The sequence below is a fragment of the Hyperoodon ampullatus genome, assembly GCF_949752795.1.
Source record: "Hyperoodon ampullatus genome assembly, chromosome: 6".
NCBI lineage: Eukaryota > Metazoa > Chordata > Mammalia > Artiodactyla > Ziphiidae > Hyperoodon > Hyperoodon ampullatus.
Window position 1 is genome coordinate 58,462,158 of NC_136919.1, and position 108,517 is coordinate 58,570,674.

The 108,517-nt window shown below is 43.5% G+C and overlaps 1 protein-coding gene across 1 annotated transcript; it reads left to right on the forward strand.

Moving 5' to 3' along the window:
- Window positions 1-326: 326 nt before the first annotated feature.
- On the forward strand, window positions 327-96,822 carry SAXO1 (stabilizer of axonemal microtubules 1; the record flags this gene model as incomplete). The annotated part of the gene is made up of 4 exons (XM_079706706.1): window positions 327-630; window positions 64,101-64,280; window positions 83,864-84,066; window positions 95,819-96,822. The coding sequence occupies exons 1-4, from the start codon at window positions 584-586 to the stop codon at window positions 96,820-96,822; spliced, it is 1,434 nt and encodes a 477-aa protein (XP_079562832.1). The 5' UTR covers window positions 327-583.
- Window positions 96,823-108,517: the final 11,695 nt, after the last annotated feature.

Here is a 108,517-nt window from a genome sequence, read left to right on the forward strand (position 1 = left end):
AGGCATCGATTTCCACAAGGAAGATCTGGAAATGGATGCCTTTCTATACCAAGGGGCACCATGGATCCTAGAGATAGAAAATGCCACCCAGTGTGATGAGGGTGGGGTTTTCGGCCTTTTTGCCCAAGTGAGCAGGGCGTTTGCTGACTTGTGCACCCACGAGCTTTCCAAAGTCATCACAGTCTTCGCTTTTCCTGAGGTTTCAACAAGGCCCAATGGGGGACCTTTGTCCTGGGCCTGCCAGGCAAGCCACGGCAAGCTGCCTGACCTCACAGGTGCACCCGTGGCCCCGGTGACGTCACAGAGACCCAGAGGGCCTGGGGCGGGCAGAGGCGGGGCCGGTGCGTGCAGGGGGAGGTCTCCCGGGCCCGCGTGGTCCACGCTCAGTTCTGCTCCCGCGCAAGGCCGGCTCAGGGAAGGAAACAGCAGAGCGGACTTTGCAAAAGCGTCACTTAAGTTTTCTCTGGAGTCAGTATTCAGGATATTTGCCAAGACCCAGGAGACTCGGCGCGCCCCCTGCGAGGCGGTCGGGGTCTAGGAGGCAGCGGCGCGGGATGCTCTGCGCCGGCCTCCAGGCCTCTGCATGGCTCGGGTGAAGAGGAAGTGCATCTGCGACCTGTGCTCCTGCGGGTAAGGCGGCCGCGCCCGCGCCTAGGGCCCAGGAACTTGGAATTTCAGACTCTGAAAGCTAGGCTGAGCCCTGACCCTGAGCTTCTTGATCAGGCAGCACCACGGTGGATGCGTCCACTTGTCGGCCTCTTTTAGGCGGCTGCTAACTGTTGTTAGCAGTTAACGCGCGGCATTGAATCAGCCCCGATGAACGTGGCTGTTCTCAGGCCTTCTCTGTTTTCCTTCCCCCAAGAGCTGCGCGGACGTTGAAAATGGGCACAGACCCGCAGTTTGTGCTCCCCTCCCTGCAGCCTAGAGAGTGTCAGACAAAGATAGAAAACCCCCTGGCCAGGTTGGGCCAAGTCTTGCATCTTTTGCTGGTCTCCTTTTGGGGAAGAGGAATCCTTTCGTGTAACTGAGTTTCTCATTCAGAGAAATTCTTACTACTTAGGAGTGTAAGGTATTTCTAAAACTCATGTCCACACTGGTATAGAGTTGAACAAGAGTAAGGAAAGCAAATTATTTTTGCGCTCACTTGTCCTGGCCTTGCCAGGTGTCTCTCCTGGCCCTTGCCTTTATGAACCTTGCTTGGGTGAAGCAGGTGGTTCCAGGGAGAAATCATGGGTTTTAGGCAAAGTTCTGCCGCTGACTCCTTTCCTGTATCTCACAATGCCTGAGGTGCTTCTTTCACCTCCTTCTTAGGACACCTAAGAATTGCTGGGCTTGAGGACAGCACAGGAGCAACAGAAAAGAGGGGCGGCTCTGGGGTCAGCCCTCGTGGGCTGTTGTTAATTGTGGGGTCTTGGGCAGGTAACTGAACTTCTCCAGGATTCTCTAAGTAGTTAATGAGATAATGTGTGTGAGACTCCTGCTAATGGGTTGTGCTTAAAATATGTTAGCATCTGGAAAGCTGCAAAAAACGCTTGCTAACTTTGTTACATCAATATTGAAAATGTCATCAGTAGTGGGGAGGATTAAAGGGAACTCTAATAACTGGGTGAGAAATCTTATACATCTCTGGCATCAGTGGGTGGTTCTCAACCTTGGCTGCCCCCTAGAGTCACCTGGGGAGCTTTAAAGTGATACTGGTTTCCCAGGCTGTTAAATCATCCTCTCTGAGGGTGGGCCCCACCAGCAGTCTTTCGGTGATTTCTCCATTTGCCAAGATTGGGAACCACTGAACTAGATCACGTAGAAGAATGGGTCCTGCTTTTTTTTTTTTTTTTTTTTTTTTTTTGCAGTACGCGGGCCTCTCACTGTTGTGGCCTCTCCCGTTGCGGAGCACAGGCTCCGGACGCGCAGGCTCAGCAGCCATGGCTCACGGGCCCAGCCGCTCTGCGGCATGTGGGATCTTCCCAGACCGGGGCACGAACCCGTGTCCCCTGCATCGGCAGGCGGACTCTCAACCACTGCGCCACCAGGGAAGCCCTGGGTCCTGCTTTTTAAGGTTTGTTAGGAGGATCCAGAGCAGTGTTTTAATCTAGGGCTAATTTTCCACACTACTGAGGCAAAACCTCTATGGCTCACCCTCTGCTGGGGCCCTTTACATGCCCTCCCGTCTCTTCTTTTTTTTTTTTTTTTTGCGGTACGCGGGCCTCTCACTGCTGTGGCCTCTCCCATTGCGGAGCACAGGCTCCGGAAGTGCAGGCTCAGCGGCCATGACTCACGGGCCCAGCCGCTCGGCGGCATGTGGGATCCTCCCGGACCGGGGCACGAACCCGTGTCCCCTGCCTCGGCAGGCGGACTCTCAACCACTGCGCCACCAGGGAAGCCCTATTCTTGAGGTATTGAGTTATTCAGGTAGGACTGGGGCTTAATTTGCTCTCTTGTGGACATTGGGATTGAAATATCTGATACAGTCTCCATCTTTGCCCAGTATGCATTCCAGTTAGGAAGCCAGGAATGCTCACTGAAGAGGTACAGAGGGTATGCAGTGAGAAGTCTCCGTCCTATCCCTGTAGTAGGGGACGTTCCTTCTCTGTTTCTCCTTCACCCCTGAAAATGGGCTGTTTCCCACTGGATGCAGAGTCTGTCCATGGGTCTCTTTCCTTCCTCCTCCTCCTGTACCTACCCCTCTACTCTGATTTCAGTCAGGGGTCTCTGGTCTGACTCTCACACCCCTCAGCCCCTCTTCTCTTATTTCAGTCTCATTTCACTTTTCAAAGTGCTTGTTGGTCCATCTGGTTATCTCATCAACCTCAACTTCAACAACCTTCAGATAGTCACCATGTTCCCTTTCTCCAGTATCTGCCCCATTAGTGGTGCCGTCTATTGTCCATTTACCCTGGGTTTATTTATTTATTTATTTTAAAATTAATTTTTATTGGAGTATAGTTGATTTACAATGTGTGTTAGTTTCAGGTATACAGCAAAGTGAATCAGTTATACATATATCCACTCTTTTTTAGATCCTATTCCCATATACGTCATTACAGAGTACTGAGTAGAGTTCCCTACACTATACAGTAGGTCCTTATTAGTTATCTATTTTATATATAGTGTGTATATGTCAATCCCAATCTCCCAATTTATCCCTCCCCTCCCCTTTCCCCCTTGGTAACCATAAGTTTGTTTTCTACATCTGTGACTCTATTTCTGTTTTGTAAACAAGTTCATTTGTACCATTTTTTTTTAGATTCCACATATAAGTGATATCATATATTTATCTTTCTCTGTCTGACCTACTTCATTCAGTATGACAATCTCTAGGTCCATCCATGTTGCTGCAAATGGCATTGTTTCATTCTTTTTTATGGCTGAGTAATATTCCATTGTATATATGTACCACATCTTCTTTATCCATTCATCTGTCTCTGATTGCTTACATTTAGGTTGCTTCCATGTCCTAGTTTTTGTAAATAGTTCTGCAATGAACACTGGGGTGCATGTATCGTTTCGAATTATGGTTTTCTCTGGATATATGCCCAGGATTGGAATTGCTGGATCATATGGTAGCTCTATTTTTAGTTTTTTAAGGAACCTCCATACTGTTCTCCATAGTGGTTGTACCAATTTACATTCCCACCAACAGTGTAAGAGGGTTCCCTTTTTTCCACACCTTCTCTAGCATTTACTGTTTGTAGACTTTTTGATGATGGCCATTGTGACTGGTGTGAGGTGATACCTCATTGTAGTTTTAACATTTTTTTTTTTTTTTGGCTGCATTGGGTCCTTGTTGCTGCGCGCAGGCTTTCTCTAGTTGTGGCGAGTGGAGGCTACTCTTCATTGCAGTGTGCAGGCTTCTCATTGCGGTGGCTTCTTTTGTTGTGGAGCACGGGCTCTATGCACGTGGGCTTCAGTAGTTGCAGCACGTGGGCTCAGTAATTGTGGCACATGGGCCCTAGAGCATGCAGGCTTCAGTAGTTGTGGCTTGCAGGCTCTAGAGCGCAGACTCAGTAGTTGTGGTGCATGGGCTTAGTTGCCCCGCGGCACGTGGGATCTTCCCAGACCAGGGATTGAACCCATGTCCCCTGCATTGGCAGGTGGATTCTTAAACACTGCGCCACCAGGGAAGTCCCCCTGATTGTAGTTTTGATTTGCATTTCTCTAATAATTACTGATGGTGAGCATCTTTTCATGTACTTTTTGGCCATCTGTATGTCTTCTTTGGAAAAATGCCTGTCTAGATCTTTTGCCAATTTTTTTCAGTGGTGGTTTGTTTTTTTGATGTTGAACTGCATGAGCTGTTTGTAAATTTTGGAGATTAATTCCTTGTCAGGATTAATTTGCAAATATTTTTTCTCATTCTGTGGGTTGTCTTTTTGTTTTGTTTATGGTTTCCTTTGCTGTGCAAAAGCTTTTGAGTTTAGTTAGGTCCCATTTGTTTATTTTTGTTTTTATTTTCATTACTCTAGGAGGTGGATCAGAAAAGATCTTGCCACGATTTATGTCACAGTTTGTTCTGCCTATGTTTTCCTCTAGGAGTTTTATGGTTTCCGGTCTTACATTTAGGTCTTTAATTCATTTTGAGTTTATTTTTGTATATCATGTTAGAGACTTCTAATTTCATTCTTTTACGTGTAGCTGTCCAGTTTTCCCAGCACCACTTATTGAAGAGACTGTCTTTCTCCGTTGTATATTCTTGCTTCCTTTGTCATAGACTAGGTTACCATAGGTGTGTGAGTTTATCTCTGGACTTTCTATCCTGTTCCATTGATCTATATTTGTTTTAGTGCCAGTACCATACTATCTTGATTACTGTAGCTTTGTAGTATAGTCTGAAGTCAGGGAGCCTGATTCTTCCAGGTCCATTTTTCTTTCTCAAGTTTGCTTTGGCTATTTGGAGTCTTTTGTGTTTCCATATAAAGTGTAAACTTTTTTATTCTAATTCTGTGAAAAATGCTATTGGTAATTTGATAAGGATTGCATTGAATTTGTCAATAACTTTGTGTAGTATAGTCATTTTGACAATATTGATTCTTCCAATCCAAGAACATGGTCTGTCTCTCCATCTGTTTGTGTCATCTTCAATTTCTTTCATCAGTATCTTATAGTTTTCTGAGTACAGGTCTTTGCCTCCTTAGGTAGGTTTATTCCTAGCTATTTTATTCTTTTTGATGTGATGATAAATGGGGTTATTTCTTTAATTTCTCTTTCTGATCTTTCATTGTTAGTGTATAGGAATGTAAGAGAGTTCTGTGTATTAATTTTGTATCCTGCAACTTTACCAGATTCATTGATGAGCTCTAGTAGTTTTCTGGTCGCATCTTGAGGATTTTCTATGTATAGTATCATGTCATCTGCAAACAGTGACAGTTTTACTTCTTATTTTCCAATTTGAATTCCTTTTATTTCCTTTTCTTCTCTGGTTGCTATGGCTAGGACTTCCAAAACTATGTTGAATAAAAGTGGCTAGGGTGGACATCCTTGTCTTTTTATCCTGGGTTTAAAAATTTGAATCATCTCTTATCCTCCACCATCCCCAGTATTCATATCATCTCTAAAGTCTCGAACCATCCTCCTTTGAAATCTATATTGGTTCCTTCCTTTTTATTCTCATTGTTCTCCCCTTGGGTCTCTAATTTTTATGTTTGGAAACTGGTCCTAATGTACTTTTCTAGTTCTCTCCATGACCCCCTTACATAAAACCACTCATACTGGATTGGGCTTCCTGGCATCCCCTAAGCAGAACTTGTGACCCTCCCCATCTCTGTTCCCCTACCCTTACTGCCCCTTTTCTAAAATGCTTGTGTCCCCTCCTCCTGTTGCATGATCTTTTAAGGCCCTGCATCTGTTGCATGTCTCATTAATCGAGCCCCGTAGCTCCCCATTGGAGAGGGACCCCATTTTCTGTTAATGGTTCTAGTTATCTGTCTGCGTGCTTTCTCCCCTCTTTGTGTACTCTTGGAAAGCAGAGCCCATGTTTTCTATTTGTGTGTGTGTGCTGTATAATACTAACACACTGTTCTCCATAGAGCAGTGAAAACCTATCCTTTTGAATAAATAGATGGATTTTGTTTGTCAAGGTGTTATACCAGAATGGATTAGGGAGGCAGGGTTTACAGCTGTGCTGTCCTGTAGGTTAGCCACTAGCAACATGTGGCAACTTCATCTAAATTGTTTGAAATTCAATAAAATGTACTCAGTCATGTGTGTGGCCACGTTCCAAACACTTAATAGCTACGCATGTGCAGTGACTACTCTATTGCACAGTGCAAATAGGGAGCATTTCCAGCATTGCAGAGTTACACTGGACAACCCTGACCTAGAGTCTCGTTATTTGGAAGGCTTCCTCCTCACCCCCAATTAAATCTGCTCAGAAATGGGTTGGGAAGGAATGAGAGGAATTATATAGGTGTTCTCTAAGCTTTAGAAGTCGAAGATTTTTCACTTTGCCAGCCTGAGATTATGGGAAAAAGTGATGAGAGATCTGGAGGAAAAGCATGTGTGAAGATGAACACTACTGGTCAGAGGAGAGAGTCTTTCAGTGGGAGAGGGGAGCCTGGGGTTTCTGAGCGAGTCATTTGATCTCCCAGGGCTTCAGTTCCTCCAGGTTTTTAAAATCAGACTTATGGAGGCTCTTGGGACTGCCAGGGAGGGAAGGAAGCCCACATCTCTTTCTTCCTCTTCCACTGCATTTTCCTCCTGAGGCTTTGTTTGAGCAAATAGTTCTTTTTTTTTTTTTTTTTTTTTTTTTTTTTTTTTTTTTTTTTTGTGGTATGCGGGCCTCTCACTGTTGTGGCCTCTCCCGTTGCGGAGCACAGGCTCCGGATGCGCAGGCTCAGCAGCCATGGCTCACGGGCCCAGCCGCTCCGCGGCATATGGGATCCTCCCAGACCGGGGCACGAACCCGTATCCCCTGCATCGGCAGGCGGACTCTCAACCACTGCGCCACCAGGGAGGCCCGAGCAAATAGTTCTTTAATGTCCTTTCAAGTTTAATTAAAAAAAATTATTTATTTTTGGCTGCATTGGGTCTTTGTTGCTGCACAGAGGCTTTCTCCAGTTGTGGCGAGCGGGGCTACTCTTCGTTGCGGTGCGTGGGCTTCTTGTTGCGGTGGCTTCTCTTGTTGCGGAGCACGGGCTCGAGGCACGCAGGCTCAGTAGTTGTGGCTCGCGGGCCCTAGAGCGCAGGCTCAGTAGTTGTGGTGCACGGGCTCAGTTGCTCCGTGGCATGTGGGATCTTCCCAGACCGGGGCTTGAACCCGTGTCCCCTGCATGGGCAGTCGGATTATTAACCACTGCGCCACCAGGGAAGTCCTCAACTTTAATTTTTGAAGACTCTGTTCTTGTTACTGGGGAGGCTCAGGATGCACACGGAGAGCTGGATAGGTAGGCTTCCTCTGTGGGAGCAGCTGTCAGAGGCTCGAGGAATGGGCAGCGCTCTTGGAGCCAGTTCTTTCTTTTGACCACAAGATGGCAGCCTTCTCCCAGCCAACTCACTGCCAGATCAGCCTAAAGGGAAAACAACACCTCGTTCTGGGTTTTTCTTCAGCTTAATTTTTTATAGATTTACCTTAAGTTTTATAGAATGAGCAATTAGAGTTTAGGGCCCAGCAGAGCTCAGGAAGTGGTATACCTTGAGAGTAGATCACAGATGACAAAGTGAAGGTGTTGCAAATATCTAAATCTGAAGATTCCAACCCCTCATAAAACTTTTTAATGAGCTTTGCAGGTTTTAAAAAACCAGGCGCATTTTCCTGAATTAAGCTCAAGGCTTTCCATCCACAGCAGCACTCCACTTGACAATCAAGATCTGGCGATCGGTATTATTACCATAAAGTGTTATAATCTCTTTTCAGTGCAATCAATGCCAAGTAAGCAAAAATATTCATGAGTTGTAGAGATACAGTAATGGAACAGTTTAAAAATTGTTTCTAACCATCCTACCACTTAATCATCTTGACACAACAGAGCTACATTGGGGGATTTGAGTGTTTGATTGTAGTCACCCTACTTGTGTATATGAGAAAATAAGATCATCTGAATGTCCCCAGTACTTCCTGTTACTGAAAAAAATGCCACCTTTCACAGTTTTCAGTATTATACTACCTTACATTTCTGTAGTGTTTCGAAAAATTTAAAAGCACTTTCTTATACATTATTATCTTTTGGGATTGGCGGGGGGTGGTCCCTCAACATGGGGAGCATTGCTTAGCTTGGATATTTGATTCCTTGATCTTAGCCTTCATTTTCCCTGGGGATGTTTTCTGTTTACTGAACTGTTCTTGTCCCAGATTACTAAATTTGCAACTGGGGGTGGGGAGGAGGAGGGTTCTGGGGAGGGCTGTAAATAAAATAAATTGCTAATTAGCTTTTTTAAAAATACATAAATTCATTTATTTATTTATTTATTTGGCTGTGTCAGGTCTTCGTTGCTGTGCACAGGCTTTCTCTAGTTGTGGCGAGCGTTGCGGTGCATGCGGGCTTCTCATTGCCGGGGCCCCTCCCGTTGCGGAGCATGGGCTCCAGGCATGCAGGCCTTAGTAGTTGAGGCACGCGGGCTTCAGTAGTTGTGGAGCACAGGCTCAGTTGCTCCGCGGCAACGTGGGATCCTCCAGGACCAGGGCTCAAACCCGTGTCCCCTGCATTGGCAGGCGGATTCTCAACCACCACGCCACCAGGGAAGTCCCGCCTATTAGCTTTTTAAATCTGAAAGGGAGCTTAGCAGTCTCTAGCTCTTATTTTACAGATAAGGAATTTGAAGGGTTGAGGTTAATTTTAATATAAAAGAACACATTTTGTTAAGCTTTAGGCACAATTAGGTCAACAACTAAAATTTTTTCATCTTTTACTGTGTATCAGACTCTGCTAGATGTTACAGTTCAGTCTATGATCTGTTTTCAAGTCACACTGGGTAAATTTTGAACGTAGATTATAACGGAAAGGCTCCTGTCCATTTGAGAAATATTACCTGATGTAAAAAAAGAGGTGTAATTCTAAAAGCCTTTTAGTAAAGTAATATAAATAGCAAATCTCTCTCCTGAGATTAAGATGTAGTAACAGTACTTTTTCTGAAATTCTTGTAAAAAAAAATTGTGGTTAATCAAGGGATTGATACAGCTTACTTTTATATCTGATTATTTTATGGCTTGCAGTGCACTGTTTTAAAGACTTTGTGCAGTCTTGCAGGAAATTCCAGGACTGGGTAATGTATCATGAAATATTTATGTAGCATTGGTAGTATGTGCAGCATTTCATAAAAAAGGTAGTCCCATAGAGGACTTGCAAATTGTTGAAAAGGATGTGGATTTGGCCTTTTCACAGACCTTGGGGAGGAAGGTGATCTCAGGGGCAGCCATGTATCTGCAACTTAAATCAGTTATGTTAACCAGGGAGGAACTTGTTATTTTAATTTTGGAAAATATTTTCTTCACATCGATGGAAATTTCCTTAACCTTAGATTTTATTTTCTTAGAGTCTCTGTTATAAATTAAGAGGAAGGAAAAAAAATCGAGGAGTTGGTTTGATATTACATGTTTCAAGAAGAATTCTTGTTTTTAATTTAAATAAAATTGACTTCATAAATTCTGATTAAGAAAAAAAGACAAAGAACAGCTTTTAATAGATGCTTGCTGGTGACTTTTTATCTTTAACAGAATCCAGATAGAGAAGCCAGGACAAAAAAAAGAACTTTCACTTTAACACTGAATTATTTTTATTGTAGAACTTATGCACTTGAATGTTATATGCTCATCAAAAATAATGGTATTTTTGTGATATCAGAATTAATATTTGTTTGTATATACCCTTAATCTTACAAAATGAGTATAAGTCAGTATATATAATTAGTCAAATTTCAGATATTAGGAAATTGCTGAGTACAGCTTAGTAGTAATTAGTAGTAATTAGTAATTAGTAGTAATTCAAATTAGTCGTTAAAATGATCTACTCAGTCTTAGAGTTTCTAAGTGGATGAGTTTAGAGAACCCCACTCCAATTCCCTGGGTAGTTTTAAACACCCTTCCCACCATCGATATTAAAATATCTTAGACTGGCCTTAAGTTCATTTGAGGAGATGACATGTCCCACGGGGGGAAAACATAGCTAAGCTACAAATGAACGAGATGAATACAATAAGTGACGTAGGATTTCAGAGGTGGGACAGATCAGATCACTCTGGGAGGGGGTACCGTGCAAGCTATAGGAAGGGGAAATGATATGCTTGGGGTGGTCAGGAAAGTAAGCTCCAGGGTCAGGCTGCCTGGTTTTGAATCCTGGCTCTGCCGCTTTGTAACTGTGCAAGCTTGTGCAAGTTGAAAACAGGGGTAATAACCATACCTTAGCAGGCGGGGAAAGCTCTGAAGGAAAATGTTATGTTGGTGAGGGCTTGTCTCCACCATCTGCAGGGGCCTGGTGGACAGAGACATGGAGACATCACACCCACGTTGAGGGCTCGGGCCTGAAGCGGGGAATCATACCAGAAGCTCTGCGGAGGCAGGTTGCAGGGGGGCCCGTCCGTGCCTCAGAATGTGAGCTCACACAGCAAAGAGAGCCACGGGCGGGTTGGAGCAGGCGAACAACAGATAAAGCACTCTTCTCCCCAAAAGAAGTACTTAAAGAAGCAACATTTCCCTCTCTCGCTCTCTCTCTTCTCTTTTTTTTCTGTTAAAATAGATGTCCAGTGTCTGAATCAGACCAACGTTAAGCCTGTTATTCAGTTAGATCTCCTGAATGGATTTGTAGTTCGTTAATATTTTTTTAAAAAATGTATAATCTCCACTCTACTCTTGGCATTTAAAAAATTCAACAAATAATTTATTGATGAATTTACTATGAGAGCCAGCTGAGTATAGGTGTTAGCACAGATCGTGAAGCCAGACCACCTGGGTTCAAATCCCAGCCTTTCCCCTCGCCAGCTGTGTCTCGTTGACCCATCTTACAGCATAGTCTCCTGTGTGCCGCAGGGTCCTCATCTGTAAAATGCAGATGACAGCAGAGCCTACTTCATAGGGTTGTTGTGAGGCTTCTGTCCTTATTAAGCAAACAGAACAACGCCTGGCGTCCATCGGAAGGCATAGATAAGTGTTACTATTTAAATATAAATAAGATGCCGGTCTGTGTTCTAGGTCATGAGGTTCTGGGAGGTGTGAACAAGATCTCTGCTCTCATGAAGAGCTTGCACTCTAGGGGAGAGTGTTAATTTTGTTTATTCACTGGTAGGTAGTGAAAAATGCTCTGCAGAGGATGAAAGCAGAGTGATGTGCTGAAGTGCTTGGGGACCTTGATTAAATGTGGAGGATAAGGATGGTCTGCAAAGATTGAATCTGCTCTTGACACACCTGGGAGGCCCTCTGCCCTTGTAGGGCCATCTGCCCTTGAGTCCAGCAATGATTATACTTCTCAAGTTCCGACTGACATTAACAAACATTAAGGTTGAGTTTCTGTTCAGTTTAGAGCTTTCCAAGTCTTAAATACGATGACCCAAGGATTAAAGGCATCCTCACTGCATAGCATACTCTACCATTCTGTTCTGGAGTTTTCTTTGCGGGCTCATTCAGAATAACTTTGAAGTATCTGTGATTGTTTCTCTAAAAGGAAACGACAGTGTTTCTAAATGGCTGTCAAGTTAACCACTTAGCCAAATATATCCATGTATTTTAGATATCCAGGATATCCAAAAGCCCCTCTGTTCTTATGTTAACAAATTGAGTTGTAAGGTAAGGAACAAGTTAAATTTCTGCCTGTGCTAGTCAGTTACTTAGTTTAGAAATGTTACCATTTACATGATTATTTTTAAAAAATCAAAACTTTTCCTCTTAAAGTACCCATTTTCTCTTTCAAGTATATCTCAACTCTGTTCTCCAAATGAAGTCTACATAAATCTGTGAACAAGAGCTCAAGATGAAAAGCAAAGAATTGACTGAATCTTTGCCTTGTTTTGTATCCTGCTTCAAATGGGAGGGCAGTGGGTAGTGTTAAGGAAAGAATTTGGGACAGTGAGTCAGAATGTCTACATTCTAGTCCTGGTTTTGATTAATGATAAGGTTTGTGAACTTGTTCAGGTCCTTTAACATCTTTGGGCTTCTAAAAATCAGTGATCATCAGTTTTGTTTTTTGATAATAGTGTTGTTAAAAAAGAAATAGTATTTTTTTTAAAAATAAATTTATTTAATTTTATTTTTGGTTGCTTTGGGTCTTCGTTGCTGTGCACAGGCTTCCTCTAGTTGTGGTGAGCGGGGGCTACTCTTCGTTGTGGTGCATGGGCTTCTCATTGCGGTGGCTTCTCTTGTTGAGGAGCACGGGCTCTAGCTGCACAGGCTTCAGTAGTTGTGGCTCATGGGCTCTAGAGTGCTGCCTCAGTAGTTGTGGCGGACGGGCTTAGTTGCTCCGCAGCATGTGGGATCTTCCCGGACCAGGGCTCGAACCCATGTCCTCTGCATTGGCAGGTGGATTCTTAACCACTGTGCCACCAGGGAAGCCCAGTATTTGTATTTTAATAATAGGGGTATCTCATTGTGGCTTTGATTTGCATTTGCCTGATGTTTTGTGGTGGTGAACATTTTTTCCCATATATCTGTGTCTATTCAACTCCTAGGCCCATTTTGAAATCAAGTTATTCTTTTTACTATTGAGTTATATGAGTTCCTTAGGTATTTTGGAAGTTACCCCTTATTGGATATATATTTTCTCCCATTCTGTAGGTTGCCTTTTCACACTGTTGGTGGGGAATGCAAAGTGGTGCGGCCATTATGGAAAACAGTATGGTGGGTTCCTCAAAAAAGCAAGAATAGAGCTACCATATGATCCAGCAGTCCCAGTTCTGGGTATTTATCCAAAAGAATTGGTATCAGGATCTTGAAGAGATCTTAGCACTCTCATGTTTTTTTGCAGCACTATTCACAATAGCCAAGATGTGGAAGCAACCTAAATGTCCACTGATGCATGAACGGATAAAGAAGATGTTGTATATATACACAATAAAATATTCTTTAATTTAAAAAAACCAAGGAAATGCTGTAATATGTGACAGCATGGATGAACCTCAAGGATGTTATGCTAAGTAAAATAAGCTAGTTACAGAAAGGCAAATGTGATTCTACTCATCCTGTTGTCTAAAATAGTCAAATTCATAGAATTAAAGAGTGGAATGGTGGTTTCCAGGGATGAGGGGAGGGGGAAATGGGGAGTTTCTAATCAACACATATAGTTTCAGTTGTATAAGATGAATAAGTTTTAGAAATCTGTACAGCATTGTACCTGTAGTCACCAGTACTGTACTGTGCACTGAAAATTTAGAGGATAGAGCTCATGTTAAGTGCTCTTATCACAATAAAACTAAAATAAAAAATTAATGATCTTCAGACAGTGAGGTAACCCCTATTTTTTAAAAATATATATTTATTTGGTTGCACTGGGTCTTAGTTGCGGCAGGCGGGCTCCTTAGTTGCGGCAGATGGGTTCCTTAGTGGCAGCATGAGAACTGTTAGTTGCGGCATGCATGTGGGATCTAGTTCCCTGACCGGGGATCGAACCTGGGCCCCGTGTATTGGGAGAGCGGAGTCTTATCCACTGCGCCACCAGAGAAGTCCCAATGCAGTAATCCCTATTGTCCATAACAGCTTTTATTTTCTAGGCCCAGAGAATTTCCATCTCAGGGTTCTGAAGGTGTCTGCAGAGGTCTCCTGGGGCCTCTGTTGGTGATCTTGGAGAAGTGAGGGAAAAGTGGAGATGTGTCACAGAGCTGAAGATGGACAGATGTTCTCTTGAGTTTGCCAAAAATTACTCAGTAGCTGCTGAGAATGAATGTCTTTCTCAGGCCTCGTTGTGGCCTAGTGTGATCTTGGGGGCATGTCTTATCTGGCTTCCTCTCAGCACTCTGCACCTCGGCCATGTGTGGCTGCCCAGCCCTTGCTTTACACTGCTTACCATTTCAGGTAACCAAAGAGACTGACTAGCATTCAGTGTACTGTTTCCACATTTCAAGAGGAAGAGGGCCTGGTTGGATCAGCCTGTGTGACCTGGTTTCTCTGGCATCCGGGGTCCTTCCTCTTGGTCCAGTCAGCTGAGCTGTGGGAGTTACATGATAAAAACTGGGCAGTTTGGGGAGGGGGCTGTTTTGTATAAGAGGGAATGGGTAGGAAGAAGAATGATTAGGAGAAATGAATGGCCTCTTGAAGACTCTTGCTGAGATATCCTTGAAGATGAAGTTGGTGAAAGATGGATTGGATGATAGTATAATGAGGTGGATTCCTGGCTCATTGAACAAGCAGGCCCATTAGAGTGTTGACTGATGGCTTTTTGCCTACTTGGAACAATATCACTAGTACCATGCCATAGGACTCCATCGTTAGCTCTGTCAGTTCAACATTTTTATCAAAACTTGGACGAAGACATAGAAGTCATCCTTATCAAATGTGCCGAAAACACAAAATGAGAAGAAGATAGCAAGTGATAGACGACAGAGTCAAGATTCAAACTTATCTTGACAGGCTGGAATGCAGGGCCCAAAACCAAGCTGAGACTTAAACAAGAGTAAATATGAAGTTCTACATTTGGGATGAAAAATCAGTTCTACATATTCATAATGGGAGAGGTTTGTCTTGGCCATAGTTTGTGAAAAGGTCTTGAGGGTTTTACTTAACCACAAGTTTCATATGATCTTGATGGTATGATGTGACTGATAAGAAACATTAACTTCATTTCATGCTAAATGACAATAAGGTGTCCAAGTCAGCAGATGTAATTACTTCGCTGGACTTGGGCTTGATCAGATTACAACTGAAGGTTGCTTTTCCATTTGGGCACTGTATTTTTAAAAGAATACCAGCAAGTGATCACGAAGGCCAGGTTGTGGGAATGCATTCTGGAAGTGAGAGAACTTGAACTTGACGAGGTCAGTAGACGGATAGACAGTCAACTAGGCTATATTTTGCAGAGGAGGGCCTGTACTTGTTCTGGGTTGTTCAGAGGGTAGAACTAAGACCACTGAGTGGTCACTTCAGGCAAGCTTATCCGAGGTGAATACAAAGAAAGAAGAATTTTGTAGCATTTAGAACTGTAGGGACTTGAAGGGGACTGCCTTTTGCCCTTGAGCTGGGCATGTGCCTGTTGGGATGCTGTGGAAAGGATTCCTGCTTGGACAGGAGCTTTGACGAAAGGATCTCTAGGGTCCCTTTCAGCACTGAAAACCCAGATTTCTGGAAGGGGAGCATACCATTTATTTTAATATGATGATTGAACTTGAAAGACTACTGCAGAGGAAAGAACTATGGGTACATGTGATATGAAGAATAAGCTGAGATCCATATGTGCCTGAAAAACCAAGGAAGTTAAGAGGGTTATTATGACGTTTATATTTAATGCATAAAGCACATGTGCAGACTTGAGCCTCCTGTCTCCATCCACTGCTCCTGTTCAACCTGCCTCATTACTTGGTGCCCCTTCTTTTCTGAGAGCCCTTTGAGAACCTTCAGATAATGTATAAAGGAGCTTCATTTTTTTGCTTTCATAACTTTCCCTGATTATGTCTACATGTAGAAGTTCATATTTAGGAGGCTTTTGTGGGCTAGCCTGGGACTCTAGCCATCACATGAAGCAATACTTTTGTGGGAAATGTACTTTAAGTCCAACAAGCAGCGTATGGACTTTTGAAACGTAATGCATTGCAATGCTGGAGAGACCCATGCTTCTTTTGTCTTGTGACGATTCACTGCACACCACCTTGGGGCCTTTTCTAAGCTGGGCTGTGGGCTTGAAAGCCCCTCCTTGCTCCTTGCTGCCAATGATGGCAGTTCCTGAAATTCTAACACTTCCATGAATCAAGCCTTCCTGTTTTTCTTCTACTGCTCTATTTAGAAATGGATTTTATTAAGGTGCTTTCTTCCCCAAAAGGAATTTGGGGAATCTTAAATAACGTCACATAATGCAGTACCATAGGAAAGAAAAACATGGTAACTAGGTCAAAGTCTTCCATCCTCATAGCGCACTTGGGTGCCTTCTCTGAGTCATTATAGTGTGTGGATTTAGGGTCTCTGTTTTGCTGTCCTTAGCTTCTCAAGCTTCTAGTCCCTGCATAAGGTGTAGGAACTTGGTGTGGCTATCTTTTAATGATGATGCTGGTACTAACGAGAGCTTTTAGGATGGTTATAGTATTCAGAATTCTTGGTTGAAGCAACTTAAATGGACACTGGCTGGTTTAAGCAGGTTTAAACAAATGAAAAGCTGTAGTGCAATGCTCAGAATGATTGGGAAGGGTGGAGAGCCGAGGATGGCAGATGGGAAGGTATAGAAGAGGCCAGGAGGCCAGAGCCATAGCCCAAGTCATTCTCCAGAGACCATCTGGTGAGGATGCTGCAGGTGTAGCTACTGCCCCTGGACATAGCCCTGGCCCTGCCGATGTCACTCCTCTAGAGCAAATTCTTCACTCTCACCCCACTTTTTATTTATTTATTTTTGCATCACTTGTTCTATATTAAGATTTCCAGGTGGGAGTTTCTGATTTGCTGTGCTTCAGTCATGTGCTCAGGCCTCACTGTGGACTTGGGTATTGGGAGGGGTGTTTTATGTTTTGGTTTCTGGAGGTGGGCACCGCCTCTCACAAGGTGAACATGGTTGGGAGTTCCTTAAAGGAAGGGTTTCGGATGTTAGGCAGTTAAAAAGAGAAATTGCTGAAAATTAATTTGTTTACATTTCTGTACCAACTTAGGAAAATAAAATTAGATCAGGGTTTCTCAGCTTTGGCACATTTTGGTATTTTTGATATGGAGGTCTGTCCCGTGCATGGTAGGATGTTTAGCAGCATTCCTGGCCTCTGGCCGCTAGATGTCGGTGGCAGCCACCCAGGTGTGACAATAAAAAATGCTTTCAGTTATTTCCACATGTTCCCTGGGGGGTAAAATCCGCCTGGTTGAGAATCACTGGGCTAGAGGCATTCTCAAACCATGGATTATGACTTGATAGCCTTGCAATGATGGCTGTATCACAGGAATGGATCTTATACTACTGTCCTTGGAGAGAGACAAAGCTTTCCCCACCTGGTGCCCTTCCCCTGCATGCGAATGTCTGAAATTTCAGTGTTCTTCAACTTAAGTGTACTTAAGAATCCGCTAGAGAGTTCTTTGAAAGACGTGAATTCCTGGGCCCTGCCTCTGTATAGTTTGATTCTGTGGGCCTGAGGGTCCAGGAATCTGCAAGTTTTAACAATGAACCCTCGTGATTCTGATGCAGGTGGGCTACGGACCACACGTTAAGAAACACATAGCTCCTTCGTGGAGTACTGGCCTCAAAAAATAAAAGGCATGTGTTTCTTTAAGGAGAAGAGACATGGTTTTGAGGCTTTCAGATCTTTTCAGTTGTTGATTAAAAAGAAGCAAGGTAAAGATGTAGTCTGTTCTTACAGGAGTTTTTGGCAAGGTTGTTTGGAAGCAGCCTTGACATGTGATGCGGGCACTCATCGCTCTCCATCACCATCAGCGAGAAGTGTCTTCTGTTTGGAGCTCTGACTTGCCTCTCAATCCCCCTTGGGAAAGGACCTTTCACTTCAACCGCCACCACCCCCCATAAGTATTAGTCAAACCTCGCAGGGAGGTTTTTAATGCTTTCCAGTTCTCACTGGCCTGTCTAGTGGTCTTGTTCACGGACGCCCTAACCTCCACAGGAGCAGAGTCAGCATCACTGGCTTCATTCCGCCTGTGGAGCCTCCATGGTGGGAGGTCCCCCATTCTAATTGTGGGTGGAGGAGACATCTGGTAATACCTGCGACAGAACTGTGGCCCTCCTGAGCCTCTGCGCTCTTCTCTCAGGAAGCCTTAAATCTGAGCAAGAAGATTCCACCCACAGACACAGCATCTTGCAGTTTTCTACCATGTTTGGGGGGCAGGGTGCTTACTTGAGCTCCTTGGTTCTCTTTTCACTTCTGCCCTGGCTGGGACTAGACACAATGCTATTGCCGACAGCATTTTTTCTAAAACTCAGATCACGTGGCTTTGGTTCAAAGCCTTTGGTAGTTGCCCGTTGATCAAAGAACCAACTCTCCATCATTCAAGACCCTACCCTGCCTTTCCAGCTATTCCCTACCATGCACCCTGTGTTCCAGGCTCCCCAAGCTGTGCTGACACCCTGTATACTCACTATACTCGGAATGCTAACTATTCTAACACCCTGTTTTCCAGGCTCATTAGACTATTCTATAGACTAGTGTGCAATACCCAGTTCACAAATGGGGAGCTTGCCAAATATTTCTCCTCCAAAAAGGAATTGGTTGCTAAAGTGTGATATTTCCCAATTTTTAAGAAGTCTGTACTTTGTTTCTCTTGAAAAAGTAAAAGATGTGACAGTTACCATTGCCCACATTCCTAAGTGGTGACCGTCTTGCTCTTGCCCCAAGCAGGGGCTTGTTCTCTCCATAGTGTCCTTGGATAAAGGGAAGGGGAAGAGCCGTGAAACTTTACCTTCCCATATCCCACAAGAGGGCAATATAATCTCTCAAAAAGTAAAAGTTGCAGAAGCTGCTAGCCTGGCCCTATCACCGTAGTGAAGTTATTTGGGCGCCCACCTGCGCTTTGCATGCTGAATGGGCTTGCAGCAGGCTGTGTGCTCTTCACACTTTCACGAACTCCTTTCCCCTCCAGATCTTAATCAGTTAATCTGAAAGCCAGTTTGAGCTAAGCGTGTGCAAGCAGGGCCTACAGTTAGCTTCGGGAGCTGCCTCTCAGCCTAGGTGGAGGTCGTGGAGGTCTGATGGAGGCTGATGAGGCAGGATTGTTTCTGGGAAAATGCCTGATTCGTGGAGACAGCCTAGCATTTTTCGGCAGTGTTTCTCACTGGCACAGAATCTTGCTTGTCAGCACCCCAAGAGCTGAGCCATCACCCCTGGGCGTGCCTTAACACTAACCAGGCCAATAGAGACCGATGTGTTAACCCAAATGTCTATTTCTCAATTTAGAATGAGATGTATCTGCCGAGGGGGCCTAGAAACTCATTTTTGCTGGTCAGAGTGTACTTTCCTTTTAGAAAAATTAAGAGTAGAAGCCAAAATATAGTTGCCAGGTTGCTTGTCTGCGTTCTGAGCAAGGGGAGTGCTCTGATTTGGTCATTTGGAGGTCCCATTGTGATGTTCTGATGCCCCCGCCTGTAGTGAGGGGCTGGCTGCGTGGAGCATCTCTGCCAGGCTTCCTTACGGGAGCAGTGCTATGGGTGCCTTCCCATGTTTGCCTCTGGCTCAGTCTGCGCCCTGCCCCTATGGTCTGTGCCAGATGTACAAGTCAATAGATAATGCCATAAAATTATTAAATTACATTTGCATGTGCCATTTTTAACTTTAGGTCCTGTTTACATCTTAGCTATTACAGATGATTTTTTTCTTTTTTTGGCCATGCCCTGCGCCATGTGGGATCTTAGTTTCCCGACCAGGGATTGAACCTGCAACCCCGGCAGTGGAAGCGCGGAGTCTTAACCACTGGACCACTAGGGATATCCCATATTACAAATGATTTTATTAATTTAGGCCTAAGTATTTTGGGCGGTGTTAGGGTTGAGGCCCCTTAGCACATTTGAGTGTACCTGAAGATATCGCAAAGGTTTAAGAAAATAAAACTAGCTCTTAACCGCATATGGTGACTTAAGTACAGCTAAGTGAAAACAAAGGTTCCAAATCTTACTTTCTCTATTGGCTTTCTTCTCTTTGCTTGCCTTTGGTTAAAACAACAAAGTGGCTTATCTTTGCCTCATTGTTTCCTCTCATTTCTTTTTTATCCATCCTAAATGCTGGTAATATTTGCAATGGTTTAATAAGACTGTGGAAGTATGGAAAAGTGGGGGAAGAGAAAGAGCATATATGGAATAATTGGGTCTTGGGCTTTTAAAAAACTGGCTGTTAAACTTGTAAATTTTTTTCTGTGTCAGTTTGGGTTGAATAAATAGCCACATGACATTAGGTAAAGTTAATACTGAATTAAAGATACATATATACTAGCCTATGAATCTTATTTTTGCCTTCATTTTCCACTAATTTGCCTTCAGTCAGAAAGGATGTTGACCCAGCCTTGGGTCTTACAGTCTAAGACTTAGTTCTGGACAGGTGAGGGGTGTGAGTGCTGACTGGGAAACATTTCTGGTCATTTTCACTCCTGTGCTCAGTTTAGTTGAGGGGGAATCTCCATAGGCTCCAGGGTGTGTCTCCTTGGGTCAGTTTGTTGCTAAAATCACCCATGGTCCTTGCGCTGTCAATGCAAAGGGAGGAAGAGACACGTGTGTGTTGATGCTGTGACTGTGCCCATCCTGCCTCCCTCATTAGAGAGGGGACTGTGGCTCGGATGCCTCCTTGGGTAGTTCTAGAGGATTTGCAGAAATAGGACTGTTAAAAAATGAGTTATTTGCTACTGAAGTCCAGTCGGCATGTATTTAAATGCCTTTTGATGCTCTGACCTTTGCTTGAGTTTCATGGCACTATGTAGATAAGTAGATTTAATTCCTGTTTCTATAGAGTTTAAAATTTATGCAGTTTCGTCATGTACATAAAACAATGAGAGGGCAATTCAGGATGGCATAGTGTAGTGACTAGGGTAGGGATTCTGGAGTTAGACAGACTTGCATTTATTTATTTATTTATTATAAATAAATAAATAAATAATTTATGTTTGGCTGTGTTGGGTCTTCGTTGCTGCGTGTGGGCTTTCTCTAGTTGCGGCGAGCAGGGGCTACTCTTCGTTGTGGTGCACAGGCTTCTCATTGCAGTGGATTCTCTTGTTGTGGAGCACGGGCTCTAGGCGCGCGAGCTTCAGTAGTTGTGGCACATGGGCTCAGTAGTTGTGGCTCATGGGCTCTGGAGCTCAGGCTCAGTAGTTGTGGCGCACGGGCTTAGTTGCTCCACGGCATGTGGGATCTTCCTGGACCAGGGCTTGAACCCGTGTCCCCTGCATTGGCAGGCGGATTCTTAACCACCGTGCCACCAGGGTAGCTCCCTGCATTTATTTTTAACCTTTCTGTGTCTTAGTTCCTTGATACAGTAAAAATTATATGACATAATGTATGTAGAGCATTTAGCTTAGAGCCTGACGTGGTTAAAAGTTCAATATTTGGTAGATAATCATAGTAATTGGGTCTAATAAAATGTTTCTTTATGCCCTTTTATTGAGAAAGGAAGGGTTTTCCATGTTTACTGCTCAGGTAAATCACTTTGAAAGAAAATTTCCTAAAATACTATTATATACCATTTCTATTTCTTTAATAAACTTTTTTTCTGATGACAGAAATATGGACCCATTGGTCCTCTCTTAAAAAGTGCCTTGGGCTTCCCTGGTGGTGCAGTGGTTGGGAGTCCGCCTGCTGATGCAGGGGGCACGGGTTCGTGCCCCAGTCTGGGAAGTTCCCACATGCCGCGGAGTGGCTGGGCCCGTGAGCCATGGCCGCTGAGTCTGCACATCCGGAGCCTGTGCTCCACAATGGGAGAGGCCATAACAGTGAGAGGCCCGTGTACTGCAAAAAAAAAAAAAAAAAAAGAAAGAAAAGATTAAAAAGTGCCTTGTTTGAAGTCAGTGTGCCTGCCTGTAATTTTTTTTTTTTAATCCCTGTTTTTTAATAAGCTGCTTCTGTTCTGGAGAATCAGCTAACCAAACAATGTATGCAAAGGAGTCAAGTAAAGGGCCTGCAGGAGGCCTCATAAGTCAGCTCTGGGAGATCTTCAGTTTTGGGGGTACTCCAATCACTCCCACCTTCTTGGCCGTGCTCTGAAAGATTGGGGTTTCTAGAAGTGTGGAATGTGGCTACATGGAGTGTTTGTATAGTAGGACCAGAAGTGTAAAGAAACAGTGAGTAACCCCTGCATCATCTTTATTTCCCATCTGAGGTGAGCATGATGGAAAGCCTGATTCATAAGTAGGCAGGAAATGGGGGTTCCAGCCCTCATACTGTCAGGGCTGCCTCTCCACGGAATGCGGCTTTCAATGCCCAAGGAGGTCTTCAGAGCTACTGAGGCACTTTAGACCCTCCTGGGAAGAGTAAGGTGCAGAATGAGTGAAAATGAACTTACTACGTCTCAACTTCATATACGATTTTTTTTAGGTTAATAATGTTTATTTGTAAACCAACACCCCCCCGACCCCCAAAAACTTTAATGGACTTTGCTTCTTGAAAGAGTGAATATTCTCTTTTGAAGGTGATGGAAATTGCACGAGTAAAGGAAAATCTGACTGGCTTTGGTAATGAAAGAGTGTAAGAAAGTCAGGATTTCTCACAGCTGTTTTAGTAGGCAGAGTGCTTGCACTTGGGGAATAACACCACAAGAAATCTTGATTTTCCCTGATACTTGTTCCATTTTGTTCTGTGTACTCCTCTCCTCACAGATTTAAATACCAAATTGCTTCTCCTACTTCACAGTTTCCACCTGGGGGTCTCAGGAGTTTGCAGAGAGCCAAAAAAGCATCTGCCGTTTCCCCCACGTCTTAGAACTGGGGGCTTCTTTGTGAGCTGTTTATGTCATCATCGCTATATCTCTGGGTATTCCTAGTTGAGTTTTTAGTTTCAGCTGAAGCTGGAATCTCAGAAGTGGTGGGTCTCCTCTCCCCCTGCTTAAAAACCAACATCATCTTGGAGAGTTTTCTGCTGTGATGGTTTGGGGTGACTTAATTTTTGAAAATCCCTTTTGACCTTTCTCATCTCTGCTGGGATTTTTTTTTTCCTTTTCTTTTTTTTAAATTTGGAAGATCTTAAAAAATAAAGATTATTTTTTCCTCTGCAGATACAGAAAATAGCTTTCGTGTCACCTTGTCAGCATGTCTTTTATTCTCTGAACACAGAGAGGAGAAGGACAGGCAATAAAGATAAGATTCAGTTCTGTCTGCCGGAGCTGTGTGGCACTGATTAAAATGAAGCATCTTTGTTTATTTGAAGGTAAAATACGGATTTTTGTTTGGAAATAAGTTTGCATGTATGAAATTTGGCCATTTTGACTAAACTGATCCATCAGTTAGCTGGATGATGAATTGCTTTTGATTTGGGGATTAATGAATTTTGGGTCTTGTCATCAGCATTCACCTAGCTGAGGGGCTAAGTTTCATGCGTGCTCAAAAGTGCTTCCAGAGAGCTGGCCTGTCCTTGAAAAGGTCCCCGCAATGGCTAGGGCACACTTCCCTCTCCCCTTTTTAAACTATTATTGGAAAGATTTTTTTCTTTTTACAGTTTTTTCCCTAGCTTTATTGAAGTATAATTGACAAATAAAACTGAGATATTTAAAATATACATCATGATGGTTTGATATACATTGTGAAAGGCTTCCTCCCATCTAGTTAATTAATGTATCCATCACCTCACATATTTATCTTTTTTTGTAAGAACATTAAGTTCCACTCTTAGCAAATTTCAATTATACAATATAGTGTTATCAACTATAGTCATAATGTTATACATGAGCTCCTCAGACCTTATTCATCTTACAGCTGGAAGTTTGTAAGTTTGTACCTTTTACCAACCTCTCCCTATTTTTCCTACCTCCCATCCCTGGCAACCACTTTTCTATGCTGTTTCGATGAGTTTGACGTTTGACTTCGTTGTTCTACATATAAGTGTTATCATGTACTATTTATCTTTCTCTGCCTGGCTTACTTCCCTGAATATAATGCCTTCAAGGTCCATCCATGTTGTCACAAACGGCAGGGTTTCCTTCTTTCTCATGGCTGAGTAATATTCTACTGTGTATAGATACCACATTTTCTTTGTCCATTCATCGTTTGATGGACACTTAGGTTGTTTCAATGCCTTGGATATTGTGAATAGTGCTGCATTGAATGTGAGCGTGCAGATATCTCTGATATCCTGTTTTCATTTCCTTTGGATATATAACCAGAAGTAAAATGCTGGATCATATGGTAGGTCTATTTTGAACTTTTTGAGGAACTTCCATGCAGTATTCCATAGCGACTGCACCAATTTACATTCCGTGCCCCCCAACTCCATTTGTCCCATTCTTCACCCTGTGACACCACAGGTGGGCTGAGTGCCATCACAGTAACAGCTTGCCAGGGGGTGAGAGGTCGGACATGAGACGTGGGAAAATGTCTTACAGGTCCCTGTGGTCCTTCTATCACATCCCCTTCCTAGCTGTCCACTGCCCCATCCTTCAGGAGTTCAGTGTCCTGTGGCTGTGCAAAGACCCCCAGTGAGACCCAGGGCTGCCTGCCCCCCTGTGTCCCAGGCTCTACCATTACTTCTCCTTTCTTTCCTGACTTTGAAATGCCCTTTTGTTATTTGCAACTTGCATTTTACTTGTTTGATGACTGACTTATGGTTATATTTCCATAAGGACAGTGGCACATAGTAGTCAATGAGTATTTGCATGAATAAATGAATAATTAGTCTACTGATGGAAAGCAATCTGACTATACTAATCCGTCTTAAAATACAAATGACTGCCCCAAATCTTTCATCATTATTATTTCAAGCATTCTAGGGAATTTAGGCTTGAGTTTACAGCATTTGTACTATTAATTTATTTTTCAGAAATTTAAGATTTAAGAAAAAAAATTTTAAAGGAAATACAGGTTCATGACTAAAAAGTTTAAATAGTCGCCCAGTTCCTTTTACCTAAGGCACCACTGTTTTTGGTTTCTTATGTATCTTTTCTGAGAGTTTCTAGAAATATACAAGCATATGTACAAATTGCAGCCTACTTTTTAAATAATATGAGACATAATATGCCCATTTGTTATCCTCTGTTAATGTAAGGCCCTGACCAAATGGGTCACCTGACTCCGTCCCCTCAGCCATTCCCAAATAGGCCATATATTTGTCCTTAAAATTCATCTCATTCAGAATTGTGTTTTAGGGTTAACTTTACCTTTATTTCTTTTTTAATGTATTTTTTATTCATTTCATTGTTTTTCACCTTACTGTTAATCAAGACTTTAAAAAATTTTTTTAATTTATTAATTATTTTATTTATGTTTGGCTGTGTTGGGTCTTTGTTGCTGTGCGCAGGCTTTCTCTAGTTGCGGCGAGCCGGGGCTACTCTTCGTTGCGGTGCCCGGGCTTCTCATTGCGGTGGCTTCTCTTGTTGCAGAGCACAGGCTCTAGGCGCACGGGCTTCAGTAGTTGTGGTGTGTGGGCTCAGCAGTTGTGGCACACAGGCTTAGTTGCTCCACAGCATGTGGGATCTTCCCGGAGCAGAGTTTGAACCCATGTGCCCTGCATTGGCAGGCAGATTCTTAACCACTGTGTCACCAGGGAAGTCCGTACCTTTATTTCTTTATACCACTGTAGTATTTAGGACAAGGTTTGACCACATGTGTTCGAAAATGTGAAATGACAGTGGCTTACACAAGATAAAAGCTTGTTTTTCTTTCCCCTAAGAGAAATCTGGGGTTAATAGGGCAGCTCACAAGGTCAGGGACCCGGGATCTTTCTGTCTTCATGACTTGCCCTTTCTAGTGCTTTGCCTCACAATCTAATATGGCTGTTTAACCTCCAGCCATTACATCCATATTCTAGGCAGCAGGAAAGGGTAGTCTCCCTTAACCCCCAAATCATGTACACTTCACAGAAGTGTCATACAAGCCTTTCTAGCTGGTGCAGCTAAAAATTGGGGATTCTGTTATCACAGAAGAAGGGGAATATAGATAATGAGGTAGGTAGCTACTAGCATTTTCTGCCACAATCACTCAACTCTTCAAATATAGTGGTGACCATCCCCCCCCTCCCAAATTTCTTACTCACCATGGTCTTTAAAATAACTTGGTGCTTCTTTCAGAAATTTTGATTTGATTTGTGAAAGTAAAGGTCAGTTCAATCTGAAATGGCTATGTCAGATCTATTTAAAAAAAAATGACCAAGTGCTGCATTAGCTCAGTGGACAATTCAGTGTGGTTTTACATTGCAGTTTGGCCTTTTTCGAGTTGATCGTTTACATCAGGTATTGGCGAAGTTTTCCTGTAAAGGACCAGATAGTAAATATTTGGGGCTTTGCAGGCCATGTCCTCTGTGTTGCAACTACTCAATTCTGCCTTTGTAGTATGAAAGCAGCTGTGGACAGTACATAGAAGAATGAGCATGGCAGTGTTCCAGTGAAACTTTATTATTATCACACTGAAATTTAAATCACATATATTTTTCATGTGTCATGAAATATTTGTCTTAATTTATTCAGCTATTTTAAAATGTAAAAATCATTCTTAGCTTACATGCTGTACAAGAACAGGTGGTAAGCCAAATTTGGCCCCAGAGCTATAGTTTGCTGCTTCCTAATTTAGATGATGATTGTTAGAAGTAAGCTCTAAGAAAAGAAAGTAATGTTTTGCTATTCTAAATAGAAGTTGGTCAACTAGAGTGAGATTTAGGAATGGGGCAGAGGGAAGGAGAATCTAAAAATATTTAGAAGAATTGATGAAGTTTTGAGGCCACATATTCTAAAATGCTTAAAAATAGATCACCAGATTAGGCAAATAACCATATTTTAAAGAAATGCATTGTCTTCATTTTTTAGTATGATAAAATATAACAGAATTGACCATTTTAACCAGTTTTTAAATGTGCAATTCAATGACATTAAGTACATTCAAACATTACCACTATCTATATCTAGAAAATTTTCATCATCCCAAACAGAAACTCTGTACCTGTTAGATAATAACTTCCCATTATCCCATCTCCTTAGCCCTTCATAACTTCTATTGTATTTTCTGTTTCTGAGAATTTGCCTATTCTAGGTTCCATATAAGTGGAATCATACACTATTTGTCCTTTTTTATCTGGCTTATTTCACTTAGCATAATGTCCTCAAGGTTCATCCATGTTGTAGCGTGTATCACTATTTCATTCCTTTTAAGGCTGAATAATATTCTATTGTATGTATATGCCATGTTTTGTTTATCCATCTGTTGATGGATGAAGTGGTTGTTTCCACTTCTTGGCTATTGTGAATAATGCTGCTATGAACATTAGTGTGCAAGTATTGTTTGAGTTCCCGCTTTCAATTCCTTAGTGTATATGCCTGGAAGTGGAATTGCTAGATCAAATGGTAATTCTATGTTTACCTTTTTAAGGAACCTCCATACTGTTTTCCACAGAGGCTGCATTCTTTTTACATTCCCATTAGTAATGCACAAAGGTTCCAATTTGTCCACATCCTCACCAACACTTGTTATTAAAAAATTTTTTTATAATAACCATCTTAATGCATGTGAAGTAGTATCTCATTGGGGTTTAGATTTGCATTTCCTAATGACTGATGATACTGAGCATCTTTTGATGTGCTTATTGACCATTTGAATAAATCCTTTGCAAGACACCTGTTCAAGTCCTTTGCTGATTTTTTTTTTTTTTTTGGCGGTAGGCGGGCCTCTCACTGTTGTGGCCTCTCCCGTTGCGGAGCACAGGCTCCGGACGCGCAGGCCCAGCGGCCGTGGCTCACGGGCCCAGCCGCTCCGCGGCATGTGGGATTTTCCTGGACCGGGGCACGAACCCGTATCCCCTGCATCGGCAGGCGGACTCTCAACCACTGCGCCACCAGGGAAGCCCCTTTGCTGATTTTTTAATTGTGCTTTTCTTTGTTGTTGTTGTAGTTGAGTTGTAGGAGTTCTTTTATGTATTTTGGATTTTAATACCTTATCTGATTTTTGATTTGCAAATATTTTCTCTCATTCTGTGGGTTGTCTCTTCACTCTCTTGATAGTATATTTTGATGACAAAAGTTTCTAATTTTGATAAAGTCTAATTTATCTGTTTTTGTTGCTTGTGTTTTTGTGTCATAGCCAAGAAATCATTACTGAATCCAGTGTCACAAATCTTTCCCTCTATGTTTTCTTCTGAGAGTTTTATAGTTTTTATTTTTACAGTTAGGCCTTTATTCCCTTTTTTTTTCTTTTTCTTTCTTTTTTTTTTTTTTTTTTTTTTTACAGTATGCGGGCCTCTCACTGTTGTGGCCTCTCCCGTTGCAGAGCACAGGCTCCGGACGTGCAGGCTCAGCGGCCATGGCTCACGGATCCGGCCGCTCCGTGGCATGTGGGATCTTCCTGGACTGGGGCATGAACCCATGTCCCCTGCAGCGGCAGGCGGACTCTCAACCACTGCGCCGCCAGGGAAACCCTATTCCCTTTTGAGTTAAGTTTTATATATGATGTAATGTAAGTGTCCAACTTCATTCTTTTGCATGTGGATGTCCAGTTTTCTGAGCACCATTTGTTGAAGACTCTATCAATAGTCCTGACACCCTCTGAAACTCATTTGGCTATATATGTGATGGTCTATTTCTGAGTGCTCTATTCTGTTCTGTTGGTCTATATATGTGTTCTTATTGCCAGTACCACACTCTTTTGATTACTGTTGTAGTTTTGTAGAAAGTTTAAAAATCAGGAAGTGTGAGTCTTCCCATTTTATTCTTCTTTTTCAAGATTATTTTGGCTGTTGGGAGTCCCTTGAGATTACATATGATTTTCAGGATGACTTTTTCTATTTTGGCAAAAAATGCCAGGGAATTTGATAGGGATTGCATTGAATCTGCAGATTACTTTTGGTAGTATGTCCATCTTAATAATATTAAAATCTTCCAATCAATGAACATGTAAATGGAAATGTCTTTCCATTTATTTGTGTTGTCTTTGATTTCTTTCAGACAGTTTAGTTTTTAGTGTACAAGTCTTTCACCACCTTTGTTAATTAAATTTATTCCTAAGTGTTTTACTCATTTTGGTGCTATTATAAATGGTAATGGTTTCTTAATTTCCTTTTTGGATTGTCCATTGTTGGTGTACAGAAATTCAAATGATTTTTGTGTTTTTATTTTTTTTTTACCCTGCAACTGTGCTGAATTTACTAGATCTAACAGTAAAAGCAATTTTTAAGTGTTTTTACATATGAGATTATATCATCTGTGAACAGAAATAATTTTACTTCTTTGCAAATTTGGGTACCTTTTATTTCTTTTTCTTGACTAATTCTCTGGCTAGGACTTCTAATACTATATTGAATAGAAGTGGTGAAAGTAGACATCCTGGTCTTTTTCCTGATCTTAGGGCAAAAGCTTTCAATCTTTCACCATTGAGTATCATCTTAGCTATGTGTTTTTAATATATGGCCTTTATCATGTTGTGGAAGTTTCCTTCTGTTTCTGTTTTTTTTTTTTTTTTTAAATCAAGAAAGGATGTTGAATTTTGTGTAAAGCCTTTTCTGTAGACATGCATATTAAAGTATACAAGGGTAATTTCTGAGCTTTACTTTAAAATATTTCAGTAAAGAAAAAAAGGGGTTTGAAGTGTGGCAACATCTGTATAATTGTGGAGAATGGATGATGCTTTGGGAATTTATTAAATGATTATTTCTACTTTTGAGTATGTTTGGAAATTAAACTTTTATTAGGGCACCTATTTTATTGTTTTATATTATTGAATGCCCTTATTTATTAAAATTTCTATTTTAAATTCATTATTTTGATTACTTTTACTTTCTCCTCATTTTAAGGTTTACTGTGTTCTTTTGCAACATCCAGCTATATTATGCTTTTGCCTTTTCCCAAGATAGAAAAAGTATCTGTTTATATTTTTTCTGTTTGTAAGAGTCTAACTCTTGCTTAAAGTGCTCTTCCTGCCTTTAGAAGTTGGTAAAGTTGATTCTCGTGATCTCTTGGGTATTGTGAGTGTGCAGTTTCTAAACCTGAATGACTTGAGGGAGCTTTGAAAAAAGTGTAGATTCTGTAGGATGGATTCATCAGGCCTGGAGTGGGATTTAGTCCCCAGAAATGGTTGTGATGCAGCCAGGTTTGGGAATCATTAAATATGAACAAGACTTCAGGAAGGGCATGGGGGCAACATCCCTTTGTGTTCCCTCCTTCCAGCCTAGAGACTATCTTGCTTTAATGGGAAGAGAGCAGGACTTGGAATCAGAAGTTCCAGTCCAGGCCATAGACCTAGATGACTTTGGTTGAACAGGTAACTTCACTCTCAGAAAAATTAGGAGACTGAACCATGCCAGTGGTGAGCTCCCTGAATGAGTTATTTCATGATGAAACTTTGGCTGATGCCAGCTTCAGCCTGAGAGAGAGATGTTGACCACTAAAAATGAGGGGATTAATGTGGAATAATTCCATGTACCGAAGAAGATGTTTGTGTATTAGGTTGATTAAAGTTTAGACAAATAGCTCAAAAGAAAAACTACAGATTACCAAAGGATTTTTGTTTTTTTGGGTGGGGGATTGGGGGAAGAAGCTTACTTTATTCATTTATTTTTATATTTACTTATTCATTTAAATCAGCATAAGCGGTAGAAACGTGGCATTCTATAGTTACTTTCTACATTTCAAAAAGAAAAACTCGATCTCTTCTTGGATGGTCTAGTGGAACCACAACCTTGACATATTTAATACATCATAATTAAGCATTATACAAAGAGCTTTTCTTTTGAAGCCTTTAAGAATGTTCAGATATGCCTTGTTAGCTTACTCAAGCCAAATTGGGAGGTCAAAAAGATGCTGGCAGCCTGTCAGATCCTGAGGCCCCCAGGCACTGAGATTAGCCCCAGATCACATCTGAGGGTTAGTGTGCAACTGCTAACAGATTCGTCTTCTAAAACTCCAGGATTCAGAGGGGAAGGGATCTGAGAGGCTTTTGGTACAGCCCTTCCTTTTACAGATGACAGAAATGAGACCTCCAAAGGGACGGCTTTGCTAGAGCCCCCTCGTGCTGAGCCCAGTGTTTTCCATTTACTTGGTCTCTGTTAGGGTGGCAGCACCTTCAGAACATAGAACATACTTCCCTGCCGGAAGCCACATCTTTCAGTGGTGACACCCAGAGGTGGCCCCTGTAGTCTTTTGCTTGTTTTGGAGAGATGCAGCGTGACTGCTTTTGTTGTTACAGCACTGGGTGGTCTGCTGGTGAGCACGTAGTATAAATAACAACTAATAAATAATTTTACAGCAGAGGTCCTAAATCTTTCCAGATAGTGCACTGGTGTGTGGCTGTCAAACGCCAGACAGATCCTAAGAAAAGAGTAACTTTAACCCATCTGTCTTTTATGTACATGGCACATTATTGTCATAAAATTTTCCTAAGGTTCTAGTGGCTTAAAGGAAAAAATGTACACGTAAAAACACACGTACACAAACACACCCACATATGCATAGGTACCCTAGCTTGCTACATGATCACTTCTCTTTTTAGAAATCACCAATTTTATACCTTTCTGAATTTTTTTTCTACTTTGGCTACAGGAAATGATTTTATTTCATACTGCAGGGGATTTGAGCAGACTTGGTATTTTTGAAATAAAATCCTTCTGATTTTGCATGCTGAACCATACTTTTGCTTTTGTTTTTAGTGTCAGAAATGATAAGAAGATGGATTGGCTTTACTCATTTTGTAGTTTTGTAGCTCTTGAGAACCAGCTCTGAGTCCTGTGCTCTGTAAGACCTTTGGGTTTCCAGATGAGTTGGAGGTTAGGATTCTCGCCTTATTCCCCTCCCTGAAATCTCCAGGCTTCAGCTTCTTCACCTGTATATTGCAGAGAATACCCATTGCCTAGAGTTATTGTAGGGATTGAGGGTGGTAGCTTCCATGAGAGCCCCGCATCATAGGCCCTCCATCTAAAGCTCTCGACAGGTATTGGCTTTCTTTGCCTTCTAGATGTGTGTCTTACACCTTCTCATGTGGACACCTGCCCGTAGCAAAGCTTGCCCTCTCTTGAAGCCATCCCCAGTTGGAATGAAGTTGTGCTGCTCTGTATTTCCATAGTGCGCTGTACCTTCCGCCCCTCCCATGTGGTCTTGGACGTGATATCTTTCACTGTGGTGATCATGGAGGAGCTCTCTGTGTATCCCCCACCCCCAGCTGAGCCACTGAATGAAGGCTGTCTGAGGACAGAGGCTGAGGCTGACCAAACCCTGCATTTCCTACAGGACATTAATGCATACTGCCCACTCAGCAGGTGTGATCTCCGATAAGCTCTCAGTGGATTCGTGGGGTGGTTTTTGAAACAAATCAGTAGAATAGTACACGCTCAAGAGGTGGTCCCTGTTTTCCTCGTCCCTGCTGCCTCCTGCTCCCCATATCTCTCTCCAGCCCTCTCGCTTGGAAGGCTCTACTCTGTCACCTGAGTGGGCTTGGCCTCCTCAAGGAGCTCAGGCTTATAGATGAGTGGTTAATCAGAGCCAGCCTGACTACTTAATAGCTGTGTGTTATTGGTAGAATTGTGTCCCCCCAAAGATGTCAGAGTCCTAGCCCCCAGTACCTCAGAATGTGACCTTCTTTGGAAATCAGGCCTTTGCAGAGGTAATCAAGGTCACGGGAGGTCATTAGGGTGGGCCCTAATCCAATATGACTGGTGTCCTTATTAAAAGGGGAAATTTGGACAGAGGCAGACACATACAGAGGGAAGATGATGTGAAGGCACAGAGAGAACATCTAGAAGGCAAGGAATGCTTGAGGCTGCCTGAAACTAGGAGAGAGGTGTGGAACAAACAGATTCTGCCTCCCAGCCCTCAGAAGGAACCTACCCTGCCACCACCTTGATTTTGGATTTCTAACCTCTAGAACTGTGGGACAATGCATTTCTGTTGTTTAAGCCACCCAGTGTGTGGTACTTTGTTATGGAGGAAATGAATATATTATGTGAAGCAGTCAAATTTATTAATATTTTCAGCCTTATTTCCTTATCTGTAGAATGGGATGGTGTGACAAATCACACCTATCTCATAGGGTTCTTCTGAGGATTAAATAGTGCCTGGCATTTTGAAAAGACCTTTATTGATGGTGCCCCTTTGCTGTTATTGCATAGATTCCCAGACTTCCTCAGCCCTGGGCCACTTTTGCATTTTTCAGTCCCTTGTTTGCATTTCTTCAGAAGCTGTTGAGCCAGGTCTGGTTTCTGTGGCCATAGATCTAGAAACCTTAATGTAAAGCAAATCATATTTTCCTATGGAAATCTAGTTTAATTAAGGGTTTTATTTCCAGACAATGTGCTCAGTGACAAACAGATAATCTGCAAAACCATCCCATCCTAATAGGTTAGTATGTGTTAATGGGCTGAGGACCCTCTCTGGTAACCATTTTAAGAGGGAGTCTTTGTTAGGTTATACAGTAACCTTTAAGTACCTATTGATTTCCTTACTTTTGCATGCCTGTCATTGTAGGTTATAGGAAGTAGGGCCTGGATTATTTGGTGATAGAAGAAAAATTAAAATCTATGAATTAAAATCCTTCTCAGTGTTTGGGAAGCTTTTGGCCTCTGGAATCAGATGTGGGCTTCAGTCTGACACTTGTACCTGTGTGGCCTTGGGCCAGTTACTTTCTGAGCATCTGCTTTCTCTATAAAACCAAGGTGATGCTACCTGCCCAAGTGGCTGTTTTAAGGTTTAAGGGAGATAACACAGGTAAAGAAACACCTCTTCTATGTGGTACATCCTACTCACAAACAGAAAAGTTCCTCTCCTCCCCTCTTCCCCGTTCCTCAACTGTCAGTGGCTCAGGTGCTGGTCACTTCAGGCTTGATGTGGAGGTTGCTTTGGGATAGGCTAAGTGTTTATTGTGCCCCTTAAATTATACTCCGGAGAAAGCTACCCACCACCTACATGCTGAGAAACTTTGAGTGACATAATTCAGATTCAAAACTTTATTTCAGCATGGTATGAAGTGAATTTGATATTCTTCTTATGGTTCTTTTGGTGATATAACTTTTGAGTTGTTTATTTTTAAAAAAAAGTCTGAAAGGACTAAACATTTGAAGAATGAGGTATCATGAGACAGGAGTGTGTGTGTGTGCCTGATGGCTAAAAAAGTAAATTTTTCTATAGCTAGTATTCTTTAATTATGAATTGGTCATCTCTAGAAATTAAATGTATATTTTTGAAGTTCTCTAAGATAAATCTGCATTAATAACTATGGCTATTTGAGCACTTGGGGCTCAGATAACATCAATAACCTAAAAATCTCTAAGCTCTTTATAAACATCAGTGCAGACTGTACTAATATCCATATAAAACAGGACTTCTGTTTAAGCTTAATTGAATTAGTCTTTTGGTATTGGATGAGGAGTCTACTCTCTAGTTTCACTTAAAAAGCAATGGGGTAAGGAAAGAAAGAGGCATAGAATGTTAGGTTTTGGCATCGTTTTGTTTTATTAATTTTCTAGTCTCAAAGCCATTCTCAGATGATTCCGTTAAAAGGAGGTGGGATATTTGCCATTTTCCAGGAAAGTAATGATAGATGATAGGAGAGAGAGATTATTCATGCCTTATTATAAACAATATAACTTCATTCTATAACTGCTTTTTGTGCGCTTAAAGTCAAATGATCTTACTTCCTTTGAAAAATAAAAAACTTATAAATTCCATAGGGGAAAATTAAGAACAGAGGAAATTTCCAAAGGTTTTAATATCCTCTTTTTCTAATTATTTTCACAAACTATGTTCAGGTAGGACCCTGATATGTGTAGCTATATAATCTGGAAAGCAGTATAAAATGAATCATCATAAAGCAAATCATATTTTCCCACAGGACTCTAGATTGATTGATTGATAGATTGATTTTTGGCACGTGCTTCAGTAGTTGTGGCTCTAGAGCGCAGGCTCAGTAGTGGCGCACAGGCTTAGTTGCTCTGCGGCATGTGGGATCTTCCCGGACCAGGTATTGAACCTGTGTCCCCTGCGTCGGCAGGCAGATTCTTAACCACTGCACCACCAGGGAAGTCCCTGAATCTAGCTTTAATTAGGGGTTTTATTCCTGACAAAGTGCTCAGCATAGTATAAATCATATATATTGCCACTAATATGTTATAAAAATAAAGATGCAATGATAATACATCGTGTAATAATTTAAGTAATATACTCCTAGTTACATACAATGGGCATGCATATAGTATACACACAGATTATCCAAAGGCCCAAGTGCTTTATAAAACATACATTCAGCATATAAAATGCACAGCTCTGCCATGATTTCATGTATATGAAAGAACTTAACTATAGAGAGCTATACAGATGTAAGCTGACATTTTATTAGCGTTGTGCTTATAGCCTAACGTAATACACGTGCAATAAGACATTCCTAAATGTCTAGTTAGGAATATTTTTCTTCTCCTTAGAATTTGGAAGGACATTTGGGGGTTTGGGTGACTCATGAACTAGGTTATAGAGGGAAGTTTGAACGGATGCTTTTCTTCTTTTGTTAATATTTCTTACGCTTACATGCTTTGTTTCAAATGTTCTTTTTACATGTGTTTTGTAGCCTCATTATCACCTTTTGAGAGAAGATACCATTAGCCCGATTTTGAAGAAGAGTGATTAGAGATGAGTGACACTTTCAGAGTCACTCTGTCACTAGGAAGCTGTAAATCCCACACTAAAACCTGTTCTTTCTGATTCCTCATTCTGTGCCCTTTCAAACACACCATGAAGACCTGACATTTTTCCTTGGGATAAGCAGATGGCATCAAGATTATTTCAGGCATCCTAGAGCAGTGTTCAAACTTGGGGTCACTCTCAAAGGGAACTGTTAGTGTCTGAAAGCGTGGAGTCCTCAGAGAAGACTTCAGCTGTGAGGGTTCAGAGAGTAAGAGACTCTTGAGTCCTTGCTGTCCCTGCTCCCTCCCCCTTCCCCATAGCATTACTGAATACAGGTGGTCACGGCAGGCTGGGCAGGTGGACAACCTGAGGAAAGTGCATGGAAAGGGGACGCAGGGCCCCATGTCTTTACCTTAGTGTATTAGTCAAGTAATACTAGTCAGTGCTGCAGAAACAAACCCTGTCATCTCATGAGTCGTGACAAAGGTTTATCAAAGTCAGAGGCTCTTTTTTGTGCAATGACCAAAGGATCAGGGCTGCTGCCATCCTGCAGCTCAGCCATCTTGGAGTTCCTTGTTTCCAGGTTTGAGGGAGAGGAAACACGTGGCTGCCCCTGGATTAAGGGGTGTGGTGTGTGGTCTCAGCTCACGTGCTCTCTCTGTGCTGAGACGATTGCTTCTACAGCAATTGAATCATGATGCTGTCTTCAGTAACATCCTGGTCAATCACCTGAGCTGATTGTACCTGACACTGATGTTGGTGGCTTGTTTTAATAAACATTTAAGGAGTGCTATGTGCAAGGCACTGGGTTGGAAAGCTGACGCAAAGCAGCAGTTCATTCCAAAGAATCACTTGAATTGTGTCATCCAGAAATCATAACTTTTCCACCAGAGCCACTGTTACCCATATGAAGCCTTTGTGCAAATTAGAAACAGGCACCCCTTCCTCAATGTGTTTTACTTCCACCTGTCAGAAAATTGTCATGCTGGGTTTCAGAGCAATACCTTTCAGTAGTGTCTCCTGAAAAACTGTCTAAATTTATAAATTGACAATGTCTCTAAAGTGAACGGTGTCCTCTTAGATGTCACCCTGTCATCCTCGTGCAGTACATAACCTGTACAACTGTGGATAACAGCCTTTGTTCCCCTTGCCTCCTACTATTGAATCTTTTTGAAATTCTACAGATATTTCCAGATAAAAATCTTGAAAATCTTTGTAAACCTGGTGGGATATTATTTTTTGGAAGAAGATGATTTCAGTTCTGTTAGGCCACAGGAAGGCGAAGTCTCTTTGCCATCTTCTGAGACATACATATCCATCTTTAGTCTGATTTGTTATATTTAACTTCCTCAGTTGTTGGTTTCTCTGTTCTTTGACCACTTGCTGCATTTTGAAAATATGGAGTCACCCTGGTACAATAGTCTCTTTTTATTAAAAAAACCTTTTACTCAAATAACTTAGGATTTTAATGAAATATCCAAAGAGTGATAAAATTCTTGCCCGGGGGCTTAAAATTATTGACATCATTAGGAAAATAGATTTTTTGTTGCCTGCATTTGAAATAGACCAACCCAGCAGTCAATGCTATTATTCGTTAAATGAACAAATGAGTGGATACATCGTGAAGGACATTTAGTCTTAACTGTAAACCATTTGCTTTTGTAAAAAACAAAACAAAACAAAAAAACCCCACAAAACCTGTTTTATGACTGTATATTATCACAGAAGGACCCAAACCTAGAAAAGCCCATTACTATTTCTCTGAGTTAAGGACCCTTGCTAAAAATGCAGGAGCAATCATGTGTGAAGAAAGGATAGTATGTTTAAAAAAATTCCAAGACTGCTCTAATTGCACTTTGATTACTCTCTCTAGGGAGTAATCCTTAGTCCTTTGTAGGAAACTGCACGCAAGTCCGACCATTTGGTTTTGTGAAAATAAACTTCGTTTAATTTATTGACACGTTATATGTACCTGCCAAATCTTCTCATGCTTTTTCCCTGACATGTGTCTTGCCTGATGGAGTCACTGTAAGGCAGTCCATGTATTTTTAAAGAAATTATGTTTTGCTAAGGAATGTATCGAAACTGTTAAACCATTTGCACCTTGTTCTCATTAGTCTTTGGAATGCAGCTGCCGGAACAGAAGGGGCAGGGGAGACAGAGACGGAGAGGTGGCCCCGAATACTCTCACCTCTTCTGGCAGGAGACCCTCTGGGCTCCATTCTGAGCTGCAGGAGCCCGGCTTCTTCCTTGGGCAGCCGTGCCAGGAGGTGCAGTCGGGGAGCCCCATAACCTAAGCCCAAGGCTGCTCTGTTTAGCTAACAAACCAAATAACAAAATGGACCTCACCTCTCCGTGCAGTCCAGCTCCTGTTGTCCCACTGTATGTACAACACTGTATGTAATGAAACTTCCAACATTCGGGTTTCCACTGAAAATACTCGCTAGAGCGAGGCCTGCATTGGTTCTTTAACAGCAGAGAACGCTGAAGAGTGTTCCAAGTCCTGACGATTCTACTTCCTAACATTTCTGCTCTGCACTACTGAGACCCCTGCCTGCTTCAGGATCCCATGAATCGTGTTTTTTTTTTTTTTTTATGCGGTACGCGGGCCTCTCACTGCTGTGGCCTCTCCCATTGCGGAGCACAGGCTCCGGACGTGCAGGCTCAGCGGCCATGGCTCACGGGCCCAGCCGCTCCACGGCATGTGGGATCTTCCCAGACCGGGGCATGAACCCATGTCCCCTGCATCGGCAGGCCAACTCCCAACCACTGCGCCACCAGGGAAGCCCCATGAATCGTGTTTGAACTGGTGCAGGAGCTTCCGAATAGGCCTCCCTGGGCTCTCCAATCCACCCTTTACGTTGTAACCGGAGAAATCTTTGAAAGACACGTGACTTTCTCTTCCCTGCTCAGGACTCATTTGGGGTCCCTGTCACCTCCAGCGTATAATGAAAACTTCTCTGAATGTTGTTCAACTTCTCTGCATGCCCTTCAGGGTGTGGCCTCCGCCGCCTTGTCCAGCCTAGTCTCCTGACCTTTCTCACCTGTCATTCTGTGCTCCAGGAATATAGGACTGATGGTGATTTTGGAAATTTACCTTGCTCTCTCTCACTTCGTACCTTTGCTCTTTCTTCCTTGGATGTCCTCCCTGCGAATGGTCGATCTGGCTAACTCTCCTTCGCCCCATACCACCTCATTTTGGAAGCCCTCCCCGATTTCCTCTCCTGATTTAGGCGCTCAGCATTCTGCGCTCCTTTTGAGCTTTATGTAAACACGGTCATCAAAGCAATTGCCTAGGAGCGTAAATACTTGTGGACTTGGAGCTCCTTGAGGTCAAGGATCATAGCTTTTAATTCATATCTCCATAAACTATCACAAACTGGGTATACAGAAGTTCCATGGATGAATTAAGGAGAGATTACCAAGGTCAGTCTTCAAACGCCGTTCTTTTCAAAGGCGGGTATCTCTAAATCCAGCAAGTTAACCTAGAATGGAATGGCTTTGGTGAAAAAGCTCAGGTATCTTGGTGAAAAATCAGCTGAACTGCCTTTTCATGTCTGTGCTTGTTGCTTTCCCTCCTATGTTATGTTACATACAAAGTGACCTGAAGGAAGGCACTGCTCAGGGTCACCCCCCACTGTGATGGTGACGCTTCTGAAGTCTGCCGATGACTCGGGGTGGTGCAGGACATGTCAGTTCATCGCGCTGCATTTTGTAGTGAAATTTTTTCTCGGTTTCACACTACAGGGCTTATATTTTCTCCAAATTTGGGGACAACTGTATCTTCACTGCTTGGGCATCTTAGTATTGTGGCCTGTGGCCAGTTTTGGCTGAATGGGTTGGTGAGGGCTCTGTCGCCCCATCCTTCAGGCCGCCCTCGGGAATGCAGCCCTGCCTGGCCACAGTGGGGACACAGGGTAACGTGTGAGAGCCTCTGCTGGGATAGGATTTTCCTCCTCCCGGGTGACAAGGTCCAGCTCCCCCAGCTTCCGGGAGCTGAATGCCTCGGAACTTCAAGAGTGTGGCAAAATGCAGAGCTGTGCAGAGCTGCATTTAGAATCCTGTTTCTGGAACTTACTGCAGGACTTTGGAGAAGTTGCGGAGCCCTTCTGTTTGGTTTTTTATACTTATAAAATAGGGCCCAGGCTCCTTGTGGGTTGCCATGAGATGAAATGTGATGCGTATTAGGAGTGCAAAAGTTATTACCCCTGGGCTTCCCTGGTGGCACAGTGGTTGAGAATCTGCCTGCTGATGCAGGGGACATGGGTTCGTGCCCCGGTCCGGGAAGATCCCACATGCCGCGGAGCGGCTGGGCCTGTGAGCCATGGCCGCTGGGCCTGCGCGTCCGGAGCCTGTGCTCCGCAGTGGGAGAGGCCACAACAGTGAGAGGCCCGCGTACCGCAAAAAAAAAAGAAAAAAGTTATTACTCCCAGTTGTGCATATCTGTCCTTTCAGTACATTGGAGAAGTCTGTGGAGGCGCAGAAAGGGAGAGTGACTTGGTTCTGCACGCTGGACCAGTGAGATGGCTGTGATGACTAGTATCACACCGGCGCAGGGAGGGTTCCCCGCTGTGTGAGGAGCTTCCACCTGCTCCCTTCTCCAGGGGATCTGCTCGGGGGGCCCCTCTGGAAAGGGTGGAGGGGGCACATTGCCTGAGTTCTAGTTCTGGCTTTACCCCCCAACCACCTGTATGACCTCTGGTGTGTCACTTGCCCTCCATTTGCCTCAGTTTCCAGACTCCTTTGGAAATCGGTGAGGACCAGCCTCCCTCACCTCCCAAGGTGTTTGTTGACATAAAAGCAAATAATGTAGATGTGCAAGTGTTGTTGTGAGAACGCCAATGGGGTATCTTATGACTGAGAGTGGGGTGAGTGGGTGGTGGCCTTGTCCTCTCTCGCTCCCTCTTCCTTCCATGAGCAAAAGCTATTTAATCATCATAGCCACAAAGAACTGAACTAGGAGCACGGGGGAGAAGCATTTCTGTTAAAGTGATTGCTCATCGATGCGGTCATATCCGTTTCCAGAGGTTCTGAGGAGAGACTTTGAAGTTGGTTTAACACTTGACACCTGTTCTGCTGTCAGGTGCTGGACTGGGGGCTGGTCAGATCTGAGTTTCACAAGTCCATGAGTCAGTTTATTCCTCAGCTCTTAGATAACGCTCTACAGGACAACCACATTTTAATGGTGAAAATCTCTTGACTGTGTTAAAAATGCAGGTGGAAAAGGCTGGAAGGTAATGTACCAAAACGTTGACTGATGGTTCATACTTGAATTCTCAGTGAGCTTTTCTTTTTTTCTTTCTACCCTTCTTCTGTACTTGGCAACCTTTCAAGAATGAGTTTTGTTGTTTGGAATCCAAAAAATATATGCACCTCCTCATGCAAATTGAATGTAATGCTATTTCAGATTAGAAAAATAGGGATTTTGAAAGTTTGTGATCTGCCGGTATACTGAAGAGGCCTAGTGTATCTAGAAAATTCCCAAAGGCAAGCTGGGCCCACCCAGGTGGAGACTTCCCTTGAGCTCAGCACAGGCCCCCCCTCCGTCCTCTCCCGCAGCTGCTCGGAGCCGGGCCAGTGGCCACAAGTCTCCCCTGCAGGCCAGGCCTTCCTTACAGAGTGGGAAGTTTGGTGAGCATCACATACCAGTTTCAGTGGGTCTGGAGGATTAATGAGCTGCTAAAACTCGCCTTCTTCATCTCCTGAAGCTTCCTTTTGAACGACAGATTCCAAATACAACCTACCACAGCCATGTTCCACCTCCCACTGTACTTCTGATTTGTTTGCTTAAACACATGCTCCCAAGCAGCGCCTCTGTTCCTACTATTGCTTCTGAGAGTTTAAGCCAAAAAAGGTGCCAGAAAACAGCTTTATGAAAGAGCTCGGCAACCTCAGAGCATGAAAATCACTCCAGAATGACCCTGTTTCCAGGTCTCCCTGTCAATTAAACTTTGAAATTAGTCTAAATTGTTAATCCTTACGTGTAAATGCTTGAATCAATCAGAATCAATCAGTTAAAAACCCTGAAATCCTTCCCTTTCTCAAGCAAAACTCCCTTTCTAACCACCTCATTTCAGACTGTTTCTCTGGTGGAGAATTTCCTTGCATTCCCCTAATACAGCCGTTTCTTAACTCCTTACTTTCTCGCTTCCACATTCGAGTTTAGGCCTCATCATGTCACCACCAGATGACTGTAATTGGTCTCCCTGCTTCTGGGCTCTTGCTTCTCTGTACATTTCCACCAGATCAATCCTGCTGGAAAATAGAGTTGATCGGGTCACTTCCAATCCACAGCCTTCATTGAGCTCCCATTGCCCTCACTGAATGGAGCAGGTTGGTGAGCCCTTCCCAGTGCAATTCGCAGCCTCCAGGCCACGCACTCCCGGCAGAGAGTGGCTGTGGACCATCATGCCAAGGGCCTTGTGCCTTCTCCCTTCACCTTTGCTCAGACACCGCCCTTCACCTTTGCCCACTCATCCCTCACGGGCCACAGCCCGCTCGTTCTCAGCTTGGGTGCTATCTCCTCATGAATTCTGTATTTATTACATACCTTCCTCCCTACCCTCATCCCCACCCCCGCCCCCATGAAAGTCAATTTGTTCTTATTTCCTTCCTCTGAGGCCCATTAGCATGCTAGGAAATTGTTCTTCTCTTGCTTTAGCAATGTATGAAACAATTTGGGGATTCGTCTGCTCAGCTGATTGGAAGATCCATGGAGGGGCCAAGGCTACCTCACTCTTTCGGGTTTCTCCACACTCTCTAGCTGAGGGCCTTGAGCCGCCTCTCTTTGTTGAATGTAACTGAATAATGGGATTCAAAAATGACTTTTAATGAGGCATCTAGAATAGATTTAAGAAATATGCTAATTGTTTCTTACCTTCTCTCGTGAAGAGTGGAAAACATTCAGTGCTATCCCATTTTAGTATCAATAGAGTGCTGTGAAATGATAGTTTTGCAGCTACTTAAGATGTTGAGGCCTGGACATCTTTGCTACTTTCCAACTTGAGTAAACTTTCTCTAAAAAACAGAATAATTTTGGTTCCATGGGAAAATGGGGGCATGGAGGGATAGAGGTGTGTAAGGGTTTTGGCGTTGGCCCAACATGGGGTCAGATCTTGGCTCTTGAGAGGTTATTGAATCTTTCTGATAGGACTTCAGGTTCTCCATTGGCAAAATGTTGATAATATCTGCCTAAGCTGTTGTGAGGATTGCAGGATGATGGATGGAAGCATCTAGGACAGTGCCTGGCACACAGGCATGCCCAAAGTGCAATAATGGGTTATTATTTTCCTAGCCATTACACATGGTTCAGTTGGAAATTGGGGCATCTGTTAAGTGCAGCTGCAGACTGCAAACCAACTTTACATATTTCAAGAGCTCACCTTGCACAATGGCTTTTATTAAAATGTGAGATTGTTCATAAAGCAGAGGATTACTTGACAGCCGACTCTGAAAATGGGGCTCGAGCTCACACAGAAGGGCCAGGTGTGCTGCTATGCCATGCTGGGCATTTCTTCCTCAGCAGGTGAGCTTTTCAGGCCAGAACAAGCAGATGTGTGGTTTTCTGGGATGAGAAGGCAGGATGGGGTCCTGTTTGCTCTTTTGCAGCGTGTGGCTTCGAAGGGCAACAGTGTGAAAGGCTGGGCCCTGGAACTGTGCTAATGGAGCTCTCACATGTGCATGGCTTAAAAACAGAACGGTAAAAAATTCATCACTCTGATTGTGTCTCCATGGGGGAAAAGACTAAGAAAGGACCAGAGAAGAGAATGGGGTCAATTAGATAACTGGTAGTTGAGTACTTATCATGTACTAGGCACTGCTTTTGGGTGCTGAGGGCAGTGAGGGGAGTGGTGGTGCAGAATATAAAGATGATAAGATATAATCCCTCCTGAGTCTGGGCTTTTTAAAAAAATATATATTTTTTGAGTCCTGGACTCTTGAAAATATGGTAAAAGTTTTGGACTTTCTCCAAGGAAAATGTGTACATACACATACCATTTTACATACAATTCCAGGGGGCTCATGGATCCCTTGAAGTTCATTTAAGGATTCTAAGTTAAGAACCCTTTATTTAGTAATTACAATCTAGTGAAACAACATGAACACGGACATTGGATTCAGAAACACCTGGTTCGAGTTTGGTTCCACCCCCTTGCCAGCTATGTGTCTCACTGAATGAATGATCTTGGATAACTTAACCTTTCTAAGCCTTAGACATCTCATGTAGCTGAGAATAACAGCAGGATCTCATGGGGTTGTAGTGAAGATGAAATAATAAACAAAACGATTAGCACAGTGCCTGGCATGTGGCAAATGCTCAATAAATGTTAACACATAATTATTACTAGTGAGCCTGTTATAAGGGAGCCATGAAAGTACAGCAGGAGATTAATTCCTATTAGCATCTGAGAGGAGAATATGAACCATGGTTTTCAGTGGAGGTCCTTGTTATATGAAAGAATGTGAAGAACAACATGGTGGTTTTTTTTTTTTTTTTCTGTATAAACAACACATTTATGGTAACTGTCTTCTGCCCATTGGTAAAAAAGGGCCACCACAACAGCATTCCATAGGGGTGTTTCTGTGGTTATGTGCTCCATGAAAATGACCTCATTGGAGGGAATAAATCTCGCAATGACTGCTAAATGCAAACAGTGTTATAGTCCATCAGCAATAATGAAGAAAAAGAAGGATTAATGGTAACAGTTATGAGCTTCTGAGGGGTTACCATGAGCCAGGCATCGTGTTAAGTGCCTCACATTTGTGTGGCTTGCAGTGTCCTTTCTGATGAAGCTTGATCACTTAGAAGAGCTGAAGTCAAACATAAAGCACTTTCACTGGGTGTAGCTGGAAGTCAGCAGGCTGTGTGTGTGTGTGAGTGTGTGTGCGTGCACGTGCACACACGCATGCAGGCTAGCTAAAACAGAGCTTCTTTTTATCAGCCTTCACTCATTTGACTGCTTTCTGAGCCACGAGTTCAAACATTTTGGAATGTGCCTGTTGAACACGAAGGTTTATCACGCAGAGCGTAAGATTACAACCACAAGACTCAGAAAGATCCTGAGCTTGGGGGAGAGTTACAATTAACCTCATAAAGAGCGCAGATGAAAGCCGTTCCCATAGTTACAATCAAAGACACTTTAGACCACTCTTTCCCCAGAGGAAAAGTTGCTTTTTACGGCATGTTTTAAAGTTTTATTTCAAAAACAGTCAGCATCTTTAAGCAGAATGTAGTATGCTCCCCAGGCTGTCCCTTGCAATGTGTTTCCAGTTTTCTCAATCGTATTACCAAGTTTCTGGATGTGCCATGAGTTGCTACCCTCATCAGATTCGCACTCAGGAGGATTTAGCCTGACGTTCTTGTGCTCGTAGCAAGAACGCTCTCCCAAACCTCCTTGCTCTTTTCATTCCGAGAGGAGAGTTCAGAGGCAGCATTATTATGTGTGAAGAGATTATCTTTATCGTTCTCTCACTTTTCAGTCAAGGAAACCGAGGCCCAGAGAAGAGATGAAACCCAGTTCTACCCAGTACTCTTGACTACACCCAGCACCCACTGCTCCTAAAACTCAAGAAACCAGTTTCTCACCCACATCCTGGATTGGAATGCTTCTTCATTGTGTCCTAGGTCTCTGCGCACACAGGGGTTTATCTGTGTGTGTGCATTTTAATTTAAGCGCTTAAACTTATTTACAAAACAGATAAAGAGGGCTTCCCTGGTGGCGCAGTGGTTGAGAGTCCGCCTGCTGATGCGGGGGGCGCGGGTTCGTACCCCGATCTGGGAGGATCCCACGTGCCGCGGAGCGGCTGGGCCCGTGAGCCATGGCCGCTGAGCCTGCGCGTCCGGAGCCTGTGCCCCGCAACGGGAGAGGCCACAACAGTGAGAGGCCCGCGTACCGCAAAAAAAACAAAACAAAACAAAACAAATAAAGAGTCACAGATGTAGAAAACAAACTTATGGTTACCAAGGGGGGAAAAAGTGGGGGGAGGGATAAATTGGGAGATTGGGACTGACATGTACACATTACTATATATAAAATAGATAACTAATAAGAACCTACTGTATAGCACAGGGAACTCTACTCAGTACTCTGTAATGACCTGTATGGGAAAAGAATCTAAAAAAGAGTGGATATATGTATATGTATAACTGATTCACTTTGCTGTACAGCAGAAACTAACACAACATTGTAAATCAACCACACTCCAATAAAAATTAATTAAAAGAGAAACAAAAAAATATAAGTGCTTAAATATCATGTCTTTTTCTAAGATGTAGAAACTGTGACTAGTGCCTTTCAATAATATCCTTTAATTGAGCACCTCAGTGTTGCAGGGAATGACCAATAGTCTGATAGCACCTGATACCTGAAAGGTGTTACAGTACTGCTGTGGTCAGTTTGCAACTATGTTTGCGTGGAATTTCAACGTTAGTGAAACTTACATCTCTCTTGGTCTGCCTGCTTCACTCCTAGTGTAGTCTGTTTTCCTGGGTCTCACTGTCCCCTGAGCACAACCTTCAGCTTGCCTTGGATTTTGTTGTTTGAAGAGCACTTTATATGCTTTCTCCACCATAATATGCCTTCTGACACTGACTAGATGAAAGCTCGGAGTTTGACCGAATCCTGACTTTGTTTGGATGTGCACCTTTCCTTTATACATCGCACAGGACTATTGTAGTGACCTTCTCACCTGTCACAGTGCCTGCAGTCTGTTTCTTATTTATTTATTTATTTATTTTGGCTGTGCCACACAGCATATAGGAGCTTACTTCCATGACCGGGGATTGAACCTGCGACCCCCCGCATTGGAAGGCGGATTCTTTACCACTGGACCCCCAGGGAAGTTCCCTGCAGTCTGTTTCTTGACCAGTCTTTGCTGCTGTGCTGGTTGTGCTCTATTAAGAACAGAGCCAATCTTACCAGCCACCTGTTAAAAACCCTGTAAGTTTCCCCGTTGCCTAGAGCAGGGGCGGCAAACGATTTTATTTCAGATGTCAATTCCAGTTGTTTGGTAGTGGCTGTCTGAAGTGTGGGCTGCCTGAAGTGTCATAAAGTGCCATGATTTGTATTGTCTGACATGTAGGGAGAGGCGCTGATAGCAGACGTGCAGTGTCCTCCCTAGCCAAGAGGGCAAAGTGTCAACTTTGTAAAGAAAATTTATTTTATTTATTTATTTTTGGCTGCGTTGGGTCTTCGTTGCTGCATGCGGACTTTCTCTAGTTGCAGGGAAAGGGGGCTACTCCTCGTTGCGGTGCGCGGGCTTCTCATTGCCATGGCTTCTCTTGTTGCGGAGCACGGTCTCTAGGCGCACAGGCTTCAGTAGTTGTGGCGTGTGGGCTCTAGAGTGCAGGCTCAGTAGTTGTGGCACACGGGCTTAGTTGCTCCGCGGCATGTGGGATCTTCCTGGACCAGGGCTTGAACCCATGTCCCCTGCATTGGCAGGCGGATTCTTAACCACGGCGCCACCAGGTAAGCCCCAAAGTGTCAACTTCTAAACATGGCATGTCAGACACTTCCTGATCTGGTTTCTGCCCACCTATCACTTACCCCTCCCCAGCTGGCTTCCTCCCTCTGTGCACTGCTTCCCCAACACCCCTGCCGCCGCGCCAACATGGCTTTGTATCTGCCGAACTTCTGCCTGAAATCCCTTGCCTCTTGCCTCCCCTTGCTTCTCCATTGCCTTCTCACCCTTCAACATCAACTAAGTATAATGTGGGATCTTCCCGGACCGGGGCACGAACCCGTGTCCCCTGCATCGGCAGGCGGACTCTCAACCACTGTGCCACCAGGGAAGCCCTGAGCCCTGCTTTTTTACTAAGGAGAGGACATGTCATTTCTTTGAGTCTTAGGCTATTCATGTTGTAAACTGGGAATCATAATACTATGCCAGGTTGTTGAGTGGTTTAGAAATAGGATTTCTAAAATGTGAGCATACAATAGTAAGTCCTCAGTAAATGGTGACTATTATTGGTTATCTACTTTAATCTCAATTTTGTGAGGCACAGTAGGAATTAATTTTAAATGCTGTAACTGAAACTCAAATTATTTCCTTAGGGTCATAGATCAAATAAATTACTGAGTTAGAATTTAAACTCAGGTCCTAGTGGCATCAGGGCCTCTTTCTTATATCATGCGTTTTTATAAAAAATGGCAATGGTCTCAAACATACAAAAAAAAGGTAAAAACAGTATAAAGAATTCTGTATCTCCTCCACCTCACTCAGATTTTCCAGGTGTTAATATTTCATCTCCATTTCCACTCACCCTCTCTTTCTCTCTACACGTGCACGTGGCCACACATGACACACATCTTTTTTCTGACGTGCTCATCACCACTAGTGTTGCCCCAAACAAGGACCTCTCCTCCTGCATTATCATTGTATAAGCATCCCAACCAGGAGATCAGCATCGATACAACAATACTCACTGTACAGTCTATAGACCCCATTCAGACTTATCCGAGCATTCCAACAATGTCCCCTTTTCCTTTCTGGTCCAGGATCCTATCTAGGAGCATGCATTCTATTTAGTTATCTTACCACATCAGTATCCTTTAACCTGGAAACATTCCTCCGTCTTTTCCCTGTGTCTCATGCCCTTGAAAGACCTTTCATTCTGTAGGACAACCTTTCACTTTGGTCTGTCCATTGGTTTCCTCATAATTAGACTCAGGCCGTGCACTGAGATATTCCTGGTGTATCACGTCAAGAGACACATGATGATGACCTGTCTTATCACTGGTGATGTTAACCTTGATCATCTGGTCATGATGGGGTCTGCCAGGTGTCTCCACTGTACAGCTGCCATTTTCCCTTTGTATTTGCTTACTATGGTATACGGTATTATACTAATATCCTGTTCCTCATCACAATATCACCCATCAACCTTATCATCCATGGTCGACTCCCACCTGCATGCACCACCACCATGGTTGCTGAATAGAAATAATCTATTTCCACCATTTCTGCATTTATTACTTGGCTTTCTACTGTAAGAAAGAGGGTTCCCTTCTCCTCCATTTATACATGTATGTTCAGTATGGACTCATGGTTCTATTTTAACCAATGGGTTATAACCTGTTAACTATCATTTTAATCCTCAAATTGTTCCTGATTTGTTTCTTCAAGCTGGCTCTGTCCTCTTGACAGATGCCCATCATTTATTAAGCATTTCCTTATATTCTGACACAGATGTCCCAGGATCATCTTGTATTTTCTCTGCTCCAACTCTGAAATCAACTTTTCTTCAAATTGTTCTGATTCATTTTAGTGGAGGGTTATATTTAGAAACCAAAATTTGATTGCTCACTGTGCTCATTGCTTCTGTATGCACACACGCAGTCGTGCATATAAATATGTATATACACACACACACAAATACAGAAAAAATAAATATTTTATCTATTTTTTATTTAAAAACCCATCACTTTACACCAGTACTTCTAATTCCAATCCAACACCTCAGAGGTCTTTCCAGCCTTCTTTCCATGTTCAGAAATCCCTTCTCAGAGTGAGAAACCTGACTCCTTTTATTCTCACTATATTTACTTATTTGTTCAGTGTAACTAATCTTCCTGATTATCTGGCTGCCTCTTCTGTCTGCCACCTCCGTATCTACAGCCTCTTACTGCCTGCTTTCTTGGCCCTTGGGGATGCTGCCACCAATGTCTTCATAAGGCCTTCTTCTTTTGCCTCCCCCCATTTCTGAATGCTGAGTACCAATGTTAAGAAGTGGAGATAAGAAGTAATGGATATGTGCTTTTAGGCAGGGAATATGTGCTTTCTCTTTTCCCCACCCAACATGGTACATGATGTAATAGGAACTTTATGAATGCTGTATGAATGAATGAATAAATGGATCAATGAACAAATGGAAGAGTAAACAAACTTGTACTACTATTGTGCATTGTTTATCTTGTGAATGTTATGTTGGGATTATCAGAGGATGAGAATAGAATAGGTAAGACCAAAGCATCTTCTCTATCCAGGAAGATTTTTGTCTCTTTTCACCCTTGTAAGCAACTTTGGAAGGCTACAGGGGAAAGGGGCAGATACGGGAATACCTGCTGAAGCAGCCAGAGAAGCTAAATGAAACTCTGGAGTCAGTTGACAGATGAGGCCACCAGCTTGTCTTTGTATCCAGCACAGCTCCAGGGGACCCTTTAACCAGGAGGTATAATGATATAATGATGGGAACAAGTGCAAGACACAGTCTGAGCTTTGGCTGCTTCATTTTGTTTGAGATTCGTGTGTGTGTGTGTGTTTTAGAGCTAATAGAAGGCAACACTCCAGAGTAAATAGTTCTTGTCCCCCTATGTGATTTCTGAAATTCTATTTGGCTTGCAGTATTTCATGACATTTTTGTCCAACTCCATTGGGATGTGCAACTTTACGGCAACCATGTTGACAGTTACTAGACAGTTGCTAGCGTAAAGGTGCTAGTGCTTTAGAATCCTCTCTAGTAGTGTGCAACTGGAAATAAATGTGCATATTAGTTTTGTGAATACTTAAAACCCATTACCATTCCATTAGAGTTTTCACCAATGCTTACATGGTACCTGCATGTACTACATGACAATACATAAAAATGCCTTATTTTGTTAGAATCACTTTGACAACAGATTCTGTTGGGTGACCACTCAAAGTATCCCCATCTGTCTTGCCTGTTGCCCACTGTGGTGACCAAAGACACCTGATCCTTGACTTCACAGCTCCCCTTGCTGCTGGGTGTGGCTTATGACCTGATTCCAGTTAGTGAAAAGGTTTATGGGAAGTAGCTTTCACTTTTCCTTTGTCTGGTTGCAGAAGGTTGGGTTCCTGAGTACCTGAGGCCACTGACACTGTGTTCTCTCAATGGGCTTTCTCTCCCTGAGTGTTGTCTAGGTTGGGGATGGTCTCTGCCTTCAATCCTGAAGGACTCAAGGTTTAGAGTAGTGTGGGCACCAAGTGGAGAAAAAGAGCTAGGGGAAGAGCAAAGGGGAGAGGATGAGGAAAGGGATGGAGTCTGACGGAAGCTTGGGGGAGGCCCACCCTTGGCACCTCAGGCTTCTTAGAGGTTCAGAGATGGACACCCAGGTCCACTCCCTCGTTCATGCCCTTTTGTGCCTTTTGCACTGAGCTGGTCCTCTAACTGCCCTTTGCAGCCATGGGCTCTGTGCAGCGTGACTCACAACCTGAGGATTTGGGTCTTTTGTAAGCCTTTTGGTCTAAGGGCAGGTTGTCGTAAAGACTGAGATAATACAGATAAAGAGTTAAGAGCTGTGCCTTGTACATAGTCAGTGCTCAATAAATGTTGAGTATTCATATTGTTACCTTTGAAGGTGTACAAATCTACTGGTGTACAGATTTTCTACCTTTATGAAAAGCCAAAGGCCCCATGGAGAAGAGTTTTCATCCAGGTTAATGGAAACGTATGGTGTTTATTTCTTCAGTGGTTTGAGAAGGGAAAGAGGAGGTCACTTTGCAAAGGTGATAGTGAACCAAGAATTTTATTTTTGTGAATCTCATTTTTTTGGTAAAGGGCTGTCTTCTACCAGAGATCAAGAATGGAATTAATAGCCATCGTGTGTATATATCTGCCTGTTCTCTCCTAACACCTCCTCATTCCCTAGAACTTTGCCAGCATCTGGGAGGTCCAGTAAGAAATGCTCTTTAAATCCTCTGCATTCTTCCAGAAGCCCAAGGGGTTTAACAAGTTCTGATTTTAGCTAAAACATATAAACCTAAAAAGAAAAAAGTACAATTTCTGTAACTTGGTTTTTTATGCCAGAAATCTTTGTGTGTTTGTCAGGTAACAAAGTAAAACTTGAATCTTTTGTTATTGGTTATTGGGCAGTTGATATAAAGCAGGATATTTGTTCAGTGATAAGAGTGGGTTGCCTTTAACATTTTATAAGGTCATGTTTTATCGAAGGAGTGGGTTTTACACTGTCAGTATAAAGTTAATATCAGTAAATTTGAATTTCCAGAGCAAAGACTATATTGAAAAAGTACAGTTGGAAAGAGGTAATTTAAAAAATCTCCCTTTAAGCTAAACATCTGAGGAGAAGTAGAGAAAAATCATTAATGAAATCAAAGATCACTTGGATATGATGAATTATGAACATACAGCACAGTGAAGTAATTTCATTCCAGCTGCTCATCTGTGGTCATAATTAAACTGGAAATTCAGCCTCCTGCTTTTTTGGGGGGGGTGGTGATCTCGTAACAGTGACTTCAGTCCCTAAGAATCAAATGCTTGTTTAAAAATATTTCTGGTACTCAAAGGAATAAATTTAGCTCAATAAGGCTATTTTTCTAAAATCATTCCACTCATTGTTTAAATGATTTTTCTTTCACTTTAATGACATTATAGGAGATTTGGCTCAGATTTTGAAAAGCTCCTTAGAGGCAGAGAGAAAAAAAATGTAGATTAGCATTGGTAAATCTTTTTTGATGGAGGATATAACAGTAGTTGAAATTTTGGTATCAGTTGAAATTCCAAAGGTTTCTAGAATTGAAGCAAGCAGCAGTGGGGCACGGGGAATACTCAGTATATGATGGTAAGGTCAGTAGCTTATGAGCAAGCAGTGGAGAAAATCCTCACAGCTGAAATTAGGCATTGGCTACTAGATTCAGATCTGTTCTGTCTGCGTGTCTTGCTTGGCCCCTTGCTGCTCTGAAGGACAAAAGTACTCCTTTCTGTGGCTGCTTAGGTGGGAAATGATATTGGGTAGGAGGGCTCGGGCTGGGGAGAGGTGATGGGAACCATTTCCTCATTACCCACAGCGTGAGACAGGTCCACATTTAGAGAAGGAAAGGTTCCCAGAAATCTTGACACAGCAAGACCTTGGCATTGAAAACCTAGCATGGAGGCTAAGGTACCTCAGCACCAAGTTTTGGAGCCCAAGGCAATGGAATATCAATAAATACAGTGAAGTGCCTCGTAATTCCTCAGTAATTCACAAGGCCCTTGACAGCTCCCAGGCCTGTCGGTAACTCCGTATAGGACATAAAAAGCATGCTTGTACCCTAGAGCCGGGATGCTGGGCTGCTTTTCTGAAGGAGATGGAGCGCAGCTGTGCCTGGAGACCTGCTCTTTGGACCTTTGGCCCCGTGCAAGTTGTTGCCAGTTCACCTGCTGAAACTCAAAGCAGGAATCCTGGGCTGCATTTCATGTGTGCGTGGATGGCTTCAGGGAGGGCATGCACCTCAGCTGATGGCCAGTGTTTTATTTACAGATTCACCAGAACTTCCAGTTCTTTCCCCCAACTTGAAGCCAAGAGAGGAGGATGAGTTTTGTGTGAACTACTGCTTGGGGGTAATTTGACCTCAAAGATGACAGCTCAGGGTAATCCTAGCCAGCCCCTAATCCTTCCAAAGGGGCTATGAAAACAGCACTTGGTTGTTGTTTATGCAAAATGAGGGAAGGGGCGTGTTTGGAGGGAGAAATTTTGCAACAGATTAATGCATGTCGAGCAGCTGATGTCAGCTGGCTGGTGGAGATTAACATGGTGTACAGCGCCCCTGTTGTCTTTTTACCTTAATTAATTAGATGAGACATTTAATATGTTGAAACATCAAGCCGAACATCTGGGGTTTTATGGGTAGTGGCGTTTATCCAGCTGTTTACTCTCCCTGCTTTCCGAGGAAGATCCATGCTCATTGGGTCCTGTTCACTCTTAAATTTAGTCAGTTCAGAGGTCACAGGATCTCTAACTCCAAGCCTTTTGATCGTGGTTAGAGAAGTGTCTCGTCTTCTGAGTGATCAACTTGAATTTTCCTCAGAAAGGAATTTGATATGATGAAAAGAACATCTCAAGGAGTTAGCAAAACTGGCCCTGGCCCCGGTTTTACCACTGATTGTTCTGTGAGATTGAGCGCATCTTGAATGCCCCCTTGGCCTTGTTTCCTTATCTGGGATATTGCGGGAAGGCGAATAATTTCTGCCCTGCTTAGCTCTTAGGGTGGCAGGAAGAAGGAGACCATATGGAAAAGCTCTGTAAACTGTGCGTGTTTTACAAATTGTTCACCCAGCCACCCAAAGCTATTTTAGGAAGCTTGTAGGTGTTCCAGGCATTGTGCTTAGCTGGTTATATAATAGTGAACAAGATCCGCCCCCCGCCCCGACTCCCCATACCAAGGAGCCCAGTCTGGGCAACAAACAAGCATTTTGTAATATTGTGGGATAAATGCTGTGATAAGAATAATTACAGTGTGCTCGGCAACAACGCAATCTTGGGTTAGGGGTGAGGTGGTGGGTCAAAGACAGTTATTATTTAAAAATAGGGATTAAAGAGGCTTTGGTTTTTTTTTTTTTTTTCTTTTTTTGGCAATGCCTGGAAGAGAGCCTTGGGAAGTTTTGCTGAGCACAGCTGTTGGGTTTCATCTGAAATGCGCGGGGCACTCACTCGATTTCTTGAGAAGAGAGTGAAACTCTGGTTAAGTATGTGAGGTCGCTGTTTCTTGGCTGGAGGACCCTAAAAGGCCACATGGGAACAAGCCCGGTGCAGCTGACACAGACTTCAGAGTGTGAGAAGGAAAGCTTCCTTTGGTTGCTGGCTCTGCACTTATCATCAGCTTAAATCAAGATCCTGTTTTGTCCCAGGTGGTTGGATTAAAGCCGTGTTGGCCTCGGGGAAACTCTTGCTGAAGCAGATACATGCCTGTTTCATGTAGGCCCTGCCTCTTAGGGATTTGTTTTAATATTTCTTTAATTAAAAAAATTTAAATCTGCAAAAATGAGAATAGTGATGAACCCCCGTCAATAATTATCTTCCAGCATCAATAATTATCAAGATTTTGTCACATTTGGTTCATCCATCAATTCCAGGCGTCATGTCATTTCACCCCTACGTACTTCACTGTGCTTCTCTAAACGTGTGGACACTATATTACGTAACCACAATGCCATGATCACATCTACAGAGGATTTTTTAGAAACTTGTTCTTTTTCCTCTCCAACATTTTATTATGAAAAATTTTGAGCAGACTTCCCTGGTGGCGCAGTGGTTAAGAGTCCGCCTGCCAATGCAGGGGACACGGGTTCAAGCCCTGGTCCGGGAAGATCCTACATGCCGTCGAGCAACTAAGCCTGTGCACCACAACTACTGAGCCTGAGCTCTGGAGCCTGTGAGCCACAACTACTGAGCCTGTGTGCCACAACTACTGAAGCCCGTGTGCCTAGAGCCCGTGCTCCTCAACAAGAGAAGCCACTGCAGTGAGAAGCCTGTGCACTGCAACGAAGAGTAGCCCCCGCTCACCGCAACTAGAGAAAGCCCACGCGCAGCAAAGAAGACCCAACACAGCCAAAAAAAAATAAAAACTAAAAATAAATTTTTTGAGCATATGACAAAGTTGAGAATTTGAAAGCGCACGGCTGTATATCCACTGCCTAGATGCTATCACCCACATCGACACGCCTCTCCATCTACTCCTCTCATTATCCCTCCATCCATCTGTCAGTCCATCTCGTTTATGTATTTCAAAGTAAATCACATACATCAGTAAACTTCTCCCCTAAATAGTCTAGCATTCATGTCATTAACAGTTTAATATTGGTTTCCTTTTTCTTTTGAGATAAATTTACAATGACATGCACAGGTCTTGAGGTGTTGGCTGAATTTTGACAAATTCATGTGCCTGTGTAACTCCAATCCCTGTCAAGATGTAGAACCATACCTGCGCCCCAGAAAGTTCCTGCATACTCCTTCCCAATCATTCTCTTCTCTCTCTCTCCTTGTGGTAACCACTGAGCTGATTTTTTTTCTACTATAGGTTAGTTCCTACTGTTCCAGAATTTCATATAAATGGAATCGTAAAGTATGCACTCTTGATATTGTTCACTCAACCGAAGTGTTCGTGGGATTCATCCATGCTGTTATGTGTCTGCTGGTTTGTGGCTGCAAGTAGTTTGCTTCTTTTTATTGCTGATTAGTATTCCATTGAATGATGATACCACGATTTATCTATCCTCCCATTGATGGATGCCTGGGCTGTTTCTATTTTTTGGTTATATGAATTAGCTTCTTTGGATATTCTCGTCCAACTCCTTTTTGTGAATGTATGGCTTTTATTTCTTTGGATAAATTCCTAGGAATTGAATTGCTGGGCTGGGAGGTAGGCCAGCATGTAGAAACTGCCATAGCTTTTGCCAAATTGGTTTGGACCATTTTACATCCCTACCAACAGTGAATGACAGTGCTGGTACTCTACTTAGCCAACAGTAGGTTTTGTTAGTCTTTTTAATTTTAGCTGTTCTGGTATGTGTGTAGTGGTATCTCATTGTCATTCAAACTTGTCTTTCCCTGATGACTTATGATGTTAAGCGCTTTTGTATATGTTTATTGTCCATTTGTATATCTTTTTGTGTTTGTTCAGACTTTTGCTTATTTTTGTGTCTTTATTATTGAGTTATAAATGATTTTATATATCCTGGATAACAGTCCTTTGTTAGGTATCTGTTTTGCAAATATTATTTCCAAATGTATGGCTTGCTTATTTTCTTAAATATATCTTTGATGAGCAGAAGCTTTGACTTTGTCTAACTTAACCAATTCCTTCTTTTATGGTCATTACTTTCTGTGACCTAAGAAATCTTTGCCTTCTACTCTTACAAAGGTCTTTGCCTGTGTTTTCCCCTAAAAACTTGATAATTCTAGCTTGCACATTAAGGTTTGTTGTGATCCAGCTCAAATTATGTATGTGTGTGATTTGAGATTGGGTCAAGGATTTGTTTTTTTAAAACCAATTTCTAAGCTGTGTTTACCTAGGAAGCGCCATGCCACAAGGGTAAACAAATATGAGTCTAGCTGCTGGGTTTTCTTTTTAAACAGTTTGTAGGTGTGCTGCTGGCTCAGGCCACAGTGGACACGACTTAGCCGCATATGGTACTTGCCCCATTCTTCTTGCCTGCTTTCAGCAATCGAGTATTGGATGCCCACCATGTGCCAGGCTTTCAGCAATCGAGTATTGGATGCCCACCATGTGCCAGGCACGAAGGCAGTGGTACCCAAGACCCGCCTGCCAGGACGTCAGACTGAGCAGGGGGCTGCCAGCATGTGGTGTGAGAATGGGGGGATGAGCAGAGTGACCATGATCTGATGAGGGGTCTGGGAAGTCCCCCTGGCGGGAGGGATTTTTGAGCTGAAATCTGAAGGAGGTGATGGCGGTCAGGTAGGACTAGGGGTCTGCGTAGAGTGTTGTCAGGGCTGGTGGGGAGGAGACGTGCCAAGTTGGAACAGCCCAGGTGACACCTGCCTTCCCCCAGAGGGTTGGTTGTCTAAGGGGTGGAAAGAGAAGGTGCCTTGGGGACTGGCATGGTCCTTTCTGTGCGTCTCTCCAAGACTCAGTGGGGCCATTGCTAAAATGCCTGCCCTATGTCTCCTCAGGATGCCTTGAGCAGTTGCACCTTCTTGAAGAGGTTTCCTCAATTCATCTATTTTTTTTTTCACCGAAGAAACTCTTCTTCCTTTTGACTGCCAAGGAGGAAGGGACAGGGAGAGCCCCTGGGGTGCTCTTCTGTGGCTCTGAACATACTCTCTGCTGCTCTCTCCAGGCTCTTGGCTTTTCAAAGGACCATTGGCTCTCACTGACTGCCCTCCTGCCCACTCGGCCTGATGGCTGTGCGCCCCCGCTAGAGCTCCTCTCATTGGTGCCTGCCATCCCACAAGGCCCTCGGCCTCACGGTCTGCTGAACCAGAGTATCTTCCCCCAGAGCTTCTGAGCATTGCCACACAAGGTCCTAGTTGGGCCCCTCTCCCTCGGCATCACTACTCCTTGGAAGCAAGTCTGCACTCTTTTCCAGCTGCCCCTTCAACACACTCCCTATAGAGTGCCCTGTGCATGCCTTGAACCTCTTCATTTCATCCGCTTTCTTTCTCTCCATGCCTTAGTGTCCTGCGTCAAGGCCGCCAGACTGGTGCTGCTCAGGTTCCCATCTCTCCTCTCAAGTTGTCTCTTGAACCCCGCCCGCCTTCCCGCCTTAATCATATCTCCTTTGTAGTCCAGGCTCTGGCTCAGGCAATTGTTTTTGCTCATCAAAGAATCCCTGTCTGCTACTCTGTTCCTCTACCTACAAAGATGATCTGATTTCCCTTCTTTTACCCAATACAGCATGATGATAATCACATAGTTTACAATTCTTGTGTATGTCCCGGGTAATTTCTTGAACTCCTGTTGGACTTTTCTTGTTGGTTTTGTCGCCGGATTTTTCAGCATGGTCTCTGTCCCCTCCTCCACTTCCTCAGCAGCATCCGTTCCTTGGATCCAGCACAGCCGCTCTACGAAAGCTGCTTTCTAGTCACCATATGAGATTTTTCTGAGGCATTTAACTGCTGAACACTTAAAATCTTTTATTTGATCTGTCACCGAATTTTCTTCTTTTTGTCAGTTTTGTCCTCCTGAGACTTCTTTATCCTTCTTCCTAAATGTGGTGTTCTTCAAGATTTTGGCCTTGTTTTTATTCCTTTTTTCTCATCTTGGCAACTTTATATTCTTATGGCTTTGTTGTTTCTAGATGTGTTCCAAATGTGTGATTCCTGTAAGTCACCATTTAGGACATTTCCACCAGAATTCCCTCTCTCCCTTTCCTTGCCTTTTGTTGATAGGTTCATTCATATATTTATCACCCATCCCCACTTCCCTAACCCAGCACCCTTGACAGGCATGGCTAATCAATCAAGATGGTCGTCCTCACTAAACTGGGCTGTGACCTATGAATTTTTCAGTGTGGCTCCCAGGCAGCCACTGCTAGTTGGTACATCAGTTGCATCTATCTGTCATATTTGTACCACATGGCCCTGCTTTCTGTTACCCAGAATCTGGTCCCCTGAAGGATTAGTCACCACCAAAAGTTCAGTTTATAATCCCTGCCCGATTTCCTAGCAACGTGGGCAGGATATAAGCTGGAGTTATTCAGAGCTCTCACAATGCAACGTTTCTTTAAAGATCTAGCTAGAAGATGTAGGTAGGGGGAATGTGAGTCGTCTTGTCTTAAGATTGGTGTGAAATATATCTATGTATGTTCAACGGTGGTCTTATTTTGCAGTTCATAAAAGCATTCTCACTTATCCCTTTGCCTCTGGGTATATTCTAAATAGGATGGAACAAAGTTTAGTAAACATTTTAAAAGTTTATAAGCCACTGCAGGTAGATACACATGCACGTTGGGAAAAGCACTGGCTTTGTCCATCCTCAGAGGCTAATTGGGTTGGCTTTGTGAGCTGTTCAGGGAGAAGACCGTTCCAGAGATGTAGGTCCTCCTCTGAGAGGACCCTGCCTCTAGGATCTCAGAGTTCTTGTTACTCCAGACACCCTGAAATCGTTCTAAACCGTCGGCATAGAATGATGACTTTTTGACTTGAGGTTTGGTGATGGTTGGCACCTTCGCCTCTTCTAGACCAAGAATGCATTTTCCGCTCTAAGCGTTTTCCTCCCTCGCATGGCAGCTGTGACAGGTCACAGGCTCCCAACTACCGGACAAAAGGAAAACTGGGCTGCAAATCCTTTAAGAGTCTGCACTTGGAGTTTTAAGTCAGGTTGTAAATGGAAGTCAATTATGTGGGAGGTGGTGTGGGACCTGGGGTGGACGCTGCCGCTGACCAGCTGTGTGACCTTGGCTAGAAGCTTGGCGTGCCTCCGTCTCAGTGCCCTCACCTGCCTGTTGAAGCTGAAGGGTTGGCTGATCTTGAGGGTCCTTTGAGACCCAGCGTTCCATGTTCTTTGTTTTCCTGGTTGTTACTGTTATGACTTTATCTAATGAGACTGTCTTGTTTAGACAGTAAAGAAAGTTCTGTGGAATGATCAACGTTTTAAAAAGCACTTGGAATTGCATCTGTTTGTTGGTTTATATTAGAATGGTTTTGGGGTCCTCGGGAAAGAGGGGCACATCCTGTCCTGGAAGGCTGAGTGTAGCTAAGGGGACGGGGAAGGGGTAGGTCTAAGAACTGCCTATTAATTGACTGCCCTTAGGTTTAGCAGAGCAGCCAGGAAACAGAGGTGTTTGGTACAGGCTGGCATCCCATTAAGCCACACAGTATATGGCTGTGATTAAGAGCACAGGCTTTGGAACCAGGCAGAAGGCCTGGGGTTCTAGTCCTGACTTCATTACCATCTGGCTCTGTCACCTTGAATGAGATCACATCTCTTAAACCTCAGTCTTCATGTTTGTAAAATGAGGAAAATAAGAATGCTTCCATCATAGCGTTGCTGTAAGGATTAGTTGGGATGAGATACAGAACTTCTAGCCCATGTGGTGTACAGTAATTGCTCAATAAACATAGCCTCTTAATCAGAGTGCTTGCCTTAGACTGGGCTAGGCATTTTTCCTCTGGTATCTGAGGAAAAAGTCACACAATCATACTAAATGGTAGAAGTAGTTAGCCACAAATTACAGAGGAGGAAATCGAAGTTCAGAAGAGTTAAATAATGTTCTCCACATTACACAAGCAGTCAGTGACAGAGCTAGGATTGGAAACCACATCTTCCTGCCTCCAAAGTCTCCTTCTGCCATGCCCTCTGCCCCCTGGAGTGGAGAGCCCTCCTCACTGCCCACAGCAGGCTGGGCTCAGCAGGGGATTCTAAAAGACCATGAGAGAGGCAAGGCGAGTCACCCATATCCACCGAAAGCTGTTCTGCTTACAAACAGGTTGGGTTCTAAAGAACTACTGGAAGTTCATTTGTTTGAAAAGTTCAAAGTTATATTCTAGTAGCTACTGTTCATGCTGCCTCTTGGTGGCAGGAAGAATTACCATGCTCTCCCCCTGAGGAACAGCTTTGTTTGCAACCATGAAAATTCTTAACCTGAAAACTTATAAGTAGAGGACCACGCAAGGCAGAGCAGAGCAGTAAAGGGTCCTAAAAGAGGTAGGGACACTACACCATGCACAATCAGAGGAGAGAGAGTCACGGCCAGTAACAGGGTACAGTGGGATCATCAGTAGCTTCCTGTGGTGGTGGTGATGGTGGTGATGGTGGTGGTGGAAGTAGCATTCAAGATGGGCCTTGAAGGAAGGGAAACATGTTGGAAAAGTGGAGGTGGCAGGAAAGAGAGCAGCTACAGGGTGCATTCCAGGTGCATAACACTGAAGCTGCGCTCTGTGGAGTGAGGAGATAATGAAAAAAATCCTCCAACTAATTTTTCATGTCTTTTAATGCCTTTGATTGTGTTACATGAAGGCAGGTCAGAGAGTCTAAGAGGCAAATACCCTATTTGTCAACAAAAATATTTCTAAGCATCTTTGTCTTTCCTCCATCTGTAGGGGAGCTTCCAGCATCAGGGTGCTTACAGTTCTTTTGTCTGTACCTGCACTTCCCAGTAGGGAATCCACCGCCACACATGGCAGTTGAGCACTTGAAATGTGGTCGTCCTGACATGTGCTGTCAATGTGAGACACACACTGGATTTTGAAGACATAGTAAGAAAGTAAAATATCTCAATTTTTGGTATTGATTACATGTTGAAATGGTATTTTGGATAGATTGGATTAAAAGTAAAATATTAAAATTAAGTTCACCTGTTTTTTACCTTTTTAATGTGGCTACTAGAAAATTTAAAATGACATGTGTGGTTCTCATTCATGGCTTGCCTTCTGTTTCTATTGGATGGTGCTATTCTGGAGGGACTTGTTATATACTTAAAATTCTATCATCCATTCTAGGGTCGTCTGAGTCCTAGATGGCTTTGAGCTGGGTGCACCTCAGGAAACATCCTTGGTCATTCAGTTGTGATGGAGACCTAGGTTCTCTCTATGGCTAGGTTACGTACATGGTTCTCTGAGCTTCAGATACTTTCATCTGTGTAGTGGGGACGTTAGATCAGATATTTTCCATGGCCCCTTTCAATTAAAAAATTCTATGATTCTAGCTTGGTGTAACTGTTAACTTTTTCTGGGTTCCATTGAAAGGTCTCTACTGCTCCCTTTACTAAATGTCAGAAAAAGTCTGGGTTATTTCCTCTTACTTGTGTTCCTTTAGTAATTCTTGGAGTGGAAAGACTTCAGAGTTCTGATAGATGAAGGAAACCTTCTTACTCTCCTTCTCTTCTCTGTCTGTTGGCCCATCTTGGCTTGTTTCAGTGTGCTCCTGAGCAAGGTGGCCCACCAGCTCCTTTAAAATGGTACAGGCATCAGAGAGCTGGGAGAAGAGGTCTCTCCTTTCTTTGGTTCATGACTGTTAAGACTGCTTTTGAATACCCCATGCATGGTGATCCCATAAACTTTATTTAGACACTGTCTAGGTCCATAAAAACTGAGAATCTGATCTGTATTTTCCCTTTTGGCTCTACTAATGTTAGAACAAATCAGTCATGTCTTTGTAAATATCTTTCTTTCAGCAGTTCATCCTCTTATACACTGTCCATCTGCTATTAAATAAAATATATCAGGTATTGGGCTAGTTTCCAGAACACAGAAATAGAAGACGTGGTCTTTATCCTTGAGGAACTCCTGGATAAAGGGGTTCCACCTTTAAACTTCACCAACAAGGTGAATACATGGTGCTTTCTGTCTTCAGAGGGACATTCAAGCTGGGGTGGGCACAGGTGAGGAAAGAGGGTGGCGCCATGAGCACACTAGGTGATGAAAAGTTGACTTTCAGTTGAGAGTTTTTGATGTTTCAAAGTGAGACAAGGTCTTAGTTAACTACCAACACGTCAAATAAGTAAAATCTGCCCTATAAATATATATTATATATAATTCCATTTAATGGAACATCAATGTTTGGATGCAAGTGTGTTGCTATACTGAAATCCCCTCTTATAATACCAGTTGCAATGTAGTTTCTTGACATTTAATTTATTTTTCTTTTGGAATGAGCCTTTACAATATGTTACATTTTAAAAAAGTAACAATATAGAAAGGGGGTTATATAAAAGCAAAGTTTTACTGGCTTAAAAAAGGGCACTAGAGGGCTTCCCTGGTGGCGTAGTGGTTGAGAGTCCGCCTGCCGATGCAGGGGACACGGGTTCGTGCCCCAGTCTGGGAAGATCCCACATGCCGCTGAGCGGCTGGGTCCGTGAGCCATGGCTGCTGAGCCTGCGTGTCTGGAGCCTGTGCTCCGCAACGGGAGAGGCCACAACAGTGAGAGGCCCGTGTACCGCAAAAAAAAAAAAGGGCACTAGAGAGGGAAAATACTGTTAGGTCTGTGGAGTCCACTTTATTGCAAGTGCCTGAATCTAAGTTACCCTTAATAAAGTCTTGATTTCTCTCTCAGGGTATGGGTGAATAAAATATATCTGCAGAGGTATTTTTGAGTAACTAGCACTTCTTGGCTTTTGATTTGAGGTTTGTAGGAATCCTAATCTGATACACAAATCTACACATGATATGAAAATAGGGATAAACTTGTTCATATGCAGCTCTACCCATACGAACCATGCAGGTGTTGACCATTTTCCCTGGCGGGGGCAGGTGGCAGGGCGGTGGTTGGAGGTTGAAGAGAGGCACATGGTAATAACAGCGGTGGCAGCAATATTTATGTAGAGGGTTGAACTTATTAACAATGGGAGCAGCACACTAACTCTTGCCTAGAAACCAGCTTTTGATTGGAGCAGTGATGAGTTCTCTGTATGTCTGTTTTTTTCTCTTTTCTCTGATGTGCTGCCCCAGAATACTGTGTTCTTAGTTTCTGTAATCAGAATCAGTTTAGTGTAAAAAATTTTTTTAAAATTCTATGCCACTTCTGGATATAACTAAGTTGGAGATCACTAACATGGAGTTTTGTTGATGTGCTGGTGTCTGATGATTAGAGGTACCCTAGCTGGTTTGCAAGGATTGTATGTGGGTGTTTAAATAATTGATACACTACTTTGTTTTGGACAGCTCAAATAGCTGCCCTTTATTCACCTGTAAGTAGAATAATAAGGTCATTTATTACCATGCATGTAAAATGGAAAAACTCACTATAAATTATAACTTCAAATTATTATCTATCATCTCCCTGCATAATGAGGCATAAAGTTTATTTAATCATTCATTCATATGTTCAGTATTCGTTTAATAAATGTTTATTGAATGCCTACTCTGTGCCAGGCAGGATATGAGAGGTACTAGGGATGTAGCAGCAGTGAACAAGATAGAAAATGGTTCTGAGCTTGATAGATGAGACAAATAATAAGCTCAGCAACCAATGTGCCAATTACAGATAAGAGTAAGTGATGGGAAAGGCATCCACGTGATGAGAGAAACTCTGTTCGAGAGGTGAGGGCGTGGAGGGGTGTATTTTAGGTAAAGATGATCAGCGGAAGCCTAAGTGAAGTGAGACCTGAAAGAATAAAGGAGCCAGACTTTCAGTGTAAAAATGGTTTCACATAGTCAGTGGTGTTTAGTATACTCAGAACTGAGGTGATTCTGCTACGTGTGATGCCACTTGTGTGTGAGGGTGATGTTCTGAATTGACCCAGGAACTAATGAGGAAAGACAGTAGCCTGGCCCTAGAGCACAGCCTTGGAGCCCCCATTAGGGCAGGTGTTAAGCCCTTAATTGCTGGGTGATTGGGAGGGAGGGTCTCAGGGGAGGGACTAGGTTGGCACTCAGATGCCTTGGGGGCCACGACCATTCACCTGTTATGGTATGGAAGTATTTCAGTATTTAAACAAGCAGCATGGCACGTGTGATGGCTGGTCATCAGCCATGCTTGTGCGTAATTTTATGGTTCAAGGAACTTTGACCATTAACCAATTGCAGTTACAGGTAATTTAAGAAATTCTGGCCACTTCACATAGTTCAGTAGAGAAAAGGAAGGGTTAAACTGCTGTTTTCAATGCCGGCAGTCATGATTTTATACTCTGGGTCAGATTTTGAGGAGGTAGCAAACTGAATGTATTCTTCCCAAGAAGGTAACCAACCTAACATTCCTTTTTTTTTTTTTTTTTTTTATTAAATTAGGCGGCATCACTGTCCACCCCTCCCTACCAAGATTTATGATAAAACAGAGAAACCATGTCTTTTCTCCGAATATACCAAGAACTACCCTCTCTATCACTCTTACCTGCCCAGAGAGTCCTTCAAGCCCAAGCTGGAGTACCAGAAAAGGTGCACGCCAATGGAAGGCCTGACCACATCGAGGTGAGGGCAATAGTGTGAACGTATAAATGCACACCTAATGGAGTAATGTACAGCATTAACCTAACGTTCAAATTGCATTAACGTGCACTATCAATACATGCTATTAATGCCTGAACGTTAATTTACTGTATCTCTGAAACAAAATCCTGCATTTATTAGCCTGTTTAGTTTTCCCTAGCCCCCTCTTAAAGAGAAAGGAGGGCTTCCCTGGTGGCGCAGTGGTTGAGAGTCCGCCTGCCGATGCAGGGGACACGGGTTCGTGCCCCGGTCTGGGAGGATCCCACATGCCGTGGAGCGGCTAGGCCCGTGAGCCATGGCCGCTGAGCCTGCGCATCCGGAGCCTGTGCTCCGCAACGGGAGAGGCCACAGCAGTGAGAGGCCCGCCTACCGCAAAAAAAAAAAAAAAAAAAAAAAAAAAAGAGAAAGGATTCTTGCTTGGGGCTGGGGCGGGGGAAGGGGGAGCCGTGGGGTGGGAATTGTAAATTGATCTACATCTAAAGGGTGGGAGGTTAAGTTAAGTATGAAAGGAAAATAATAACTAGAAAGAGGGTGGCTGCTGCAGAAAAAGGAGCTTTGGGCTTCTGCACAGAAGCTCCAGGTCACCTTGGGTGGTGGTAGTGATGTTGGTCGTGGTGAAAGAGAACTTGAGCTTTTTTGAAATTATGCTATAGAGTTTGAGTTGGGGTCCCCTTGAACATTCTTCAGGAATATGAACAAAGAATATTTCCTTTTACATTACCCTTGGCTTAGCAACTCTGATTCTTTTTTTTTTTTTTTTTTTACATCTTTATTGGAGTATAATTGCTTTGCAATGGTGTGTTAGTTTCTGCTTTATAACAAAGTGAATCAGTGCAACTCTGATTCTTGAGCTCCAGCTCTGTGAGGAGACTGAACCCCGTGGCTCAGCGTGTCAGGCCTGCAGAGGTATCTGTACTCTGGGGGTGGGGACACATGATCAGTCTCAGGGTTGTTCCACATGTTGCAGGGCTCTAACAGAATCTGCTGTTGACAGCTCAGTTAGTGATCTCCAGGTGATGACCTGTGACTGGTGACCCAGAGGAGTAGAAACATCTTTGAGTCAGTTGGGCAGTGTTTCAGGTTGTAGAGCTTAGTCCCCACATGAGACCTGAGAGCTGGGCACCTTCTCTGCCTCCTAAGTTCCTCATCCCTCAGGGCAGGATTGCTGTGCGGTGGAGGTGAAATTGTTCTACCACGATGCCCGCACATTACAGGTTTGCAACACCTGGTAAAATTTCTTCCTATTGCTTCCCCCTTTGCCTCGCAATTTTGTGCTTTTCTGTAAAAGTCCCAGGTGACCCTGGCTAAGCAGAACACCAGTTCATTCAGTTTCCCCCAGGATAGGCCTGGAAATGTCCTCTGTGGGCTGGAGGCATGAAGTATTCCTCCTAAAAGCTGCTGTCTTCTAGATCCAAAGGAAGAAGTCCGTGTCTGGGTTATGGGGCAGAAAAGACCCACAATGTGGGCAATGAAGCTCAGGGATTCCTTGGCTTTGTGGGAACCCCTGGACAGGGGCAGCTTGAGAATGAGAGGGAGTCGAGGGTCTTATCTGACTCTTAACTTGAATCAGGTCACCTTTATGCTGAGTAGTTATATTAAATGATTTGAGGTCAGCACAAGGTTTCTGGGTCCTGATTCATGAAAAAAAATGTAATCTATGCAACCTGTTTTTCAACCTGTGACTTACTAAACAATATAAACCTTAAATTTGGGGCTTCATTTTCCCAGGAAAACAGCGTTCTTTGTTTCTATGAGTCTAAAGACCACAACAAGAGAAGTGGATCATTCTGGAGCATTGCTTTTCGTTTTAAGAAACCACAGTCAATGCTCATGAAAGGAACTAGGCTTATGTATAAGAGACATGTAATTGGTAGGAAAGGATAAGAGCAGTGTTGAGGAATGGATTACAAACATCACGTTCGGTTTCTAGATGCTGGTCTTCACTTCTCTTTGTACCCAGTTTTCAGGAAGTCAAGAGTGCCTTGTGGAATACAGAGTACAGGCCAGCTTCAGATATTGTCCTGGAAATATTTGGATACTTGGAGGGTTGGATGTTGAGGGATGCTTTCTGTTTGTTGCCCACAAGCTCAGGAGAATGAGGACAAACCCTTTCTCTGGAGCAGGCGTCCTGTCCCATCCCCTAGCTCTGAGGCCCCCAGTGGAGCCCCACATGCCCTCCCTCTTCCCGATGGTGCTTTGCAAAACAAAAACTTGCCCTTTGACCTGTCCTAAATTATCCTTGCCTTGTGTCACTTACAACAATAAACATATCACCCAGAAAGTCTCTCTGTCCCTGCCAAGGCCAGAATAACAAAATCATTCATGTTAAGATATGGCCGAAGTGGAAGAATGAAGATACTGAAAGAATTTCCAAAACAACTTATTAATGATTGTAAGAGCCTTAAAAAGAAAAACTGGCAGGATCATGGTTACCCATGGGAAGAAAAAAGAACAGAAGTTCTTCTCTCCTCTCCTTTACTTCCTTCCCCAGAAAGAGGACTAAGGGGCAGATGAGCAGAAGGCATCTCTTCTCTCCCCCGTCCCTCAATCTCATCATTTCTCAGCCCCGTGCCTACCCTGCTGGGCACATTTTCATAGGCTGAAAAAAAAAACCCTATGCCCCTGTCAGGATGCCTCCTTTTTTTTTTTTTTGAGCTTCGGTGGGCTTTTATTGACATAAATTAACAAAAATCGAGATTTTACTAACCATCTTTCCTTTTTTTTTTTTGGCGGTACGCGGGTCTCTCACTGCTGTGGCCTCTCTCGTTGCGGAGCACAGGCTCTGGACACGCAGGCCCAGCGGCCATGGCTCACGGGCCCAGCCGCTCCGCAGCATGTGGGATCCTCCCGGATCGGGGCACGAACCCGTGTCCCCCGCGTCGGCAGGCAGACTCTCAACCACTGCGCCACCAGGGAAGCCCACTAACCATCTTTTCTGAGCTTTATAAACTCAGCAGAGACTCTGGCCCATATCTGAATACATACAGTAAAACTATTCCCCATTGGGAAATGAAGAGTTGCTGTCATCTAGGTTCTCTGCCAGAGGATGCTGGGGAAAGGATGGGTCAGCCTTGTGTCTGCACACCTCTGTGTCTGTGAGGACTGTCATCCTTCTGCCCTTAGAACTCTGATTATTAGAATGTCTGACCCACTTACCTATCTAAAGGCTGACCTGGCTTAGTTCCTGAGATTGGGGCTGCCACCTGCTGCATGAAAAAGTCATGTGGCCCGTGGCTTGGCTAGGTTTGGCGATTAAGCTCAGACACAAAAAACACCTGGTTTCTGGAAAGGTTATCATCCCAGCATGAGGCATGATTACAGCTGCACACAACTCTTACTGACTGTAAATCTTAGGGATTTACAGCAGGTGCCATGAGGTGAATGCTTGTGCTTTTCAGCCCTTCTTTTTTTTTTTTTTTTTTTTTTTGTGGTACCCGGGCCTCTCACTGTCGTGGCCTCTCCCGTTGCGGAGCACAGGCTCCGGATGCGCAGGCTCAGCGGCCATGGCTCACGGGCCCAGCCGCTCCGCGGCATGTGGGATCTTCCCGGACAGGAGCACGAACCCGTGTCCCCTGCATCGGCAGGCGGACTCTCAACCACTGTGCCACCAGGGAAGCCCTTTTCAGCCCTTCTTAACGTTGAACTGTTTCTTGCCGCCCTTAGTAATTCTCTCACAGAGGATGTGCCTTTAGTTCGGGTAGACCTGAGATCAGTTTATGAATAAGAGGTTTGTACTTCAAGCCTCTTTTCCCCTTAGGCATGTCACCATGTAAAACAGTTGGGCCCCATTTTGGGACATTATTTTGTTAGCTAAGTGAGATCCCTAAAGATGGGCAAAATGGACAGCCTCAGAAAAAAGAGGTGAGTCTTCAAGATGGTGTTAGACCTTTATTCTTAAAGGGAGAGGGACTGAGGGTAGGGTGAAATGGAGGTGCAGAGGGGGAGGATGGAATCAGGTTCACACTTGATGGGTTTGGCTGCAGGGAAGAGGGCAGAAAGTTGGTGGCACAGATTCCTTCATGTATTGACAAGACTCCTTGGTAAACAGGAGTGTAAGGGGGAAGAGCTAAAAGTGAAAGGGCTTTTGGAAAAGCCAGGAAAGAAGCAAGACGGTAGTATAGTAGGCTTGAGTCTTTTCCTACCTATTGAACATTATACATTTCCTGTTCAAATACATATTTCTCTACTCACAGCTATCCCAGTGGGGGTATACTTCCTCACCTCTATAGATTAGACCTGAGAATTAAGACATGCAGTAAAAGGTCGCGGCGCTAGACTTGCTTGGGTAGTTTAAGAGCCTTTGATGTGCATCTTTGATTAATTTGGGGGACATTTTGGCCGTTCTTTCTTTAAGTATTTTTTCTGTACCCAAGGCTCTGTTCATTTCTTTGCCCCAAGCTTTTCCTCTCTCTATCCTTCATATTGGGGAGCTGCTTCTTCTTTTTTTTTTTTTTTTACATCTTTATTGGAGTATAATTGCTTTACAATGGTGTGTTAGTTTCTGCTTTATAACAAAGTGAATCAGTTATACATATACATATGTTCCCATATCTCTTCCTTCTTGCGTCTCCCTCCCTCCCACCCTCCCTATCCCACCGCTCTAGGTGGTCACCAAGCACTGAGCTGATCTCCCTGTGCTATGTGGCTGCTTCCCACTAGCTATCTATTTTACGTTTGGTGGTGTATATATGTCCATGCTACTCTCTCACTTTGTCACAGCTTACCCTTCCCCCTCCCCATATCCTCAAGTCCATTCTCTAGTAGGTCTGTGTCTTTATGGAGAGCTTCTGTTCAACCATTTTCAAGTTCGCTGAGCCTTTCTTTCTTCCTCTATTTCCATTCTGCTATTAAGCCCATCCAGTGAGTGTTTTATTTTACATGTTGTGTTTTTCAGTTTTAGAATTTACGCGTGGTTCTTTTTATATATAGTTTCTCTTTCTCTTGTGTGATTCCCTGCCTTTTAATTCATTGTGACCTTATTTTCCATTTTGCAACTAAGCATAGTTAAAATAGCTGCTGTATAATCCTTGCCTGCTAGTTGCAACATCTGGGTCGGCTTGGGGTTGGTCTTCATGATTATCTTTCTTTTCCCTTGAGAATGGGTCACATTTTCTCTGTGTATGTCAAGAAATTTGGATTGATCCTGTACATTGCTTTTTTTTTTGGATTGTGTTCTTTTATTTTTTTTTAACAGCTTTATTGGAGTATAATTGCTTTACAATGTTGTGTTAGTTGCTACTGTATAACAAAGTGAATCAGCTATATGCGTACATATATCCCCATATCCCCTCCCTCTTGCATCTCCTTCCCACCCTCCCTATCCCACCCCTCTAGGTGGTCACAAAGCACCGAGCTGATATCTCTGTGCTATGCAGCTGCTTCACACTAGCTATCTATTTGACATTTAGTAGTGTATATATGTCCATGCCACTCTTTCACTTTGTCCCAGCTTACCCTTCCCCCTCCCCATGTCCTTATGTCCATTTTATACGTCTGCGTCTTTATTCCTTTCCTGCCCTTCGGTTCATTAGAACCATTGTTTTTTTTAGATTCCATATATGTATGTTAGCATATGGTGTTTGTTTTTCTCTTTCTGACTTACTTCACTCTGTATGACAGACTCTAGGTCCATACACCTCACAACAAATAACTCAACTGCGTTTCCTTTTATGGCTGAGTAATATTCCATTGTATATTTGTGCCACATCTTCTTTATCCATTCATCTATTAATGGACACTTAGGTTGCTTCCATATCCTGGCTACTGTAAATAGTGCTGCGATAAACATTGTGGTACGTGTGTCTTTCTGAATTATGATTTTCTCTGGATATATGCCCAGTAGTGGGATTGCTGGGTCATATGGTAATTCTATTTTTAGTTTTTTAAGGAACCTCCATACTGTTCTCCATAGTGGCTGTATCAATTTATATTCCCACCAGCAGTGCAAGAGGGTTCCCTTCTCTCCACACCCTCTCCAGCATTTATTGTTTGTAGAATTTTTGATGGTGGCCATTCTGACCGGTATGAGGTGATACATCATTGTGGTTTTGGTTTACATTTCTCTAATGATTAGTGATGTTGAGCATCCTTTCATGTGTTTGTTGGCAATCTCTATATCTTCTTTGGAGAAATGTCTATTTAGGTCTTCTGCCCATTTTTGGATTGGGTTGTTTGTTTTTTTGATACTGAGCTGCATGAGCTGCTTGTGTATTTTGGAGATTAATCCTTTGTCAGTTGCTTTGTTTGCAAATATTTCCTCCCATTCTGAGGGTTGTCTTTTCATCTTGTTTATGGTTTCCTTTGCTGTGCAAAAGCTTTTAAGTTTTATTAGATCCCATTTGTTTATTTTTGCTTCTATTTCCATTTCTCTAGGAGATGGGTCAAAAAGGAACTTGCTGTGATTTATGTCTTTTCTGCCTATGTTTTCCTCTAAGAGTGTTCTGCCTATGTTTTCCTCTAAGAGTTTTATAGTGTCTGGCCTTACATTTAGGTCTTTAATCCATTTTGAGCTTATTTTTGTGTATGGTGTTAGGAATTGTTCTAATTTCATTCTTTTACATGTAGCTGTCCAGTTTTCCCAGCACCACTTACTGAAGAGACTGTCTTTTCTCCATTGTATATTCTTGCCTCCTTTATCAAAGATAAGGTGACCATATGTGCATGGGTTTATCTCTGGGCTTTCTATCCTGTTCCATTGGTCTATATTTCTGTTTTTTGTCCCAGTACCATACTGTTCTGATGACTGTAACTTTGTAGTATAGTCTGAAGCCAGGGAGCCTGATTCCTCCAGCTCCGTTTCTCTTTCTCAAGATTGCTTTGGCTATTCAGGGTCTTTTGTGTTTCCATAAAAATTGTGAAATTTTTTGTTCTAGTTCTGTGAAAAATGCCGTTCATAGTTTGATAGTGATTACATTGAATCTGACAATTACTTTGGGTAGTAGAGTCATTTTCACAATGTTGATTCTTCCAATCCAAGAACATGGTATATCTCTCCATCTGTTTGTATCATCTTTAATTTATTTCATCAAGGTCTTATAGTTTTCTGCATACAGTTCTTTTGTCTTCTTAGGTAGGTTTATTCCTAGGTATTTAATTCTTTTTGTTGCAGTGGTAAATGGGAGTGTTTCCTTAATTTCACATTAAGATTTTCGTTGTTAGTGTGTAGGAATGGAAGAGATTTCTGTGCATTAATTTTGTATCCTGCTACTTTACCAGATTCATTGATTAGCCCTAGTAGTTTTCTGGTAGCATCTTTAGGATTCTATAGGTATAGTATCATGTCATCTGCAAACAGTGACAGCTTTACTTCTTCTTTTCCAATTTGGATTTCTTTTATTTCTTTTTATTCTCTGATTGCCATGGCTAAAACTTTTAAAACTATGTTGAATAATAGTGTTGAGAGTGGGCAACCTTGTCTTGTTCCTGATCTCAGAGGAAATGGTTTCAGTTTTTCACCATTGAGAATGATGTTAGCTGTGGGTTTGTCATATATGGCCTTTATTTTGTTGAGGTAGGTTCCCTCTATTCTTACTTTCTGGAGAGTTTTTATCATAAATGGGTCTTGAATTTTGTCAAAAGCTTTCTCTGCATCTATTGAGAAGATCATATGGTTTTTATCCTTCAGTATGCTAATATGGTAAATCACATTGATTGATTTGTGTATATTGAAGAATCCTTGCATTCCTGGGATAAACCCCAGTTGATCATGGTGTATCATTCTTTTAATGTGCTGTTGGATTCTGTTTGATAGTATTTTGTTGAGGATTTTTGCATCTATGTTCATCAGTGATATTGGCCTGTAGTTTTCTTTCTTTGTGACATCATGTCTGGTTTTGGTATCAGGGTGATGGTGGCCTCGTAGAATGAGTTTGGGAGTGTTCCTCCCTCTGCTATATTTTGGAAGAGTTTGAGAAGGATAGGTGTTAGGTCTTCTCTAAATGTTTGATAGAATTCCCCTGTAAAGCCATCTGGTCCTGGGCTTTTGTATGTTGGAAGATTTTTAATCACAGTTTCAATTTCAGTGCTTGTGATTGGTCTGTTTATATTTTCTATTTCTTCCTGGTTCAGTCTTGGAAGGTTGTGCTTCTCTAAGAATTTGTCCATTTCTTCCAGGTTGTCCATTTTATTGGCATATAGTTGCTTGTAGTAATCTCTCATGATCCTTTGTATTTCTGCAGTGTTAGTTGTTACTTCTCATTTTTCATTTCTAATTCTATTGATTTGAATCTTCTCCCTTTTTTTTCCTGATGAGTCTGGCTAATGGTTTATCAATTTTGTTTATCTTCTCAAAGAACCAGCTTTTAGTTTTATTGATCTTTGCTATCGTTACCTTCATTTCTTTTTCATTTATTTCTGATCTGATCTTTATGATTTCTTTCCTTCTGCTAAGTTTGGGGGTTATTTTGTGCTTCTTTCTCTAATTGCTTTAGGTGTAAGGTTAGGTTGTTTATTTGAGATTTTTCTTGTTTACTTGAGATTTTCTTGTTTGAGGTAGGATTGTATTGCTGTAAACTTCCCTCTTAGAACTGCTCTTGCTGCATCCCACAGGTTTTGGGTCGCTGTGTTTTCATTGTCATTTGTTTCTAGGTATGTTTTGATTTCCTCTTTGATTTCTTCAGTGATCTCTTGGTTATTTAATAGCATATTGTTTAGCCTCCATGTGGTTGTATTTTTTACAGTTTTTTCCTGTAACTGATATCTAGTCTCATAGTGTTGTGGTCAGAAAAGATACTTGATAAGATTTCAATTTTCTTAAATTTACTGAGGTTTGATTTGTGACCCAAGATATGATCTATCGTAGAGAATGTTCCATGAGCACTTGAGAAGAAAGTGTATTCTGTTGGTTTTAGATGGAATGTCCTATAAATATCAATTAAGTCCATGTTGTCTAATGTGTCATTGAAAGCTTGTGTTTCCTTATTTATTTTCATTTTGGATGATCTGTCCATTGGTGAAAGTGGGTTGTTAAAGTCCCCTACTATGACTGTGTTACTGTCGATTTCTCCTTTTATGGCTGTTAGCATTTGCCTATGTATTGAGGTGCTCCTATGTTGGGTGCATAAATATTTACAATTGTTATATCTTCTTTTTAGATTGATCCCTTGATCATTATGTAGTGTCCTTCTTTGTCTCTTCTCATAGTCTTTATTTTAAAGTCTATTTTGTCTGATATGAGAACTGCTACTCCATCTTTCTTTTGATTTCCATTTGCATGGAATATCTTTTTCCATCCCCTCACTTTCAGTCTGTATGTGTCCCTTGGTCTGAAGTGGGTCTCTTGTAGACAGCATATATATGGGTCTTATTTTTGTATCTGTTCAGTGAGCCTGTGTCTTTTCGTTGGAGCATTTAATCCATTTACACTTAAGGTAATTATAGATATGTATGTTCCTGTTACCATTTTTTAAATTGTTTCGGGTTTGTTTTTATAGGTCTTTTCCTTCTCTGTGTTTCCTGCCTAGAGAAGTTCCTTTAGCATTTGTTGTAAAGCTGGTTTGGTGGTGCTGAACTCTCTCAGCTTTTGCTTGTCTGTAAAGGTTTTAATTTCTCTGTCAATCTGAATGAGATCCTTGCTGGGTAGAGTAATCTTGGTTGTAGGTTTTTCCCTTTCATCACATTAAGTATGTCCTGCCTCTCTCTTTGGCTTGCCGAGTGTCTGCTGAACGATCAGCTGTTAACCTTATGGGGATTCCCTTGCATGTTATTTGTTGCTTTTCCCTTGCTGCTTTTGGTATTTTTTCTTTCTATTTAATTTTTGATAGTGTTTTAATATATGTCTTGGCACATTTCTCCTTGGATTTATCCTGTATGGGATTCTCTGTGCTTACTGGACTTGATTGACTCTTTCCCATGTTAGGGAAGTTTTCAAGTGTAATCTCTTCAAATGTTTTCTCAGACACTTTCTTTTTCTCTTCTTCTTCTGGGACCCCTATAACTTGAATGTTAGTGCATTCAATGTTGTCCCAGAGGTCTCTGAGACTGTCCTCAATTCTTTTCATTCTTTTCTCTTTATTCTGCTCTGTGGCAGTATTTCCACTGTTTTATCTTCCAGGTCACTTATCTGTTCTTCTGCCTCAGTTACTCTGCTATTGATTCCTTCTAGAGAATTCTTAATTTCATTTATTGTGTTGTACATAATTGTTTGTTTGCTCTTTTCATTCTTCTAGGTCCTTGTTAAACATTTCTTGTATTTTCTCCATTTCCAAGATTTGGACATCTTTCCTCTCATTACTCTGAGTTCTTTTTCAGGTAGACTGCCTATTTCCTCTTCATTTGTTTGGTCTGGTAGGTGTTTACCTTGCTCCTTCATCTGCTGCATATTTCTCTGTCTTCTCATTTTGTTTAACTTACTGTGTTTGGGGTCTCCTTTTCTCAGGCTGCAGGTTCGTAGTTCCTGTTGTTTTTGTTGGCCATCCCCCGTGGGTGAGGTTGGTTCAGTGGCTTGTGTAGGCTTCCTGGTGGGGGGCACTGGTGCCTGTGTTCTGGTGAGTGGGGCTGGATCTTGTCTTTTTGGTGGGCAGGACCACATCCGGTGGTGTGTTTTGGGGTGTCTGTGAACTTAGTATGATTTTAGGCAGCCTCTGTGCTAATGGGTGGGTTTGTGTTCCTGTCTTGCTAGTTGTTTGGCATGGGGAGTCCAGCACTGGAGCTTGCTGACCGCTGGGTGGAGCTGGGTCTTAGTGTTGAGACGGAGATCTCTGGGAGAGCTCTCGCCGATTGATATTACATGGGGCCGTGAGGTCTCTGGTGGTCCAATGTCCTGGAGTCTGCTCTCCCACATTAGAGGCTCAGGCCTGACACCCGGCCAGAGAACCAAGACCCTGTCAGCCACACGGCTCAGAAGAAAAGGAAGAAACAAAAGGAAGAAAAGAAGAAATTAAAAAAATATTAAAAAAAATAAAAGGAAAAAAAAATAGAAAGAAGAGAGCAACCAAACCAATAAACAAATCCACCAGTGATAACAAGCACTAAAAACTAAACTAAGATAAATATAAAAATCAGAAACAAATCAGTCGCAGACAGCAAACCCCAAGTCTACAGTTGCTCCCAAAGTCCACCACCTCAATTTTGGGACAATTCGTTGTGTATTAAGGTATTCCACAGATGCAGGGTACATCAAATTGATTATGGAGATTTAATCTGCTGCTCCTGAGGCTGCTGGGAGAAATTTCCCTTTCTCTTCTTTGTTTGCACAGCTCCTGGGGTTCAGCTTTGGTTTTGGCCCCGCCTCTGTGTGTCGGTCGCCCTCAGGCATCTGTTCCCCACCCAGACAGGAGGGGTTAAAGCAGCAGCCGATTAGGGCTCTCTTGCTTTCTCAGGCTGGGGGGAGGGAGGGGTACAGAATGCAGGGTGAGACTGCGGCGGCAGAGGCTGGCGTGACATTGCAACAACCTGAGGCGCACTGTGTGTTCTCCTGGGGAAGTTGTCCCTGGATCTCGGGACCCTGGCAGTGGCGTGCTGCACAGCAGCAGCAGCGTTAGCGTTTCATGCCCATCTCTGGGGTCTGAGCTGATAGCCGTGGCTCGCGACCATCTCTGGAGCTCACTTAGGCGGTGCTCTGCCTTCTGTGGGCGCACGGGGAAGGAATCCCCTCTCCTCACGCACTGCAAAACAGGCAGGTCAAGACTTTTTCCTGGACTCCCTCCCGGCTAGCCGTGGCGCACTAGCCCCCTTCAGACATGTCTTTACGCAGCCAACCCCAGTCCTCTCCCTGGGATATGAGCTCCAAAGCCCAAGCCTCAGCTCCCAGCCCCTGCCCGCCCCGGCGGGTGAGCAGACAAGCCTCTCGGGCTGGTGAGTGCTGGTCGGCACCGATCCTCTGTGCGGGAATCTCTCCGCTTTGCCCTCTGCACCCCTGTTGCTCTGCTCTCCTCCATGGCTCTGAAGCTTTCCCCCCTCCACCACCTGCAGTCTCTGCCCGCGAAGGGGCTTCCTAGTGTGTGGAAACCTTTCCTCCTTCACAGCTCCCTTCCACTGGTGCAGGTCCCATCCCTATTCTCTTGTCTCTGTTTTTTCTTTTTTCTTTTGCCCTACCCAGGTACGTGGGGAGTTTCTTGCCTTTTGGGAGGTCTGAGTTCTTCTGCCAGTGTTCAGTAGGTGTTCTGTAGGAGTTGTTTCACACGTAGATGTATTTTTGATGTATTTGTGGAGAGGAAGGTGACCTCCATGTGTTAGTCCTCCGCCATCTTGAAGGTCCCCCCAGATTGTGTTTTTGTTGTTAAGTCTTGCATGGCAGTTGCTACATGTTGGCTACTCTGTTCCACAGGTCTTCTTATTCTGGGGTACCAGAGTCAAAGAGAAGCTCCTTTTGGGGACATGCTACTCTTGTGGCAGAAGGCAAACAGCAGAACCTTTTTTTTTCTTTTCCTTTGTGCATCACCTAGTTTCACTTGCTCATGGGGTGCCAAATGCAGAGGCCTCTTGCCAGACCCTTCAGAGTCCCTCCTGCCCTGTGCATTGTTATTGTTATGTTGTGGAAACTCTGGATTAAAAAAAATTTTTTTTATTGGAGTATAGTTGGTTTACAATGTTGTGTTAGTTTCTGCTGTACAGCAAAGTGAATCAGTTACACATATACATGTGTCCACTCTTTTTTAGATTCTTTTACCATAGAGGGCATTACAGAGTGTTGAATAGAGTTCCCTGTGCTATACAGTAGCTCCTTATTAGTTACCTGTTTTATATATAGTCGTGTGTATATGTCAATCCCAGTCTCCCAATTTATCCCTCCCCCCATTCCCCCTTGGTAACCATAAGATGGTTTTCTATGTCTGTGACTCTATTTCTGTTTTATAAATAAGTTCATTTGTACCATTTTTTTAGATTCCACACATAAGCAATATCATATGATATTTGTCTTTCTATGTCTGACTTTCTTCACTATAACAATTTCCTAAGTCCATCCATGTTGCTTCAGATGGCATTATTTCATTTTTATGGCTGAGTAATATTCCATTGTATATATGTACCACATCTTCTTCATCCATTCCTCTGTTGTTGGACATTTAGGTTGCTTCCATGTCCTGGCTATTATAAATAGTGCTGCAGTGAACACTGGGGTGCATGTAGAGTCTGGATTTTTTTTTACATTCCTCTGTAGAGTGTGTTTTTTAAAGCAGGTAGTAAGTTGATTGGACTCAAAATGGAAACTTGGTGTTTTGGGTGCAATTCTAATCTCAGTTCAGTTCTTTATCTTTTGCACAATTGTTTGAAGTCTGTCCCATGCAAGTGAGGTCAGCCAGAGATTTGGGCCCGGTTTATAAACAGAATTTGAGCCTTCCTGTCTCTGGTCTCTCCTTTTCAGGATTCCTTTCTCACTTTCCAGCATCTGTGGTTGCCTCAGACTTCATCCTCTGGTTCTTCAGTCAAGAAGGATGGAAGGTTTTCTATTCACATTTTAGCTGCCTTGCCTGGCACAGACTGGAGCCTGCCTTCAGACTGGAAGCACTGAAAAAAAAAAAAAAAAGAAGCTTAACACAGAGACTCACCCAGTACCATTCCCTTCTTCCACCTGTTGCTTCTGCTCCAGAATTTGCCTATCTTTGTTGCTCTTTAGTGCTCACAGGTAGTTGTTTTCATATTTTGTCCAGAGTTTATATGAAGCAATGACAGATTTTATCCTCAGCTTTAGTGGGGTTTGAGGAGATGAGAGAGTAGAGGAATAGACAGGTACAGTCATCCCTCCATATCTGTGGGTTCCACATGTGTGCATTGAAAATATTTTTTAAAATTCCGGAAAGTTCCCCAAGGCTCACGTTGAATTTTCCATGCCCTAGCAGCTATTTACATAACATTTACATTGCACTGGGTATTGTAAGTAGAGATGATTTAAAGTATACAACAGGATGTGCACAGGGTATATGCAAATACTACACCATTTTATGTAAGGGACTTGAGTATCCAGAGATTTTGGTATCTATGGGGGGTCCTGGAAGCAATCCTCCACGGATACTGGATACTGAGGGATGTCCATACTGGAGGTGTATTCTTGGAATCCATCTATCACAGAGAAGATTAGGAGGGCTCAGTGTGTCCTTGCCAGGATAAGCGGCACGAATCAAGCCCTGTCAATCAGCCTAGGGATCTTTCTCAGTGTGTTGGAATGGCCTGCCCAACCTGCCTGCAATGACATAATGGTTTCCTTAGAGGGTTCCTGTACCCCGGGAGTTTCAGAATTACATGTGGAAGTAGTGAAATGAAATTAATGGAAAGACAAAGAGCAAAACCCCATAGAAGAGATTAAGAGGACAAATGACAAGGAAGAGTATCAAAGAAGTCAAGGGAGAGAGTATTACAAAAATGAGTTAGAGGATGGATGCCATGAAGATGTGCATAATGATAAAAACCTGGGGACCAGTGACTGGATTTGGAAATAAGGTGGTACTTTGGAGGGCTTGGCTGAAGCAAGGAGTGAGAATGAGATTTGATAGATGGCGCATGAGTAGGGGGTGAGGAAGGCAAGCCTGTATCTAGACAGCCCTTTCTAGCGGAGAGAAGTGGAGGGGAGAGAACTGGAGGAGAGTGAACTCCAGTGAGGGTTGTTGTTGTTTCCTTTAAAAGTGGGAAAGACTGCAGCATGTTTAAATACTGATAGAGGGAATTCCCGCACTTTTACTACCAAGGGCCTGGGTTCATTCCTTGGTCGGGGAACTAAGATCCCACAAGCTGCATGGCTTGGCCAAAAAACAAACAAAAAAACCCCCCCAAAATGGACAGAAAGCAGCCAGTAGGAGGAAAAGGTGAAACCACTGACGGGCTCCACAGAAGGGGCCCTTGAGAAAGAGGGAGGAGATTTAAGGCAGGGGTGAAGGGATTGGCTTTGGACCAAGAGGAGGAACTCTTTTTTTTTTTTTTTTAAATTGAAGTATAGTTAATGTACAATATTATATAGGTTACAGGTGTACAATATAGTGATTCACAATTTTTAAAGATTATACTCCATTTATAGTCATTATAAAATCTTAGCTGTATTCCCTGTATTATACAATATATACTTGTAGCTTAAAAATTTTTTTTTATTAATTTTTATTGGAGTATAGTTGTTTTACAATGTTGTGTGAGTTTCTACTGTATATCCTTGTAGCTTTTTATGCATAGTATTGATAGTTTATACCTCTTAATCCCCTACCAGTATATCGCCCCTCTCTCTTTCCCTCTCCCCACTGGTAACTGATGGTTTGTTCTCTATATCTGTGAGTCTGCTTCTTTTCTGTTGTATTCACTAGTTTGTTGTATTTTTTAGATTCTACTTCCACATGTAAGTGATATCATACAGTATGTCTTTCTCTGTCTTATTTCACTTAGAATAATAGCCTCCAAATCCATCCATGTTGTTGAAAATGACAAAATTTTATTCTTTTATATGTCTGAGTAGTATTCCATTGTGTGTGTGTGTGTATATATATATATATATATATATATATATATGCACACACACACACACCATATCTTCTTTATTCATTCATCTGTTAATGGACACTTAGGTTGCTTCCATATCTTGGCAATTGTAAATACTGCTGCTATGAACATTGATGTGCATGTATCTTTTCGAATTCGTGTTTTTATTTCTTTCAAATATATACCCAGGAGTGGAACTGCTAGGTCATATGGTAGTTCTATTTTTAGTTTTTTGAGAAACCTACATACTGTTTTCTACAGTGGCTGCACCAATTTACATTCCCACCAACAGTGTACAAGGGTTCCCTTTTTTCCAAATCCTCTCTGACATTTGTTACTTGTGTTCTTTTTGACGATAGTCATCCTGACAGGTGTGACGTGATATTTCATTGTGGTTTTGATTTGCATTTCCCTGATCATTAGCAGTTTTGAGCATCTCTTTGTGTGCCTGTTGGCCATCTGCATGTCTTCTTTGGAAAAATGTCTATTCAGGTCTCCTACCCATTTTTTAATCAGGCTTTTTGTTTTTTTTTTATGTTATATGAGCTGTTTATATATGTTGGATATTAACCCCCCTTACTGCTCATATCATTTGCAAATATTTTCTCCCATTTCATAGGTTATCTTTTTGTTTTGTCGGTGGTTTCCTTTGCTGTGTAAAAGCTTTTAAGTTTAATTAGGTCCCATGTGTTTATTTTTGTTTTTATTTCCTTTGCTTTAGGAGACAGATCCAAAAAAAATATTGCTACGATTTATATCAAAGAGTATTCTGCCTATGTTTTCTTCTAAGAGTTTTATGGTTTCTGGTCTTACATTTAGGTCTTTAATCCATTTTGAGTTTATTTTTGTATATGGTATTAGAGAATGTTCTAACTTCATTCTTTTACATGTAGCTGTCCAGTTTTCCCAGCACCACTTATTGAAGAGACTGTCTTTTCTTTATTGTATATCCTGGCCTCCTTTGTTGTAGATTAATTGATCATAAGTGCATGGGTTAATTTCCAGGCAGGAACCCTTCTTAAAATGGATTCCATTTAATATGATGAACTCTCTGGGCGTACTCACAAATTCTGAAGTTTGCATAGATAAACATTAAAAATAGATTTAAAAAAAAGTATTGCGTATCCTCTTTATCATGATGAAAATATCCTTTTCCCTCTTCCAGGCTCATGACCCTAGTTAGCTGTTACGTTACAGTTTCTTTCCTTTTGCCAGACTCTTGTCAAATGCCTTTCTTTAATTTTGCCTAATGATGGGAAGTCAAATTGTTATGGCTTCCCAGCAAGCTCTCTTTAACCTTTACTTAACTCAGAGTTTAACTCGGGGCTTTCCGTACTAGATAACTTTTATGGCTATGCACCTAAAAGAAACTTAACATCTTTGACCAATTTTTTTCTTGGTTCATAGTCAGAATGGGCACAGGGACTAGGAAATGTACCACAGGAAGAGAAGGGAGTGTTTTTAAACAAAAAAGAAGCTACTAAATTTGAGCAATTTCTGGGAAGGATAAAATATTTTTCTTTTACGTGAGCTTAAGGGCTATAAGATTATGTGAGGTTGGGGACCTGCAGTTATGTTGTGGTTAATGATAGGTTTCAGTGAATGTTCTGAACATAAAAACATAATGAGAAAACACATAAATTCTGATTAAATTCACCCTTAAGCCACAGTAAATAATTTTGGGTGGAAGAGAAATGAATTAAACTTTAAACTTCTTTCGTCTCTTCAGAGGTAGATCACTACCTCAGTAAATTCAACCCATAAATGTACTTTCATTACAATAACTTAAATTTTTTGTCAGAGAAGGAGATTCAGTTAACAATTTCATTCCCTGAACATGGTTAAGTAAGGATTTTGCTGCATCACATTTTGCTTTTGAGAAACCAGCTTCAGGAAAGTCCATGAATTGGTGAGTTTGGTTGTGGGCATTTATCTGTTCTTTTCTTGTAGCAACAGGAAATGGGGGCATTAAGCACATTTTAGTTGCCAGAGAGCTTGGCAGGCCTTGTAGGAAGGTTCTTGCAGTATCTCTGAGGGGAAGTTGGTTCCCTCAGTAGAAGTAACAGCAGAAGAGAATGTTGTGGCCTGTGTGCAGGGTTCCAGGGTGCGACAGGGCTATGACAGGAAAGCGCTCCTGGCTGCTCTGGGCTTAGGAGGGCTCCACGGGGCAGCTTGGGCATTCAGCTTTGTTTCTCAGTGCCTGCCCGTGGTACCCCCTGGTATCTCCTTTGTTGGAAGCAAAGAGGGCTGAACCCTTGGGTAGCCGTCAGTGAAGACAAGTTTGTATGGAGCTGTGTGGTCTCAGGCTGCTTTCAACCCCACTCCACCCCTTTGGGGAGTGAGGAGAGCCACCTCCCCTCAGGAGCCCTTCCCTGAGAACAGAGACTTTCTGACGAAAGCCACTTTGCAGTTAACTGGTTTTCAGCCAGGGTTTTCTGGGCATTTCCATTTCTCTCTGAAGCCTAGGGCCTGACGCTTCTAGTTCCCTGCTGCAGTTGGTTTAGCACTGAACAGACACCAGCGTGAGGTCCTTGCACACTAAGAAGGGTAGGAGCATGGAGTTGATTCTTGGGTTCTTGTTTAGCCCATTCCCTCCATCAACCCCGACTTACACAGTCAGCCTCCAGTCGCCTCGGGTCACTCGGCTTCCTCTTGCTGTTTGCCAACATGGGGCCCCCCGAGAAGGCAGCCCAGGCTGCAGGTCTGGTAACTGCTGCTGAGCTGTATTTTTAAACCTACCCAGAGGGTATTACAGGGAGTTCAACTGAAGCATCTCCTATTTCCCCCTCTGAGCCCTAGAGAGACTAATTCTCCGGCTTCCTAACTCCCTCCTCCCATCCCAGCAAGCATTTTCAGGCCCCGGTTTGGGTTTATCGACAACCATGTGTATAATTCATGCAAGACAGGTTACAGTGGAGCGTGTTACCTCTGCTAGTCAAGCATGGCTCAGTAATGCTGCTCCACATTTTGGCCAGGAAGTAGGTTTTATTGGTGTTTGGGCCTGATGTCTTCCTGTCCGGAAGCCTTCCCCTTCCCTTGGTGAGATTGTTTTGGCAAGCACCATCAGGGAAAACCTACCTTCCTCTTGTCCAGTTGGATAAATGGGTTTCAGGCAAAAACAGGCCATTGTGTAAAGCAGAAGTTCTCGGAGGATGGGGGGGAATGTTTGCTGAAGAGAGTTTGCCCTGAGCGGTGGGAGGCTGAGACTGCCCCGGTAGGCAGTGGGTGCCCAAGCTGAGCCCTGGTGCTGCAGGGTGCTTTGTGGTGGTGGTGCAGTAGCATCTTGGCCTTTTTAGAACTGTGGGATGCTTTGGGAAGAGAGCGCTTCCTAAACTCTTCAGTAAAGGGTGTCTTGCTTTTCCTATCCCATTGTTTTCATATATCCTGAAATAATGGGGGTGCTGATGCCAGAGAGCTGAGAAGTGAAAGGTTCATTGCCTCCATTTATTGGCCTTTTCTACTGGGTTTTCTGTGAGATCGAATAGAGGCAGGAGGTAAATCTCAGCAGGAGCTCTTGGGAACACAGAGAAGGAGGTGGTGGGACCTGAAAAACAGAAGTTAGCTCCACAGTGAACAGGTTGGGGGAGAGAGGTGGAGAGAGCAGGCACAGGGGAGACCTTCCCAGTGGTCCAGGGTGGCCGAGGTAGAATGTACGTGGGGCATGGGAGAGAGAGGGGGCAGCTGTGGCTGGGGAGGAGGCCGAGGCAGGTCCAGGAAGGCTTACGTACTAGGCTGGAAAGTTGGGTTTGATGTGGAAGATTTTTAAGCTGAGGAGTGAAAGGTGCGATGTTGGTTTTAGAGAGTTGATTTTGACCGCACTATGAGGATGGAAGTAGGAGTGGCGGGAATGATGCAGGAAGCCCAGGGGATGGGTTATCACATGACCCACATGAGAAATGGTCAGGGTCTAAACTGAGGGGGAAAGACGCACCGAGGAGCTGGTGAGGTGGTCACACTTGGGGAATGACTGGACCGTGAAGGTGCCTGACTTGAGAGAGGAGTGAATGGCGGTATCTCTCTCGAAAGTGAGAGAAACAGGAGGAAGAGTGGTTAAGGGATAGAGGAGAGGATGACTTCTCAGCAGGCATTTGTAGAACTGGGTTGAATGGAAACCATGAGCCTTATTCCAAGGCGAGGGCCCCCAAGGTGTGTGCTTCTCTTCCTTACAGGAGAGATTTTGGGCCTCACAGGGTGTTACCAGTGAAGATCCGCCAGCCCGACCCGTTTGTCCCAAGCAAAGAGAATATGGATCTGCTCACGATGTATAAACAAGATTACAACCCGTACCCTGTCAGTCGAGTGGACCCCATCAGACCTCAGGACAGGAAATATCCACGCGGGGACAAGATGGAGTGTCTGCCTACTTATAAAGGTGGGAGAGTGCTTGAGGCGCAGGTTGGGGGAAGGATGGGCTGAGCCTGAGTGCTGGCCGGGAAATGGGTGTTATACACACACCCCCTCAGTGCGGAGGTTGGGCAGAGTACTTTTTTTTTTTTTACATCTTTATTGGAGTATAATTGCTTTACAGTGGTGTGTTAGTTTCTGCTATATGACAAAGTGAATCAGTTATACATATACATATGTCCCCATATCTCTTCCCTCTTGCATCTCCCTCCCTCCCACCCTCCCTATCCCACCCCTCTAAGTGGTCACAGAGCACCAAGCTGATCTCCTTGTGCTATGCGGCTGCTTCCCACTAGCTATCTATTTTACGTTTGGTAGTGTATACATGTCCATGCCACTCTCTCACTTCATCCCAGCTTTCCCTTCCCCCTCCCCATGTCCTCAAGTCCATTCTCTACGTCTGCGTCTTTATTCCTGTCCTGCCCCTACATTCTTCAGAACCGTCTTTTTTTATTTTTTTTTAGATTCCATATACGTATGTTAGCATATGGTGTTTGTTTTTCTCTTTCTGACTTACTTCACTCTGTATGACAGACTCTAGGTCCATGCACCTCACTACAAATAACTCAATTTCGTTTCTTTTTATGGCTGAGTAATATCCCATTGTATATATGTGCCACATCTTCTTTATCCATTCATCTGTCGATCGACACTTAGGTTGCTTCCATGTCCTGGCTGTTGTAAATAGTGCTGGGCAGAGTACTTTCTGTGGCCAAATCTGGCCTTCAGCCTATTTCTGTACAGCTAGAGAGCTAAAAATGCCTTTTAAATTTTTGAATGCTTAAAAAAAATGAGAAAAAGACTATTACTTTAGAACATGTGAATAGTAAGTGAAATTCAAAGTTCAGTGTCATGACTATGTTTTGCTGGAACACGGCCACACCCATTTGGTTTCTCTGTTATCTATGGCTACGTTTGTGCTACAGCAGCAAAGCTGAGGGGCTGAGACAGAGACCATATGGCATGCGAGGTCTAACTCATTTAATATCTGGCCGCTTACAGAAAGTATCTGCCAACCCCTGCCTCAGCTTGCCGTTCCCATCCTATATGAGGGAAGCATTTCAAGTTGAAGCTTAGTTGGGTTCCACCACTGACTGATTGGTTCATTAAAAAAATTATGAAAACGTAACCTACAGAAAAAATGTACAAATACATAATGATACAGACCAGTGAATTTTGAGTAAATACACGTGGAAACAGGATGCAGATCAAGACATATAGCATTGATACTCCCTTCCAGTTACCATTTCCACCCAGGATAGAACGATTATGCTGACTTTTAACTTCATAAATTAGTTTTGCCAGTTTTTTTTTTTTTTTTTTGCCGTATGTGGGCCTCTCATTGTTGTGGCCTCTCCTGTTGCGGAGCACAGGCTCCGGACGTGCAGGCTCAGCGGTCATGGCACATGGGCTTAGTTGCTCTGCAGCATGTGGGATCTTCCCGGACTGGGGCACGAACCCGTGTCCCCTGCATCGGCAGGCGGACTCTCAACCACTGCGCCACCAGGGAAGCCCAGTTTTGCCAGTTTTGAACTTCATTTTAATGGGACGATCGCACTCTTCATTGAGCACCTCCTGCATTCCAGGCATGGTATTGGGAACTGTGAAGGAAGCATAACGACCTGCCCTTGACTTTATAGTCTAGTAGGAGAGAGAGGGTGTGGAGTGGCGGGTGTGGTAGCGCAGGCAGCGTGTCGCTCTCCGTGGAGCACGAGCCACAGGGCTGAGACCATGGGGATGGAGGCCCGCTTTGTGACCATTAACTTTGCTGCTTATGATGCACGTGGCTGCCTTAAGAGTATGTGCTAAACTGTTCCTGTCACATGTCTGTGGGTGTCTATGTGATTGTGACGATAATGACTTTTACTTAGCCATGCCAAACACTTAGCCAAGGGGAAGTGGGGAGGCTTGAGGGGTTGTAGGAATCTTCCTGAAGCCCTTCCAGGAGCTCTAAATCTATTATTCTTTTTTTTTTTAATCTATTATTCTTGAAGATTCTGCATTTGGCTGAGCTTCTCTGCTTTTTCTTTCTTTCTTTTTTTTTTTTTTTAATGTGTGTGTGTCCTTTTACTTTCTTACCTTCAGTGTCGCCCTCTTCCACTCTTCTGTAGCCGCCTTCTGCCAAGCCACATTCTGGATATTGTCATACCCCTACATGGCTCCACCTTCGTGCCCTCCACCATCAGGTCCTTCTGGCTTGCTCCCCTATTTACACCCACCTTGACAGTCCTTGGCCTCACTGGGATCTCCAGCCCACTGATGCCTCAACCTTCCTTCTCAGCATCAGCCCCGCCTGTGCCCGTCATCATACAGCCTATTCCACGTTATATCACTGCAGCCCGTCTCTTACTCCCTCTCTCTTCTGTCCTGCGGTTGCTTCCTCCTAGCAGCAACCGAACGCTGTCTTCTCCATATCTACACCTGGACATGTGCCTGAGCATTGCTCCGACCTTGTCAGCTCATCTCCATTATCCACAGAATGGAAGCAGAGAGGGCTTTTGCAGATGGCAGTCTCACATGACCTCTGCCTAAAGCTCCTTCAGTAATTATTATGGTTCTTAGGATAAAATCCCACACCTTGACCAACTCCTCTGCTTCCTTGCAGGTTTGGTTCCTTCTCCCTGAGCCCCTCTGCTCCGGCCACAGGAACTTCTTTCAGTTCCTTTGCTCTGTTTCTTTTCTGTCTCAGGGTATTTTGCACTGCTCTTCCCTCTTTAGAGAGCAGTCCTCCTGTCTCCTGTCCAGCATCATCCTTCAGCGAGTGGCTTAAGGATCACACCTTCAGGGGGAGTCCCAGACCTTCCCCCATGCCAGACCAAACACACCCTGTTAGGTGCTCTAAGAGTGTCTTGTACTCCCTTGTTTTGTAATTCATCTTGTAATTTTGTTTAACATTGTCTCCTTGGCTAGACTGCAAGCTCCTGGAGGGCAGGGATCTTTTTCTTTGCCTGTTACCCTCAACAAAGCAGGCACCATAGCAGATGTTTTACTAAGGGGTCAGCACAACCAGGCACATGGTGGGATGGCACTCAGGCCTCTGCAGGGCTCGTTTGGCTCCCTTTTCATCCAGCGTTTCCAGGAGGGCCAAAAATGGACACTGAGCACCAGGATAAAACAAAGCCGGAGTGAGCGCTTACCTTACGGGGGAGGGGCAGGGACTTGGTAGGGCTCATCCAACTACCTCCTCTACTTTCCACGTCCTCCCTATGGGCTGCCTGGATTTACACATCTTGGAATAGTTAGAGATTCTTCAGAACAACTGCCTGCTCAGCGCAGTTTTCCTTTCCCGCCTTGAGGTACATGCAAGGAGAGGTCTAGGGGTGAGAAATGCTCCTTGCTTTCCTTAGGGGTTGGCAAGGATGGAGTAGCCTAGTGGTGTTATTTTAAGGAAAATCCCCCCACTTCCTCCCACAAAATACCCCTCAACATCAACACACAGAAAAAAAAAACAATCGAATACTTAAGTTTTATTCTCTCCTACCTCCAGCTCTCCCATATTCCTCCCCTTCTCCAAACAGTTACATCTCAAATTGCCCTCTGCAAACCAGAGAATAGTATTCCGCTGCTAAAACTGAATCATGGCTGACTTTTCCCTACCGAGAAAGTTAAGATTGAGAAAACCCTATTTTCTTCTCTTTTATTTTTCTTAAACTTCTGGCACCTGTTAACTGCTATCTACTTACACATAGTTAATGAATGAATACCAGTGAAGTAGCAACAGGACTCTTCTGAACCAGGCATGCTTAGACCCTTTGGTTTTTTTTTTTTTTTTTAAATTTATTTTTGTCTGCGTTGGGTCTTCGTTGCCGTGCGTGGGCTATCTCTAGTTGCGGCGAGCGGGGGCTACTCTTCGCTGGGGTGCACAGGATTCTCATTGTGGTGGTTTCTCTTGTGGCGGAGCACAGGCTCTAGGAGCTCGGGCCTCAGTAGTTGCAGCATGTGGGCTCAGTAGTTGTGGCACGCAGGCTCCGTAGTTGTGGTGCGTGGGCTTAGTTGCTCTGCAGCATGTGGGATCTTCCTGGCCCAGGGATTGAACTCCTGTCCCTTTCATTGGCAGGCAGATTCTTTTTTTTTTTTTTTTTAAATTTTTGGCTGTGTTGGGTCTTTGTTGCTGCACATGGGCTTTCTCTTGTTGCGGTGAGTGCGGGCTACTCTTCGTTGCAGTGTGTGGGCTTCTCATTGCGGTGGCTTCTCTTGTTGTGGAGCACGGGCTCTAGGCGTGTGGGCTTCAGTAGTTGTGGTGCACGGGCTCCAGTATTTGTGGCTTGCTGGCTCTAGAGCACAGGCTCAGTAGTTGTGGCACACAGGCTTAGTTGCTGTGTGGCATGTGGGATCTTCCCTGACCAGGGATCGAACCCGTGTCCCCTGCATTGGCAGGCAGATTCTTAACCACGATACCACCAGGGAAGTCCCGACCCTTTGGTTTTATTCTGGCTACATATGTACTTGAGGGTGGATTTCATAGTTCTCTGAAATTCAGGTTTAAAAAGAAACAAATCAGTTTGTAGTCAAAGAGAACATATTTGTCATTAGAATTCACCTATAGGTGTCAGTTTGCTACCTATGTGTCTTACTAGTTTTTTGTTTTGTTTTTTGTTTTTTGAGGTACGCGGGCCTCTCACCGCTGTGGCCTCTCCCGCCGCGGAGCACAGGCTCCAGACGCCCAGGCTCAGCGGCCATGGCTCACGGGCCCAGCCGCTCCGCGGCACACAGGATCCTCCCGGACCGGGGCACGAACCCGCGTCCCCTGCATCGGCAGGCGGACTCTCAACCACTGCGCCACCAGGGAAGCCCTTACTAGTTTTTTGAATAATACTTGCCATATCACATAATCTCAGTGGTTTATTTTTTCCATTACTCCTCCATGATATAGTGGCTTCCAAAACTTGGCCTTGAATGCCAAACATGTACTTACAGTTTTTAGCACAGGAGATGCAGCAACAAAGATGTGTTTAGTGAGGGAATAAATGAACGAATGGTTCTGGATCACTGTTTACAAGGGCTCCAGGTGACACCGTTTGGCATTAGATTTGCACAAATCCCCATCAGGTCTGTTACTCTGTGGGTGCAGGCCAAGAGCAGGAGTGAAGATTAGAGAAGACCCATGACATTTACTCTGCCCTTTGGTTGGTCCTGCACAACCTCATGCATTTTTGAGGGTCCACATCCTTGCCTTATCTCTTGGTTTATCACTCATTTGATGACTCATTTGATGACTTGTTTCTCTTGTGGAAATTTGCTTCCATAAGTCTTTTTCGTAGCAACCTTCATGTTTGGTGGCCATACATTGATTCTCCTTACAAAGGAGGGGAAAAAAGAAATCAAAGACCAATTAAATATATTAAAAATAATGTATTTCAATGGGTACATATGTATTATGTCTATATGCTCTGCTTACTATGGTTCCATAGGAAAAGTTTTCAAAGTTTTCTCTTACTACTCTTATGGCCAGCACCTTTACTGGGCTCCAGAAAACCACCAGTAATATATGCTCCAGTAGCATTTGGTTGTAATTTTGGCATTTTCACAACGCTGTGCAATTGGAAAGATTGAGAGTGTAATTAGTTGATACTCAGCTTTAGGTTTAGCTAAGTTTTTTTTTTTAACACATTATTGAATGGAATCTCTTTTAAAGAGGTTCTTGCCAATTATGCATATGACACTCTGGCCCTGAAGGGCTTTTACTGGCGGCTTTTCAGGCATGTGAATAGTTTGTCATGTGTAATTCTGAGGTTTTCAGGGTCCTGTGGAGGTTTTTTGTAATATATGCTGGGTGGAGGAAGTTAGGAGGTTAGATAATAATGTGGTTTCAACTGTATTGTTGGGTATCAGAAATCACATGAGGCAACTTTCAGTTTAGGAACCTGTTTTCTTAACACTTCATCCATCACAGAAGAGGGCCAGAAAACCCTGTCCTACCCACCCCCATGCACCTTGAGGCAGTATGTAGGCATCTACAGGTAGATGCCCCCATTTCAGTGAGGCTTAAAGTCTGAGGGGGAAACATGTGGTTTATATTCAGCGAGATGGTTCCCTCTAAGGCCCCCTAATGCTTTCAAGATGCTGATAGAGCCATTAATGGCTCTTGGAGAAAGATTAGATTTTCAATTAAAATGAAGCCAATTTAAAATAAATAGTTGGTAGTATTATTAGCCTAAAATAAGCTTAAGACTGTGCCTGGGGAGTGGGTATGTCAGGCCTTACAGAGTGGTAGAGTGAGGAGCCTGATAAATTCTCTTCCCAAAAAAGTAACAAAATAATAAAAACCAACCATTTTAGGACTCTGGAAATCAACCAAAGGCATACAACAAATTGAGAACCATTTATTCAAGAAAAACTACTAAACCTTGTGTATGAACAGTGGGGGTGTGTGGTGTTTTATCCTGGGGCTGTTTCCATCACCCGTCCCCCAAGTTCCATCTGTGTGGTAGGTTCTGCCTGGGCAGGCTGGGCTGTGAAAACCAGCAGCTCTGCTGCCAGTGGGGGCTGATTGGAGTAAAGTACATACCCAGGCATTCCAATAAAAAAATAGTGATATTAATGGCAAAATAACCAGGGAAGACAACTTCTGCAGTTAGTCTGAGGTTGCAGTACTACTTGAAGCAAGCAACAGTCCAGTAGAACAGTCAGAAATTTACCAAAGAGATCCAGAGAATGAGACAGACACAGAGTAGGCCTTGATAAACTCATACATATTCTTGGTGGTCTGGAAGAGTGTGCATATGGGCAAGGCAGTGTGAAGGCTCAAGAGATCAGAGAAAGGGTCTAGTTATTTACTCATCTTTCCTGGCTGAATATGATGCCTAGTGTATGTGCAGAGGAGACAAGAGACAGCCCAGCAGAAAATAAAAGCTGGGGAAGACTTGTTAACTGCCTGATCTTTGACTATATTCTCCAACACACACAGAGATCCATTAGCAAATGGTGAAAGCCTTAGTGGCTTAAGGTGATTAAGTATAACTTCTGGTTAATCATAGGCTGATTGCTAAACTATGCTGATAGAGGGTGGCTCTTAGGAACCTAGGCTTAAAAATAAAATCAATTAAAAAGAAAAAACTCAGCAAAAACATCAGTGGCCACACATTGCAGGGGAGATAAGACTCTATAGAATTACTGCAGGCAGGTCACTAAACAAACAGCAAAAACTATTCCCAGTGGAAGATCAGAATCCAGGGTTGCTGAGGCATATTGTCCAAAGTGTTGAGTTTTTAACAAAAAAATGATGAGGCATAAAAAGAAACAGGGAAGTGTGATCCAGGAAAAAAGCAGTTAATAGAAACTATCTCTGAAGAGGCCCAGATGTTAGACCTAGCAGACAAATATTTCAAAGTAGCTATTATAAATATGTTCAAAGAACAACAGGAAACCATGTTTAAAGAAATAAAGGGAAATATAACAACAATTTCTAACCAAATAGAGAATACTATAAAGGGAAATCCTAAAAATAATTCAATGAAAACTCTGCAACTGGAAGGACAATAATCAAAATTTAAAAATTCATTAGAGGTGCCTAATAGCAGATTTGAGCCGACAGAAGAAAGAATCCATGAAAATGGAGATCTCAGTAGAGATTATCCAATCTGAAGAATGAGAAAAAATTGAGAAAAATGAACTCAGAGACTTGTGAGATACCATTAAGTGTACCAACAGACAGATAATGGGAGGCCCAGAAGAAGAAGGGGCGGAAAAATATTTAATTGTCAAAACTGTTAAATTTGATGAAAAATATTAATCTGCATGTCCAAGAAGCACAATCCAAAGAGAATAAATGCAAAGAGATCCACCCCTATTCACATAACAGTCAAAATGTTGAAAGCCAAAGATTTGGAAAAAAGCAAAAGAGAAACAACTCATCACATACAGGGAAATGACAATAACTAACTAACTTCTCATCAGAAACAGTGGTGTGACATACTCAAAGTACTGAAAGGAAAAAAAATCCTGTCAACCAAGAATTCTATAACTGTTAAAGATTATGCTTCAAAAATGATGGGAAATGAGGTGAGAAAGTGGCGTGGACATATAGACACCACCAAATGTAAAATAACTAGCTAGTGGGAAGCAGCTGCATAGCACAGGGAGATCAGATCAGTGCTTTGTGACCACCTAGAGGGGTGGGATAGGGAGGGTGGGAGGGAGACGCAAGAGGGAGGGGATATATGTATACACATAGTTAATACACTTTGTTATACAGCAGAAACTAACACACCATTGTAAAGCAATTATAATCCAATAAAGATGTTAAAAAAAATGATGGGAAAATATATTCCCAGATAAACAAAGACTGGGTGAATTTGTAGCTCACTGACTTGCCTTAAGAAATAATAAAGGAAGTCCTTCAGACTAAAAGAAAATAATACTGAATGTTAGCACAAATCCGTGCAAAGAATAAAGAACACTGATAAAACTACTTATATAGGTAAATATATACTTTTCTCTAAATTAAAAGACAATTACAGAACCAATAATTAGAAAACTGTGGGGTTTATTCCAGGAGTGCAAGATTGGTTTAACATCAGTAGATCAATTAATGTAATATACTATATTAATAAGGTAAAAGACAAACCTACATGATTGAAAGCCACAGATAAAGCATTTGACAAGATCTGGTACCCATAAAAGCTCTCAAGAAACTAGGAATAGAAGGAAACTTCCTCAGCCTGATAAAGTGCTTCCACAAAAACCCCTATAGCTAACATCATACTTAATGTGGAAAGACTGAATGCTTTCAGCCTGAGATTGGGAACATGGCTAGGATAGCAGTTCTCACCTCTTTTATTCAACATTGTAGTGGAGGTTCTAGCCAGTGCAGTAATGTAAGAAAAACAAATAAATAAATGCATCTAGATTAGAAAGGAAGAAGTAAATCTGTCTTTATTCTCAGATAAGATAATCCTAAAGAATCCACAAAGTAGGGCTTCCCTGGTGGCACAGTGGTTGAGAGTCCGCCTGCCGATGCAGGGGACATGGGTTCGTGCCCCAGTCCGGGAGGGTCCCACATGCCGCGGAGTGGCTGGGCCTGTGAGCCATGGCTGCTGAGCCTGCGCACCCAGAGACTGTGCTCCACAACAGTGAGAGGCTCGCACACCGCAAAAAAAAAAAAAAAAAAAAAAAAAAGAATCCACAAAAAAACTACTAGAATGAATTCATCAGTGTGTCAGTGTTGAAGAGCAATATATAAAAATTAGCATTGAAAAAATATATATTAGCATTGAAAATCTGAAAACAAAATTAAGACAGTTTTCATTATAGCCTCAAAATGAATAAAATATTTGTAATAAGTTAAAAAAAATAAATGTAAGACTTGTACACTGAAAAGTACAAAATAGTGCTGAGAGAAATAATATGGAAACAGGTAGTGAGAGTCCATGTTCATAGACTGGAAGATTCAATACAGTTAAGATACAGTTCCACCCAAATTTATTTATAGATTTAATGCTATTCCTATAAAAATTCCAGCAGGCTTGTTGTTGTTGTTCTTGTTGTTGCAGAAATTGGCAAAGTGATCCTAAATTTTATATGTGAAAATCAAACCAAAAGAGCTGAAAATTTGTCTTTTTGACAAATGGTGCTGACATATTAGATATCCACATGCAGAAAAGTGAGCTTAGACCTTACTTCACGCCATACTAAAAATTAACTCAAAAAGTGTTAGAGACCTAAATGTAAAAGGTAAAATTTTAAATCTTTTAGGCTAAGACATAGGGAAAAACTGAACTTTATGAAAATTCAAAACCTCTGTGTGCTTCAAGAGATACTAGCAAGAAAATGAAATGATAAGTGATAGACCGGGAAAAAATATTTACAAATCACATATCTGCTATTGGACTTGTATCTGGAATATGCAAATAACTCTTATAACTCAAAAATAAGACAAACAACTATTTTAAAAAATGGGCAAAAGATTTGAGTAGATATTTTACCAAAAAAAGACACATGAATGGCTAATAAACACATATAGAGATACTCAACATTTTTAGTCATCAGGGAAATGTAAGTTAAAATACGATGAGATACCACTAAACACCCGCTACAGAATGTCTATAATTAAAAAACAAACCATAATAACAAGTGTTGAAGATGTGGAGAAATGAGAACCTTCATACATTGCTGGTAGGAAAGTAAACTGGCACACCCACTTTGGAAGAGTTTGCAGTATCCTGAAAAGTTAAACATAGGTTTAACATATAACCTATCAATTCTGCTTCTTGGTATCTATGTAAGAGAAATGAAAAGATATATCCAGGGCTTCCCTGGTGGCGCAGTGGTTGAGAGTCCACCTGCCGATGCAGGGGACACGGGTTCGTGCTCCGGTCTGGGAAGATCCCACATGCCGCGGAGCGGCTGGGCCCGTGAGCCATGGCCGTTGAGCCTGCGCGTCCGGAGCCTGTGCTCCGCAACGGGAGAGGCCACAATAGTGAGAGGCCCGCGTACCGCAAAAAAAAAAAAAAAAAAAAAAAAAGATATATCCACACAAATACTTGTCTATCAGTGTTCATAGCAGAAATTTTCATAATAGCCAAAAGGTGAAAACAACTCAAATGCCTACCAACTGATGAATGGATAAACAAAATTTGGTATATACATATACTCTAGTACTATTCAACAATAAAAAGGAGTGAACTGATATATGCTATGACAGGGATAAACCTCCATTACATGCTTAGTGAATGAAGCCAATGCAAAACACTACCTATTGTGCAATTCTATTTATAGGAAATGTCCAGAAAAAGGCACATTTATAGAGACCAAGAACTGATTAATGGTTGCCCAGGGATGGGAATGAAGACTGCAGATGGGCTTGATTGATCTTTTTTGGGTTGATGGAAATGTTTTACAAATAGATTTTTAAATTTTATTTTTTTATTGAAGTATAGTTGATTTACAATGTTGTGTTAATTTCTGCTGTACAGCAAGGTGACTCAGTATAACTAGATTTTGATTATAGATAGTTGCACAACTCTGTAGAAGTTATTGAATTGTATATGAAGAATGGTACATTTTATGTTACACAAATTATACCTCAATAAAGCTGTTTAAAGAAAGTGTGCCTGTGGATTCCACTGGTGTTGGCTATATACCTCAAAGACTCCTGGGGAAGCTGCTTTTGTTTTCTTTGTAAAGTTGTAGGCAAGAGAATTCCCTGTGGATTCAGAGTTGGCTAGCCAACACAGTGCCCTTATTCCGTTGGAGTGCCATGTTTGATTTGTGTGGATTATAGAGACTTAATGGCTGTCACTCCACAGATGACCAGGGAGGCCTGGTAGGTCTGGCTGGTGGCCCAGCAGTGGTGGGTTGTGAATCCCCTGTCTCACTGCCCTGCATGCACCTTCCCAGTCACTCTTTGCTGATTCACAGAGGCCACCTTCCCCTTAGAGGAGTGGAACTGTTCTTGGATCAGGGTAAACCAGCGGTTGGACTTCTCTGTTGGAATCGATTCCCTGGATCCTCCCATGGCTGTGGACCCTCTAAAATCCTTGCATGCAGCGTTGTGGGTATGATGAGACTCCTATAAATTTGTCTCTTCCACACAGTAGCCCTCAAATACCACAAAGTTGGAACACCAAGCCCTTGGTTGAGGTGGTAGCAGGGATCTACTCTGTTCTTTGTCTCAGGGAACATCTCACTGGAGATTAGCTTGTGGCTTTGGGGCTTCTTGGAATACGTGCAGGTTGAGTGACTGGATTTATGAGTGATTACCACTTCTGCCTTATTTTCAGCTGATTATTTACCCTGGAACCAACCAAAACGAGAACTGCTTCGTCTGCCACACAACTACCGGCCAGCGTCAACCAAGTTTGATAGCCGAACCACACACCAGGATGACTACTCCGTGAAGGGCCTGGTGAACACCATGAGCTGTAAGCCTCTGGCCGTACTCAAGCTCTGTAACATCCCCCTGGAGGATACGACAAACTACAAGATGAGCTACGTGGCCCACCCCATGGAGAAACGCTATGTGTATGAGCCGGAGAAGTTCAGACCCTGTGAAATCCCCTTTGAAAGCCTTACCACTCACAACGAGTCATACCGGGGCCTGATGGGGGAGCCAGCCAAGAGCTTGAAACCTCCAGCCAGGCCTAGTGTGCTAGACACGCCGTTCTGTAACACCACTGAATTTCGAGATAAGTACCAAGCTTGGCCAACGCCCCAGATGTTCTCCAAAGCTCTCGCCACCTATGTCGCTCCTGAAAAAAAGATGGACCTTCTGACGACAGTGCAGGCCCACTACACGTACCCTAAGGGTGCCCCAGCTCAGTCCTACCGACCGGTGCTCTCGGTCAAGAAGGGTGGCCGCTTTGAAAGCTCCACCACGACCAAAGAGGACTATAAGCAGTGGGCCAGCATGCGGACCGAGCCAGTCAAGCCTATCCCCCAGCTGAACCTTCCCACCGAGCCCTTGGACTGCCTGACCACCACAAGAGCCCACTATGTGCCCTACCCTCCCATCGCTACCAAAAGCTGTAAGCCCCCCTGGTCTCGCCCTCGAGGAAATATCCCTGTGGAGGGCCAGACCACATATACCATCAGCTTTACTCCTAAGGAAATGAGCAGGTGCCTGGCTTCATACCCTGAGCCTCCCGGCTACATCTTTGAGGAAACAGATGCTTTGGGGCACAGAATATACAGGCCAGTTTCCCAGACAGGCTCTCAGCGGAGCAGCCGTCTTTGTGTAGGTGATTCAGAAAATCCTAACCAGCAGGAGTTGACAGTGTCATCTTGATTTTTAAAGATTGTAATTTAGGAATTGCACACTACTTCTAAAAGCAGATAATTGAGTTATTCGTTGGACAAAAACAACAACAAAAAAGAATTCCCCAAAATGAAAAAAAAGAAATCTTCACCATCGTTTCCAGCACACTTGAATAAAATGAGAATCACTTGACTCAAGGAAAATGACATTTAATCACTGGCTAATTAGTCCCCTTAACCCTCCTTCTGCCGTCTTCCCCTCTTGGGTCCTTTACCTTGTGCTCATGGAATCAAAGCTGGTCTCTGAGGGTTTTTTTCCCATCCAGATGTACTTTATTAATTTAATCATTGTATTAATTGACATGATTAACCCTTGCCAAGTATGAAGTGCCAAAGAATATAAACTTTACTTTGGGGGGATTGAATCTGCAGGTCTGTGTGTTCACCCCACATGCTGTCTACACAGAGAGCAGGCTGTGTTCTTTGCAACCTTCGGGGAGATTTCAGCCTAACTCTCTCATTGCCTCCGCATCCTGGTGGGAGTGCCTTGGGCCTGACCTGGAGTCTTGTTTTGGGTTCTCTCTGCCCAGGGCTGCTGCACAGGGCATCTTTCTACCTCTTCACATCATGGCATATGAGCATGAGCAGTGTTGTCTGAATGGGTGTGGGTCTGGTCATGGGAGTTGGGGGGTAGAAAGAGGTTCTATGGCAGTCCCAGGGAAGCATGGACCTGCCAGACCTCTCTCACTCCCAAACCAGTGCAGACTCTGAGTCCAGGGAGAGGAGGGGGAAAAAGGGACCCTCGGCAACCAGGCAGTTGGCAGCTGGCCCTTGAGCTGTGAGCTCTTCTAAATGCTCAGAACCTGGAAAAAATGGCCTCAGCTTGGGCTGGTTCCTGGACCTGCTTGTCCTAAAATGACAGCTGTGATCAGAACTCTCACAAGGCTTGACACAGTGGTGAGCTGGATCCTGTCCTGGAGAAAGGGCTGGAGGTTCCTCTTTGGGGCCTAAGGTTTGATCCTAAGGCTAAGTAGTTTGGAGATTTTTTTTTTTAATTCAGAAGAGTCAAGGAAGGACTTTGTTCAAGAGGGCCCAGGCCAGGATCAGGTGGATTCAGGGTCTGGGTGAGCCTCATACAGAGGGATGAAGATTGACACCTGGGATACCCGTCTCTCTTTTGAGTCTGTGGAACCCTAAAATATACTCCATGGTCTCAGGGAACTGGGGAACAATGTGGAGGGGAGAGGGGAAATTCCAGCTCAGTGCCTGTTCATGGGCAAGAGACCTATGTCTCTTATCCAAGTCTGTCCATGGCTTTCACCTACCTGGCCCAGACATTCAGGTCCCCACCCTTTTCTCCTCACGAGGTTTGCTTCACTGGGTTGAGATCTATATTATTTAATCCTCTTAGTTATATCAGGTCTGGATGCCTGCCCTTATGCGGTAAAGAAGCTCAGAGAGATTATGCAGCTTGCTGAAAGCCACAGAGCTTGGAGCACCAAGGCCAGGATTGGAACCCAGGTCTTCTGTTTCAAGATCCAGGGCTCTTCACCCAACACCAGGCACCCCCCATCTGCGGTGGCTCAGATCGCATGGCTCCACAAACCACATCAAACCGCACTGTCTCTGTTTGAACTCCTTTCTGGAGTCCATTAAGCTAAAGGAGACCACTTAGGAGGGCAAGTTTTATTATTTTTGTTTCATTTTCACAAATCAAATATTGGCACTTGATTTGAAAAACCAAATGGTGCTAAAATGCTTATAAAAATGTAGCAATCTCTTAAGTAGCTGCCCCTTGGCCTCTACTATGACTTCCCCAGAGAACAATTGTAAATTATTGGATCTGTTTCTGCTAATATTTTCCTTCAAATTCCTAAATAATATACGTATACTGCTGTCTGTTGATTCATCAATTTTATTTTTTTAATTAAAAAAAAGTTTAAAAAATATTTTCTCACTATTTTTATTTATTTTTTTTGGCTGCATTGGGTCTTCATGGCTGCATGTGGGCTTTCTCTAGTTGTGGTGAGTGGGCTTCTCATTGGGTGGCGTCTCTTTTTGTGGAGCACGGGGTCTAGGGCACAGGCTTCAGTAGTTGTGGCTCACGGGCTCTAGAGCGCAGGCTTAGTAGTTGTGGTGCACGGGCTTAGTTGCTCCGCGGCATGTGGGATCTTCCCAGACCAGGGATCGAACCCATGTCTCCTGCATTGGCAGGTGGATTCTTAACCCCTGCACCATGAGGGAAGTCCCTGACTCATCCATTTTAGACATTGTCTGTTTTGGTAGATTAGGGATATTAATTCTTTTATATCCCTTCCTTCTCTCCCCCGTCTTCTTAGTATAGTTATATGATAGTGTGTGGTTATATCAAAACTAATAAGCTTTTCTAATGTGTCTGATGAGTAGGAAGGGAAGAAGCTGAAGAAGGATGTGCAGACCTGGCTGATGCAGGGGCACTGAGTCCCCTCGGGGTGAGAAATTTCCTCTGAGCCCTTCCTTTGGGACATTTGGGGTCACCTCCATGGTGACCCCAGGCTAGATGAGCCACCCAGGGCATCCCTGCCTTGCCTGTCTCTTTAGGACTTAAGGAGTTGGCTCTCCCTCTACTACCTGTCCTCCTCCTTATGAAAGTGGTTAATACAAGTAAAAAAAATTCATAAAACACATAAAGAAGGACACAAGTGGCTATTATGGGTACTAGTGGAACACCATGACTAAGAGTGTGCAAGGCGTGTCCAGCAGACCTGGGCTTGCATCTTGGCCCTTGTCACCCACTAGCTATGGGACCTTGGTCAGATTCTTTAAAATGTGGATAATAGCAATACTGGTCTCATGGTTTTGTGGTTTGGATTGAATGATTGAGCATGTATCAGTCACTTAGGCCTGGCTCACCTTTAATTTATTAAACATAGGTGAGGAGGAGGACGGTGGTGGTGATGGCTGAATTCCGCCTGGCTGAATTTACCTGTGATTTTATTGGTCATTGTTCACAAGTGTGCAGGTAAGGATAACTGCTCATGTTTTAAACTTTGTATATTTTATAAAGTTAAAGCACCTCCTTTTTTTCATATAGTTAAGTTTACTTTTTAGTTGTTCAGAGGCAGGGTTGCTAACTGTGCTCCCTGGAAATGTCGTTTTAGGAAGTTACTTGGGCCATGAGAAGGGAAAGAGAAGGTGAGCTGAGCAGATGGGACCTTGATTCCCCTTCCCTGCTTTGCCATGGCAGCTTCTTGTAATCAGTTCTGTGTATTGGGCCTCCCATATAAGAGTTTGTGGGAGCAAGATTCTTTAGCAGCTGTGAAAACACATGCACATGCGTGCACACACTGCTCTAACACCCCATAGCATCCTATTCAACAAACTCCAATGATGGAAGACTTCGAACACGTTGCCTTCTCTTGAAATATACATTTATAATTTATTTCATGTATTTTTCATTTGTGGGCATGATGTGGGAGCTTAATCACCTACCAAAGCACAGGGTTTTCAAGGCTTTCACCATGTTATAAAAGAAAAATTTTTAGAGACCAGAAATCAAACACGAAGAAAAGTTATGGCCAAGCAGGGAACCTGCTCCAGTGCAGAATCCAATATGCTCTGAGGATGAGGCTCTGGAGAAGAAAACAGGTGGAGCTTTTAAAGCTCAAAGATGGCAAACTCTATCCTGCTTAAGGAAGGCGGGGCCTCAGGGTGAGGCTGATTGGCTGGAGATAGTGGGACTAGTTGGTGTGGATACCCTGGGTGGGGTGGATGTGGTCTGCTGGTTTAGCATATGGTGCCCAGGGGCATCTGCTGGGATGTCCCACTCCTGACGATGGTGTCTTCTTGCCTGTGCTTTGTACGGGGCAGCCCTGTGTCAGCAGGCTAGGTGGCCAGGGAACCCCTTATCCCCTGGTTCACCTTACAGTGGGGCCACCTGTGTGGATAAAGACCCTGGCACATCACTTGTATTTTTTGAAGATCAGGAACCGTCTTTCGACTTGGCCTCCCAATTATGATATAAATACAGCATCAGGAATAGCTTGAAGGATCTCCGTTTTACTGCTTGCTGCATTTTCACAGGGGTCAAAGTCTTTGAAGATGGGCCCCCCTGTTTTGGGTTGGCTTTGATATCTTATGCCAGGCAGTGTCTAGAGGCTGGGGAAGGTGGGGCCCATTGTCAGTGATTCTTTCAACAATCCCCATTTTTAGCACCGTTTGTCTCTCTGCTTTCTATGGTACCTGCTGTTTCAAATCCTGAGCCCCTACTGGGTTCTGCCTGGCAGACCCGCTCCCCATCAGCCCCAGCATGCCTGCGGCATTTTTATTCTGGGCTTTGCTCTACGCTCATTCTGCCATCTACCTCCCATCTTCTTCCATTTTCTTGAAAACCCTTGTTCACTGCTGACCCTCCTCCCATCTTCTTCCCTGTGGTATTTCATAATTTCATTATTGCTTTATTAGAGTTGAATGGTATATGTGAGGTAGCGGGAAGGCACTTGCCTGGGCAGAGGGCCCGTTGAAGGTGTTGCCGCGCTAATGGACTTCTGTGGGGTCTTCTCTGCTGGAAAGCACACCTGGAGGGTGACTTTTACCGCTGATGGGACTGACAGGCAAACCTGGGCAGTCCGCGTAGAATAAGTGCCAGGCCAACCAGTGTATGCAGTGATGGGAGCCCTGGATCTTGGGCCACTACCCTCTGAGCCCCAGGCCATTCCCCAAGGCTGTGCAGACGGCATCGGACAGTGCTCTCCCCCTCCGTCCTCGGCCCCAGTCACCCTCCTTCCTGCCCCTTTCAGACATCACCAGCGATTTCATGGAGGAGGGTCTGGGGGCTCAGAGAGAGCCCTCCACTAAGCGGAAATCACAGCCCAGTTCTGACACCGGGAGCAGCTGTCCCAGCCAGGGCCTTGCTGGGGGTGGCGGGGGAGCAAGCACTCCCTGCTCTGTGTCCAGATGCCTTTTCGTTGTAGTCACACGGCCCTGAAAGCATTTGCAGTAATGTACACGGTTAGAATAGCTGTCCTCCCCACCCCCCTCCATGCTTCTGCCTCTAATGCAGGAGTGAAGCAAACGGCTCCAAGGCAATGGGATTGGCACAACAGAACCTTCCCAGAGGGGTGCACCTTTTTGGGATCTGGTCATTTAGGGCATGAAGATGAGCTGAGCAATCCGTTTCCTCCAGAAGTGCTCTTCAGCTGTGCGGTTGTCAAGAGGAAGTGGGCAGGGCGGGTGAGGGGTGTGTACCAGTCCTAATTGCGGCTTACATGTCCCCCTGGCTCCTGAGGTCTGCCCAGCCATCACCCAGGCCCGCATCTGGTCCTCAGGCCTTGAAGTGAAGTGGAGGACAGGGGCCCTTCTGAGCATAAACACCAGGGATGGGGACAGACAGGGGTGTTTACTTTGGCCGGGCAGGCTCAGAGTTTCCACATGGCTGGCTGAGCAGGTGCTTGGTTCCTCCCCACATTGGGGGTGCACTGGGGGAGCCTTTCAGAACATGTGCTCTGGATTCTGGAAAAGGCATCAGGGCAATGCTAAGCTGGGCTCCTCTTTAAGCCATATCTCTGGGTCACAGGGTTGGATGCCGACATGAGACGTACTGATGGCTTTTCCTTGTCAAGCCTCGAAGTGTGGCAGCAAACCCAGCTTGATGCTAACTGAAAGGATTCAGGAACTTTCCTTTCCTGTGGTTGAATCTAAAACACTGATTTTCTTGGGCTTTTAATGCCCAAGACCAGCCAGCCTGCCTGCACGCCTGCGACCTGCCTATCTCATCAGGACCAAGGCTGTTCTTTCAACGACAAGGGGGAAGCTTGGTTTCTTCCCTGATGTCCCCAGTACTCCATCCATTTCATGTTATAGGACCATAAAACAGGGGAGCCCACAAATACTCCTTAAACAGGCAAGCAGCTACTTGAGAGTTATAGACAGACAAAATATGTGAAAAATGATTGAAATTTGACATCTATGCCAATGAATGACTTATAAACTAAGAAATGGAATTTTTTTGGACTGTAGGCTCTCCTGGGCATAAAAAAACAACAACAAAACTTTTTCATTTTGAAGTTTCTAAGCAGGGCGCAATGCTTACTATTGACTTGGAGGGGCTCTTTTCTTGGCTGAGCATTGTAACATCTCTTACATTTGGAGGTCAGTTATTTGGAAACTTCAGCTGTCCAAAACTGAGGCAAGAACCTGGAAATAAGCAGCTTTTAAGCTGCCAAAGTCATTGACATGCAATTCATGTATGGAAACTCAGGTACTTTATGCAGCGCTAACTCTCAGCATGTTGGCCCCTGTCCTCCACTTTTTTTTTTTTTTACACACAAAGTTCCCAAAGAGCTTCTCTTACCTGGTTTACTAGCCCAGAGAAGAGTCAGAGACTCTGCTGCTAGAAGTAGACACATTTAGAACAGAAAGCAGTGACAGCTAATAGCTTGGCAGTGGGACTAGAGGCCAAAAAAAACCCAGAACACCCAATTAGAAAATGCAGAACTCAAAAGTATGGCAGCTCATGAATTATCCCAATATAACACACACACACACACACACACACACACACACACACACACACACGTATGTGCATACATATTAAGTCTGGAAAATATACCATAGTTTGTGCTTATGACCCCAATTTAGTAAAAAGAATAAAAAATCATACACATTTTTAAAGTCTGGACAAATGCATCAGTAGTGTTGGATAAATGAATTCCCGTTTATCTCATTTATCCAGAATAATAAGGGAATGGGGATTTGGAGTATTTTAACTTGAGGTTAACCTACAGATAATATGTATCAGCCAAAGGTCTTTTCTTTGGACTACCAGCCCTGTGATATGGTTATCAAAAATGTTCATTGGACATATAAGTTTGGGAAAGGCTGCATATTAGAGCCTCCTGTTGGAGATGCATGATGCGTATGAATCCTTTGAAAGCTCTGTGAAACACTATTGTAAAGGCACCTTGTTTAACTTTGTATAACCCAGGCTGTGACTCAGCATTCTTTTATTTATTTATTTATTTATTTTTATTTTTATTTTTATTTTATTTATTTATTTTTGGCTGTGTTTGGTCTTCGCTGCTGCGTGTGGGCTTTCTCTAGTTGCGGCGAGTGGGGGCCACCCTTCGTTGCGATGAGCGGGCTTCCCACTGTGGCGGCTTCTCTTGCTGCGGAGCACGGGCCCTAGGCACGAGGGCTCAGTAGTTGCGGCACGTGGGCTCAGTCTTTGTGTCTCGCTGGCTCTAGAGCACAGGCTCAGTAGTTGTGGCGCACGGGCCCAGTTGCTCCGTGGCATGTGGGATCCTCCCGGACCAGGGCTCGAACCCGTGTCCCTTGCACTGGCAGGCGGATTCCCAACCGCTGCGCCACCAGGGAAGTCCCGACTCAGCATTCTTGTAAGTGCTCAAATTACAAGTGCTCAAATCACAAGTGCTCAAATCAAAAAGGGAATTTGTTGGTTCAGGCAGTTGAACAGTCTAGGGCTTTATCTGTGGGCTTTAGGCACAGCTGGATCCAGGGGCTTGAATGCTGTGATGGGGGCTTGGTCTTCATCTTTTGGCTTTCTTTTCTTCTGCATTGCCCTCTTAGGCAGGCTCTTCCCATGTGGTAGTTTCCAGCAATTCTAACCTTACAGTATCCTTTGAGCTAAAGGGCTTCTTTCCAGTGGTTCCAGTAAAAATCCCTGAATTGAGTCTGTCTTGCCTGGCTGTGTCTCATGCTGGTCCCTGAACTGCTGGCCATGGCCAGGGAGATGGAAAATACTCATTGTCCAGGCCAGAATCGGGGTCCACCCCTGGACTGAGCAGTGTGTGTGTGTGGGGTCAATCCCATGTGAACTACACGAACTGTAGGAGGGCTGGGAGTGAGGGGGATGCCCCAAAGAAAACTGGGATATGGTTTCCAGGGAAGGGAGGGATAAATGCCGAGCAGGCAGAAGCAATAGTTTCCAGCTCCAACAATAGAGTCCTTTTATTGTGCAAAACCTATTGGAACACACATGGAGAAATACTGCCAAGAGCTCATCATAGATTTTTTGTTTTTAAACATCTTTATTGGAGTATAATTGCTTTACAATGGTGTGTTAGTTTCTGCTTTATAACAAAGTGATTCAGCTATACGTATATCCCCATATCTCCTTCCTCTTGCATCTCCCTCTCATCATACATTTTTCTCAAAGAAGTTTAGAATGCAATAAAACACATACGCATGCAAACATGCAATAAAACACATGCAATAAAACATGTACACAATAAAACACATACGCATTCAAAGAAAGAAAGGTTGGACCTTTCTTTGATGATGCAGAAACACAGTGGGTCCTGCCGTGCCTCAGGGTCCTGCTCACCATCCGTTGAGACTGTTTGGCTTCTTGATAAATGGGAAGTTATGGCGCAGCCGGAGTGCAGGGCACAGGGAGCCTGAGAAAGTTCATGCACGGGACAGTGGACACAAGTGCGTATCTCCTGTGTCGTACTCTATCGAGTTCCCACAGCACCAGCACATACCACCTCACTTTATACACACACAGACCTCTCTGTGTTTGTTATTCTCCTGTCCAGGTGGGGAGTTGAGGCTCAGAGAGGTTAAGCAACTTGGTGAATTACTCACAGGCTTGCTCAGGGCATTAGATGAAAAGATGTATGTAAAACAAACCTTGTGAACAGTGAAGACATTTTTGAATGATGCCATGGATTTGGGGGACGGGGAGTGCTACTAGAGAGAGGCAGGAGGCTCTTGAAGTTGAGAGAAAAGAATGGAATTTGGAAAGCTTTTCAAAGGCTCTGTGGTTTGCAGGTGTGTGGCTTCAGAAATAATAAGGTTGAAAGAACTTTGGGAATGGTAATTGTATGTGTGAGTGATTCGCCACTGTACCTAGTACGGAGTTAGCATTCAGACCTAGTCACTAATTGCTTCTGGACACACACACACACACACACACACACACACACACACACGTACAAAAATGTTGATTAAGTTGCAATAGGGCTTCTTTCCATGATACTTACTTACAAGTGTAATATATAATGAGGAATGATTACATTTAGAGATGAAGGTTATTTGCAGAGATTTTTACATTTTAAGCTTTTGCTCTAAAATAGTTAATCACTTTAGAAAAAGATCCCTTGGGATTTTCCAAGGAAAAAGTTATTTTCATCTTGTGATTTGGTAACATACAGTCACTTCTGCTGTGTATGTTTTATTATAAGCTCTCAAAGGGAGGCTGTGTCCCTGAGATCTGAAGATTGCTGTATCTCCTACCTCTGCTTGCCCGGCTGCCCCAGGGGTCGGTCTGACTTGAGGCTATCACAGTGTCTGTGCAGCCCTTTTCCCAGACTCCTGGGTCAGGCATAGTTCTCGCCATGCCCTTGCCCTGTGGGCACCTCCAGGGGACCCATCCAGATGGCCCTTAGGTGTTCTCCAGCGTCTCCATGGGCTTTCGTTTCCTCTGCTCCATCCAGTGAATTCCCTGTCTGATGGGTGGTTTCTCAGAAATCTTCCTTTCTCCCTCCACACATCCCATCATATGTGCCTCCAGCCCCTAGATGTGCCTCCCTGCCCCCCACAGTCCCACAGCTGCTGTCTCAGCTCCGTCACCAGGAGGGACAGCACGCCCCATCTGTCATAGCGCTGACCACCCTCCCTCGTCCCCCTCCCAGCCACCTGTACACACATACATACATAGATTGGTTCATTCCTTCAGAAAATATTTATTAGGTGCTTCGGGCTATATCAGTAAACAGAGCAGATGTAGGTCCTACCCTTCGTGGGGCTTACAGTCTAGTGGGGGAGACAGACACTCAGTAATAAATAGGTGTACTGTGCAATTCACTAATATATGACTGTATCTAATAGTGTGGAATATATAATAGAAATGCAGTAATACGCACATGATAAATAAAAAACATCCTGTGTATTGTAAGTTAGAAGGTGATAAGAGCCATGGGAAAAGGAAAAGGTGGATTAAAGAGGGCCCGGGAGTTCTGGGAGGTGCAGGGTGTCTTGAAGGGAACAGTCGGGGTGGACCTCACTGAGAAGGGGGAACTTGAGAATCTCAAAGGGAGAGGTGAGGATGTCAGGGAGCAGCTAGCGCAAAGGCCCCGAGGTGGGCACAGTTTGGTCTAGGGGTGTCCAGGGAGCAGTCAAGAGGCCAGTGAGGGCTGTAGAGACCATTGCCAGGAATTTGGCTTTTACTCTAAGGGGAGCCAACTGAGAAGTGCCCAGATCAGGTTTCTATTACAACTGTCACTGTGGTCACCTGACGGCTGCTGTGAGGGGCGGCAGTGGGCAAGGGTAGAGAATCAAGGCTTGGTAGGAGGCTTATTACATAGAGAATGATGCAGGTCCACACCTGGCTGGTAGAAATGGAGGCAATGAGTAGACTACACTGTGTTGCTGATTGGAGGTGGAGTGAGATGAACAGGGAATCAGCATGACTCCAGAACCTTTGGGCTGAGTGCCTGGAAGGATGGAGTTGCCGCCCACTGAGGTCGAGGAGGGCTGGGCTAGGGCATCTGAACGCAGGACCGCCATTCAAGTGGGAAGCGAGGTGCAGTGAGGCCTTTGAAGGGGCTCTGCAGCCCGACAGGCCTGGCACTTCCACTTACCGCTGTGGTCCCAGTGTGGCCCCTGGTAAGGGGTGACTGGAATACCCTAGAATTTCCAGACATGTTTCCTCTTTCTGTCTCTCCTTTCTCCACTACAGCTTCTAGGGAGAAAGGGGTCTTTCCTGAGGTACAGAAGGAAAGATCTTCTGAGTTACCAGGCACCGGGATGGGTCAGGTAATTGTAATTGTGCTGGGTGCTTTGAGGGAGGGGGAGGGCAGGGAGTCCGCTTGAAGGGTGGTGATGGCTTCCTTGAGATTGTAAGTATGATGCTGAGGTGGCACTCCCCTTCCCTCCTCTGTCTCCTCTCCCCCCCCCACCGCCTCTTCAGCCACAGTTATCCCGATCTTGTCCTTTAGGATTTCTTCGTCCTTCTATCATGTCATGCCGTATAGTCTTCCGTTGGTCATTGTCTTCTTTATTCCCACCCATCATCATCTTTTCAGCAAAACAAAAGATCGTTTTGGGGGATCCACTCTATTTACAAGAGGAGATGTGGTAAGTAAATCTTACAGCCTCCATATTTGTCCCACCCTGGGTGCCAAGGAAACTCCCAAGGGATGAGTAGGTGGTGGTGGGTATGGCGGCCAGTGTTCCATGGCTCATGGGAAGGTGACAAGGGGAAGGAGGGTGGACCCTGGAGCCTTCAAGGAACTGAGGCCAGTCACCCAGAGAAAGCAGCCAGAGACGAGGCTGGGCTTTTGCGGGGTGCCTCAGGACATTTTAAGGAGTCTGTCCCTTATCCTGACAACAGTAGGAAGGTGGAGAAGGCTTTAAAACAGAGGACTGGTATAACCCAAACTGTCTTTTGAGAATATTTCTTTGTGAATGAATTTAAGCCGTTTTGGCTGACCAACACTTTCCAGGTTATCTTGGTAAAATGGGAGCTCCATTAAGAGAGGCTGGAGTTCTGTGTTTCCACCTACACAACCTCACTCCCTAAGATGGTGTGTTTCAGTGGAAACAATCTCAGACCAAATTCTGGCACAGGCATAAATGCTTGCAAACCGGCCCAGTGCTGCCACATAACCTGCTCTGTGAACTTGAATAAATCCTATCGTTCCAACCCTAGGCACTCTGACAGTTACTCCAAGGTGGATGTTCTTGTGGTAAGATCAGCCAGAAACTTCTCTGGTCAGATCAAG